Raw genomic sequence first — 144,179 nt, 5'->3', positions numbered from 1 at the left:
CAGCAGAGGAAAAAATTTGTCTTACTCTTTGAACTGGAAATCTTTCTAGTTCTAAGGTTGTCTGTGTGATCTATTACAGAATAGTGTGTTTTTTCACTGAGCATTTAAAATTCCTTTTCTCCATCATTATCCCCCAGTTCAATATGTGGGAGGGGAGACTCTTGCTTCAGGCAAAATAGTATGGCAATGAACTAGTGAGTGATACATTAGAAAGCACAAAATATATACAAAGTAACTTAATGAGTAGGCTGTAGGGATAGAATGTACAGAAAGAAAGGTGTTTTTGTTTTTTGTTTTTGTCAGTGAAAACTCATCACTCTATCTTTTGTGGAAAGAAAGGTACTGAATTAAAGCAGTTATCAGTATGGTATAACATTATGCAGTTTCCAAGAAAAAAAAAGTTTTTGTAAAACATTAAAAGGGATTACTTCTCGTCTCAGTACTACTTCTGAATAAGCACTGTAGCTGTCCAAAAGATCTTGTGTTCTGTTCTGTTTAAAAACAAAACAAAAAAACAGGCAAAGATATCAGTTTAATATTTTGCAAAGAATTTAGAATGGATTAAAAAGAGCAGGATGGACAAAGAATCAAGTGTTTGTTCATAAAAGCGTATGATATCTGAGACTAAAATTAAGGATTCACTTGAAAGAAGAACGATGAGGAAATGAGGACTGGATATGTGATGTACTTTTCTAAGATAAAGTTTATTAAAGATTAAGAGAAGAGCTAATCCTTGAAAAGTGTGCATCATTACTCACTAGAGTTTCTCGTACAATGGTTCTTTTAATGACTGTTTCTTATCTTTAAATGTTAATCTCTAGAAATGACAGTATGAATGCATTGTGCATTCTTGGGACTTCTTAAACAGTTGTAAAAATGACTTAGATTGTCTATTACATGAATTTATAAATTAATCCAAATGTAAATAAATATCTATGAATAAACGGGAAATATCTCTAGTTTTCTACCAAAGTACCCTGTGATGAAACTTAAAACTATTTATATCCTTTATTTGTCAAGAATTAATGATAAAAGCTCATAGGTTCTTGGAAGACTAACTTAGGTTGCATTGATGAAAATACAATGAGCTTCTCAGAAGGAATTCTTATAAATATTTCTAATGTATGCTTGTTATTATTAAATCACTATTGACTGGATTTTTCTGGGAATAGGATGTTCTAGTTAATTTAATTATTTTTCTGTTGAACTAAGCATTAATGGCTAATACCATTTTATTTCTGTCTACATTGTTAAAATTATCTATAAAACCTCTCAGGGCATTATTTTTTTCTTGCCTAAACACAGTCCAGTGAACATATACAACCTTCTATATGACAATTTACAATTTGATGATATTATTTATATAGTACCTATAATATATGGAAAATTGAGCTAAGCTTGTATTAACACCAGTTGAGATGGGTTGATTAATGACAATCCCTAAAAGAAAATTGTGTTGGTCAGTGTCCCCTCTCTTTATATTCTAAAATTATAGTCATTTAGATTCTAGTTTGTTGTCTATTACACATCAGTGCAAGTTCATTGATAAATTTCAGAGAGAAAGCTCTATAAGTTTGAAGGAATTCCATTAAATATTGAGAAAAATAGTAAGTAAAATCAGTCTCATAATGAAAAAAGATAAGAAAGTGTGGGAAGGGGGTGGAGAGGGGAAGTGCTTTATTTGTCTCCTATGATCAAATCTCTATTTTAGCAAAGCTTTCAACTGATAAAAAAATGTATTCAGGATTGCATCTCTTCTCTGCCATTTCTTTTGTAGTGGTTGATATTAAACTACTATTTTCCTATACTTTGAGGGGGCAGCAAATTATCTGGTTTTACTAAATGTACATATTAGGAATTGGATTCTCCCTGATGTCTGACCTTTCCTATGTTATTTCACTACTTTAAATTAAGACATTATCAGCATAAAGCTAGTAAATGCTAGTTCATTCTCCTAGTTAATTCTAGTTACTTTAGATCATGTAGCTGGAGCCAGACCAAAGGAAATTTCTGCTCCTGGTTAGAATGTAGAAATCTGGAAGGAACACTGATCCTATTCTCAAATAAAAAGTCAAATAAACTCCAAAATCATAACTTTTCTTGAATCCATCAGAAAGTTGAAGTTGCAATCCAACTAATTTTTCAAATTCCAAAGAGAAACATGTCCCTACAACATGAGATAGGGCATAAGAACTAGCTCCCGTGGGTCAAAGCATTGGGAGAAGAGATTGTTTAGCAGCTGCTATAAAAGCAAATAAGAAAATAAAATTAGCTACAATTTTCACAAATTATTAAAAGCCAAGTGTGAACTATTATCCATTAAGGCTGGAAGAACTGGTGCTCATACACTCTCATAAGATTTCGTTTCTTTTCCTTTTTTCCCCCCTCATGAATCTCCCTCAGAAACTCAAGAGAACATCTGGAAGTAGGCTAGTGATCATAAAGAGCTCTTCTCATTGGTGCAACCTCCCATAAAATAATATTTAGCTGCTGGGGGGTGGGATGGGTTAGTGGAGATATACAAAGCCCCAGACTCTTTTCTCCTTTGAAACAAAAACCTAAAACTCCTAGAGGAGGGGCAACAGCTTATCCATCACCTTAAGAGCACAACAAATACCCTTTGTCACTAGGGAAAGAGAAAAAAAATGGAGTACGGGGACAAAAACCATCCTGGGCTCAGAGTTCCAAATCTATACCCACTTAGAGGTTTGCTTCCAGTGAGGTAGGATTAGGGAAGACCCAGTAAAGAACAACACAAATCAAAGGCATAGTTTGGCTGACATGGAGGAAAAGAATGATAAGAAAGTCCTCCAACCTTCTTCTCCATGAGGGTTGGCACACAACATATGCCTAAAATGAAGGCAAACTTGGACAACAGAGAACCCTTGCCACCTACCACCACTAGCCCAGAATCCAGCAACTGGCAAAGCAGTCTACCACTAGAGGACAATAGCATAGAATAAGCCCCTTTCTGTAATGAAGATATATATAGAGAGAATGAAAGTTGAGGATGGATGATCAACACTTAGAAAAAGACAAAACACACACAAAAAAACTGTCTGGCAGAGTGCTCTGCCACTCTGAGCACAAGGCAGCGGTTCTGCTAAAAGTTTGTGAAGACTGTAATAAACTGTAGAATAGCAGTAACAAAACCCAAACTCTGTTAAAATGAAATTGTTCAATGAACTGAAAAGAAGACAGGAAAAAAAAAGGAAACAGAAGAATAAAAAAGCAAAGGGAAGAGAAACTAAACAAAAATAAAGTGGTAGGCATAATTTCAAATATCAGTAATTATATTAAGTGTAAATTGTCTAAAAAAATCAATGAAAGTGCATAGATTTTCAGAAAGGGGTAAAAAAATGATCCAAATATACTCTGCTTATAGAAAAGTCACTTCAGGTAATGATATAAATAAGTTAAAGATATGAGGATGGAAAAAGACACATAATGGAAATACTAATCAAAAGAAAGCTGAAGTGACTAAATGATATTGAAGTAAACTTCAAAGCAGAGAAATTTACTGGGAACAAAGAGAGATATTACATAACAATGGAAGGGTCAATTCACTAAGAAGACATAAAAATTTTAATTCTGTGCGTACCTAGCAATAGAACTTCGAAATAAAGCCCAAACTGATACATTTGAAAGGACAAATATACAGATGCACTATTACAGTGGGAGACGTTAACATTCCTCTCACTAATCACTAGCACATATGAAAAGAAGACCAGTAAGAGATAGGTTTGCTGGAGAATGATTTAAAAACACTGAATCTAACAAACTGAGTGTTCTGGAGGGGAGGAGGGTGAGGGGATGGGTTAGCCTGGTGATGGGTATTAAAGAGGGCATGTACTGAATGGAGCACTGGGTGTTACACCCAAACAATGAATCATGGAACACTACATCAAAAACTTATGATGTAATGTATGATGATTAACATAACATAATAATAAAAAAAAGTAAAAAAAATAAAAAATATAAACACTGAATCTATTCACCATGCTGCAGAGCAAATATGGGAACTGAAATATTGATTAGCTTATGTTTCCATACTCTTGTTGTGTGGAATTAGCAAAATAGCTATTAGTTATTCTTTTGCTGAATTAGACGACAAAATCCATGATATTCACACACGTGTCCCTCCCCCACCAATGCACACACTCACAATCCCATTACCTTCATTCCTTTTTGAAAGCTGATTAATCAGGGGCACCTGGGTGGCTTTGTCAGTTAAGCATCCGACTCTTGATTTCAGCTCAGGTCATGATCTCCTGGTTGTGGGATTGAGCCCCATGTCTGCGCTCATCGTGTATTCTGCCTCAGATTCTCTCTCACTACCCCTCTTAAATAATTAAATAAATAAAATCTTTTAAAAAAAGCTAATCATATTTGGTGATATTTCCATATATCAAACACTAGGGTACAAAAAGTGAGGTAGCTCCCTGCAGTGGTTTTAATACTTACTCTCTATTTGAAGCACCAGTCACTCTTCATTTATATATAGTGAGCAGTGTGAGATGCAAATAAGTTTGGGAAAAGTCCAAAGTTTGATTACCCGACTTTGCCAAGGGTTGTCATTAAATTTGAAGCATGATAGCTGAAGTTCTAAGGGCAACATAGTGTGAAGGTCTACTGTGACCAGAGTTGATGGGTAGTTTGGTGCTTATCTAACCAATTTTTTCAAACCATTGGCTCCATATTTATCTGGAGGAGAGTCTGAGTGCTGTATTGATGAAGTATGAAGAAAATGAAGTGCTCTGTGGGCTACTCTTATACTCCTCTACTGAGTTCCTTCTATGAACTTGTATACCCCACTAAACAAAACAAAGAAATCCAGATCTATTTATCTAAGAAGGTCCTTTATTTAGCTTCTGTTTTGGCCTACTTAGTTTCCTTTGCCTACCCTAAGGACTTCCTTCCTTGGGAAAAAAAAAAAAAAATTGTGACACAGTTTTCTCTACTTCATTAGAGTCCAAATATGTCCAGGATAACAGGTGGAGATCAAGTTGTTCCCCTTACAATCTGTTCTTCTCCTTTTGCAACAGAGGGTAACTTCCTATTCTATATGATCTAGAGAGTGCATGTGCCTCACTTTTAGACAGATTTCCCCACTAATCTCCTCCTCATCTTGCCAGCAGAGGGGTCTTATGGAAGACAGATAAGTGACAAAAAAGAGCCTCATCAAAACAAACTGAGGGTTCTAGAGGGGAGGAGGGTGGGGGGATGGGTTAGCCTGGTGATGGGTATTAAAGAGGGCACAGTCTGCGTGGAGCACTGGGTGTTATGCACAAACAATGAATCATGGGACACTACATCAAGAACTAATGATGTAATGTATGGTGATTACCATAACAATAAAAAAATTAAAAAAGAGCCTCATCTTTCTACGAAATGTTGCAAGGATAGGATTGGGGAAATCTAAATAGCACATGGATTCAAACCAATGAGGAGGTGTGGTTGTAACACTCACCCAGTAGGGGCAGCAAAAGCTCAAGTGCACCGTTACCTTCTTTGGGCATCTATGGATGAGCTGTAAAGATACCTTTATGGTGGTCTTTAAGAAATAACAACAACAATATTTTAACTGTGGTACTGAGACATAATCTTATAAACTTTATTTTACAAAAGAAAAATAAAAAATGTCCCTGTTTTGGGGTGCCTGGGTGGCTCAGTTGGTTATGTGACTGACTCTTGATTTTGGCTCAGGTTATGATCTCAGGGGGGTGAGACTGAGCCCCGTGGTGGGCTCGGGGGTCTGTGCTCAGTGGGGAGTCTGCTTGAGATTTTCTCTTCCTCTCCTTTGCTCATCCCCCTGCTTGTGTGCTCTCTCTCCCTAAAATAAATAAATAAATAAATCTTTAAAAAGATTATAAAAGATTTTTGTCATCTCAATCACTACCCCTGGTATCAACATGTTTCAGCTATTCAGAGACCATACACATGCCGTGAAATTCAGTAAGATATTATATTAATGAGTCAAAGTTACAACTTAGTAGAGGACAAGGAGCCCAATTTTTTCAAAAGCATACTTAGTAATTCATAAATAATTAAGAGGTATTTTTGCACTAGTGTATAGTTATAGGGGTTGGATTTATTTTTTCTCTGGCCACAGAGGTCTTTTTCTCTAGCGCAGTTTAGCTGTCTAAGCTTTTGTTCTTTTACTAGTCTCAGCATTTTCTCTCTTCTCTCATTTTTTAGCTGAACTAGTTTTAGATTGAAATATTTTCTATAAAGTTGCTATAAAATTGCCACCAGCAACTCAGCCAGCCGGCACACTACCAAAAGTGGTATAATTAGTACAAAATACTCCTGCGTACTTCTGTATAACCTTTCAGTAACAAAAAAGTGGAATGCTTTCTCCCTTTCTCTTTCAAGAAGAGGAATTAGTTCAGGTAAGCAAGTGGGCAAAGATAAAATTCTTGAGAGCAGAGAGAAAAACAGGGAATTAAAATAATTAATTTATTTTTAGGGAGAGAGAGAAGGGGGGGCAAAGGGAGAGAGACTCTCAGGCAGACTCCCAATGTGGGGCTCAATCTCCGGACCCTGAGATCAGGACCTGAGCCAAAACCAAGAATTGGCCAGTTTACCAACTGAGCCACCCAGGCGCCTGTATTATAAATTAAAAAAAAAAAAAAATCTTGCAGCAAAAGGGGAGAGATTTCACTGTCTGTTGGTTACATTGAGAATCTGAATGTATACCTCTTTTAAATTTTGGAAAACATCTCCACATTTTTACAATATAGATGAGAAAAAAATTAAGTTCCAGAGTTATTTCTACAGGAGGCTAGAGACAGAGTGGTGACTAGAGCCCAGGTGGTCAGTTTCCTTGCCTGGCAGTCCCACACTGACTCTAAGATGTGATAAGATGTGATAAGTGTTATTCCCTAGAACAAAAGATACTAGTTGAGACTATTTCTTTAAGCACAGTAGAGAGAATCACCAAAACTAAGTGCAGACATCATGAAGCATCTGTCCCTGTTTCATTTTGCACAGCGTATAATAAATGGGTGTGTTAACTTTCCATCCTCTCTCTCCTCTACCACTGGCTAATTTTGGAATCTGAATTTTAATACTTTTCCACCAGGGTTTCTGTTCAGGAAAACAGGATCATTGTACGTGAAAAAGAGGCTTAGATTCTCTTTTATGTATATAATTCATAAGAAAGTGAGGAAGAGACACTAAACAAAATTAGGAAATGACATGAACAAAAATGCACCTCTACATGTTTATGATAAAACGACCTGTATTTGTTGCATAAGCATACTGACTTCAGAAATAGTTCATTCACCATTTCTAAACCAACAACCTAGCTTATAAAAAAAACTTATATTTTGAGTAAGTTGTCTCAGGAACACAACATATTAATAAAAACAATAGTTGCTCCCTCTAATTCAGAGTAGTCCCAGCGCATAGGAATGACAAGGGAAATTAAAAGTGCTGACTTCATCGAAGATGGCTCACAAGTTGTACAGATCTTGACTCCAATTAAAGAATAACAGTTATCAATCCTTCCTATACAAATTTTATAGAGTTTTTGACAAAGTCACTTGCTTAGCTCAGCAAGTGGAGGGCAGGATTATAATCAAGATTCTCCTGGGGAAAATGCCAGGGACTTACAGTACCACTGGGAACAGAGGCAGAGTGGGAAAAATTACTGGAGGATGGAGGAGCAGTTACAAAAAAATAAAGAGGAAAGGGTGTGCTGTAACTTAAACTGGAGTGAAGCAAACCTTACTCCTTTTTCCTAAGAAAATAGGGCCAAACGCTATTTCATATTGCCTTGCTTTCCATCCTGGGCTCCAAGTCCCTCTGCCACGGCAGGACTGCACGTCCTTTGCCTGGAGTTGACACAGAACTGTTCCTTTGCTTCTAATTAAAACAGCCAGGGACATTACTGATTAAAGGTAGGGAAGCAGAGAACTGGTTTCATTTTATTCCAAATTAGTTTCAGTTCACCCCAGATCAAAGGAAAGCCAGACCTGAGAAAACAGACCACAAACAAGCAATTTGCTGACCTGCTCTTATTTCCTGGAAATAAAAGTGCTGTGGCCCTTTGGAAGCCTGGCTCAGCAGCCATGACACTAGCAAGGGATGTTCCATCCAGGGAGGGTATTAGGGTTCCCCATTTGTGAAAGTCCATTTTGAAAATGAGGTTTTAATAACACAAAGTCTGGTCAAGATATTCTCAAAAGTCCAAACACAAGTGGACTCCTTGAAACATACATGCAAGCACGTGCATGCATGCACACATGCACACTTTGCTCACGTGCAACACGTTGCTTGCTCTGGGATTTTGATTGTGTGCATTTCATCAGTACCTCCGTTTGCCAGTAACAGCTCAGTCACTTAGTAAGATGTGCTAGGAAAACAGCCTCCTTTCAGGTTTATAATATGTCTGCTTCCTTAGTGTATTTGAAACATCAGGTTTTTTTTTTTTTCTAGAATCATTTATTTTTGTGATGTTTCTTTTTTGTTGTTACTCTTTTTTTTTGAGTGGTAATAAAAATCTACTCATTCAAAATCCTTAAACTGTCAGTTGTTCTTCCTTTAATCACAGATACCTGTTCCGAAGTAGGAGATAGAGGACTGGACAGAGCATAAAGTAAGCATTTTGGGTTGGGATTATTGCGAAATTTGGGACTAAAAGGCAATGGCTAAAAGCAAATACATACTCTGTAATATAAGTACATATCTCCTTGATTCTATAAGCTCCATATATCACGTCATAAATCATACTTCTCATTATGTGCACCATGATTTACAAACTGAATGTTCAGTAAATAAAACATACGGTTTTTTAAAATGCTGTTGATATTTATACAGTAATGTTAAATTTAAAGGTGAGGATGAAGTCCACACAGTCTCAAGAAAAGACATGGGTGAGCGGAATTTTGTCTTCTATTTCCCACTATAATGGGGAAGGGAAAATCTGCACCTTTGTAAATACTAACATGATTTCAAACATCAGGCTCTTCTTTTTTTTCAAGCCATTATTTAAGTTCCAGGTACTTAACATACAGTGTAATATTAGTTTAGGGGGTAGAATTTAGCAATACATCACTTACATACAACACCTTGTGCTCATCAAGACAAATGCCCTCCTTAATACCCATCGCCCATTTAACCCATCCCCACCCACCTCCCATTCAACCCTCAGTTTATCAGACTTTTGAAAAGTAATGGGACCAACAGGTACAAATAGACATTTTTAGAATTAGGTGATTTTATAAGATGCTCAAATTGTTTGTTGGTCTCTTGAGTCTTTTTTGTTTTTTAGTGTTTGGAACAGGTTCTGTCCCAATTTTTGGTTCCTCAGTAAGTGTTTCAAGCTGTCTATCTTGTAGCTTCTGTATTCAGGATAAAAGAGGAGGGAAAATAAAAGAGGAAGAGAAGATGAAGATAAAATTTTATTTAAATCAAATATTTATTTATTTATTCATTTTATTTTTTCTGACCCAGTACTTTCATTCTTAGAAATTTATTCAGGGTTGAAAAGTATGCCAAATATATGTAAAATTACATTTGTTACGGCTTTGCTTAGACAGTGAAATATGGATAAGTTCCAATATTTAAAACAGTGTTGTTGTTTTTTTAAGATTTTATTTTATTTATTTGACACAAAAGAGAGAGAGAGAGAGAGAAGGAGCACAAGTAGGCAGAATGGCAGTAAAACAGTGGTTTTAAAGAAAATTGTCTTTGCTTAAATTGACTTATTTTTTATTTTTCATATATTATTCAAGAAATGAATATAACATTAAATTTGTATTACCTTTGATTTATTTAAGGTTGATACTTCTTTTGTTTTTCTTTTCCTGTTTTTTAAGGAAAACATAAAAAGTATCTCAAATGTATACAAGGTTCTATTGTCTTACCTCCTTTTTCCCAAATACTTGAGTTAAAGAATGGATATATAATTGTTTGGTGTGGCCTTTTATCACTATGCAATGTAGTACTTGGACAGAGTGACCCAAATTAAGTGGAACACCAAAGATTTGTGATTTTTTTTTAACTTTCACACATTCTTCTTACAATATAACATAAAGTTTCTCATTGATAAAAATATTAGGAAGCTTAGGAAGCAAGTTTGAAATGAGCTCAGAGAAAGAGAAGCTATTATGGTGTTGTATTGGTTTTCTGTTGCTGTCATAAATTATAATTAACTTAATGACTTGAATGTTACAAATTATCATAATACAATATAGTTTTCTTGGTACTAAAGTTCAAGGTGTTGGTAGGCTGTATTCTTTCTGAAGGCTCTAGAGATATACATGTTAATAAACTTTTGTTTGTTTTTCTCTTAATCTGTCTTCTCCTTCTCAGGCTTTCAGCTAAGAACTTTTAAGAGTAGTGGAGAATTATTTTTCCTTCCCTACAATGTAATTATATTGAGTCCACTGATAATCCAGGATAATCTTCCCATCTCAAGGATTTAATTATATTAACAAAGTCCTGTTTTCCATGTCAGGTAATATATTCAGAGGTTCTAGTGTCTAGGTGTGGATATCTTTTGGGACCATTATACTCCTTAATACAGGCTGTTAAAGGATGCTGAGTTTCTAAGAGAGGATGTAGACAGGTTTTGTGAAGACATAGGATTACTGGGGAAAATACTTGTGGTTTGAGGCTATCATTATAATGGAACATCACTGATGTATTAATGTGCCACAAGTACAAACAATGATTTTTCTAGCAATGAGTTACATAATCTGTGTAGAAGCTATGTATCAAGAATGATGCGTACCAAACAAGATTTAGGAAAGAAGTAATTTGTACAGTATGTGGTTTAAGATGTGATGAAGGGATTTTTTTTTTCATTGTGTTTCTTTTATTGCATTACTTTTTAACTTTTGGGTGTATTCACTAATTAGCTACTCTAAACTCTGTGTCAATGGAGAAAAACAATCTTCAACAATAAACAGAGTTTATGAGAGTTAATAAGTGTATTTATAAGTGAATAACAGACTCTCAGTTTCCATGGAATTGTTTATTCCTTTAAATCCGGCTTGCATGTACTTATGATGAACTATGTAATTTGATGATTAAATCCATAAGAATTTTTTACACATTTTTTTACTTATATCTCCATAGCACAGAGTAGATATAAAAGAAATATTTGTTACCAAAGAGGCATGGAAATGACTCCCAATTTACAAAACACATCTTTGAAGATTTAGGACCACCAAAATATAAGGAAAATAACCCTTTCAAATGTCATCAGTTTATTTGTAAGCATGTACAGCAAGACATGTGCTTTGCTGAATTCTAAGGACAGAATTATAAGCAAGGTACAAGCAAATATGTATTATATACTGATTTTTTTTTCATGCCTTATTACAAAGAAAATTTTTTGAGATAACCTGAGACTTAGAACTTGTCAGATTTTAGTGAAGGACACTAATATAAATATTATGTAAATGTCACTAGGATTTCCAGCTTGGGAAACTGTAGACAATAATGTTAAATAATGGAAAAATTACTATAGAACATAAACATGAAAAAGAGATGTAATCACATATCTTTGGAAACACAGCGGACAAAGTAACTAATCTGTCTGAGGGAGTTGAGCAAGGTTTCTTAAGGGATATCACACTTCAGCCATCTTTAATAACTTCAGTGAGATAGGGGGACATAATGCATCCATAAAACAAGAAGAGGATGCTAAAAACATGAGAGAACAAAAGAGTTCTCAGAAATTGCATGGTAGAAATGAAACATTCAATAGAAAGATTGGAAGATATCATTGATGAAATCTCACATAATGTGAAGTATAACTCTGAAGGGTTTGAATATCAAAGGGGAAGAATTAGAATGTTAGAAGATCAATCAAAACAGAAGATCTACTATTTAGATAATTTGATTTTCAGAGGGATGAAAAAAAACAATGAGAAAAAACCATCAAACAATTGCTGAAAAACTCCAAGGATTGAAAAATAAGTAAAAGCATCTGGATTAAAAAGGTCTGTGAAGATCCTAATACAATGGTTCAAAATAGATGCAGACAAAGCCAGATTCTGAAGCTTCAGAACATTGAGGAAAATAGAATAGACTAATAACTTTTCCAGAGAAAGAAAAAAACACACTTAAGGTTGATTGATGTCATTGGCATTTTAACAGAAACGTTAGAACAGAACACAATAAAGCAATGTTTTCTCACCACTGACAAGAACTTACTTTCAATCTACAGTTCTACATCCTGCCAAATTCTCATTGAAAGTGGAAATAGAATGAACCTTAAAAGACAGTAGAGCAATAACTCCAACTTTCTGAGGGAAAATTATTTCTAACCTAGAATTCTCTACCTGACTAAATAATTGTTCCAGTTTAAATTTAGAATAAAAGCATATCTATATGTAATTCCTAACACACACACACACACACACACACACACAACACATCTTCCATATACGCTTTGTTCCAAAGTTCCATAGGATTTTGCTCTGCCAAAAAAGGGAATAGAAAAAGAAAGGGGGAAGACATAGGCTCAGTGTAAATGATGACCCAGTACAAGAACAATGTGAAAGAATAAAATTTTACAGGATTTACTCAACAATTCAAAATTATTTACTAAACAGCTTCTCTGTACCAGTTACTATGTAGATGCTTTAGATACATCAGTAAAAAGAACAGAAAAAAATTCCCATCCTAGTGAAAATTACATTAAAGTAATTACTAGAATAATGGTGATGGGAAATCCAATATGAGAGCTGAGCAGAGAGCTGAGAAAGAAAGAAATTCTTTGGAAAGTGGAAGTAAACAGATAATGTCAAGTTTATGTTGTTCGATTCATGGAGATAAATATCAAAATAATTAATTGAATATAAGTATTTGAAAATGGTTGAAAGTAGAAAAAAAGATGAAGTTGGCTTGGGATATTGCTATTTTTTGTTTGTTTGGTATTGGTTTTGTTTTTGTTTTAGAAAAAACAAACAAACCTTGTACAACTATTTGACTCTTAACTATCTTCCTATTTTGAGAAAAATATAAGGGAAATGCAAAACTGAGAGAGATATCTTTGACCTTTGACATCCAGTCTAAAAGCCTGGAATTTTGAACAACAAAAGATGGCTGGAGGTTCAAAATTCAGGGGAAGAATAAAGAAGGATCTAGGAAGCCCCAAACTCCAAGGACACTAGCTAGAGGACCACCATATATTCAGTATCACTCTACTTTGCCAACTGTCATCAATAGGACACAGGGGTACCCAGCCATCTCATTTGTTGGGTAAGGCACTTTTTTCAACCAGATTTCATTTGTTATTAAGTTCAGGGCTTTTAACCTTTAAAATTTAATTCCTTTGCAGTTCAACCATGAGTTTTCATGAAAAATAACTGTAAATGTTTTGTAAGAAAAATTTAAAATTTCTACCTATCTAATAAAGTTGACTTAAATGATATTATTATTTTTTTTTAGAAAAAAATACAGATGAAGGGAGTTTGTATTATACCCTATTCTCCTTTCTATAAAGACTCAACAAAATAAGGCTGTATTTTAAACCAATGGTACCCAAAACTGGCAACATGATTTATCTTCTAGAATTTACACAAACTGTAGCCATATTGCATAAATAGCTTTGCCAATTCCACAGAGGTAGAACACATCTGTTTATTATTCTCATTTATGAAAATATCAAAATCCTCTAAGGAGTTTGGCTCCAGGCTAAAATCCTATGTGTGATCTTTCAGACCCAAGCATAGGCAGTTACAGAGACTTGCCCAGTACCTCTCAGGTGTGAAAACTGCCTTTACCACACCAGATTCATGAACACCCTGTGCACTACCATCTCTGAAAGGAGTTCCAGTAAAGGACTTGGTCTCCTTCACTAGCAAGCCAGCCCTGTTTATAAGTATGTCTGTATCCTACCGTGGGTACCTTCTTTGGGATGCTTCAATTTTAAGGGACCTTGATTAAGCCATTTTTCTCCACTCTGACTTGTTAATTTTTTATTCCTAGCCCTTCCCCTCTTGCTACCCTAGTCCCTTAGAGGCCATAAAATGGCAGGATTTTGTTCAGAGATCCTCAACAATGAGACAATTCCCCAGCCTGTGCTGCATGTAATCTTTTTTTTTTTATTATTATGTTATGTTAATCATCATACATTACATCATAAGTTTTTGATGTAGTGTTCCATGATTCATTGTTTGCGTATAACACCCAGTGCTCCATTCAATACATGCCCTCTTTAATACCCATCACCAGGCTAACCCATCCCCCCATGTCCCTCCCCTCTAGAACACTAACTTTGATTCTCAGAGTATATAGTCTCTCATGGTTCATATCCCCCTCCGATTTCCTCCCCTTCATTTTTCCCTTCCTGCTATCTTCTTCTTTTTTTTTTAGCATATAATGTATTATTTGTTTCAAAAGTACAGGTCTGTGATTCAACAGTCTTACACAATTCACAGCGCTCAACATAGCACATACTCTCCCCAATGTCTATAACCCAGACACCCCATCCCTCCCAACCCCCACCCCTCCAGCAACACTCAGTTTATTTCCTGAGATGAAGAATTCCTCATATCAGTGAGGTCATATGATACATGTCTTTCTCTGATTGACTTATTTCACTCAGCTTAATACCCTCCAGTTCCATCCACATTGTTGCAAATGGTAAGATTTCGTTCCTTTTGATGGCTGCATAATATTCCATTGTGTATATATATACCACTTCTTCTATATCCATTCATCTGTCGATGGACATCTTGGCTCTTTCCACAGTTTGGCTATTGTGGACATTGCTGCTATAAACATCAGGGTGCATGTACCCCTTTGGATCCCTACATTTGTATCTTTGGGTAAATATCCAGGAGTGCAAATTCTGGGTCATATGGTAGCTCTATTTTCAACTTTTTGAAGAACCTCCATACTGTTTTCCAGAGTGGCTGCACCAGCTTGCATTCCCACCAACAGTGTAGGAGGCTTCCCCTTTCTCTACATCCCCACCAACATCTGTCATTTCCTGACTTGTTAATTTTAGCCATTCTGAGGGGTGTGAAGTGGTATCTCATTGAGGTTTTGATTTGGATTTCCCTGATGCTGAGCGATGTTGGGCACTTTTTCATGTGTCTGTTGGTCATTTGGATGTCTTCTTTGGAAAAATGTCTGTTCATGTCTTCCGCCCATTTCTTGATTGGATTATTTGTTCTTTGGGAGTTGAGTTTAATAAGTTCTTTATAGATTTTAGATACTAACCCTTTATCTGATATGTCATTTGCAAATATCTTCTCCCATTCTGTCCATTGTCTTTTGGTTTTGTTGACTGTTTCTTTTGCTCTGCAAAAGCTTCTTACCTTGATGAAGTCCCAAGGGTTCATTTTTGCCCTTGCTTCCTTTGCCTTTGGCGATGTTTCTAGGAAGAAGTTGCTGAGGCTGAGGTCGAAGAGGTTGCTGCCTGTGTTCTCCTTTAGGATTTGGATGGACTCCTGTCTCACGTTTAGGTCTTTCAACCATTTGAGACTATTTTTGTGTGTGGTGTAAGGAAATGGTCCAGTTTCATTCTTCTGCATGTAGCTGTCCAATTTTCCCAACACCATTTGTTGAAGGGACTGTCTTTATTCCATTGGACATTCTTTCCTGCTTTGTCAAAGATTAGTTGACCATAGAGTTCAGGGTCCATTTCTGGGCTCTCTATTCTGTTCCATTGATCTATGTGTCTGTTTTTGTGCCAGTACCATACTGTCTTGATGATGACAGCTTTGTAATAGAGCTTGAAGTCTGGAATTGTGATGCCACAGGCTTTGCTTTTCTTTTTCAACATTCCTCTGGCTATTTGGGGTCTTTTCTGGTTCCATACAAATTTTAGGATTATTTGTTCCATTTCTTTGAAAAAAGTGGATGGCATTTTGGTAAGGATTGCATGGAATGTGTAGATTGCTCTAGGTAGCATTGACATCTTCACAATATTTATTCTTCCAATCCATGAACATGGAACATTTTTCCATTTCTTTGTGTTTTTCTCAATTTCTTTCATGAGTATTTTATAGTTTTCTGAGTACAGATTATTTGCCTCTTTGGTTAGATTTATTCCTAGGTATCTTATGGTTTGGGGTGCAATTGCAAATGGGATCAACTCCTTAATTTCCCTTTCTTCTGTCTTGTTTTTGGTGTGTAGAAATACCACTGATTTCTGTGCATTGATTTTATATCCTGCCCTTTCCTGTATTTCTGTATGAGTTCTAGCAGTTTTGGGGTGGAATCTTTTGGGTTTTCCACATAAAGTATCATATCATCTGCAAAGAGTGAGAGTTTGACTTCTTTGCCGATTTGGATGCCTTTGATTTCTTTTTGTTGTCTGATTGCTGTGGCTAGGACTTCTAATACTATGTTGAATAGCAGTGGTGATAGTGGACATCCCTGCTGTGTTCCTGACCTTAGGGGAAAGCTCTCAGCTTTTCCCCATTGAGAATGATATTCACTGTGGGTTTTTCATAGATGACTTTTATGATATTGAGGTATGTACCCTCTATCCCTATACTCTGAAGGGTTTTTATCAAGAAAGAATGCTGTACTTTATCAAATGCTTTTTCTGCATCTATTGAGAGGATCATATGGTTCTTGTTCTTTCTTTTATTAATGTATTGTATCACATGAATGATTTGTGGCTGTTGAACCAACCTTGCAGCCCAGGGATAAATCCCACTTGGTCGTGGTGAATAATCCTTTTAATGTACTGTTGCATCCTATTGGATAGTATTTTGGTGAGAATTTTCGCATCCATGTTCATCAGGGATATCGGTCTGTAATTTTCCTTTTTGATGGGGTCTTTGTCTGATTTTGGGATCAAGGTAATGCTGGCCTCATAAAATGGGTTTGGAAGTTTTCCTTCCATTTCTATTTTTTGGAACAGTTTCAGAAGAATAGGTATTAATTCTTCTTGAAATGTTTGGTAGAATTCCCCTGGGAAGCCATCTGGCCCTAGGCTCTTGTTTGTTGGGAGATTTTTGATGACTGCTTCAATTTCCTTAGTGGTTATAGGTCTGTTCAGGTTTTCTATTTCTTCCTGGTTCAGTTCTGGTAGTTTATACATCTCTAAGAATGCATCCATTTCTTCCAGATTATCCAATTTGCTGGCATATAGTTGCTCATAATATGTTCTTATAATTATTTGTATTTCTTTGGTGTTGGTTGTGATCTCTCCTCTTTCATTCATGATTTTATTTATTTGGGTCATTTCTCTTTTCTTTTTGATATGTCTGGACAGGCATTTATCCATCTTGTTAATTCTTTCAAAGAACCAGCTCCTCGTTTCGTTGATCTGTTCTACTGTTGTTTTGGTTTCTATTTCATTGATTTCTGCTCTGATCTTGATTATTTTTCTTCTCCTGCTGCATTTAGGCTTTATTTGCTGTTCTTTCTCCAGCTCCTTTAGGTGTAGGGTTGGGTTGTGTATTTGAGACCTTTCTTGTTTCTTGAGAAAGGCTTGTATTGCTATATACTTTCCTCTTAGGACTGCCTTTACCATATCCCAAAGATTTTGAACAGTTGTGTTTACATTTTCATTTGTTTCCATGAATTTTTAAAATTCTTCTTTAATTTCCTGGTTGACCCATTCATTCTTTAGTAGGATGCTCTTTAGCCTCCATGTATTTGAGTTCTTTATGATTTTCCTCTTGTGATTGAGTTCTAGTTTCAAAGCATTGTGGTCTGAAAATATGCAGGGAATGATCCTAATCTTTTGGTACTGGTTGAGACTTCATTTGTGATCTAGGATGTGATCTACTCTGGAGAATGTTCCATGGGCACTAGAGAAGAATGTGTATTTTTTTGCTTTGGGATGGAGTGTTCTGAATATATCTGTGAAGTACATTTGATCCAGTGTGTCATTTAAAGTCTTTATTTCCTTTTTGATCTTTTGCTTAGATAATCTGTCCATTTCAGTGAGGGGGCTGTTAAAGTCCCCCACTATTACTGTATTGTTGTCGATGTATTTCTTTGCTTTTGTTATTAATTGCCTTATATAATTGGCTGTTCCCATGTTAGGGGCATAGATATTTACAATTGTTAGATCTTCTTGTTGGATAGACCCTTTAAGTAGGATATAGTGTCCTTCCTCATCTCTTATTATAGTCTTTGGTTTAAAATCTAATTGTCTGATATAAGGATTGCCACCTGGTGCTGTTCTGTGGGGAAACATGAAATATTGGGGAGCTGCCACTTTCCTTTCTTTTCCTCTTGCCCACACTATTCAGTAAGTGAATAAGGCTGAATTGTTACTTCCAGTTTGACTCATTGCCCTAACTGACCATCTGAACACCAAGAAACTTCATATCTTTTTTTATTTTGGTAATTTGCATATAACCAAAGGGTTAAAAATAGGAGATTAAGCACATTTTAATAAAAAAGTCCTTCAAACGAATTTTTGAATTTGCAAATTCACATGAATTTGTCATTATTAGATATCCTTTTTCCTTCCTAATGTGTTGATTCCAAAGTAAAATATTTACATAATGTAATATTATGAAGGTAGATGTCATATAATTAGTAAAACTAGAATAAGCATTCTAACAATGTGGCAACATTGGCAATTAAACTTTTGAATACTTCAAGATTATGTAATTCCTGTAAACGTTTTTCAGGTATGTGTTTGTTTCCAGGATATTAAAAATAAATAAGATCAAATTTTTTTCTCTAGTGTACTGTTTATACAGACACCACTTATATAAAATGAATATGTGCTGGCACAAATGATAGGAACTTGAATACAAACAAAATTATTTAAGTGATTATCAAGTAGAAAGTGATAATTAAGAGGCTAAGTAAAATCTTTAAGGAAATCCATATATAGAGGAGTAGTTTGAAACATGCTAATTTGAAACAAACTTCTCCTATTGGCTAATTTCTACATTTTTTTGTAATATATGGATAAGATATGACATGATGAAAAGAAAGCATGATGTCTTTATTCATCCAGATATGCAGATGAAATAGATCAAGGAGATTCCATAAAGACTCAAGAGTGAACTTAGATTATTTCACTGTTTTGCTAAACCTCAATATTTTCACCTTTCAGAATGGTAACTATAATGGTCAAGCCAATACTTTTTCACAACTGTAGAAACGATCAAGTAAAGCAAATAATGTAACTGTCTTACCATATTATAGTGCCTGACATTATGTCAGCCCTCAGTAAAAAACAAGGGTTTATTATGATTATCATGAATAATAAAATGTAAGTTCAATCACTAGTTTTGTGATCAAAGCTCACAAAATGACATTGAAAATCTCATCTACAAGATGACATTGAAAATTTCTCTCTCAAGAATGTAGACTTGAGAATTTTAGAGATAATGATGACTATATAGTAATTCTAATTAAGTATAGCTCTTACTATTAAAAGTGAAAAATTATACTACTTATGTTTTGAAAATACTTGTTTCTTTGACACGGTTACAGAAACATTGAAACAATGTATTAATACATCTTACTTATATAAAAATAAATATATTTATTTATTAATGATTATCAATAGATCTCTTTATATTTCTGATGAACAAACCATTAGCTAAGATTGCTGTTTTTTTAATGTATTTTAGCCCTTGAAATATCTCCTTGAAATTGTCTTATATAGAAGCCCAATATTAATTAATGTATGTATTCATTTATCACAAAAATTTCTTGCAACTTACCATGGGCCAATGTCTCCTAGATACTATATAAAAAGTAGTGCTGCTGTAGTCAAAGCCAGGTAATCTGATTTGCCCATCTTTGTCCTTTTGCACTTTCATTGTTAATGTTGGTTTCGGTGGGGATATAGTTGGAACAGCAGTGATAAAAATTGAATTTTTCAACGTTTTCCTTAAAATATGAATAATTACCTTGTGGAGTGCGCATGTTTACTCTATGCTATTCATTGTATCTTCCACATATTAATTCATGTGATTTTCTCAATAACTTTTTATTGCCATTTTAGAGATGAATAAACTAAAGCACCAACAGCTTAAATAATTTGCTCAGGATCACACAACCAATAAGTAGTGGGAATAGAATTCAAACTTAAACAGTCTGGGTTGTTTTTCCACATTCTTAAAAAAAAGAAAAGAGAGGAAAATCTTAGAGTTAAAAAGGGCTTCAAAATAATTGATTCTATTATTTATCCAACTTTTGGATAACTGTATTAAAATCATCTTCCAAGGGTTATGAACCTCTTGAACACTGCCGGTGATGAAAAATTTACTACCATCTTAGGCAGTCCATATCATGTTTCTTATCTTTAGTGCATCTAATTTCTAAATTTCTGTTAATAACTTCAGTCTATTTGTCTTATAGACCAGCAGGATCCCTTGAGGCTATAGAGGACACATATAATGTCTTTTTTACATGATACCTTTTTACGTTTGGAGGTATTTGGTTTTACCCAAAGAAGTTTTACTTAATACAAAATCCTCAGTTCTTGGACCTATAGCTTGTGAATTGGCATCAAATTTCTTTTAACCACCCTGATTTCCTTCTTCCGAACATGATTCAGAAGGCCTGTACCTCCTTTGAGATGCTGCACTTAGAATTAATGTTTCTAACATCATAGGAGGAGAGATGAGTAAACCATCACTTTCCATTAGTTTCTATTAGTTTTTGTCCTAAAATTCAGACCACATTGTTCATATTATATTAAAATTACAGTAAAGTATATCTTCTGAGGTTTTTTCATCTTACTATTCATTTATATTATACCTCTCTGGTCAGTTTGAAATTGGTTTTGGAGATCCAGATGCCTCCATATAATTTTCTTTTGTCTGGATCACTGTATTATATCTGTCTGCGAAAACATTGCTGTATCCCAACTCCGTCCTCCAACTGATATGTGTTCCCTTATGGGATGATTTGGGATCATCCATACACTTGATAAATATGGACATGAGGTCTACATAAAAGTCAGTGACATGAAATCCTGAGCTGTATAAGGCTGAATCCTTTGGAATATCCTTATATACAATTTGTGTACTCACCCATTGAACAAATACTTTTCATATGATAATTATGAGTTGAGCACAGCACCAATCACAGGGGATATGCCTGAACAAGATAGATCTGGTCCCTTCCAACAGGATGTTATAGTTTAACTTCCATGTCCTGCAAGAATTCCTCTTTCAGATCATTAATACTTAATATTTTGATATGGTCATTAAACTGGGTACTAACTTGTCCAAGTTTATTATAATTCAATCTGAACTCTGCATCCTGAAACTCAAAATATGAGACACTGTAATTTACCAAAGTTCCAAAACATTTTTCCTGAACTAAAAACCCTAAAAAAAGAAAGCAAGTTTAATCTTTGATGGCTTATACTTATTCTGAATCTGCCCTTTGCTGAGTCACTTCTGCTTCTTAAGCCTCATTTGCTTTTGTTCCTGTGCCAGGTAATATTTCATTATCCAACCCAAGCAACCGCAGTGACTCATCATCACCTTTTGGCCTGGAACATGCCTCAAATGTGTTTTTATTTGTTTGTAATATTGTTTGTTTGTTTCTTACAAGTCCTTTGTTGATTTTTGATGTCATCTATGATGTCATGAGGGTGGTGGCCATCAACATTGCAGCCCACAGACTGGGCAGTCCCCAGGATTTCTTTAATGGTTCCAGAGAGTTCTCTGGCTAAAGATCAGTGTCGCATCTGTCGGGCAATATTGACAATTTCATCAAAAGTGATATTTCCACTGTGCTTCATGTTTTTCTGCTTCTTTCTGTCTCTTGGTGGTTCCTTGAGGGCTTTGATAATCAGGGCAGAGGCAGAAGGTACCGCTTCAATCTGGGCCTGTCTGTTCTGAATGGTCAGTGTCACCGTAATCCTTAGACCCTTCCAATCACTGGTTGCCTTGGCGATGTCATCACCAACCATTTTTGGAGACAGAACCAGCGGGCCGATCATCAGGGCCAGGGCAGACGTGGTACCAACTTCGCCACCGGTGCACCTCAGATACATGACTCTGATCTCACTGGGGTCGAACTTAGGTGGCATGGTGGAGGTGGCTGGTGTCGATGAACCCGGATTCAGGACGACCAAAGAAAGTTGCACCTTTGCCTCCCCGAGCCGAAAGCCAAAAAAGCTCATGTACTTCCTTGAACATTCAGGTGATGTTTGAGGAACACGAGGCCTCCTTCTGCAGGTAGAGTGATTTCTTTGGGACAAGTTTTAACTTTACGTGAAACAAAAAAGATGTGGAAAAAAGTCTGTGAGTAGTGTACCAGAAAATTTTAATTCAGCATATTTGACATTAAAATATAACCTACTCAGGGTATTAAACTTCAAGGTAAAAAGTCACTCATCAGGCAGCTAGTGCAGAGAAAGAAAACACAAACAAGGAAGAAAAATCAGATAAGTCCTATACATTCTCAGCAGTATATGTTGTGCCTATGGAAAGACAATAGAATAATGTCTAAAAGTTCAAAAGGAAAAGGAGTGTGACCCAATCATTTTATAGCCAGCTAAGATATCTCTCAAGTGTGACTAGAACATGGAGACATTTGAGAATATTAAAGAATCAAAGAATTTACGGAGTATTCTTATACTTGACTGGAATACAGAATTCAAGTACAGAAAGCCTTGTAAATTACCACTGATAAAAATCTCAATTCCCCTTAAAAATGGATCTAAATATCCTTGAAGAACATAATAATATAAAAAATAAGCATGAATACTGTAAATATAATAAAATAGCTTATAAATGTTGGGATGTGGGGCGCCTGGGTGGTTCAGTCGTTAAGCATCTGCCTTCAGTTCAGGTCATGATCTCAGGGTCCTGGGATTGAACCCTGCATCGGGCTCCCTGCTCAGCGGGAAGCCTGCTTCTCCCTCTCCCACTCCCCCTGCTTGTGTTCCTGCTCTCGCTCGCTGTCTCTCTCTGTCAAATAAATAAATAAAATCTTTAAAGAAAAATGTTGGGATGTACATAGAGTAGGGATTGAAATATGTGAATGTTAACAGTTTCCTCATTTATAGCAGGGCATTAATAGATTTCTTAAATGGAAAGCTGTGGTTAAAACTATATATATCTGAATCTTATGAGTAAAATATTTTCTGAACTTCAGGTCATTTTTGAATACAAAAATATATAAAAGAGCACTGTGGTAAGAAAACATTTATTTAAGCTCCATAATATATTTATGTTTAATTTTCAGTGTTTTTATTCTTAAAAATTAGAATAAAATTTAATAATTTTACCATAATATTTTCCTGGTATGGTCCCATTTTTTTAAGAATAAGGGCTTCTGTCAATATATCTTTCCATTTCTCTATATATCTGTATGTACAGAGAAAAATATCTGAAATGAGGTTCACTCACATATTTAGAGTGATGTCTTTTTTGTGATTACACATTTTTTGAATTTTTAAAAGTCGATGTGCATTCTACATTCAAAATAATAGAGTGATACTTTAAAAAAAAAACTGGAAGCAAATATCACTAGATGTTAATTCTTTTTTTTTTGTTTTAAGATTTCATCTATTTATCCGACACAGAGAGAGAGAGAGCCCAAGCAGGAGAAACAGGAGAAGAAGTAGGTTCCCCGCTGAGCAGGAAGCCTGATATGGGGCTTGACCCCAGGACCCCAGGATCATGACCGGAGCAGAAGGCAAACCTAACTGACTGAGTCACCCAGGCGCTCTACTAGATGCTATTTCTTTGTGCTTAATTCTTTGTTGCAGGAATATGGGTATGTTGAGTTTCTTCTTTTGCCCTCTGACCCAATCTACTCTTTGTCTTTTCATGCTCTTTCTGCACTGAGAGGCTGAGCCCTTAGGCTGTGTTACTTTGGCTTCCTTACTGTCTGGCTTCAGATTGCTGAGTTCAGCCAATGGGAAGCACTGGTAGGGGAATGACAGGGTAAGGGGGCAGGTTGGGATATTTGTTTCCCGTCCTTATCATGTTTGGCAGGTTTCCTGTTAATGGTGGCTACCCTGCATGATTACAGCTCCCATTAGGGAATCCCCTGTGGTAAGGCTCCATCTCTCCTCAGCTCCAGGAGTGCTATTACCTTCTTCTGCCCTGCCAGCTAAGGAGTGGTAACAGTTTCCCACTGCTGCTAATCTCTGGGTGCCTTAACATACATTGTCCATGTCCTTACTCTGGTAAACTTTCTAGAACTTTCTCAGTTGGATTCTGTTTATTATAGGACTGACAGAATAAATAATAAGTGCCATTTTGTTTTGTATTTTCTGATATTTTATTTTTTTAAGATTTTATTTAATTATTTGACAGAGAGAAAGAGAGAACAAGCAGGAAGAGTGGCAAAGGGAGTGAGGGAAGCAGACTCTTCACTGAACAGGGAGCTTGAAATGGGACTTGATCCCAGGACCCTGGGATCATGTCCTGAGCTGAAGGCAGATGCTTAACTGACTGAGCCGTCCGGATGTCCCTGATATTTTATTTTTTTTTATTTTTTTTAAAGATTTTATTTATTTATTTGAGAGAAAGAGAATGAGAGATAGAGAGCACGAGAGGGAAGAGGGTCAGAGGGAGAAGCAGACTCCCCGCCGAGCAGGGAGCCCGATGCGGGACTCGATCCCGAGACTGCAGGATCACGACCTGGGCCGAAAGCAGTTGCTTAACCAACTGAGCCACCCAGGCTCCCTGTCCCTGATATTTTAAATAAGAAGAAATTACATACATTTTTTCCATAAATTTATTGTGACAGACTGTAGGCTTTTTTTTTAAATTTTATTTATTTATTTGACAGGGAGAGACATAGTGAGAGAGGGAACACAAGCAGGGGGAGTGGGAGATGGAGAAGCGGGCTTTCCGTGGAGCAGGGAGCCCAATGCGGGGCTCGATCCCAGGACCCTGGGATCATGACGTGAGCCGAAGGCAGACGCTTAACGACTGAGCCACCCAAGCGCCTCAGGCTGTAGGCTTTTATTTTAACTTTGGAGCTGCATAAATATGACTCAGTTCCAGGACACAAAAATGAACACTATTATAGTAAGTAGCAAAAAAGAATTATGCACATAAATATAGCATTTGAGAAAACCCACTTAAGTATTTTATTGTGCAAAAATGTGGAAAATATTTATTTATTGCTTTAAATTAAAAGTGTTATTACTACATACTATCTTTTATCATGTTATAAGAGAGATAAAGCAGGATAGAATTTTACTTGTTCTGTTAGGCATGCCCTGGTGTACTCTATTCTCTGGTTGCCTAATCTACATGAATGTTTCTCTAAGGGATTTTTGCCTCTACTATTGGGGCATTTCATGAATGCTAGCATGGGTTTACGTATATTGAAATATTTCAGACAAATTGACAGTAGAGAACACTGAAGCCGAACATATTAGGTCCCTCCTCCAGCCCATCCCCCACCGTCATCAAGCTCTGTCTCCCAGTACCTCTTAAAGTCTTTGAATTCAGCTGGGATTTTAGGTAACTGCTGGGAAATATTAAAACTCATTATTTGGTTGACCAGAATATTTGCCCTCTCTTATTTTCCAATAATGCTTTCTGAATGGTTTCTTTAATACTTTTAAAAGATGTGCTGCACTGCAGCAGAGTACAACGTAGGACAGGAATTATAGTTATCGTTTCAGATGAGGTGTGTTGAAAGAGTTCAGGATGACGCAGTTGGCAGCTTTCAGGACTTGCCTCCTTATTATTACCATCTGTGTCAACTTGGAGCCTCCATTACAGAGAAGACAAGAAAAATGAAGCTGTGGTTGTGTTTGGGGGAGGTTTTTTTTTTTTTCATTATGATTGACCCTGGTATACACACTAAGTGGTGAATGAAACTGAAAAATTTTTCCAAGTTTTGCTGAATATCACTTATAACTATCTGCATATACAATTAGTATTTAAAAAACATTCCCTCTCTACACAATTTTCTTACATATATTTCTTTAGAGAAATAGTAATAGTGATGATAAAAATATATCACTTTCTTGGTGGAAGCTGGTGAAATTTGCAATATAACCTTTATAGCAAATATATTATTACTGGCCAAAAAAAATGTGGTTCATTTTTATAACAAAGCACATTGGCAATAGAAATGAGCGAAGAACAAGTATTGTGCAGCCTATATGAAGTGCTTGGAATGCTGAAGTATTTGGAAGGAACCTGACTCATTTCAGGGAATTTATGTAGGTCAGAATCAACCACAAAATGAAGAAAGCAAAGAAAATGCTGAGAGTCAGCTTCTAAGTTTCTCATGTTGGATTTATAAGCAAATGACATCACTTAAAGACTTTATTAAAAGGATACACTGGAAAACATCAAATGCATATATAAGTCATGGGGATAAAAAAGCTAACCTGAGCAGTTTATTCTTCTTAGCAATACACACTGAGTAATTTTCTTACAGTAAGACCACAACAAAACTTCGTTTTAGCACCAGACAATAGGAAGTACCATTTCACTGTGAGAAGGTTATGGGATTTAATACCAAAACCAGACTGCACTATTGAAGCTTGTTTATATATTCTAATCCTTAGTTTAATTAGACAATAAAAGGGTACATTTCTTATCTCAGAAGATGGGCTCAGTCATCAATCAACATTTTCATTGCTAATAAAAAGACCTAAATAAAGAATATTAAAACATTAGCTTTGTAAGGAAGGTTCACCTAAATAAGAAATGGTGTCACAATTCAAAGATGTAAACATGGACATTTTAATTGGTCTTATTCCTGGCATCATGTATCACTTGATAAATTAAACCAATTTGCAAAGAGCCCCATTTCATATATGAGATAATTCAACATCAAGACCAAAAGGATAGTTGGAAGACCTTTGAGAAGCAAGCAAGGTCTCTCCCAGCAGTAAATCCTACTATCACTACTGTCTGACAATTTTATGTTTTTCGGCTTTCAAACTAATAAAAAGGTCAAATAGAAATGCCTGAAAATTCACTCACAAAAATCATATTTAAAAAAATGATTGTCCATTTTCACAGTAGAATATGAATTCTACAAGCACAGAAATAAATACTTGAGTTAAAGCTGAGGTTCAGATGAATTATTTTATAAAGAGCATAATAAAAAAAAAAACTCTCTTCCCTAAAACATCAATTGATTCATCCATTGATCTTTTTTTTTTCAAAAATGGAAACTTTTAGCCTTTGACAAGTATGAACCCAGTTCAAAATTGAGTTTCCTTTTGATGTACATTGATCTCTCAGATGGAAGTAAGAGAGAGTCCAATGGAAGACAACATGGAGGGGGAAAAGAATAAGCAATTCCCTAAGAAAAATGAGGAAGAGTCTGGAAATAGACATATGAGATGTTGTACATGTAGGAAGGCAATAGTAGTTTCAAGCTACATATGGTGAAAGTCTGTACCTGAGTTCTCTTTCAATGACATGCCCCTAGAAACCCATATGATCCCTGTGAATTACAACCTATAGCCAGAGAGTGCATCAGGCATTATGGGCTATATGAGTAGATAGGAGATTCCCCAAAGAATGTCTGAGATTCAAGAGTCCTCACAGCGATAAGGGTTAAGCTGGATAAGAGTCGCCAGCATGGTGGATGGGTACAATCAGCTTTAAGTGATAGGAAGTGGGTGAGAAGGTGCAAAACTCTTGGCACAAATAACTCTATTCAAGCTCTCTTACTGAGACTTGATCAAATGTTAGCCTGGCTTTTTCAGTCCAAGACCGTGTTCCAAGGATGACCCAGTCCTCTTAAAATGAACTGCTTGAGAATGCTCAACACTGCCCTCAAATTTACTGTTTGTTTCACTAAATATTTGACTACATACCCCCATTGCCCTTTTCTTAGAGCATTTACTTTTGAAAACTTGCTATTATAGGTTCTTTCTCTGTTCCTTTGAGATGCAAATCATTTACTACCAAACAATGTGTCTTAGAAGACCTGGGGACCATCTCTCTGAAATGCAAACATCGAGCTATCTCTTAGCTCTTGTGGGAAGCTGAGCCTAACTCGGATAGGCAGAGAGGCACCGTGCTCCAATATGCAAAACTACCTCCTGTCATAAGTATATGAGAAGTTTGTTTTTCTCCTTTAGATAAGTCTCTCTCCCTTTTACTGTAGTAGTATGAATAAAATATGTCTTGCTGTGTTCAGGGCAAATTTTTTTCTTTTGTATGGAAGAGAGGTTATGACTGATATCCTGACAGCATCAATGTAAGGGAACCCCGGTGACAGTGGAGAATTGCCAAGAAGTCTGTATATGCAGCAGCTAGGACCAAGAGGACCAATTCCTCAATAGGTGGTAGGGTGATGTACATTTTGCAGATGCACAATAAAGTTTGATGAATAAAGAACTGTTTTATGTTGGTCTTGGCCTATTGATAGTGATGCTATCAGCTAGAAATGTCTGTGGGCACTCACTTGTGCCTGTATTGTGGCGAGCCCTAACAGACATTTCTTTGAACAGAGCCAATGTTGTAGCTGGACCCACTCTGGGGTTCTTATTATGACTGTAAGATGTGCCGCAGCAACAAAGGTCAGGGGACTTTGAAAAGATAAGGTTTATTACTCACAACTCCTGGAGGGTACACTGCACACCTGGGGCTACACAGCAGGATCATGGGGGGAGAGAAAGAGAAGAGGGGGTGGTCCTGAGGTTCTGCCTTTCTTGGTATCTGGGGAGGGGTGCCTCAGATTCTGTGGGTTCATAATTGGTGAATTTAAAACATAAGAGTGAGAATTAAAGCACAAGAAGGGAAAAGCAAGAGGTCAGTCAGTCAGTTATCTAAGTCAATCAGACCTCTCTCTAAAAAAAAGGGAACTTCATGGGTGGGGTGGCCTGGCTCATCATCTAGCTGTGGCTATCTTGGAAGTTGATGAATTAGCCATAAAAAGCATAATGTCAGGCATTTACATTATAATTTTAAAAAAGCTAATTATCAGGCATTTATTGCCTTTAATACAATAACAAGTCTCACAAATATGACAACTTCAACTGTATACTTCTTTTATAAAAGACAAATATAATGATTTATGCTACTTGGTTGGATTTAAGTAAACTGGCTTCTATTGCTTTAATTTCTTTTAAGACTTTAATTTTTTTAGAGCAGTTTTAAGTTTACAACAAAACTGATAGGGAAGTAAAGAGATTTCCTACATATTTCCAGTCACGGCATATGCATAGCCTCCCCCAGCATGAACATCAGTCACCAGAATGGGATATATTTTACCAAGGGTAAATCTACATCTTAATCACCCACAGTCCATAATTTATCTGAAGATTTTAGTCTTGAGTTGTACATTCTATGCATTTGAACAAATGTATAAGGCCATATATCCATCATTATAATATCATACAGAATATTTTCACTGCCCTTAAAATCCTCTGTGCTCTGCCTATTCATCTCTCCACCCCCACACCTCCTGAGCCCTGGCAATCACCAATCTTTTTATTATGTCCATCAGTTTCTCTTTTCCAGAATGTCATACAGTTGGAATCATACAGTATGCAGCCTTTTCAGATTGGTTTCTTTTACTTAGTAATATGCTTTTAAGGCTCCTCATTGTCTTTTCATGGCTTGATACCTTATTTCTTTTTAGTGCTCAATAAATAGCATTGTCTGGAGGTACTGCAGTTTCAACTCCTTTGGGTAAATACCAAGCAGTGTGATTTCTGGATTGCATACTCCAAATGGTCTTTCGAAGCAGCTGTGCCATTTTGCCTTCTCACAAGCAACATATGAGAGTTCCTGCTACTCCACATCTGCTCTAGCATTTAGTGTTGTGAATGTTCCAGATTTTGGCCCTTCTAGTGGTATGTAACTGTTGTTTTAATTTGAATTTCTATGATGAAATGTTGGGAACATCTTTCCATGTGCTTATTTGCCATCTAGATATCTTCTTTGGTGAGGTTTCTATTAAGGTCTTTGGTAATTTTGAAGAGTAGATCACTTGTTTTCTTATGTTTGAATTTTAAGAGTTCTTTGTATATTTTGGAAAATAGTCCTTTATCAGATGTGTGTTTAGCAAATATTTTCTCTCAGTCTTGGGATGAGTAACTTGTCTTCTCATTCTTTCTTTTTCCCCCATCATCTTTTGCAAAACAGAAGTTTTTAATTTTAATAAATTCTAGCTTATCAATTATTTCTTTCCTGAGTCATGTCTTTGGTGTTGTATCTAAAAAGACGTATTGTACCCAAGGTTATCTAGGTTTCCCCCATTTAACCTTCTATGAATTTTATGGTTTTGGTTTTTGCACATAGGTCTATGATCTGAGCTAACTTTTGTGAAGGGTGTACGATCTGTTTTTAGATTTTTTTTTTTTTTTTTTGCATGTGGATGTCCAGTTCTTCCAGCTCCATTGGCTGAAGAGATTATCTTTGCTTCATTGTGTTGTCTTTGCTCCTTTGTCAAAGATCAGTGGACTATATTTATGGGGATCGACTTCTGGGCTCTTTAGTCTGTTCCACTGACCTCTTTGTCTATTCTTTTGCCAATACCACACTGTCTTGATTACCGTAACTTTATAGTAAGTCTACATCAGTCCTCCCATTTTTTTCTAGCATGTTAATTTATTACTAACTGTAGCCTAATTGAAACCATTTTTAAATACAAAATTATTTACAAAAAGCCAATGAATGTAGAGAAAGATGAAGGACAATATATATACGTAAAATTCAGGTCATGCCATGTCATAAGTTATGGTGAATTGAAGGAATTCATTTGAGGTTTTCCTGATTACTACCAGCTGGAAAAAAATAACCAATCTAGCCTTCCCCAGTGTCCCCTAGCTCAAAAATGGAACTGTCACTGGTTGATTCTGCACTGAAGGAAACACTCTTGATACTCCTCTCTTATGTCATCCTTATATCAAATGCATCATGGAGTCTGCCAATTTTACCTTTGTATGTCTTTCAAACCTATTCACTTTTCCACCACCACTAAGAGGCCAAGCCATTATGTCTGGCTTGGACTATTGCAAAAGCCTCCCATCTAGTTCATTTTCCATCTTGCAACAAGAAATAGACCCTTACAAGGCAAAGTAGAGCGTGTCATTGCTCACGGCTGCCCCCACTGCACGTTCTCCTGACTGTCCTCATTTCATAGTATTTTCCATCTTCAAACACAGAGAATCATTTATTTTTTATTGTCTCTGCTGGTGCTGGTATATATCTGCAAATGCCCAAAACAAGACCTATAGTAGGCAGACAATAAATATTTTTAGAACGGCTGTTGAATGTTCTTAGAATGAAACCCAAAATTCTTCACATGGTAAACAAGCTCTTCCATCGTTTCACCTGCTCTCTTTTACAGTCCCAGATCCCTCTTACTTTTTCTGCTCTAAACGCACTGGATTTCTAGGTTTATTACTACAAATTTGGTAAAGAGCAGAAGCAGAGGGATTTCGATATTTTGGGGCAACAATCTGTGAAGGTGCAAAAAACCCACACATGTTTGTACATTTTAGTGTAGTGGGTAGCAGGCAGTTAGAGAGGACAAGATTATATCACAATATTGCCAGGAACACTTAACCCCAGCAGTGCCACTGCACCTTTCTTCTTTGGCAAACCCCAAGTTTTTACCTTAATAATTTCCAAATATCCAATAGCTCCCATAGGAATCATCAGGGTTTTTTCTTTTTTTTTTATGAAATCTTCCCCAAGAGCAGCAAATTTCTTTTTCTTAGTTATTTGCTTTCTTAAGACACAGTCCCTTTCCTTTACTTACTTTGTAGGGATCATGTTTCAGCTTATAGCTAGACATGACTTCATTGTATAAGAGTTTCCATCTCAGTTGGAATAGAAGCTTCATAAAGACAATGAATGACATATCGGGGGGTCTGGGTGGTTCGGGTGGTTAAGCATCTGACTTCAGCTCAGGTTGTGATCTTGGGGTCCTGGGATCCAGCCCTAGGTCGAGCCCTGTGATTAACCTCACAATGAGCCCCGGGTCAAGGCAGGGACGGAACCCCTCATTGGGTTCTGCACTCAGCAAGGAGTCTGCTTCTCCCTCTCCCTCTGTCCCTCCCCATGCTCATACTTTCTCTCTCTTTCTTATATAAGTAAATATTTTTTTATGAAAAACAATGACATCTTTTCAACTTTACATTTCTTTTGTAATGAATGATTTATTAATATTTATATCAATTAGAAACATTTGATGGCAAGGGGAAGAAGGAAAGAGAAATAAGGAGGAAAGAAAAAAAGAGTAACCGCCTAATATTTTCGGTTCCTCGAGGAAAGAAAGAATGTCTTCTCATTCCCTGAAATCAAGGAAATAGTAATAGGGAAATTATCACAAATATTAATCTATTTTCTATTATGTTTCAGTTATTTCTTTGGAGATGTTAACAGCATAATGGAAATGGTGAAAATAATGAAGACTTGTATCTCAGTGAAGGCTCATTATGATCTTTGTATATGTAAAAAGTAAAAGAAGATGAATTAGGAGTGACAGGTTGGAGAACTTTTCAGTTTCTTTGCCATCCACAATTTTAATCCCATTGGTCAGAGCAATACAGGGAATCTACTTTACATACATGGGGAGTAGTATGATAGTAATTTGCTATTAACAAGTGCAAACTCCATTTATGCATGTATGTATGGTACAAGTCAATTATGAATATCAAAATGTGACGCACTGAACTTTGAGGTAGATGAGACATGACCTCCTTGTATGTTGATAATTCTTCCAGTATAATCTCAAAGTTATTCTCTCTTGCTCCATGAGGTTCTGAGTCAAGTCCCCAGGAATGCAGGAAATTATCCAGGTTAGCTGTGGGCATGAGGTACCCTTCTGATGACCTACACACCTGAACTCACACTGAAGGAAAGCATAGAAAATCCTCAGGTCTGAATATCCGCCAGAAGGAACAATCCACCTCTGTTAAGATAAAACATAATATTTTACAATTTTTTTTTGTCCACAATGGGCAGACAGATGGTTAAATTTGCCTCTTTGACTTACTTCTATGGGGTTCTACTTAACGAATTTTTATTTTTACACTTAATTATTTCTCTCTCTCTTGGCTGATACCACCTCTGTGAATTTTATTTCTAATTCATTTCATCTGAATCTTTCTGCATTTGTACTTTTTGGTTTCCTTTCTTTACTTTGTTTTTGGTTTAAATCTCCCTTTATTACTTTTTTCTTAGGGCTCTGGATATAATCCTTCCATTTCTATCATTCTGTTAGATTCAATTTGACTTGCTTTTCTTGTATCGACCTGGTTTAACTCTCTTGTCTTTTGGTGAACAGATAAAAATATTGCTCAGGTTCCCTTAATATGGACTAAAAACTGCTTATTTCGTAAGTGTCCTTGCTTTCAAGAAGCCTAAGCAATACCCTTTCATTACTGAAGACTGTGGAGAAAAAGATGTATTCACATAAAACAACAAGATAATACCCTTTTCTACACTGCAAACCCCAATGGTCAGCACTAAGGAGTGAGAATTCCTAGCGAGACTTTGTTTTGCTGAATTTGATGAAAGGGAGATCTAAAATTGGGAAAAGGTTAGGTGCTTAGTCATAGAATGTTGAAAGGGGTCGACTCACCCCCCACAGAATGGAGTGAGGGAGAGGTTTGAGAAGATGGTTGAAAAGGACTGAGAGGAAGCAAGGGTGTGGCATCTGTCAGAAGAAATGAACATTTGGGAAAGACAAATATTTTAAGGGAATTTATAGGAAGTGCTTTAGCGTAAAGTCATCTCTTTCACCTCTTTGTAAAACCTTTAGAATCATTGATATATCCACGAATGCCTTCGCTGTTGGATGTGTGTATGCCTACATGTATGTAAGGGTGTGTCATAGGGCAGGTTTTATGGGACCATCTTCCATGGGTGAGCTGGGTAAGAGTGGAGCCACATTCAGCATCTCTTAGTTCTCTTCTCTATTAGCACATCATCTCCTTTATATAATAAGCATAATATTCAACAGATATTAACTGAGTATTTACTACATACCAGACACCTCTCAGTGCTGGGGATGTATCCCTGAGCAAAGCAAACATCAAACATTGTTCTTGGGGAGTTTACATTCCAGCTGGGAAGAAAGAGTATAGAAAATAGGAATAACAAAGTAATCAATAAGTAAATTATAAAATAGCGTAGGTGGTTGGAGTCAATATGGAAAAAGTAGGAGCAAAAGAGAAGCAGAGTAAGGAGTTGTGAGGGGGAGAAGATGGGATGCTATTTCAGATAGTTTTCAGGATTGGTCTCACTGCGGTGACAGCTGAGAAAATTCTTGAAAGCCGTACAGGAGCTGGTCCTGCAGATATCTCGAGCAGTTTTCTGCACGAGGAAACATTCAATGCAAAGGGCCTGAAGTAGGAGCATCACTGGTGTTATTGAATGAAGCAAGGACAATGTGGTCAGATTAGAAGAAGAAAGGGGAGACTAGTAAGGGTTGAAATTAGAGAAATAAAAGGGAGAGGGGAGGGCATATTACACAGGACTCTCTCAAGCACTTTGGCTTTCACCTGAGAGAAGTAGTGAGCTGTTGCAGGTTTTTCAATATAGCATGACCTGGGACGCCTGGATGGCTCAGCTGATTAAGCACCGGTCTTTGGCTCAGGTTATGATCCCAGGGTCCTGGGATGGAGTCCTGCAGTGGGCTCCTTGCTCAGTGGGGAGCCTGCTTCTCCCTCTGCCTACTGCTCCCCCTGTTTGTGCTCTCTCTCTGACCCATAAATAAATAAAATCTTAAAAAAATATATGACCTGGCTTATGTTTTTATTGTTATTTATATTTTTTTCTGGCTTATGTTTTTAAAGGATCCCCATTAACTAACTCACTGCAAGGTATTAAACTGACCATTGTTCCCAAAGCATTTTGCTAAATTTTAAAACACCTGCATGGGGCACCTGGGTGGCTCAGTTGGTTAAGTGACTGCTTTCAGCTCAGGTCATGATCCTGGAGTCCCGGGATCGAGTCCTGCATTGGGCTCCCTGCTCGGCGGGGAGTCTGCTTCTCCCTCGGACCCTCCCCCCTTTCATGCTCTCTCTCTCTATCTCATTCTCTCTCTCAAATAAATAAATAAAATCTTTAAAAAAAACAAACAAAAAAAAAACACCCCACCTGCATGAGCATAACATACACAGTCTAATCAAAGCAAACATAATGATGGTTATATATGCTTGCCTTACTAGATCGACACACAGAACCCGAGTTCTAGTCCTAACATAGCTCCTAAATAGTTCTTGAATTGGTCAAATTCTTTCTCCTTTTAAAGGGCTTGGGACTTTAAATTTAAAACAAGGTTGCAGGGCCTCATTGTTTCCCAGAAATTTCTCATTTTTATACCACACTTAGTATAGAATGTAAGCTCCATGAAGCATTTGATTATGTCATGACTTGGTTGCCTTCCAGACAGACCTCATTGCTTACCACTTTGCAAATACTCAATAATCTAATATTTGTGAATAAATGATTATGTGTTGATGAACATATTTTTCCTAATTATGTTTTTATAGTTGTTATAATAATTGCCCATTACAAAGTAAAATTTATTTAGTAACTGAAGTTAATGTAAAACAATTATTAGTAACTTTAAGTGAATTTTGTGAATAATTATGCAAATAATGCAAAGAGTTTCAAAGCACACACATTTTATGAACCATATTAGCGGGCATATTTGAAAGGAGCAGCTGTAGAAAAATTTTACTTTTTAAAATTTTGTCCTGGTTATTGTCCACAGCATGTGTACCCATAAGAAAAAGTTGCCCTCAGGCACAAAAAGAAATATTGTGTAAAGAAAAATTCTCAGTGTCCTTTTGAAACTACAAGTACATTCTTGTATACAAGTATAACTGATTGTTCACTAAATATAATTTTAAAGAACAAAGATCAATCAGTATACAACTCAGAGAGCTTGAATTTTTATTATTTCAAATAATTAAGCTTAAAGGCATGCTTTGAGTTTGTAACAGAAAAGTATGAAGCTCTCAATAAAGTTTGCATCTGATTTATGTATTCTTTTCAGCTGTATATGATTTATACATGAAATGTTTATAGGAAAACAAAACAAAACACCTAACATTTTAATTCCTAGAAAAGCATGAAACTGTCGTGGTTTTGTGGCTCCTCTAAACAGTAAATAAATACAAGATTGTGCTAGTTGAGAGATGTCATCTACGTGAACTTCATTATTATTTAAATGTCTTTAAGGCATTATTTAATGTTAGATGGAGGTGTAGTTTCTATCATATAGTTAAGACTCTTTCATAGGGTGTCTGCGTGCCTCAGTGGGTTAAGCATCTGCCTTTGGTTCAGGTCGTGATGCCCAGGTCCTGGGATGGAACCCCAGGGCAGGCTCCCTGCTCAGGCCTGAGTAGGCTTCTCCCTCTCCCTCTGCCCCTCCCTGCCCTTCATTCTTGTGCTCCCTCTCTCTTTTATTTAAAAATAAAATTAAAAGAAAGACTCTTTCACACCTATTACTGTTTTTGATCTATAATAGTAGCAATTGAGAGCCTACCAAATAAAATCTGGTTTACCTGCCTTGATAGACTGTGCTAGGACGCCCTGGTAAGCCTGCAGGAAGATCCGAGTCTCAGGAAAAAGCAAGTATTCAGGGGCGCCTGGGTGGCTCAGTTAGTTGAGCGTCGAGCCCTGCATTGAGCCCCGCATCGGGCTCCATGCTCAGCCAGAAACCTGCTTCTCCTTCTCCCCTGCCTGCCACTCCCCCTGCTTATGCTCTCTCTCTGTCAAATAAATAAATAAATAAATAAATAAATAAATAAATAAATAAAATCTTAAAAGAAAAAAAAAGCAACTATTCAGATACACGGCTCTTAAGTCAAAGCTTAAGGTCTCTTCCCATTATGCCACAATTCCTAATTTACTGATGAAAAAATGGAGAACAAGTGATTTGAGGTAATTTACCCCAAACCTGTTATGTTAAGTTAGGATTCACTTCATGAACTAATATTTCCTCATTTAAATTCCAGGACTTTGCCTGTACCTAAAAGACACAATCTGAGTGTGGGGAATAATATAAGGATGTTTAATGCATAGCTTTAAAATTTAGTAAGACATAAAATACAATAAGAAAATGTCTGTGAATGACCTACAAACATAGCATATTTTGACAGTTTAAATAATAATAATTGTAATAATAATAGTACCTAATAATAACAATAATAATAAAAATTTGAGTGGTTTGGACTTGGGGAAAGTATTGTTAGTTTCATAAAATGAACAAGTGTAAAAATGGCAATAGGCATATAGAGTGAAAACATGAACACATCATTAATTACAGTTCAATGGAATAAATCAGGGGCCTCAGCAAACTTTTTCTAAAGAGTCAGATAGTACATATTTTAGACTTTGCAGGCTAAGAGGCACACTGAGGATATTACATACGTTTTTATAATATCACTTAAAAGGTGATCACTGAAATATGTAAAGACTATTTACATTACTCTCAGCCTGTGGACCATACAAAAACAAGAATGGAGCCAGATTTTGGCACACGGGCTTTAGTTTCTGACCCTGGAAATTGTGTGTAAGTGAGAGACCATGGGAAATCCAACAGCACTTCCATTTCTCTAGCTGACGTTTTGATCCTTGTTTTTGAAACTAGAAAGTCAGATGTACCATATGATTTTGTTCTTGAACTGGTGTCTCTGATCTGTCCTTTAATGTACTTGCCTTGACTTACTTTGATCTTCACTGAGAAATGGGGGTATGCTCTCGAGAACTGTCTCTTTCTGGCATATGGCAAATCCTTGGGAAATATTGGCTGCCCTTATTATTATTAGTCACTGTATTAGTTAATGTCTTTGTATGGAAACTGCTGTGAGAGATTCTTTTTTATTCATAAACATTAGGAAGAGCTTTGTTTCCGTGGGGGAAATGATAAGCTCCAGGGCTATCTGGCTTCGTGGACGTGTGACCTGTGCACTAGGGCATGACTCCACCTTAGCTGGGCTTTGCTCCTGGTTTTAATGTTTTACTGTTGCTGTCTTCCAATTCTAAATGATTTTTGACCAAAAGGATCTGCATTTTCATTTTGCACTGGGCTCTGTGAATCATGTAATAGATCTGGATGGACCTTTATAGACAACGTACCATCTGTAGATGATCATTTTCCATTTTTGTGTTGGTTACCATGGAACTCAGAGTGAAATTTGCATCCCAACATTAATAACAATTTAAGAATTTATGAGCCATATACCTAAAAGCAAACTTTCCACCTTGAAACCATTTTGTTTTCTATGTATATTTTCCTAAACCCTGTTTTTTTTTTTTTTATTTGTTTCACTTTCATTGCATGTATTTTGGAATGCCACCGCCAATTAGATATGGGGGTAAGGTAGACTATAAATATCATGATTTATAAATTAAAAATAAATTTGACATTGATGAATAAATAATGAAATCCATACGGCAGCCATTCAGGTGAGCCTACAGCCTACTTAAATAGTTCATCTAAGTAGGTGGTCCTTGAGAATCTATTTTTGTGTTGTTTGGCTATAAGGAAGGGGCAACATCCTTTCTGTCTGGTGCCTAAAACTGGATGAAAGAATACTTGTGGTGAATATTCATAATGGTGCTTACTTTCATTCCTACCTCCTTCTATATTCCTTAGAATATATACAGCTTAAAACTACATTTCCCAGATCATCTGATAGTTACATTGCTTGATGCAAATTAAGTCTGCTAAAAGATCCACTGACATCACATTCGAATACTGAAGTGAAGGGGAGGCCATTTCCCACTGTGACCGCTGTTTGAAGAGATAGACAAATTTCCATGACTGACTCTACATTACAGTGTCCGGTAAAAGTTAATTATGACAGTGATAGAAGCTCTAGCTTCATTCTCTCTGGATCAGTTATGATGGCTTGCTCTTGAGATCTATCTGTCATGGGCTGTCTCCATTGAGTTACGGGCTCCTTTAGCTCTTTCAATGAACTGGTAAGCACCTAATTACTTTTACTGAATTCTTTCTTGCTTAAAATGCACAAATGATTTCTGTTTTCTTTATTGAACTCTCAATGAATGAGGGATATAAGAAGAAATTTAAAAGGCTGTTTCATTTGCAAAGTCCATAAGACTTTGTGGCGTGAATAGACTCCTCGAACAACTATGTATCCTAGGACAGTGAAATATACCAACAGAAATACCTTGTTTCCTCATTGCAACACAAATGATCTAACAGCTTAGGCAATATGGCAAATGCTGGTCAGGTGTTCACTGTTGCCATTCGTTATCCTGGACATGTAGAAACACTACATTTCTCACTCTCTTTTGCAATTACAATGAGGCCATGTGATTCTGTTCTGGTCAGCAGAATGGAAATGATGTGTGTGGTAGCATGTTGGCAAACCAGCTCCATGGGAAAATTTAAAAAGGGAAAAAAGAAATATTATTTGTAGTATTTGTCAACTTTTCTGGTGTAAGTACATCATGATCGATGGCGAGCTATCAATGTGATAATAGTAAACTTGGAGATGGGAAATGATATGCAAAATTTACTCTTGAAAGTCAGTTTGCACCAGCTCCAACACACCACTGGATTCATGTGACTCCATAAGTAGTCATTAAACCCCATACATGACCACCCATACCCTCTTTCCCTTTTATGGATATCATGGAGGCCACATTTTAGAGACAGGCTACATCGTGGGAGGGAGGTTAGCTGGAATCCCAAGTCCTGCATCAGTCTGTGATGTGAATGAGAAATAGATGACATAGTATTAAACACCTAGAATTTTGAAGATGTTTGTTATGCAGCAGAGACTTGCTTGGCCTTACTCTGTCTTGGCTACCGCTGTTGCTATGGAGCACTGATGCAAACTGATGTGATAACCAACAGATGGTGGTCCTTAGCAAAATCCGTAGCATCTGGAAGAAAATGGAGCAAAGCCCAATCCTCAATGGAGACACTGCTGTCTTAATAGGACAGCAGCAGAGGCCTGCAGACCATAGACATTTGGGTGTATGTGGGGGGGAAGCTGCCGTGACTGGTGGATAGCAGAAGCCCACAGTCAGAATGGATTTGTTTATGAGCACATGTTAACTCACATCTGGAGGACTCCAGAATGCTTAGGAGTTGGACTCCGCAGAAATTTCTGTCCTGTGTTACATAGGTTGGGTCATGAAATCGGCACTTTCTTTCTATAAATGTGATGCTATTTATACCTACAGGATGGTGAGAATGGAAATCACATTTTCACATGTTATTTTTTGTTGTTCTCGTTATAATACAATTTATGATTTTTAAATTTCCTATTAACGAAGTCAGTATATCAATATATAGGTGTTTAAATTATTTCCACTGATGTGTCATGGGGAAAGTCTTGTTTTGTTTTTTCCTTTTAACTGGAAAGAACTCCTCTCCCACTGTGTGCTAGCAGAGGTGGAATAACTTACCTCCTGGGTGAGTTTAGGAGAAATTAAGTTCCCAGCCTGTTCCTCCTCTTTTCTCTGAGTTAGGCTCCTGAGGATACTGCAGTCTTTCCTTTTCTTCTTCATGCCACACAGCTTAAAAGGCCTGCTAGGTACTACTGTTTGCTCAATGCCAAGGTTCACTTCAGAAAGCACTTGCCTAGAGATATAAGCAACATTCTTCAATATAAGCTTGATCAGTAATGGAGGCAACACCCAGTCCCTGATGTGCCTTAACCCTTTGTTTAATTTCTCAAATGGTTCTAGTTTTAAGCAGGGAAAAGAGGTGCAATGAAATGGGTCCTGCATCAAATATAAAATGGCAAGCTGAGAATCTGGTTTATAGTTTTTAATGTAATATATTTGCAAGAGGAAAAAAGTATCCTCTCTTTAGGTTGCATTTTAATGACATATGAACTGCCAAATAACAATAATATTGAGGAGACTGAAAAAACTGCGATCAATATCAAGAGACATAACTGAGTGTCAAAGAAAGAATTTTCTACTGAAGACAACAGAAGCCTCTGAAACATGGATTTTGTTGGGAATGTATATTTATCAGGGGCTGATGTAACCCCAGGGAAGTGTCATCTTGCTAAAATGCTTAGCAGAAGGAAACAAGAGAACTTAGAGAGGGATAATAAAGAGTTGTGCTGTGTTGGGTTTGACATTATGGGCAAGAAATGTACTAGAAGATAATTTCTTTGTTGTAGGTCAGTATAACCAATTAAGGGATAAGAGCTGAAGTGGATCTTTTCATTCAGATTTATGCTGGGCAAAAGAAGAAAAGCACTGAGATTTAAGGTGGGGTCGGGGAAAGTGATACATCATACTGGCGTTTCATACAGGAGTGAGGTTGGATGTTGGTGAGTCAGCACACAGCAATTGTCCAACTAATGAAAACTGCAACAGGAATAGAAATTGATTTCTCTTCCTCATTATTCTGAGTTAAAGGGAAAACAATTAAGATTAATGAATCAGGAACACTTGAGAGTAATTATTTTCATATTTATTGCATAGCTAATAATTCTTTAGTTATAGCAGCTTGATGACAAATTAAATGGAATTTTCAGAATGGATACATGGTCAATGCAGAAAAAAATGTTAGATGATCAAAAATAAATTTGCAGAAAACTTCTGCTTTCTGCTCTGATGTGTAAAGAGCTGTAAGACATCAGTCTTATCTCACAACAACAAGAAAAGCTGGAAGAACTGAAATTTAACAGTTTATTTTGGGCCCATCAGAAAACTGAATTCACAAGAGAAACCACCACCCCAAAATCCAGAGAGATACAACCAATATATACTTATGTGAAAAATCAGCTGATGGAACTGGAAACTGAGAGGAATATTTAAGTGGTAATACTGGCAAAATGCTGGAGACTGAGTACAGTAGTATCATAGTGAGAAACTCTCAGGGGACCTCACTCTTTGGGGAGCCTCTTCTCTGGCTTTGATGGATTTACCTCGAAGGGCTCTATCTAAGTCTTACCATGAAGATTTGAGAAAAGTTCATGGCTCTGACAAAGATAGAGGAAGAGTAATTATTGTGACAAAGACTCAGGTTCTTTAGAAACAACAACAAAAAAGTATGCTCCAGAGGTAAGTGCTCTGCTAGAACTTTCTCAAGACTGGGGAGGGAGAATTCCTTACACTCCCAAATCCTCAAGCCTTCCTGCTTCAACCAGTGGGGGGAGGGGGGCGGGGGGAAGGTTAAAAGGATTCATAACTTTAAAAAATGTATTGGGAACACCAAACCAGGGAAGAAAATAGGGGTACAGGAGGAAAAAAACTGGCAGAAATATGTGAAAGTCACTCTCCCAAGACACAGGCCCACTAAAAGACTGAGGTTTAACTGGAAGATTATTCTCCCTTCCCCACACCTTACCACCGCACCAACAGGGCTTCAGTGTAATAGAAGTGGAGTCCAGGAGAAAGATCTAGAAGACACAGACTTCTGAGGAGGAGTACTCAGGGAAGTTCCAAGTCAGTTTGGAATTAAAAACGAGAACACCAGAGGAATTTGATGCATCTGGCACCTACAGCTACTGCAAACATTTAATGAAGTCCAATTCTAAACCAGATCAACATAAACCTTAATGCTAAAACCCTGTTTATCTCAGTTTTCATTACCCAATGCAACATGTCTTGCTTTCAACAAAAAACTATAAAGTGTGTAAAAGACAAGAGATATAAAACCAAGAGTCTGAAGAAACAAAAGAATCTTAAGAGCCAGGCAGGGATAAGACACAGATCTTGGAATTATCAGCCAATCAACTTTTAAAAACTATGATCATATCGATATGTTAAGGAATCTAATGGAAAAAGTTGGCAGCATGCAAGAAAATATGAAGAATGGAAGCAGAGAGATGGAAAGTATAAAAAAGAATTTAGAAAAAGGAAATGTAAATTAAAAGCACTGTACCCAAATGAAGAATGGTTTTAGTGGGCTCATCAGGAGAGTCAACATGGTTGAAGAAAAAAAAACTCAAGGAATTTGAAGATAGTTCAATAGGAACATGCCAAATGGAAATGCAAAGAGAGAAAAAAAGAAAAAAAGAATAAAAAATAGAACAGAATGCAAAAGAACTGTGGAATAATATAAAAAAAATATATCATCTTCAAAATCAGAATGCCAGAAGAAAAAGAAAAAAACAGGTGAAGAGATATTTGAAGTAATAGTGACTAAGAACTTTACAAAATTAATGACAGACACCAACAACAGATCAAATTAACTCAGACTACCAAGCAGGATAAACACTAAACAAAACAAAACAACAAAACCCTAAATGCTTACATAACTCTAGGCACATGGGATTAAAACTGCAGAAAACCAGAATACAAGAGAAAATCCTCAAAGATAACCTTACGTAGAGAGAAACAAGGATAAGCTCATAGTGTACTTCTCATCAGAAAATATCGAAGGAAGAAGACTTGTTTTCCAGTTGTTTTAATGAATGTTCAGGCCCCTTGCTGTGTTCCCTCAATTGTCATGTGAAGGAGTGTAATTCTTTAAAAAGCTTACTCTGGGGTACTTGGGTGGCTCAGTTGGTTGAGCATCTTATTCTTGGTTTTGGCTCAGGTCATGATATCAGGGTCATGAGATGGAGCCCCGAGTTGGGCTTTGCACTCAGTAGAGAGTCTGCTGGAGATTCTCTCTTTTTCCCTCTGCCCCTCTCCATTAACCCTCAACCCCTACCCCCCTTATGTGCCTCTCTTTCTCTACAAAAAACAACAACAAAAAAAGCTTACTCTGTGCATTTAGAAATTTAAAGTTTTCAAAGTATACCTTTGTCTTCATGGCATAACTACCCCTTAAGAGACTTCCCAGTCCCTGGATGCATGCTTATATCAAGGGAATCATGGAGAAACTCGGGCTGGCATTTCTGTTTACACACAGATCAGAATCAAATGCTTTTCTAGAAAGCTTTGCCACTGCCTTCTCTTTAGTCAGTTGCTACACTGTAGCTTTATTTCTTAGAAACAATGGTGGGTGCAAATGGGGGAAGGACAGTGTAATCAGTCTTCTCATATTTCCCTTATAACAGTATTAGGTGGGTGACTAGTGAAATGGTGAAATATGTGACAAAAAGTTTAGTTTCAGAGCAAGCCTCAGGCTTTATATATTTCTTGTCCAAGTTTACCACCAAGAAATAAAACTCTCTGGCATTGTTCTTTTATCCTTCAGCCTGGTCAATATTTCTAGATAGTGTGTTCTATGCAAAAGACGTACCTCTTAAAATGAAATTTTACAGAGAAGTGATAAACATTAATTCAGGACAAATTTGTAAAAAAATGAAAATAAAAACTAAAATCACTCAATATTTTGGCATTGGAAATTAACCACTATAAATAGTTTATTTATTTATTTTTAAAATATTTGTATTTATTTATTTGACAGAGAGAGAGACAGCGAGAGAGGGAACACAAGCAGGGGGAGAGGGAGAGGGAGAAGCAGGCTCCACGCTGAGCAGGGAGCCCAATGCGGGGCTCGATCCCAGGACCCTGGGATCATGACCTGAGCCGAAGGCAGACACTTAACAACTGAGCCACCCAGGTGCCCCCACTGTAAATAGTTTAATTTTTTTCAATTGGTTTTCTAGACTCTTTCAGCAGTCATGTATGGTGTAGGGATTTTTTGCTTTTGTTTTTTTGACTTATTGATACACCATAATTTTAAATGCTTTCTGGGACAGTGAATATTTTTCAGTATATATGTTTAATGGCTACAACATATTGCAATATTTAAATGTAACTTAATTTAGACACTACTTTTCAAATCACTGACTATTTAACTATTTTCCAACCATTTGCAGTTTTGAATAATAGCAATATTTGTTCATAAAATATGTCTATCTTGTGGTTAAGGCAGAAGAGCTGTATCTGAATGGGATTGATGACTTCTACTTCCCTGATTTATTTGGAAGTGATTGCTGAAGAGTCATGGTGGGATCTTCAAATAGGTTTAGAGGCAGCTCAATATCTCTGACAGACTTGAGCAATTTAGGTCCTAATAAAGCTATTTTCTTTGGCAGAATCATGTTTTTATCTCATTAAAAACCCTTTCTTTTGTGAAATAAACTTAATAGATATAGAAAGATGCTTTTTAACATCCATTGATCAATCCCAATAGGCACATTTGTGGTATATTTTTTATGACTTATACTACCAAAGATGTTAAAATATTGGCTGAAAATTTTATAGTTTTACAGTTTTTTGTTCTTTTTAATTCAAGGTGTAACTTTAAAGTTAGCTTTTTATTTATTTATTTATTTATTTATTTATTTATTTATTTATTTATTGCAAGAGAGAGTGAAAGGAGAGCAAGTGGAGAACACGCACGCATAAGTAGGGGAGAGGCAGAGGGAGAAGGAGAGAGAGGATCTTAAACAGGCTCCCACTTAAGATCCAGGGCTCTATCTCACAACCCTGAGATCATGACCTGAGGCGAAATCAAGAGTCTGCGGCTTAACCCACAGAGCCACTCAGGCACCCCTAAAGTTAGCATTTGAGCATACAAACAAAATAATTCTCCTTCACACATAGTCTTAGCCAAAAGGCCATAACTTAAAAACAATGATTTAACAGGTAATTCTACATTTTAAATTAGACTGAGCTTTCTTCTTTGATAACAGAAAAAAAGAGTGCTGTGATTGAAGAGTACCTAATTTTGAATCATATAGTAAAAGCTTAATAAATATTCAGATGTCTTTTCAAAAGATAAATCAGCCAACACTATGAATATACATATATTCATCAAATATAACTGATTGGGTATACAGAGTTAAATGCCACATTTTTATTTATTTATTTATTTATTTATTTATTTATTTATTTATTTGACAGAGAGAGAGCACAAGCAGGGGAGTGGCAGGCAGAGGGAGAAGCAGGCTCCTGCTGACCAGAGAACCTGATGTGGGACTTGATCCCAGGACCCTGAGATCATAACCTGAGATGAAGAGAGACGCTTAACCAACTGAGCCACCCAGGGGCCCTAAATGTTACATTTTAATAAAGCAAAGTTAACCTAGCTAACTAGTCTTTCATACACTGTAAATACTTTATATTGTTTATCCGAAGACATTTCATTTAAATTACTGTTAACACATTAAGATGAACTCAGACAATCCATTGTAAAACCAGTTAAGTGCTATTATAAAATGTTAACCTGAGTTTAAGGCTATCAGAAGACAAAGAGCACTAAAGAATATATACAAGTGAATGAAATGTAACAAGCATGTGTTTGTTCCTGGACACATCTGTACTTTGTTTGCATCTTCTACTCAGCATTGTGTGGGACTAAAACATACTTTCCACTTATAAATGGCACAAGAAACTTGACACAATCATTATACAAATTTCAGGCTGGAAGTGTGTTGGTTTCATGTTTTCCATTTCCTCTGACCTTTTCCCTCCCATCCCAACTGTAAAGGGTGAACAGTATGCTTATTTTTATTTGTTTTACTGTTTGAGGCTTTTGATTTTCAATGAGATCGACTTTAGGAATAACCTTTTTGATCAAAATTAAAGAATAAGACATTTTAACAAGGAAGTATAATTATGAGGAATAATAAGGTTTAATTAAGAATCAGGGATTGCAAAATGAAGAAGGGAAGAAAACAGGAGAACATAAACATAAGAAATAGTTTAGCAGATCAAAATTCCCTGACAGTTCTTTGAGAGTTTAAATACTTCATTGAAAATAGGTAAAATGGAAATGATAGTATTTGGAAAATATAACTTATTTATGCAAAGAACAGAGATCAAATTATTACAAAAATCTCAAAATAAAGAAACCACAAATACAGAAACTCAGTTATTTCAATGACATTTTAGTGCAGTAGGTAGCAGGATGTTTTATTGCTCGCTCTTTGGGAAGTACATTTAGAGAAGGCTATTAAGATATTCTTAGCATACTTTTTCTGTTAATAATAATGGCAATGCGATTTTTAAAAAATTAAAAGCATTACTACCTTGTTTGGAAACATAAACATGCATCAAAATCAGTTGTGTTAAAAAAATTTGTCACATCCACTCAGTGAGAACTGTACTTTTTGTGTAATATAAAACAATAATGAAATAGCATAGTACTATAATATTATGCAAATATATAAGTTTTGCTAATATACACTGTACACTTGATAGAAAGTGGAGGGTAAGATACAAGTTTCAGAAAACTGTATGCTATAAGCAAACACTTGTGTAAAAAATTCTTTTACATGGGGCGCCTGGGTGGCTCAGTTGGTTAAGCAACTGCCTTCAGCTCAGGTCATGATCCGATCGAGTCCCACATCGGGCTCCCTGCTCGGCGGGGAGTCTGCTTCTCCCTCTGACCCTCCTCCCTCTCATGCTCTCTGTCTCTCATTCTCTCTCTCACAAATAAATAAAAAATCTTAAAAAAAAAATTCTTTTACATGTATGGGATTTCTACGGAAGAATCCGTAAATGCACACATACACAAACCTACATACACAAAGCTAGTGACAATGGTTAACTTTTAAGTTAGCTGGGGGAGAAAAATAAAAGAGAATTTTATTTTTACTTTGTATCCTTTTATGGTCTTTTAATTTGTTAAGGGAAAACATAACCTTTATGTAAAATAGATTAATTTTTAGAAATCTTGCTACCAGCACACTTATTGGGTTGAATTTGTTATCAAAATCGTGGATAAAGGTGTAAAAACTTATTTTCTATTGATTAATACCTAACTATATCCTATCAACATTTTTTAAAATCAAAAATAAAAAAATAAAACAATTTTTATAAATCAAATTCTATAATATGAATTAGAAGAATTATGTGATCAAAACACATCAAAGAAATATTTATAAAGGGTAGAATCCCTTTTAAAGTGATGACTTAGTTACAGTTCCCAATGGATTATGGATACTTTAAATGATAACTCGTATCTCTTTGGCCATTTTTTGATGACTGATCAATTAATTCATGTTTTCTATAGGAATATGAGTTAGTTTATGATTTTTCTAGATCCACTGATGAGTCAATAAGCAAATACTTTTTGTAGCTATAACATTCTAAGCATTGTACTAAGTGCCGGGGATAAAATGATGAACAGGATGTTCATGGTCCCTATCCTCAGGAGATGATATTCCTAGAGCAGATTGGTAAATTAGGAAACACACCCATAAAATATTTAGTTAGGAATCTAGAGTGTGGTATATGCTCTGATAGCTTATGGAAACACAGGGAAAGTATCTGTAACCTGCATATCAGTGATGAAGGAAGGAAGGCCCTCTAGGTATAGAATGATCTTTAAGCATTTTCCCAGGCCTGCTTTTTGGCTTATGACCAGCCTTCCCAAGCCCAGTGGAAGCCTGCTCACCACCACTGGCTGCATTTGAGGCATCTTCACTCTTCAGAGAAAGGACGCTATCCTCAGAGAGGAGCAAGTTTTAGTAACCGCCCCCCCCCCCCCGCATTGTTAATGCCACATTGACATCTTTTGTGAGTGATTGACCCTTGAGTCTTCATTGACTTTAGATAATTCTCCAGTCCCTAGTCTGGGCTTGTGATTCCCAAAAGACACAATCCGATAACATCAGCAAATTTTCCAAAGGTTGGGCTATTCAGTTTTAGTTTGTACCACTTGAATCACTTTAAGATCCAATTTAGGCTAAGCTATATCAAGCTTAAAACATTTCCTTAAGGTTTTCCTTGTTAAAGATTCAAAATTTTAGACATAGTCTTTCCCAGGGTTCCTTGAAATATGTTTATGTATATGTGTTTGAATTTTACTAAGGCTCAATTAGTTTTATAGGAAATGTGATTGGAGTAATAAGTGCTTTCTTAAAATAATTTCTAACTTCTATTGAGTGTATTCTATAAGCCAGACAATTTTTTAAGCAGTTTTCATGTAACAACTGACTTGTTCCTCAGAACCAGTTTATCATACAGTTAGTAATATTATTCTTTCTTCATAGATGACAGAAATAGAACACAGAGGAGATAAGTGTCTTACCTGGAGTCGCCTATCCAGACAATATTGTTACGGGTTTTCAGACTCAGGGTACATGACTGCAGAGGGCACATGCTGCCAACTGTTACACCACACTCAGATTTGGGAAACTGACTTTCTTCTGAATGAATCACCCTTCTAGTTTTTCTTGATGTTGGTATAAAGAAAGAAAACCTGGAGGAGAGTGCTATATGAAAATTGTATATTTATACAATATGAAAACACTTTTACAGGGAGGCAACAGAAAAAAAAAAGCACTTAGAAGTACACGAATAATTGCATAACGTAATAGAGAAAAAATCTGCTGCTTGTTCTGAAAGTGGAGGGAACAAAAGAGAGGAAAAGCACCAACAAATTACATTAACAACAAGTCATGATTTGAATTGTGTGCCCCACCTAGAAATCAAGGTGAAGTCCAAACACTTAGTAAGTCAAAAGACCTTCTTTGGAAATAGTTCATTTAAAATAAGTTAATTAACTTTAATTAGTTAATTTAAAATAAGGTCATTTAGGGTGGGCCCTAATCTAGTAGGACTGATGTGTTATAGAAAGGGGAAAACTTGGACACAGCCACAGTACAGGGAGAATGCCGTGTGAACATGAAGACCAGACTCTATAAGACAAGGGGAGAGACCTGGGACAGATCCTTTCCTCACATCCCCCAAGAGGAATCAATCTTGCCAATGCATCAACCTCAGATTTCTAGTTTCAGAAATTGTGAGACAATAAATTTCTTTTGTTTGAGCTCTCAGTTTGTGATACTTTGTTATGTCATCCTTAGCAAACTAAAACATAAGGCATAGAATTTCTAACCCGTGGCATTTAAAAAAAATAGCAATATACAACTACAAAATGAGGTACACTACTTTAAGCTTCATTGAAATATTCTGAAATCCTATTAGTGTCTTAGAGTTTTCCAGAATTTTAAGTTGAATTATTTTAACGTGATGATGGTATTCTTTACCATGTGTAAATTCATCAAATTTCAGTAGTGTGATGGTTTATTTTATGTGTGAATGTTACTGAGTTTTGGGACGCCCGGATTAAATATTATTTTGGTGTATGGCTGTGAGGGAGTTTCTGAATGAGATGAGCACTTGAAATGGGAGGCTCAGTAAGGTAAGTTGCTCTCTCCAATGGGGCGGGGGCATCATCCAATCTGTTGAGGACTTGAATAGAACAAAAGGCTGAGGTAGAAGAAATCCCCTTGATCTTCCTGCTGTCTGCCTGACCTTGTACTGGGATTTAAGCCATTGGCTTCCCTTGGCCTTGAACATGGACTGGAATTCCACCACCGGCTTTCCTAGGTCTCTAGCTTGAAGATGGCAGATACTGGGACTCCTCAGCCTTCAAAATCACATGAGCCAATTTTGATAAGTCTCTCTCTTTCCTCTCCATCCCCCCTCATTGCCCACCCAGATGTATAGTGCTTCCATTTCTTTGGAGAACCCTGATTAATACAAGTAGTCATTATTGGAATTCATTTAACTTTTGTGTTTATACTGATCAATTCAAAAATTTTTCTTTCATAGAGCATAATGTTTAAAACTGACCAGCTTTCAACTAGATTATTTACCTTTCATTGTTGAATGGTTGTTTATATATTAAATAAAAGACAGTTATCATATATATGATATGCAAATATTTTCTCCCATTTTGTGGATTGTCTTTTCACTTCCTCGATGTTATCCTCTGAAACACAAAACTTGAATAGTCATGAAGTCTAATTCATCTATTGTTTTTCTTTTCTCATTGTGCTTTTGTATTACATCAAAGAAGTCATTGGTTTACATAGGCTACTGAGATTTAGAACCTATATTTTCATCTGAAAGTTTTATAGTTTTCATTTTTACATATAGGTCCACGGTTTATTTTGAGTTAACTTTTGGGTATAATGTGAAGCTTCTGTCCAGGTTCATTACTGTGTGTGTGGCTCTTCACTTGTCCCAACATCATTTGTTTTTTGTGCTTTTTTTTTTAAAGATTTTATTTATTTATTTGACAGAGAGAGACAAAGCAAGAGAAGGAACACAAGCAGGGGGAGTGGAAGAGTTGGAGAAGCAGGCTTCCCATTGAGCAGGGAGCCTGATAGGGGGCTTGATATGGGGCTTGATTCCAGGACCCCGGGATCATGACCTGAGCCGAAGGCAGACCCTTAATGACTGAGCTACCCAGGCACCCCACCAACATCATTTGTTGAAAAGACTGCTTTCCTTTTCTTTGGTAACCTTATCAAAAGACAACTGAATATAAATACATGAATTTATTTCTGGATTTTAGATTACATTACATTTGTTTATATATCTATCCAGGCGCCAATTCTATAATGTCTTATTTATCATGCCTTTGTAGTAAGTTTAAAATCAGGAAGTGAGGGCCTATCAACTTTCTTCTTTGTCAGGAGTATTTTGGCTATTCAGGGTCCCTCACATTCCCCATGAATCTAAGTATACCCTTGTCAGTTTCTGAAAAGAGAAGCTTGGATTTTGATAGGGAATGTATTGTATCTGTAGATTAATTTGGAAGTTTTGCTATTTTAATAATAATCTTCTAATACATAAATGTGGGATGTCTTATTGACCATCTTTAATTTCTTTCAACGATTTCTTTTTTTTTAGTTTCTAGTGTATAAGCCTTTTCTTCTTTTATTAAACTTATTCCTAAAGCATATTTTCCTTTTTAATGTTATCATAAATAAAATTGTTTTCAAGGCCTGTCCATGTTGTAGCATACAGGAGAACTTCATTCCTTTTTGCTGCCAAATAATATTTCACTGTATGTATATACCACATTTTGTTTACCCATTCATCTCTTGGTGGACATTTGGGTTGCTTCCATCTTTTGACTGGTTGTGAATAATGAACAATATCATACCAGTATCTGTTTGAGCCTCTCTTGCAATCATTTTAGGTATACACCAGGAGAGGAACAGCTGGGTCACATGGTAAGTCTATGTTTAATTTTTTGAGGAACTGCTAAACTATTTTCTCCATCAGCTGACCCATTTTACATTCCCATCAGCAGTATCTGGAGGTTCAAATTTCTATACATTCTCACTAACACTTGTAATTTTTCTCTTTATTCTAGTTAGGGCTATTCTGGTAGGTATAAATTGGTATCTCATTTGGGTTTTGATTTGCATTTCCCTAATGACTTTGTGTGTTTCTTAGTTATTTATATATCTTCTTTGGAGAACTATCTATTCAAGTCCTTTGCCAATTTTTATTTATTTTTATTTTTTTAAAGATTTTATTTATTTGACAGAGAGAGAGACCACAAATAGGCAATTTTTAAATTGGTTTGTCTTTTTGTTGCTGTGTGGTAGGTATTCTTTATATATTCTGAACATTAAGCCCTTATTAGATATATGATTTGCATATATTTCCTCCTAGTCTCTAAGTCATTTTTTCAATTTCTTGATAATGTCCTTTGATACACACAAATTTTTAATTTTGGTAAAGTTCAATTTGTATGTCTTTTCTTTTGTTGCTCATGCATGTGGAATTATACCACACAGTCCAATGCCAAATGCAAGATCAAGGAAAATTACTTCTATGTTTTCTTCTAAGAGTTTTGTGATTTTTATTTTATATTTAGGGTCATTGATTCATTTTGAATCAATCATCGATGTTGTATGAGTCAAGAGTCCAACTTCATTCTTTTCCTGGGAAAATCCAGTTGTCCAGCACCATTTGTTGAAGACTACTCTTTCCTCATTGACTATACTTGGAACCCTTGTTGAAAATTAATTGTCCAGATATGTATGAATTTATTTTTGGACTATCAGTTTTATTCCATTGTTATTACTGGACTCTAAGTTTTATTTCCTTTGGTTAGTACTAGAATACTAACAATATTAAATATTCCAATCTTTCTATTTATTTAGGTCTTTAACTTATTTGAGCAATGCCTTTTAGTTTTTATTGTACAATTCTTTCACTTCTTTGGTAAATTTATTCTTAGACATTTTGTTCTTTTAGATAATGTTGTAAATGGGATCGCCTTATTAATTTTCTTTTTGTTATCTACATTCCCAAGAAATACTGGTCTTTAATTTACTTTTCTTATGATATCCCTATCTAGCTTTGAGATCAGGATAATACTGACCTCATATATAGAAAGTGTCCCCTCCCCTATTTTTTTGGAAGATTTTGAGAAGAATCAGTGTTAATTAATTTTTGGATGTTTGCTATAATTCACTGGTGATACTGTCTGATCTTGGACTTTTCTGTATTGGGAAATTTTTGATTATTGATGATAGGTCTGTTGAGACTTTCTATTTCTTCTTGAGGAATATTAGGTAATTTATGTGTTGCTAGGAATCTGTTCATTTCATCTAGGTTGTCTAATTTTTTGTGCATAATTACTCATAGTATTCTCTTAAAATTTTAAAACAGAGATATGTTTTAATTAATATGAGGAAAAATGTGGGATTTTTCTATTTCCAACCTGTCGAGAAAAAAAATCTTTTAGCTTTTTATATTTATTATGCCTTATCTTTTAATCTTAACATCATCCCTTCTTGGGGCTTTGAAGGGCAAGTGTTATATAGAGTGTCAGATTTCAGAATCTGATTTTGGAAATTATTGAGAAAATTCTGACTGGTGTAAGAAAAGTTTATCCTAAGTGAAAACATTCAATGACTCTTCATCTTTTATGATGGTATAATTAGTATTCATAATCAATATGATAATTGATGCCCAATTATGACACCAGTATGCTGATTGCTGAAGATGAAATAGGAAATTAAAGACATTTTTTACTTTCACCTGCCATTCAGGGAGCCATGAAAAAACAGATGGTGTGGGAGAAATCTCCCTTATGATCTCATCATTTGAACAGGCATTACAAGTCCCTCTATCCATCTTTCACACACACTCCCAATCAGAGATTATTGTCTTAATACAATTAAAATTGCCCTTCCTTAAAGGTCTTTAACACTTTCTAATGTAGAAGGTTTCAAGATAAAGGAATATTTGCCCTGGAACATTTGGATGAACAATTCTGTGATGAGGAGTGTTAAACATCAAGATGTATTGATCTTTGCCCAGCTAGAGAAGTTGTTTGAATGCTTACCTCTTCCACCTGTTGAGTATCCTGCCATGTTACCAAACTGCTCAAATAAAGGTGAGCAATAAATTTCTCTTTAGGCAGAAAACACTGCCTAGATAATGACTCAGATTTTCTTCCAATCTTAAGTTTCTATCATTTAAAATAAGTCTGTGGTGTCCTAGGTTATGAGATCAAATTGTGTTTCTTTGTCACTGGAAATCCCCACTTTAAACCCTAAGAACAGTCCATTCAAAAGTTTTCACTGAGGCAACACACTTAATAAAAAAGCATGACTTCATTTTGGCATGATTTGTCTTCAAATCAGGTCAGTGATTTAGAAGTGAATGAGTGGATTGTTCACGGGCACCGGATCAAATTAGACTTTCATTTATTTTTAGAAATTCATTAGACCAATTATGACAACCACAAAGGGATGTCTTATGACTGAGAAGTGCAAATTATAAGAACAGTAATATTCATTGTTACGTGTGAGATGAAAATTTCTGTGTAGCTTACTCATTAAAACCTGCTTTCTTTTACAAAAATGTCCTTTATAAAATGTAGATTGCAGGTAAAAGGCACTGTACCAAAACATAATTACTGGGTATACAACATGCTGGTAAATTCCGATTGTTTGTAAAATGAATTTAGGTCAGAAATACAAAGGAAACTGAAAATACCAAGTTTCTCTTTTACCATATGTTCTCAGTTGTGGAAATGCACTAATTGGGTTTCAAATATGTTAGAAAAAAACTAAAAGTATTATATACCTTGGACTTTATGCCCACATTTAAGCAATACTTAATACATACCCTAGTCTGGGAGAAGGGCATAGGCTTTGTAATCTGACTCACTTATGTCTGATTCTACTACTTTTTTGACCTGGGTAGTTCCCTTAAGAACTTCAACCATGATTTATTTATTGGTCAAATAGGGAGATTAGTCTTTAGTGTCTTGTATTGTAAGAATAAGACATCAACTAAGTGGAAAAAAAAAGATGCATGTAAAGTGCCTGGCATATAACTGATTCCACATAAACATTAGCTAATTTAATGTAACATCATATAACTGCACATATCTGCAGATGGAAAAATAGTAACATTAATTTTACACTTTGTTTTACAAACTTTTACAAGTGTCACAAAGTAAAGGTACACTATTAACAAAACTACTCTTCATTTGCAAGTTAACCATTCCCTAATCACTTAAATCTCTCCCTCCATAAATAGCAAAGAATGTATAAGGATTTCCAAAAACAAACAATATTGGCATTGAAAAGAGGCTTCCCTGGAGTTCATATGTAGTTGTAATGGAACTCCTCCACTTGAGGAGAAGACATTAATCATTTCACCAGACTGAAAAACAGCCTACTAACAAATGCATAGTCTGCATGAAAGGGTTTGGTGTTTCGAGAATTTTTTTTTTTTTAAAGTCTGAATTAGCAATTTAAGTTTCTTTCTGCTCATCACATCTACGTTACTGAGGCAACTATAGAAACTTCTAGGTAGAATTATTCTCCCTTAGCTATTATATTGGGTTATAGAAACGTCTTGATGCTTGGCTGTAATGAAACTATTTAATAAAAACCATTAATATAATAAATATATTTTTCTATTTGGTGGTTTCAGTGAAAATGTGTGCACGCACAGCTTATGCAGTACAATTATATTGTATGTGTTTAATTTGAGGACTTTGGGGTACTCCGATGACTGTTTGTAAAGCAAAGGTTTTGTTTTATCTTTAAGAAATAAAAAGGGTGGCATTTACAGAAATTGTTCAGATTTGAAGCCAATAACTGTATAAGATAAAGTTACCAAGAAAGAATATCTTGGTTTCTCACAAATACAGTCCTCGGGTCCTAGTTTCCTTACTTGTGAAACCTGTTTCAGACTAATATTAGTATGTATATAAAATTGGTAATATTATGATATAGGTTTTAGAGCCAGATCAATATGATCAGAAACTAGGGATTCAAAGGATTCAGTTGCTATCATCTGTCTTTTTCTGAAACTGAATAAACTTGGGGCTTTGTCAAGGATGATGCTGCTACTGATGACCAGGACAGAATTGTCAGGTCACAGATTAAAAACAATAGCTGAGACTATCTGTGTTCCTTTTACAGCTGTGGCCGACTTCTCAGCTTCCTTTTCCTTAGCATGTTGTGTATGAATGAGCCAATTATAACTGTCACTAAATTTTCCAAGGCCTTTGCAATTAACAAAGAAGCTGTGGTTTCCACTGATCATACCCCGAGGTAGGCCTGTACAATTGGAAAGTTGTTAAAAAACAAAACAAAACTGCATGAGTAGCCAAGATAGTAAAGCAGAAAGCACATTTGCATGCAGATCTCCTAACTAGATTAACTTGTCAAGAATATATGAAAACCAAGTTACACTCTAATGAGGTCTTTTTTATAGGAACAGAATAATGTCTTTAAACAAAGCAGACTTATTGTCTGTGTTGTACCTTGGGTTGTTTCCTGATTACCTGTAGTAAAACAAGCCAGAGTGGGAAAGACCCAGAGATCAAAATCACCCTACACCCTGTAGAGCAGAAAGCACTGTAGGGGCAGACACAGGTCTTTTGAAAACCAGAGTGGAACACGCCAAAATTTAACAGAAGTTTGCATTCCACATAAGCATTCAGAAAACTCTGAGGCAGAGAGTAGAGTACTCTGGAAGGGAGAAAGTATTTGCCGGGAACAAAAGGCCACAGATAGAAAGCAAGTCCCTTTACAAGTGTCAACTGGCAATTAAGAACAAAAAGTAGGGGCCGGCATGCTCCGCACTTTACTAAAACAGGACCTCAGACATAAGGCATAAGTTTGAGGTCAAGGGCAAATTTACAAAATCATACACTGCCTTTTATGTCTTTACTAAGGAGAGGATCGCATACTTTCTGTAATGTAGGCAATGTGGTCAGGGAACTTATTCTGTAAAGGGTCAGATAGCAAACATTTTAGGCTTTGTGGGCCACACTGTCTTTGTCACAATAGACAATTTGTCAATGAATGGTCTTGGCTGTGTTCCAATAACACTTTATTTACAAAAGCCGAAGGGTGAGCCAGATTTTGCCATTGACGTCTAGTTTAGACATCATTAGACGTCTAGATTAAACCAGATCACTGATTTAAATGTAAGACTAGACATTGTATGTCATGTGACAACTTAGGTCAGTGCTAGTTAGCCTTATATGGTCACCATAATTCTGTGATGGATTTTGGAGCCAGAGGAAGTGAGTGCCAGGAGTAGTGAGTTACTACACCCCATTTCCTCTCTGGCTTCTGCTTCTACTGCTCAACCCCTTAGTTACTCCATTCAGCCACACTAGCCTTCCTGTTACTCAAACATCCAGGAAAGCTATATATAACCTCAAAGTCTAATCTTGCTGTTATCTCTGTCCAAAATACTCTTCTCCTAGATCAAGGGAAGAATCACATTACTCTGAGCTGAAAGAGCAACGCTAGAGTCACAGTACTCGAGTGAGAATCAAGAGTAGAACAGATACTGGTCTTCACTAAATTGATTTCCCTGATTGTGGGGAAAAAATCAGGTAGATCAACACATGGGATTGGGTCAAAACTGTGTGAATTGTTATTTCACATCAATGCCCATCAGAAGTTGGGAGTAGACTGAGAGTAGACCCTAAGTAACTGGGTGCGCAGGATGATTTGTTCAGCACGTCAGCCAGCATCTCTCCTTGGCCAGCACCACATGTGCACAATGGGCTTATGATGGAGGTCGCCATGGCAACTGCTGGCAAGCCCATTGATATGGGCTCCCTATCACAAAGCTGATACAGCTACTGCTGCGGCAGATTATCATTTCTGCCATCACCAGAGGCAATGCTGGAACCTTCTCTCTTGAGGACAACCAACCACTTAGTTGCAAGTTGATTACTTTAGACTCTTTCCAAAAAGGTCAGCAGGGGTCCTCAGCAGGACCTATGTAAAAGTTTTCTTTTCTTATCACCTCAGTGCTTAAGATAGTACCACAAACAGGCCTTAAAGTTATACTGACAGGGAATTCTGTATTATAAAACCTCAGGCAAAGAAATCAGTTTTATGGTGAATGGTATAACAATGGACTCAAGCCATTGCCTATTAAATATCACAACACTCAAAAAAGGGTGGCCTGAGAAAATGTTGCGATAGCCTTTCAAAAATGAAGCTCAAACTTGAAGATAATACTCATGGGGTTGGGTGCTGCCCTTGGAGATGCAGAATGTAACTTGACTCCATGGTCATTTTTTTTTTTTTTTTTACAATTTATTTATTTATTTATTTATTTATTTATTTACCTTATTCTTTTTTATTGTTATGTTAATCACCATATATTACATCATTAGTTTTTGGTGCAGTGTTCCATGATTCATTGTTTGTGCATAACACCCAGTGCTCCATGCAGAAGGTGCCCTCCTCAATACCCATCACCAGGCTAACCCATCCCCCCACCCCCCTCCCCTCTAGAACCCTCAGTTTGTTTTTCAGAGTCCATCATCTCTCATGGTTCGTCTCCCCCTCTGACATACTCCCCTTTTCTTCCTCTCCTGTTATCTTCTTCTTTTTCTTTTTTCTTAAAATATGTTGCGTTATTTGTTTCAGAAGTACAGATCTGTGATTCAACACCAATAAGACAAAGCATATGAGTCTAGGAGCCAAAGGATAACAAATAAGAGTGTTCCTATTTCCCCTACTCACATTGGCCCAGGGCTTAGTTTTCAAGAGCTGCTCAACGGGCAGTCCTCAATATGGGCATTTCTTGGAAATGTGAAAAGTTTGAGTAACCCATACCTATTGAGTTAAATCTTTCTTAAAGGTTATTTGGAAATATGAAGGCAAATAGTAGTGAATTAAAAAAAGAAGCCTAGAAAATGTGGAAGTGTTTGTGTCTATGTGGTAGAACTGGGGATATGCAAACTCCCTAAATATCAATATTATGAAAGGTAAGATATGAAAACCTTCCAGACAATATGCGAGCCGTTGGAGAGAGTGTCAATAGAAAAAAAAAATATATGCCAGTCTAAGTCTTTTCTTTCAGCCAAATGCAACCTATAATCTGAGACTGTGGGCTGCTAGCCATTCCTCAGTTTCAAGCTCTTGAACCTGGGTAGAGACTGGTTACATATAAAGATACAAGTAATGGAAATGTAGCTATGCCAATCCCACTGGGGAAAGAAGAGTCTTTTCTGTTGTGGTTTTTACCAGCATTTCAATGATCTTCCCCAGCAAATCTTCCTTAGCATTAGGTAATTAAATTTACATTTGCCACAATGGAGAGAAATGCTTTTGACCTCTTCACAGTAAAAGGATTCTGGTCTACAATGGAGTAGAACTCTTAATTAGACTCCAACAAAGGATATTATAAATTTGTCTCTATAGATGTTAAAGGAAAAAAAGAAATAGAGAACCGCTATTGTGGCTTACTGACTTGTTAGATTGTATAATTACCAGTGATTCTTTCACAGAATTTTATGTACTTTATTTAAACTTCTCTAAGACAAAAGAGACCATGGCGTATAGGAGCCCTCATCATTTTAATACTGGTGTCTATATGTGAAGAAATAAGGCTGAAACTTTTTAATAATAGTGTAAAGCATTTTATTCTTGAGTTTTGTATTACAGTGTATGCCAAAACAGATGTATAGAGCCAAATATTTCTTGGAGAAAAGAATTTTGTCCTAATTCAGAGGACAAAAGTTCTAATAAAAAAGACACTCTTATTTAATTGTTGGAAAGGCTAAAACTCATACATGCAGATAGGAACAAACTTGGCTTTTTCATGCAACGGGATTCCCAATATGCTGCATACTTTTGTGTTTTTATTAGTTATTTTATTTTTATTGCTTTTTGAATTAATTTTCTCTTTCTCCCAGGTATTCACCTGGTATCCCAGCTAGGGAATGCAGTAAGAATAAATACAAGCCTGAGGCCAAAATGAACTCGGGGAAACTACATAAATGCTGGCTGATCTTCATTTCTTATGAAAGCTAATCGCATGAAATGATTAAGTAAACCACCTCCAAGCAGAAAAAAAATATTGATTGGAATGTCAAATGTAAAATGCTATTACAGAAACAGCAAACGTAATCCTAGTTTAGTGCCAGTGTACCATATCTCAGTTCCAAAAGGTTTTCTTCTCTGGAAAAAAAAAAGTAAGCATTTTAGATATATTACAGAACCAAATATCCAATAACTGGTAACTTAGCAATGTCAAGGTTCAAGTTTAATAATGAGTAGTTAGGGGCGCCTGGGTGGCTCAGATGGTTAAGCGCCTGCCTTCGGCTCAGGTCATGATCCTGGGGTCCTGGAATCAAGCCCCTCATCGGGCTCCCTGCCCAGCGGGGGGCCTGCTTCTGCCCCTCCCTCTGCTTCTCCCCCTGCTCATATTCTCTCTCTCTCTCTGTATCTCTGTGTCTCGAATGAATAAATAAATAAACCTTTAAAAAATGAGTAGTTATTTCCTTTTCTCTATGTATCTATCAGTAGCTAAATGATTTTTCTATTTTCATTTGGTGAGGTAGGTGAAAGAATCATTAAATGTAAGATTAGCAAACTAGAGCTAAATCACACTTGTCTAAAATGACAAAAAAAACAAAACAAAACACACACATACCTAAAAGCATTGTTGATGGATACTTACAAAATGGTTTAATATAAAGTCACTTTTTGTTCTGCTTGTTTCATGACTCTCTTCTCTCAGAAAATGAGTATTTTTCTTTTTTCTAAAAAAATGTTTATTTTTATATCAGAACATTGGATCATTTTTTGCACGTGGGTCTTAGAATTTCACTTCATCAGTTTTGATCTGACAGAGAGACGAAAATATGACCCTCTACAGCAAAGTAAGACGAATTTAGTCTAATGTTGAATCTAAAAGATGTTTTTGTTTTGTTTTTGCTGTTGAGTGTTAAGAAGGTATATGAATTTGAAAAAAAAAGTATGCTAAGGAGTTCAAAATTGTCTTAATCAGTCACTCTAAAGTATCCCTTCTATTCAGTCCCCACTTTGTTGTCTGCCAATGTATTTCTTCATTGCATTCATTCTCCTGCATAATACAGCATAAGCACTGCTGAAACAGGAAGCCAAGGATGGTTGGTATGTAAAGATGAAATTTGCTTCCAAAGAATAATAAAATTTCACTTGCAGATTTTTGTTTACTTGTTTAATTTATTTTTAAATATTGAGTTTATATATATAAGAAAGCAGGATTTCCCAAGAATTGTCTGCCACCTTGTCTAGTTCTAGATCAGTGTTAGTCGGTAGTTTTGGACTAAATTTGAGAGATACTGTATTTTTTAAATTCCCAGTTATAAAAAAAATTAAAAAGTTAAATTCCCAGTTATAGCTGGCAAAATCACATAAAATATCAGATTTTTATTGGCTAGTGATTAAGTGATCTATTTTTTTTCTTTCTTTCTCACTTTCTTTCTCTTGGCAAACTATAATCAAACAATAAATCAGCAAAATTCTGACGGCTGTGTCTGAAAAACAAAGTGTAGACCAGCAAACAAATATTTTGTGATATTGAGTTGGCTTTGGAGTATGAAAAAGACTGATATGGATTGATATTATAAATCAGTATTAATAGCAAAACAATCATGTCATTATACATAGTTGTGTTATAGTAACACAAAATAAATTCAGCATTTATGATTTTTTTACGGATTTTTCATATCTTTAGATGTAAAACCACAGGAAGAAGCAAAAACACATTCTTTAATATTTTTTTAAAGATTTTATTTATTTATTTGAGAGAGAGAGGCAATGAGATATAGAAAGCACGAGAGGGAAGAGGGTCAGAGGGAGAAGCAGACTCCCTGCTGAGCAGGAAGCCCGATGTGGGACTCGATCCCGGGACTCCAGGATCATGACCTGAGCCGAAGGCAGTCGCTTAACCAACTGAGCCACCCAGGCGCTCCACAAAAACACATTCTTAAATAACATTTACCCATCACTTTTTACAACATCCCAAAATTAAACTTCCTCAAGTAAAGATTGATAGTAAATGTTATCTGTGTATCAGTTCCTGTCATCATTTGTAGTAAAATAAGTTATTTGGGTGTATTATACATGCTTAAATTGTTACCTGAATAATTCTACTCTTTATAACATTAAATGACACCTTCATATAATAATTAAAATAATAAATTTTTGGAAGCTAGTCTAATAAGAATTTTTCTTATTTTTCCTTTTAAATGAAGACTACTTAGTCTATATTCTTAACAGACATATTTTGCTTTTACTTTTTATTACTCTTTATAACATCACAAATAGCCTCCATATTGTGCATTTATGTGAAAAAACACACTTTTTGTGTAATTTTGAGTGAACCATACACTTCCCTTGGAATGTGAAAATGAACTTCTCTCCCCCTTAGAGAACATTGTAATAGTCAGCTTTAATAGCCTCTCCTCAGAGTAAAGGAGATCTTTTTTATTTCTCACTATAAAAGAAAGAATGTGTCTATGTCAAGATTTCTTTAATAACCAGGACTTGTTCTTACTGTCTTTATATGAACCAGGGTCAAGGGTTCACAAGGTTTAATAATGCCATGTTCTCTCCCAGGGACGGAAACTATGAAAAGGTATCCTGAGAGTAAAATTCACTGTATGTTTATTTTTAAGGTAGGTTTGAAAATATATTTTCCCCATCAATCAGAGCTAATATGGAAATTTGTATCAATTTTATTTATACTACATGACTTATATGAATTCTACTCCAAGAAAAAATATCACCTTTCATTTTACTTTCCTTTTGAAAACTCACATGTACATTCCAAAACATACCTATTATCCAAAACAACCACTGAAAATTTTGTAGAATCAGGGATTAAAATTGAGACAAAATTCATGTGAGTTCAAGTAATGAAAACTTAAGTAATAGTTAAATTATTTGCCCGGGGTGTCTGAGAGGCTCAGTCGGTTGAGCATCTGACTCTTGATTTCAGTTCAGGTCATGATCTCAGGGTCATGATATTGAGCCCCACAAAGGGCTCTGGGCTTGGTGCAGAGTCTATTTGTCCTCCCCCTCCCTCCCCCTACTCGCACATGCAGGCTCTCTCTCTCCCTCTCAAATGAATGAATAAAATCTTTTAAAAAGGTAAATTATTTGCTAATTGAACACTACACTTCTTTCAACCTTACTCATGCAGTATATAAATTGACTTCAATTAAGTCTTCCAAACTTGTAAGAGTTACTTATGTTCTAAAAACTAATCAGATGGTCTTGTTCAGCATAAGTTCAAGAGACAACGAAGTAGCCAGCCATACTTGGAGCAAGGGAGGGTCAACCAACAGTTGACATATTGCTGAAGATGCTACTACATGAAGGTAGTTAACAAACATAGTGTCTAAGCTGCTCCTTACGGAAGGATGTTAAGATGCTAAGGAAAAGTTTTAAAGTTTTTGCTTGGAAATTCCAAATATGTGGTTCTGGGTGTACATACTCCAAAAGCCCTAACCCCTGGAGAGATGGGCTGTTCTTATTTGAAATCATGTCAGATTAATTTGAGAGGGACTTCAAATTTTACTACCAATATGCTTAGTTGAAAGCCCTGGTTATCCCCACACATTTTTAGGAGTAGAGTTAACAAATACCACAGTGAGAATGCAGACATGGTCAGCCAAGTTGTTTAATGGGGTTCTCAGATAGACCTTCTTCCTGTCTACCCCAGTTTTGGGCTTTGTTCTTAAACAAGACAACAATAAGGTAAGGGAAAAACATTTTCCCCTCTTTGTCTTTTTTTTTTAAGATTTTATTTATTTATTTGACAGAGAAAGAGACAGCAAGTGAGGAAACACAAGCAGGGGGAGTGGGAGAGGGAGAAGCAGGCTCCCCACTGAGCAGGGAGCCCGATGCGGGGCTCCATCCCAAGACTCTGGGATCATGACCTGAGCCAAAGGCAGCTGCTTAACCGACTGAGCCACCCAGGCGCCCCTTCCCTTCTTTGTCTTTAAAGAGGTTGATGGTTTCAAAAGTTTTGGAGTATGATAATAATAGATTTCAATAGTGCATTTGACAGCCATATATCTTGCCCATTCACATAAACTCCCTTCACTGCTAGTCTTCATATGGGGCTCCTTTAACTTTTCCATATCTAGATTCTTTGTGCTCAAATGGCCCTTATAAATTCTCTGCTCTTTGTGACAAATTATATGACAGGACACTGTTCTGGGCTATTCTTGGCAATCCTTCAAGTTAAATAAATTCCTAAAATTTTTTGTAAATCCTATTTCTCTGTTATTTCAGACTTCTGGTTTTAAAGTGATAAATTTATAATAATACCCTTCCTATTATTATAATATATGCCACATATAGTACATTATAAAATGTACTGTATAATTTTTAATAAAATAATCATTGCTGCCATTTATTGAATAAATATAAATATGTACATATTTATACATATACATATATATGTACATAAGTATGTGTATATACATATATATATATATAAATATATACCATGTGCTCTTAGAGATAGTGTAGGTATATTTTCATTAATCCTCAGAAAAGCTTTATAGAGAAACCGTTGCCTGGAGACAGTATTTTATGTGTAAGGAAAGTTGATAGCTGTGACGGATGCTGTGATATGAAGTCTGGTCTTTCTTCTGAAGGATTTATTCCCCCAACTATTGGGAATGCTGCCAGCAGAAAAGCTCTTAGCTGTCAGCTCTCTCAAGAAATTGTCTTCAGGTAAAGGGTACTCTCTTGTCCAAAATCACTCCCCTTCTGGTGCCTGGACCCCATGCGTTGAGTGGGATGATGCAGTGCTATAACGGTTTAGACGCCCTTGTTCCAAATATAAAAACTCCAAAGGGCCTTTCCAGCTTCAGAGCTCCCTGTGGGATTGGCTGAGGCTCTTGTTCTTATCTCTGCCGGATCTTGCCTCCTTTCATTTTCCCTCTAGTACAGATCCAGAAAGCATTCCCCAATAAACTTCCTAAGCTTGTCTCTGACCTCAGAGCCTACTTCTTGAGAAACCCAACCTGCAACAGGGACTATATAATTTATTGTCCAAGCTAAGACATTTTTTTGCAAGTGAAAGGGTGTGCTGATCAGATGGAATGCAGGTACCACAGGCATAGACTAGAATAGTCCCAAGTGAACTCAAATTTATGGTCACTCTAGGGTTGAGGTAGCATAACCATGGGTTCAACACAACCTTACTCGTTGGGGATGTTAGGGTGATTATTGACTTTGTTAGTCTCACTTTCCTCAGGTGTAAACCAAGATAATAATACCCACTTCACTGGAGAATTGGAAGACTTGATTAAGGTAATGTGAATAAAGCGTTGGTATAATGCTTGGAACTTAATACTTGGTAGTTCTTACCATCATTATGGCCAATTAACAGATGAAGATGTGAAGTTCAGAGAGATTAAGCAAATCCACAGTTTACACATCTCATTAAGAGGGACAAGAGCCAGGATTCAAATTCAGTTTTCTGACTATAAAATCTACCCAGATAACCAAGCTGCTAGATCACCTTTTTATACAGCCTTTTTTTGTCATTGTAAGAATTTATTTTTAAGACCCAGTTCTCGTCAATTATCGGATGTATTAAGTACTCTTTTAACTGCAAGTGACCAAAAACAAAAACAAAAAACACAACTCACCCTCAAAGCACATAAAACTCAAACAAGCTTAATCAAAAAAAAAAAAAAAAAAGAATCTGTGTACTCATGTACTAGAAAAGCTCAGGGGGAGTTCTGTGTTCAAGCCTGGATGCTTCCATGTCCTTGAAAGGTGTCGTGAGAATTTTATATCCCCTATTCTATATATGGGCTGCTTTTCTTAGTGCTGGTTTTATTTTCAGTCACACTTTTCCACATGTTTGGGAAGATGGCTATTAGCAGCTCCAGGCCAGTGTAGCATGTAATTCCAGAGTTGAGAAAAGCAAAACCCTTTTTTTCCCCCACCATCCACACTAATTCCCTTTCTTTGTTCCTATTTGACATAACTAGCCATCAGTTTTACACTTTCCTCTCCTTCCTTAAACCTCCAACACTTCTTCCCTTTCCTCTCTCAGCTAATGGCCTGAATTTTCATTTCACTAAGAAAATTAAATCAAAGGAGAATTTCCTGATGCTACCACCACCAAATCTATCAACATACCTGCATCTGAAGTCACATCCTTTGCTCTCCTTCCTTTGAGAGTGGTTAGTCTGTCAGTGCTCCTATCAAAGACCAACCACATCCCATCCTATTTTTAGAGAACATTTTCCTAAAACTTATTCTCTCTGGGTTCTTCCCCACGATTTCTCCCTGTACTGTCATTCCCATCTGCATTTGTTGCAAAGATGAACTATGATTCAAATATCTCTTTTAGTTCAATGAGTGAAAGAGAAGCAATGGTTAAGTATGGCCTTAAAGATTGGTTCAAGGTATAAAAGTTCTTTCTATACTGAGTTTTATTCTATTGAATTACTATCTTCAAAATATAAGCTTCCACATATGCATTTCATTGTTCTTCCGTTTTTCTGCCTTTCTCCCTCTAAATAAATGTACCTAATATTGTCTTATTTCTATCCTAATTTTTCCCTAATTGAGAATGACTAATAATGATAATTAAATAATTGAGTGAAAACCAGCTCCTGTGATTGTGCTAGCTATTTAATAGGTATCACTTCCTACTCAGGTTACTGGAACCAACCTACTTCAAAGCTGTTGACCCCCAAAAGCTGATGGAATAATTCTTGAGATGATTTTAAGAAATGTAGTGAATCTACGACCTTGTCCAGGCAAGGTCTTAAGCCCCTATTTTTTTTTTTTTTTTAGCCAGATTTGAGGCACATCTGGTATAGAGAAGGGGAGGGAGAGATAGTCAGAGATGGTTGCCTTGGAAAGTAAATTGACTTTTCAAACTGTCTCTTGAGCACACATGATCCTGGAGTCCAGTGATGGTGGAGGTGGACTATGGGTTCACATGATGCAGTTTGGCCTAAAATTTATAATCTCTGAGGATAGAAAAATTATCAGTAAAGAAAGGATTGGTTTTCAAAGAGGAGATGCCAAGTTCCCATGCCAGTATTAATAAAAAATGAGATCACATTTTACAGTTTGCAGTTTATTCTTGTTGATTATCTCATCCAAATATGACACAACCTTATAAGGAAGTAATTGTTATATTTTCAAAAAGTATAGAAACTAAGCCAAGAAAAATTAAGTAAATTTCTCAAGGTCATCCAATAAGTTAAACTTACTCTACAGGTAAGGAAAGTGGTCACGCAGCTCTAGATACATATGTTCATCATTATATCATGTTGCCAATCATTGCTAGTTTCCAAAGAGGGCCCTAAATACACCTTACCTTTCAGTATTCACACATTTGTGTAGTCCTTACCCACAATGAATCAGACCTGGTACCGCATAGACAATAGAATGTGACATGCTTCTTTTTTGCTCTCTTGGAACACGTACTCAATGAGAAGCCAGCTGCCGTTTAAAAAGTTCAACTACTCTGACACTCCAAGCTGTTAGGAAACTCAAACAAGCTATGAAAAAGAAAGTTCTTCCATCAGCTCTTTCAGAAATTTTATCAAAGGTGTCAGACAGGTAATTGAGGAAATTCTTTTGGATGGTCCAGTTCAGTTGAACATTCAAATGACTCTATCGTCTGTCACTCTCTAACTGCCAACTTAGGGGATACCTCAAGCAAAAAATACCTAGCTAAACCCAGTTCATGCACATTGTAATAAATATAATTTTTTAAGTTAAAAATTTTAAGTTACAGATTTGCAACATTAGATCAGCAAAAACTTGTCTATCCAAAGCTGGGAAAGGAGCAGAAATCGAGGGACCATATAAGGTAAATATTAGGAAGGTACATTGCAAATTTTGAAAAATGCTACTGAAAACATGGATAGAGTGAAAACACAAATCCTCAGAAGTCATAAACCCTGAGATTGATTCCTCTTCTTCACATTTTCTCACCCTGTGACTCTTGGACAAATCCCACTCAAGTTCTCCAAGTCTAAATATGATTATCAATAAAACTATGATAAGAAAGTATGGTTACTATCAGAGTCTCAGGTGGGAAAATTTTGTATTTAACTATTTTTGAAAATTGCAAAATCTTGCAGATATTTACCATATTATGGGAAAAAATACAGAGGCAGGAGCGTGTGGTCCTATGCACAAGAGGTAAATTATGTTGGAGTTAATGAAATAGAGTTTGAGCATTGGAATCATTCACCCTATGCTACCGTGCACCATTATGCATAAGGAATTGTGTTTAGGTCTGGCAACCTGGTGCTGAATGAAACAGATAAAATACTATATGGGGCTGAGTCTAATGTTTATCAAACAAGTGAATTTCATTTAGGCAGCTATTATTGACATAAAGGAATCAATTTTTCTCTTAGTAGTCATCATAGTAATGCTGTGGCAGGGATGACATATATTGTGGTGATAGTGGCAGAGAATTTCTATATAGCAAAGTAGTCTTTCACTAATTCTTATGTGGAAGACTGAAAATTCTATCACACTCTGTGATTAAGGAGAAAGGAAAGGGGGAAGTCAGTATCATATTGCTCTTGGAAGATAATTCCCTAGGAAGACCCTAATTTAAAAATAGCAAAATAGGGGGCACCTGGGTGGTACAGTCCGTTTAGCATCCAACTCTTGATTTCAACTCAGGTCATGATCTCAGGGTCTTGAGATTGAACCCCTCTACAGGCTCCATGTTCAATGCTGAATCTGCTTCAGGTTCTTCCTCTTCCTTTCCCTCAGCCCCTCTCCCCCGTAGTCTCTCTTTCTTTCAAATAAATAAATCTTTAAAACATGGTGAAATAAGACATTTGAGGGTGCTCATGGAAAAATAATGAAATAGATGTTCATCTGCAGAAACTACTATGGATTTAAATCATATATGTGAAAGAAATCTTATTTTTATCTTATAATTAGTACTTACTAGCAAAGACTAATAAAATATTTTCATTTCTAGTGATCTTAAATTCTACTGTGATATGAAAGAGAAAGTGGTGGAGAAAAAGAATCTGAAAATTATTTCCTTCATACATACAGGCAATGAAAAGATGGGCAGAAATAATCAGAACCATTTTTTTAAAACTCTAGAAATTAACCAAATGTTTTCAAGACTTCAGACACTCTGTGTGTGTGTGTGTGTGTGTGTGTGTGTGTGTGTGTGTGTGTATGTGTGTATGTGTATTGGCTTAATATCAGAAAGAATTGTGAGCTTTGGAGTGTTTAGTTTGCTCTATTCTCATGCCCCTTTCTATAGTACCCTCGTAGACTTAAAGCAAAGAGCCTTCAATCATGAACACTAAGCAATCCGGCAACCACCAGTGTCATTCCCAGAGAACTGTCATTTGACCAGGTAGGAGGTACAGTGGGAAACCCCACTTATAATTCTGTCTTCATGTGACCTAATTTGGAGCTACCCAGTGTGAAAAGCCTTTTCTCTGGGATTTTGTTGAAAATATTTAGAGGCAATTTTTTAACTTTATGGAAGCCTGAAGTAACAGATAATGGTTAGAACAAATCATAAGTAGCCATAACACTTAAAAGAGAAAGTTATAGAATGAGAGGGCTTTTTTTAAAATTTTATTTATTTATTTGAGAGAGAGAGAGCACAAACAGTGGGAGGGGCAGAGGGGGAGAGAGGAACAGGCTTGGTGCTGAGCAAGGAGCCTGACGCAGGACTTGAGCCCAGGACCCTGGGATCATGACCAGAGCAGAAGGTAGACACTAAACGGACTGAGCAGCCCAGACACCCTCAACAAGGGTTTTCAAAAGTTCTGTGATGTTACTGGGGATCTAAATGTCCACATACATACAGGGAGATGGTGGCATACATTCCAAGCAGAGCAAATATTTTCTTTCTTTCTTTCTTTCTTTGACAGAGAGAGACACAGCGAGAGAGGGAACACAAGCAGGGGGAGTGGTAGAGGGAGAAGCAGGCTTCCCGCTGAGCAGGGAGCCCGACACGGGGCTCAATCCCAGGACCCTGGGATCATGACCTGAGCCAAAGGCAGACACTTAACGGCTGAACCACACAGGTGCCCCAGAGCACCTATTTTCAAGAAGATATGAGAAGGCCTACACTCTCACCACTGGTTGACCAGTTATGGCAGAGTTTTGTGAAACCAAATAGGGACAGCCCAGTCAACTTTGGCAAGGAAAAGATTACTCCTCGGCCTGGAAAAGTTACAGGAAGGAACATTTAACAGAACTGTTGGAGAAAGAAACTATGCCCAGTGGGCTTCATAACAGGAGCCTGGAAACACTGCGGCTTTTGGTAAAGCAACACAGTCAGCCTACTGATATCCAAAAGGGAGAGAAACTGAGGAATAAATACCCCTTCACTCTTCCCATCCTCCAGTCTCCTGCTAGTATTTCTTATGGGCAGCTTGAAGCCAGTTGGAAGCCAGGTTGAAGGCAGCCTTTTGAGGCAGCCCACAAAGTCAGCTTCCCAAGGCAAAAAAAATGGAGTTACAAAGAGCGAATTGAAAACAGAGATTTTTTTTTTTTTTATTTATTTATTTGACATAGAGAGAGAGAGAGACAGAGTGAGCACAAGCAGGGGGAGTGGCAGGCAGAGGCAGAGGGAGAAGCAGGCTCCCCACAGAGAAGGGGAAGCCCGATGTGGGACTCGATCCCAGGACGCCGGGATCATGACCTGAGCCGAAGGCAGTCGCTTAACCAACTGAGCCACCCAGGCGCCCGCGAATTGAAAACATGGAGCACTCTAACCTGAAGGAGATGGGTAAAGAGGACCAAGACTCTTCTTTTGATGTTAGGAGTGGAATCATGCTCTATTAGAAGTCTGAGTCCCATTCATGGAGGAAGGCTGCTGTAGAGCATGTCCTGCTTGCTCAGATTAGGCATGGAGATCATATTTGCTCTTTGAATTTTCATGAAAGTAGTTGAATTTGGGATTCTACAATATCCAACCCCTGTTCTGATGGGCCTTGCTCTCAGTATTCTCATTATCAACAGTATCCATTCTGTGGGTAGATGCTTGCTTTAAGGGGGTGTGTTTCTTATCAAGAGAAAAGAATTAAGATGGGAGAAAGTGTGCTGACCTTTTGTGTCTTTGGTTGGACAATTCATCTCAAAAAAAAATTTGGGTTTCTTTTTTATCTGTTTGGTTTTTAATCTGGAAATAGACCTAACATGGTCTTCCAACACCCTAATTTCAGACTTCTGGCCTCTGACATTGTAAGAGAGTCCAATATCTATTGTTTTAAGGCACACAGTTTGTAGTGACTTGTTAAGGCTGCCCTAGGGAACTAATACACTAGATATGTGACCTTAACAGTATGGAGGTTCCTCAAAAAGTTGAAAATAGAGTTACCATATGACCCAGCAATTGCACTACTGGGTATTTACCCCAAAGATACAAATGTAGGGATCCAAAGGGGTACGTGCACCCCAATGTTTATAGCAGCAATGTCCACAATAGCCAAACTGTGGAAAGAGCCAAGATATCCATCGACAGATGAATGGATAAAGAAGAAGTGGTATATATACACAATGGAATATTATGCAGCCATCAAAAGGAATGAGATCTTGCCATTTGCAACGATGTGGATGGAACTGGAGGGTATTATGCTGAGCAAAATAAGTCAATCAGAGAAAGACATGTATCATATGACCTCACTGATATGAGGAAATCTTAATCTCAGGAAACAAACTGAGGGTTGCTGGAGTGGTGGGGGGTGGGAGGGATGGGGTGGCTGGGTGATAGACATTGGGGAGGGTATGTGCTATGGTGAGCGCTGTGAATTGTGCAAGACTATTGAATCACAGACCTGTACTTCTGAAACAAATAATACATTATATGTTAAAAAAAAAAGAAGAAGATAGCAGGAAGGGAAAAAGGAAGGGGGAGACTTTGGAGGGGGACACAAACCATGAGAGACTATGGACTCTGAGAAAAAACTGAGGGTTCTAGAGGGGAGGGGCATGGGGGGGATGGGTTAGCCTGGTGATGGGTATTAAAGAGGGCACATACTGCATGGAGCACTGAGTGGTAATATGTAAACAATGAATCATGGAACACTACATCAAAAACTAATGATGTAATGTATGGTGATTAACATACCATAATAAAATAAAAAAAATATTTGTTGAAAATAAAAACAACAAATAATCTAACCAACACACATTGTCCCTGATGCTTTCTTTGTAGACCTGATGATGAAGAAAAGATACATAGAAACATAGAAATGACTGTCCTGAGGGGATCCAGTCACTCATACTCTTGCTCAGACATAAGGAGAATCATCCCAGTCACAGTGAGTGGGCCAAAGAAAGAGGTTTTGCAAGGGATCCTAATCTCACTATCCATGGGGGTCTATTACGATGTCTTGTACCACTGGATCCTACTTCAGGCTGGCATTGGCTTGTGAGAATCTCTCTTATGTCTGTTGGCAAGTAGCATACATGGTTCATTCACAATCTGAGAACCCATGGCTTTGAATACACATATGAAGGATATTACCAAAGCCACCCTATTCCAGGTTGAGACATAATTTGGGAGCTGGGCACTGGGCCTCTGAATCCTAGCACAAAGCCATGCAAGAATAGGCCATCCTCTATAAAACCATCCAGCAAGATGTTACGCAAGACTATGGCTGGTATGCAGGACTTAAAAAGAGAAAGTTGAGGGATGCCTTGGTGGCTCAGTTGGTTGAGCATCTAGCCCTTGGTTTCGGCTCAGGTCATGATCTCAGGGTCATGAGATCAAGTCACGTCGGGCTCCACGCTCAGCATGGAGTCTGCTTGGGATTTTCTCTCTCCCTCTGTCCCTCCCCTTCCCCTTGATCTCGCATGTGGTGTCTCTCTAAAATAAATAAATCATTTTAAAAAAAGAGAGAGAAAGTTAAGGCTTAAATAGAAAGGAAGAGGTTCATCAAATTCTTATTAAAATCTTAAAACACAAGCTTAATGAAACCATAAATAAATAAATGAGTACCCCATTGCCTCGAAAAATTAACCAAAGGTCTTCGTATTACGCTCTTAATAAGAGAAGATAATAGCTGATAGGTATTTAGTCTCCTGGTAAAGGTTCTCTTTGTGACTGAATAAAACATTATCCTTTACCCAAGAAAGAGGGCGAGAGCTGTTCTAAGATGCAAGTGAAATCCACAGAGGCTGAAAAAGGACCACTGGGCCTTGCCTCAGCATCTGCTCTCTTAGTTCTATGACAGGACACACAGCTCTCTTGATGCCCTGCCCTCACTACAGACAAAACACTACCCACGGAGTTAACTGATGGTGGTGTCCTTTCTCTCACACATGAAACTGTGTGAAAAGACATTTTGTGTCTTTTAAGGATTAAAGCCATTAAAGCACTTTGACCTTGCAATTAATTTCCCAGCTGACAGTAGTTACTTTGCTAGGTGATAACAAAACAACTACCACAAAAGGCAGGAAGTGGTTTAACATGGGAAGAACCAAGCCACCAGGAGTGGAGGTGCATGATGATGGAATACAGTCAGTATCTGCACATTGCCATGGAAATTAAACAAAAATGGGACCCTGGGTATCTGGCACAATGAAGGGCTATTACCAGCCATAAGTAACTGAAGAACATGTTTTGGAAAACTAAATAAAAGAAGAAAAATTTTTTTTAAAAGAAAGAAAATGAACTTAGTATCTGAACTAGAAGTACAGTCATGACATGACATTTCTGATGATAATATTGAGAGAACTTCTCTTGTTTCCTGAGACAGGCAGCTAGAATGTTTAAGGCCTGGAAATGATGGGGTTGAGTTAGATGACTACGTTAGCACTAAAACCCTCTCATTAAAATAAAGATCAGCATCTATCCTCAGTCTCCTGCTGATATTTTTTGGCGCTGTATCTACATCTCAAGGTCAGAAAACTTACTTGGAATTCTCATGACTAAGCTAATCTCACTGACTTGGTCAAAGGGGTGCTTTCCAATATTCGTTTACAACACAGTCTTTGCTACAGAATGGCTCCAAAGGTTTAATATCTTATCCTAATTCAAATCATACAGTCCATAATTTCCTGGTATCCAAACAAACCCAGTGGACAGGCATGCACAAAATTTGGCCACAAACACTAGTAATCACCATTTTCTCTCAAGCTTTAATAAGAGGCCTGTGGCTACAACGCCATTTGCCAATGGACAGAAGCCCTCCTATCAACCTCAACCATGAATCTGATTTATTTAATAAAGGAGGAAACCAAGAACTATCTGGATAAAATCCACTGCCTGTGGTATGAACCTTGACCAGTCTAGCAGAACCACTACCCCACACTAAAACCCCTGAGTAAAGGAAAAAATAATAAACTAAATAATAAAGAAAATATGAGCAAAGAGATAAAGCAAAATCTTTTGAGTACTCAAGTGTCAGAGTTAAATGCTTTTTAACTCATATATATATATATATTTATATATTTATATATATATATATATATTTTTCTTGAGAACTAGAATATCAGTCCTACCACTTGGCTTTGTCTGGTAAGGACATTTGGAGTAATTTAATAGTAGGGGTGATGGTGTTGATAATAGTAATAAAATAATGGCAAACACTGTAATTATTGAGATGAGAAGCTATAAGTGATACTTTATATATTAACCCTTCTGATCCTTACAAGTGAAAGCTCAGAAAGATAAATAAATAGCCTAACTTCTCAGAGCCAATAAATGATACAGTCTGATGAACCCAAATGGTTTGGCTCCTGAATGCTCTCTTTTAACCTTTATGTTCTACCACATCCCATGTAACCCATCCACACAGCAGATGAGCATTAACTTCAGTATGTAAAAATTCCACAATGAGTAAAATAAAACTATCACCTAATTAGCCTAGTGGTGCCAAAATGTCACTGGTCTTACCAATACTACATCCCGCCAGTTGAGAGCAAAGCACAGAGACGAGCATTCTGGAATATCTGCCAGATACCAGATACTGTTCTATGCATTTTAACACAATTTATCTCATTTAATTAAAAAAAATGGTAAGTTTGAAGAATAGTTAAAAGAGTAAGTGAGCAGCCTTGGCGTTTTCTTGATGCTATGTAATTTTTTTTTTGTTTTCTATATTTGTCTTTTTTCTTTTTGGTAATTAAACTATAATCTGTGTTCATTTTTAAGATTTATTCAATCACTAGTTTTTACTAATATGCTAGGTATTGTTGAAAGAGGTAGCATTTTCTCCTCAACTATGTAATAATGTATTTTATTTATTTTTATTTTTTAATTTTTAAAAAATATTATTTATTTATTTACTGACAGAGAAAGAAAGAGAGAGCACGAGCGGGGGAAAGGGCAGATGGAGAGGGAGAAGCAGGCTTCCCGCTGAGCATGGTGCCCGATGCAGGGCTGGATCCCAGGACCCTGGGATCATGCCCTGAGCCGAAGCAGGCTCAGTTGCTTAACTGACTGACCCACCCAGGTGCCCCTGTAATAATGCATTTTAAAATATGTATGCATTCATGTGCTTCAAATTCACTTAACAAACAATTAGATTGAAACTTTATATTCCTAATAGGCTACTCCAATAAGTATATTTTCTTAATTTCTGTTTCTATTACTGTTACTTATTTAAGATTAAGCATTTAATAACTATTTGCTGCACCATCATGCAAAATAAAATAATGTAATATTAATGATGCTTATTGTGTACTTGTTTTGCACCAGCTTCTGCTATAAGTAAATTGATTAGTTAAATTACCCTTCACTTGATAAATTATAGTTACCATTAGTATCATACTTATTTTGCAGATAACAAAAGAAAGGCAAGGAGAGTATAAGTAAACAAAACTAATCATCAGAAGAAAATGGGATCAAAAGTTGAACCCTGACAGCCTGACTTCAGAGCTGGAAAATCAACCTCCATACACACTGTCTTTGGATCCTCACTAAATGTGAGACTGTCTGATTTACAAGCAATTTGAGAGACACAAAATTTCTTTCAAGATTCTCAAAGAAAAACCTCAAAAAGATAAGCAACGTTCCAGTAGCTCAAATAGAACTAAGACAAAGCACTACACACCTCTTGGCCATGTGACTGAGAAACTAGTTTTACAGGAACGTCTATCAGACGCATGAAAGCAAACCCTGGAACACTTTGAGCTCACCTTGGTAAACTCCATGGTATATTATGGCAACAAGATAATTTTATTCAAAGATAAAGAAAGATCAGGTAGTTTAAAAATCTAACACGCACCTAAGATAATTTTAAATTTGTAAAACTCCAAAGTGTACTTAAAATACACTACTGTGTATTTTCTACTATTACCACAGTTTAATTCAATTTTGTTTTCTATCCTAACTTAAAATTATAAAGGTATAAAATTATGCAGTACCTTTATAGGCTGGTCTGTGTAAATTCTAACAATTTCCTTCTTAGACAGTTTAGGGAAAGCTGTGTCATGCCAAAGTTCTACACAACAGCATAACTCATTCACTGGACAATCAGTGAATAATCAGCATTCATGTTTCTCTTAATCATTACAGCTAAGACTCCATAATTCCCATTGTTATTTGTAAAGATTGTTTAATAATAAAAGATCAATCTCATTCTACTTCAATGTTAAACTTTTGAAGACAGGCTCTAGAAAATGTCGTTTAAAAATGTACATACTGAATTATTCCTCCACATGTAATTTCCTGACCATATCTTTTGCCAGTTTCCTGGGTGTAGACGTTCAGAATTGTCACACGAGTGTATACAAACTACAGATTAAGAAACGAGTAAGACTTGTCCTTGTGCTAAAACACTCCATGCCAAAATTAACATTTTTTTCCCACCTCAGAAGTTCAGTGTCTTTACTGATGTTACTGTTTTATAAATTGTTGGTGAGAGTTCATGGTCATGGGATTGCTTTAGAGTCCTGAGAACCATGTGGGGATTCTCCAGTGTCAAGAAGATAAGTTTCCTAGTAATTGCTCATTGTATGGGAACAAACACTACGGCTCCTCAAAAATTTGCTAAATATTTCCATGGCGGAGATGCAAACGTAGAATTCCCCAGTATTTTTTCTATCTACTTACAGTCTAAAATAAGAAACTGGAACTTCTCCGTAATAGTGTATGCTATGAAACACATAATTTTGAATTAATAAGTAAGCTATTATTATTTGACTTAGATAGAGGGACTTACAGCATGGCTATGTTGAACACATGCCCAAACACTTAGGTCTGGCATATACACAGTAATAAGAATGTTTTCTTTTAGCATTTACTAGAAAAAAAAATTAGAGAAACACCACTCTCTACTGCCTTCCTTGGATTCATGCATGAGTTACTTACCCGAATACACCTTAGAGTAACTACATACATATATGATGGACTTAATGCCATGGGTTTGCCTTGTAGTAAGTAGTTATTAGAAATAATTTCAATTGTAATGCATTTGCTCTTCAATTCTATGCAATTGCTAAATGGAGACATAATTGAAAGGAAAATTATAAACAATCAATCAACTACAATAAATAATTTTTAGGTGAAGAAACTGTCCCAAGAGCATGAGTTTGGAAGTTGGCCCCATTTGTCAACAATATGTCTCTTTATCTTAATATTTATCATTAGTTTTATCTACTTTTCTATTCTTAATACATCAAACTGACCAATAGGAAGAGGTAAATCTGAATCAAGGAGACGCCTAAGCCTTAATTTAAAACTATATAAGCCTGTAGTCTAAAATAAAGGAGAAATAAGCACATGTATCAACTTTTTCTGACTTTAACTGCATTTTAGATTATGCTAAAATTTCAGTGTAAATCCATATTCGGGCTCTCAGATTTAAATTGATGTTACAAATTAGCAATATTGTGAGATTTTAATAGAAAAGAATGTAAGTAAATTCAAATTAAAGATACTCCATATGTTGTCATAATATGACAGCAAAACTTATACTCTGAAGGAAGGTCAAATTTTAAAAATAAATGCGAACAAGACCAAGCGAAATCTAGAAGCCAGTTTCTTGTTTTCTTGGCATTGTGGGCAACTTTTATAAGAATGAGGAAATTGGATTTACTGAAAAGGAAATTTTGATGAGTGCTACTGAAGTATAATATTCTATGAAATCCCATGTTACACTAGAAGAAGCTAAATGACAAGTACTAGATTATTATGAGACAAATGCTATTTTATATTTGATTTTTTCCCTAAAATTGACTATTTTGGAGTTTTCTGTAATGGGTAAATCAAATTATTCAGCTTTTGAATCCAAATCTTAGCCCAGTAACTTACTGAAACCTGGCTTTACTGCAAAACAATTTTGTTCCTCCTTAGCCTCTGAAGAGCAGCAACATTTAAAATTAATATCATTCAAATATCACTACTCTTTCAAATTTTCTCGTGTTTTCTCAACTTGTTTGTAAACTCCTGGATCGTTTTGTGACTTATACAACTCCTCTCCTTCTGCATCACCTCTATGTTGCTAAATTGTAGTCGTTTCTTAACAAGGATTTATAGATTCACTGGTAGATTTATTAACTGTAAAATTAACAAGCCCAGAACCGATGCACTATTAAAAAGAGTATAGATTAAGAAAATTGCCTTTCTTAGAAATTTAAGGAAAGTTTGGGGCCTCATTCTCCTGGTATGTAGATTCAATTACACTTCTTATTTCTAAGAAAACCAGCTTCACTTCAGAAACATCTTAGATCTTAACATTACCACTTTGATTGCACAGGACATTGAATAAAGATTACTAAAGGGATTGTGCCCTACTCTTTGGATAAGTGCTTTGAATTTTCTTCTTTCTGTTTTATTGATATATAATAACATACAGCACTGTACAAGTTTGACGTGTATAGTACGATGACTGTACTTACACATGTTGTGAAATGGTTTCCACAATCAGTTTAGTGGATATTCCTCATCTCATATAGACACAAAGACGTGAGTAGTTTTAAAACTCTAGTGGACAGAAGTCACTTGGATTTTTTGTGCAAATTGCGGACATTCAACTCAATTCCAGGCCCAGAGACTCTGATTCAATAGATAGAGAACATGAACCGGGAATCTGCATTTTAAATATACTCAAAGTGCATCTTAAATACACTTAGAGATAGATAATTCCCCTACTTGAGAAATCTTGTTTGAGGTGTTTACAGTCTGTGAAAAAACTAATCATGTGCTTAGATAATTAAAAAAAAAAAGTATATGAATGAGATACTTGTTCAGTATCTATTCTGTCAACCTCTGCTCATTTTTTTGTTTCTTCCATTGTTCAACTTAATTGTTTTGTACATTTGCTTATAACTTTCATGAGAGCCCCAGATATCTTCATCAATCCACGTAAAATGTACTCTGCAAGGACCTTTTCAAATTCCTTCTTTGAATATTTGAATATTCCTGAGCTGGATGAGTCAGTTCTCTCTCTCTTCTTTGTAGTTCTGGATTTGAATCACTCATGACACTAATTTATATTATGATTTATGAAGATTTCCTTATTTCATTTTTTATTTCCTCCTCATTAATTTTCTAGAAAAAAATAATCATATTCCCCCAACACACAAATGTAAAGGGTTTCTACATGATAGCCCTAAAATAAGTTTTACTTTAATGCTATACACATAAATAAGAAATCTATGGAGGAGACATAAATTAATCTCGAAATTAGGGGGGACTATTGCTGAGCAAAATATATGCTTTCTTAAACCCTTTTCTTTCTAAACAAATTGAAAAGTCAATTTTTAAAATCTTTAGCTATTTATCCTAACAAACATTTTTAAGCCACTTATTTTTATTTTTTATTTATTTTTATTTTTTAAAACATTATAGTCAATTTTAAATTTATAGTACAATTTGCCTATCAATCATTTTTAAAAATTCTAGTCAATCATTTATTTCACATTCATGTAGTTAGTGTAGGAAGTAGGGGTGGGCTGGAAGATAGAATTATAGGAATCAAAACAACATCAAATGATTTATTAATTTACTATTGTTCAGAGGACTTATACTTGGTCATCATATATTCAAATTAATAGAAAAATAAAATTATTATTTAATCTTAAAATAAGTGTTCAGAAACATGGATACTATAAGGCATTGAATAAAAACATTTTACCTCTTGTTTCTCTATTAAAACTTGCTGATGGCAAAAACAAAATTCAAAAAATAGAGAAGATAAACATCTTCAGAGAAAGAATTATAACCCCAAACCACAAACTGTGGAGCAAACCTGCCAAATACTGTGATATTTTAACTAAAACAAAGAGAATCTGAATGCTTTCACATTCATTTTTTTAAAAGATCTTATTTATTTGACAGAGGGAGACAGCATGAGTAGGGGAGGCAGAAGGAGAGCTAGAAGCAGACTCCCCACTGATTAATGTAGGGATCAATCCCAGGACCCTGGGATCATGGCCTGAGCCTAAAGCAGATGTTTAATCAACTGAGACACCCTGGTATCCCATGCTTTCACATTCATAATCCATGTATCTTTAGAATGAACATTTTGCCAAATATCATTGTCACTATTCTGGGAAGTACAACTCAAAGATATTTTTCTTAAAATGATAACATCTTATGGAATGGTTTGATAATGGTGAACGAAGGAAAGCCACTGTGGAGTAACTCAGTGTTGTGTAACCATAAAATGGAAGGAAATTGAAGTTGAAGGAGAATCCAGGCTGATGTACCATTTTTATTTCATATGCAATGGGCTTTAAGAAGAAGGAAACTCACTGAGGTAAAGAGAAGTAAAAGGAAGAGGAAAAGCATTAACCCACAGTTGATAGTGCAAATATCCTATAGCCCTGGGAAACTAAATCTGAGTCACAGTATCTCTGGAAAAGTGAATGCTAATGGTAGGCATTTGCCCTGTATAGGAAAATTAGGAAGATAGTATTCCATAACAGAAACCTAGATAAAAGATGATATAAACTGCAATACCCATACCACTCTTCCCTGAAGTATCCCTTAGGTAATATCTAAATCTATTCTAACAAAAGAAGTCCTTGACTTACAAGGGAAAAACCATAAGGCTAGATGGAGATTTCTCAACAGAAACTTGGCAAGCCAGAAGAGAGTGGCATGATACATTCAAAGTACTGACTGGGAAAAATCTTCAGCCAACAATACTCTATCCAGCATGGGTATCATTCAGAATAGAAGGAGAGATAAAGAGTTTCCCAGACAAACAAAAACTAAAGGAGTTCATGACCACTAAACCAGCACTGCAAGAAATATTAAAGGGGACTCTTTGAGTTGAAAAGAGACACCAAAAGTGACAAAGAAAAGAAAGGATCAGAGAAAATCTCCAGAAACAATGACAAAACAAGTAATAAAATGAAAATGAATACATATCTATCAATAATTCCTTTGACTGTAAATGGACTAAATGCTCCAATCAAAAGACATAGCATGCCAGAATGGATAAAAAAAATAAAACAAGACCCATTTATATGCTCCCTCATTTTAGACTGATGGATACCTGCAGATTGAAAGTGAAGGGATGGAGAAACATCTATGATGCAAACAGATATTGAAAGAAAGCTGGAATAGCAATATTTATATTGGACAAACTAGACTTTAAAACAAAGACTGCAAAAAGAGACAAAGAAGGGCATTATATAATCATAAAGGGGACAATCCAACAAGAAGATATCACAATTATAAATATTTATGCACCCAACATGGGAGCATATAGATATATAAACAATTATTAAGAAACATAAGGGAACTAATTGATAATAACCTAATAATAGTAGGGGACTTTCACACCCCACTTACATCAATGGACAGATCATCTAAACAGAAAACAAACAAACAAACAAGGAAACAGTGGTTTTGAATGACACACTGGACCAGATACAGATACATTCAGAACACTCCACCCTAAAATAGCAGAATACATGTTCTTTTCAAATGCACATGGAACATTCTCCAGAACAGATCACATTTTAGGTCACAAAACAGGCCCTGACAAATACAAAAAGATTGAAATCATACCATGCACCTTTTCTGAACCACAATGCTATGAAACTAGAAGTCAAAGACAAGAAAAAATTTGGAAAGACCACAAATACATGAAGGCTAAAAACATGCTACTAAACAATGGGTCAACCAGGAAATCAAAGAAGAAATTAAAAAATACATGGAAACAAATGAAAATGAAAACACAATGGTCCAAAACCTTTTGGATGTAGCAAAAGTAGTCCTAAGAGGGAAGTATACAGCAATACAAGTTTCTCTTAAGAAGCAAGAAAAATATCAAGTAAACAATCTAATCTTACACTTAAAGGAGCTATAAAAAGAAAAACAAATGAAACTTAAAGCCAGGAGAAGGAAGGAAATAATAAAGATTAGAACAGAAATAAATGATATAGAAACTGAAAAAGCAATAGAACAGTTCAATGAAACCAGGAGCTGGTTCTTTAAAAAGATCTAGCAATTTCTTTCTACATATGACTCTGGAGGAAAGGAAATAAAAGCAAAAATAAACTACTGGGGTTTCATCAAAATAAAAAGCTTCTGCACAGTGAAGGAAATGATCAACAAAACTAAAAAGCAACTTATGGAGCAGATATTTGCAAATGACATATCTGATAAAGGGTTAGTATTCGAAACTTATAAAGAATTTATGAGGGCATCTGGGTGGCTCAGTCGTTAAGCGTCTACCTTTGGCTTAGGTCATGATCCCAGGATCCTGGGATCGAGCCCCCCATCAGGCTCCCTGCTCTGCGGGAAGCTTGCTTCTCCCTTTCCCACTCCCCCTGCTTGTGTTCCCTCTCTCGTTGTGTCTCTCTCTGTCAAATAAATAAATAAACTCTTTAAAAAAATTATGAAATTCAACACTCCAAAAATGAATAATCCAGTAAAAATCCAGAAGACATGAACAGACATTTTTCCAAAGAAGACCTACAGATGGCCGACAGACACATGAAAAGATGCTCAAACATCATTCTTCATCAGGGAAATACAAACCCAAACTACAATGACATGTCACCACATACCTGTCAGAATGGCTAAAATCAATGACACAAGAAACAACAGGTGTTGGTGAGGATTTAGAGGAAGGGGAACCCTCTTGCACTGTTGGTGGGAATGAAACTGGCGTAGCCACTCCGCAAAACAGTAAGGAGTTTCCTCAAAAACTTAAAAATAGAACCACCCTACGATCCAGCAATTGCACTACCAGGTATTTACCCAAAGAATACAAAAATACTAATTCAGAGGGATAAATCACCCCAATGTTTATAGCAATGTTATCTACAATAAACAAATTATGAAACAGCCCAATTGTCCATTGACTGATGAAGGGACTATGTGTGTGTATGTGTGTGTGTGTGTGTGTGTGTGTGTATAATGAAATAGTACTCAGCCATTAAAAATTAAATCTTGCCATTTGCAAGGACATGGGTGGAGCTAAAGGGTATTATACTAAGTGAAATAAGTCAGTCAGAGAAAGACAAATACCATATGAATGATTTCACTGATATGTGAAATTTAAGAAACAGAACAAATGAGCAAAGAGGAAAAAAGGAGAGAGGGAAGTAAACCAAGAAACAGACTCTTAACTATAGAGAACAAACTGATGGTTACCAGAGGGGAGGCTGATAGGGAGATGAGTATAATAGGTGAGGAGGATTAAGGAATGCACCTGTTGTGATGAGTATCGGGTGTTGTGTAGAAGTGTGGAATCACTATATTCTACACCTGAAACTATTATTATGTAGTATGTTAACTAACTGGAATTTAAATGAAAACTTAAAAAAAAGAAATTTAAGCAAAAATATTAAGGAATTATAGGAAAGTCATAGAAACCATAACACTGGAAACTATATCCAAAAACATGGTGAATAGCTAGAAGAAACCACACAAAATGAAATTAAAATTACAAAGAAATTTCAACTATGCAGTATAGTAATATTAATTATAGTCACCATACTGCACATTAGATATACAGAATTTATTTATCTTGTGTAACTGAAGTTTTGTTTCCTTTGAATGACATCTCCCATTCACCCCCCTCTCTCCAGCCCCTGGCAACTACCACTCTACTCTCTGTTTTTATGAGTTTCACTTTTTTAGACTTCACATATAGGTGGGATCATATAGTCATTATCTTTTTGTGTTTGGCTTATTTCACTTAGCATAATGTCCTCCAGGTTCAATCATGTTGTGGAAATGGGAAAATTTCCTGTGTTTTAAAGCTGAATAATATTTCACTGAATGTAAATACCACATTACATTTCATGATTTGTAAATACCACATCCTTTCTTGAACACTTAGATTATTTCCATATCTTGGTTATTGTGAATATGCTGAAATGAACATGGGGAGTGCAGGTATCTCTGCAATATGCTAATTTCAGTTCCTTTAGATATCTACTCAGAAGTGGGATTATCGGATCATGTGGTAGCTCCATTTTTAATTTTTGGAAGAAACTTCATACTGTTTTCCATAATGGTCCATATCGATTTACATTTCCACTGCCAGTACACAAGGGTTCCCTTATCACCACATACTCACCAACACTTGTTATCTTTTATACTTTTTGTTATATTTGAAATTTGATAAGAGAATAGTTGTGTATTTTCACCACACGTACAAAAAAGTAACTATGTGAGATGCTGGGTATGTTAAGTAGCTTGATTGTGATAATCATTTCACAATATATATGTATATTCAGTCATCATTTTGTACACTTTAAATATCTATAAATTTTGTCTGTCAAACCTCAGTAAAGCTAGAGATAAAAAGAAAATGTTTAGTGATAATAGGCTCTCCTGCTGTTACATGGTTTACACAGACTTTACATTTTTTGTGGCATCCCATCTATCTACAAGATTGTAGCACAACAAACAACAGAATAAAAAAGGCCAAGAGGAGGGAGAGGAGAACAAATCTCTATGTACACATCATTCATTAGACAAGATGAATTCTCAGCTTGGAAGCACATTTTCTCAAAATCAACTGATTTGAGCAGGGAAGGAATGTGCGCAATCCTCAATGTACAACATAATTGTCCATAAACATTAATCTTCATCAAAAAAGTAAAGAAAGAAAATGACAAAAGCATAGCAATCCTTAGAAAGATGTTGGTAGATATTAAAACATGAAAATGGAGACCCAACATCTGGTGTTTTGAAGAATAGGAACTGGTGTTTTGAAGAATAGGAATAAGCACTTACAATGAAAACATTACCTATCGAAAACTTTTAAGAAAAGAACGGACACCTGAGTCTATAAATAAAAACAGCACGCTGCTTTTAAGATAGCACACTCGGTGTTCCTCACATATCTATATCTATATCTATATATAGATTATGATCGACACCAAGACTGACCTTGATTCAATTACTAGATTTGAGGAATAAAAAATGACTCAGATGGCATATAGGTAGCCAAAGCAAGTCGCTGAGACTTCCGCTATCGCCGATGTCTTTTAAAGGTATAGAAATTCAGGAAAAAGTATACGTGCCAACTGTTTTCACGCATTAAACAGCAGGCAGCACAAGGCTGTGATATATGAGAGGTGGGAAACAAGAAGATATGCCCTTGATGGTGCCAGCTTACTTTCTGAAAGTGGTTTGCAGCCTGCTGTACAGCCATGTGAAATCCAAAAGGAAGTAGCGTGATTGGCTGAATGGTAAGAGTCAGAGATCAAAGTCTAGGGAAGCCAAGGAACTCGGATATAGCCAAACAGACTAACACAAGGAAGAACATTTAGAGAGAGAACTGTGGAGATCTACAGAGAGATTTCCCTGGAGTCTTTGGTGAGTACTAATCTGTGCCTGCATGAGAGAGGAAAAGAATCGTCAAAAGCAATAAGCCAAAGGAATTCCTGGAGCTCATATAGGCCTGGGAAGATTTCCCCTTTGCTCCAGCCAGAAGGAAAGACATGTGACAGATATACTGATGATCAAGTCGAGTTCTCAGAAGAATTATACCTAACAAGTGTAACAAATTAGCTTCAGAGTCAAAGCTGCTCTGAACTCACCATTAACCAAGCTTACAAGCAAGACACAAAAATCATTCAACTGATCCCAAGTACCTTAACTGCATATAAGAATAAAATCCATCTCTCTTTAGGGAAGTAGAATGGAATCCTTCATTCAACAGCACAAAATTCAAAATGACCAATATACATTAAAAAATTACCAGAAATACAGAGAAGCAGGAAAAAATGATCCATGATAAGAAGAAAAATCAACTGACAGAAACAGACCAAGAAATGACAGAGATGACTGGAATAGCAAAAAAGAAATAGATCTGTCAGCTATTATATATACTATAAAATGCTCAAATGTAAAAAGAAAGCATAAATATGAGGAAGGGACTGAAAGATATAAAAAAGATTCAACTGGAACACTTAGAGAGGAAATGCATAGTAACTGGAAAGAGAAACACTGGATAATACTGTAGCTGATTAAACACTATAGAAGAGAATAGTAGTGAATTTGAACAACTAGCAGTAATCACCACCAATATGTAATACAAAGAAAAAAAAGCATTAAAAAAATGAACCAAAAAATCAATGCCCTTAGAACACTATCAAGTAGTCTAACAATACCTGTAATCCCAGAAATTGGGGGAGGTCAAACAGTATTTGTAGTAGTAGAGGTTGAGATTTGGTCACACTTGGTAACTGTAAGCCAACAGAAAGCAAAAAAACAAAAAACAAAAACACTGTGGCCTCCAAGAAGAAACAATATAATGACCAAATTGGAGAAACCTAGTTATAAAGGGAAAACATTTAAAAATGAGAAAAAAAGAGACATGTTATTGAAAAAAAAACTAATATAATAAATACTTCTCACCATAAACATTCATGTCATTAAACAATGGAACAATATTTTGGTATTCAAAGCAAAATTAGCAAACAAACAAGTTAACCTAGATATCTATTCAAATAAAAATATAAAAAAATCAAATGAAAAAATTTTAAATAAAGATAAATAAAGCCATTTTTTCAACAAAGATGACAGATTTCATCACAAGTACACTTACACTAGAAGAAATGATAATATAAGAGGAAAATAACAGGAGATGAAAGGATAGATCTTTACAAAGGAATGGGGACTATTGGAAATAATAAATATAAAAGATTTTTCTTATTTTCAAATAATGTTAAAAGGCAACTGACATTTATAGCAAAACTAATAATGTATTGTGAGGTTTATAATATAGAGAAGAAAAAACATATGACAAAAAGAGGACCAAGAATTATCAACTGTAGAAAGTAGAACAGAAATATAAGGTTGTAATATTCTTAAACTATATATGAAGTAATATAAAAATTATTCGATGGTTGTTTTAAACTTAAAAAATTACAGATACAACACCGAAGACACAATCCATGAAAGAATTGATGAGCTGCACTTCATTAAAATTGAAAACTTCTATTCTGTGAAAGACAATGTCAAGAGAATGAAAAAACATGTCACAGTCTGAGGAAAGAAATATGTGCAAAAGACTCATTTAATAAAAGCCTCTTATCTGAAATACAAGAGAACTTTTAAAACTCACAATAAGAAAAAAAACCCTGATTTAAAAATGGGCCAAAAACCTTAACGGTTTCCTCACCAAAGAAAATATACAGATGGCAAATAAGCATATGAGAAGATGCTCCACATAATATACCACCAAGGAAATGCAAATTAAAACAAGATACCAGTACACACCTATTAGGCCCAAATCCAGAACACTGATGACACCAAATGCTGGCAAGGACGTAGAGCAATAGGAACTCTCATTCATTGCTGGTGGGAATGCAAATTGGCACAGCCCAAGTAAAAGATGGTTTGGCAGTTTATTACAAAACTAAACATATGCTTCCTATACACATTCCAGCAATCTCACTCTTTGCTATTTACCTAAAAGTGTTGAAAACTTATGTCCATGCAAAATTCTGCACATGGGTGTTTATAGCAACATTATGCATAATTGTCAGAACTTGGAAGCAACTGAGATGTCCATCAGTAGGTGAATTGATAAATGAAGTGAAAGAGGTGAAAGAAGCCAATCTGAAAAGGCTCCATACTGTATATTTTGAACAACATGACATCCTGGAAAGGTTAAAACTATGGAGACAATAAAAGAGTCAGTGGCTGCCTGGATGGGGGGAGTGAGAAGGTAGATGAATAGATGAATAGGCAGGGCACAGAGAATTTTTAGGGAAATGAAAATATTCTGTATGGTATTACAATGATGGATACATGTCATCATACATTTGTCCAAACCCATAGAATGTACAACACCAAAGTGACTCTAAGGTAAGTTAAACTTTGGACTTTGGGTGATCATATGTCAATGTAAATACAACCCTGGTTAAAAAAAAAATTCCATTCTGGCACGTGATGATAATGGGGGAGACTATGCATGTGTGGGGCAGGGAGTATATGAGAAATCTCTGTATCTTCCTCTCAATTTTGTTATAAACCTACATATTGTACATGTAGGCAATAGTGATAGAAACAGAACAATCAAAAGAGGTAAGGGCACATGATTCTTTAATGTCAGTAAAGGGCATAAAGTTTTGCAACCACATAGAGGTATTAAACAGAAGATTAAGCAATCTTCTCCCATTGGCCTCATTCCTTTCTTATGGGAATGAGATTCTCCTCACCCCAGTTACAAAGCTCCCATTACTATTGAATTAGTTTTGGGTTTCTTCTTCTTTTGAGGCATGCGTGCAAGTCCGGGGGGAGCAGGTCAGAGAGAAAGGATCTCAAGCAGGCTCCACACCCACTGCAGAACCCAACATGGGGCTTGATCTCACAACCCTGAAATCATGACCTGAGCCGAAATCAAGTGTCAGATGCTTCCCTGACTGAGACACCCAGGTGCCCCTGTTTTGGGTTCCTTCTAAAGCCAACTCTGAGACAAAGACTTGACAGCAGGTAGTTCATTCATAAATTAATTTCAGAAAGCATTAGTGAAAGTGGAGAAAGTGAGAAGAATGAAGTGAAAGAATGGAGAAAAGCCAATGTGAATGAGTGATCATTGCTATGTGTTTACTCTTGCTGGGGCCATCTAGAACATACTTCTTTTTTTTTTTAAGATTTTATTTGTTTATTTGAGAGACAGAGAGTGCAAGCGAGGGAGTACAAGCAGTGGGGAGCAGCAGGGGGAGAGGGAGAAGCAGATTTCCCACTGAGTAGGGAGCCCGATGTGGGGCTCGATCCCAGGACCCTGGAATCATGACCTGAGCCAAAGGCAGCCACTTAACCAACTGAGTCACCCAGGTGCCCCTAGAACATACCTCTAAATTGTTAAATGGAGAAGGAGACTGGAGCATTTCCCTGCTTACTCTCATCTTCCCCTGGTTAAGTCCCTTTCCCTAACACCCTCTTTGCTCCTGTCTGAGACTCAGCAGCACTAATAAGCTGGTAGAAGGTCACAAGCCCAGGATCAGAAAGACAGAGGCATGAAACGGGAAGCTGTCAATGAGCTAGATATAGGTGAATTTCAGGTATACCCAGTGGACCCCAGAGATAGAGGGCAAGTTATCAACAGTGTCTGTTTCAGCCATTTTTTTTTTCTTTTTCAAATATGTGCACTCTGTGTTGGGGGTCCCTAAATCTGCCCTCAGTTTTGATGATTCACTAGAAAAACCCACATGGCTCAGAAATGCTGTTTTTTTCAGTTATAGTTTATTACAATGAAAGAATACAGATTAAAATCAGCAGAAGCAAAAAAGGCACATTGAACAGAGTCTAGAAGAAACCAGACATGAACTTCTAGGTGTCCTCTTAGTGGAATCTTATGATGGCACTTAATTCTCTTTGCAATGATATGTGACATGTGTGAACCGTTGACAACCAGGAGGCTCACCTGCACCTTGGGGTCTAAGGCTTTATTGGGGCTTCATCATGTATGCATAGAGTGCCCATAGCTACTCAGTTTCCAGCTCCCCAACAAAAGTCCCGGACAAAAGTCGAATTGACAGAACATGGAGTCAAGCCCCTGCACACAGAAACAGATGTTCCCAGTAAATCACACTGTTAGCATAAACATTGTTAGCATAAACTATCTGGTGTGGTCTACAGTCTCAGGTGTACAGAAACTCTTATCAGGCAGGATATTCCTAGGGCTCACAGATTACCCCCCAGGAGCTGGTCAAGGGCCAGTCCTAAAGACCTTCAGAATGGTGCAGGGTTTGGGTTTCCCTAGGTATGCTGAATTTACCCTTTATTGCACACCTTCCAAGACACTCTTGATCTTTTCAAATCTTTGACAATGTGCCAACCAAGATCAAGTGACTATTTTTTTAAAGATTTTATTTATTTATTTGACAGAGAGAGAGAGAGACAGCAAGAGAGGGAATGCAAGCAGGGGCAGTGGGAGAGGGAGAAGCAGGTGACCCGCTGAGCAGGGAGCCCGATGTGGCGCTCAATCCCAGGAACCTGGGATCATCACCTGAGCCAAAGGCAGATGCTCAACGACTGAGCTACCCAGGTGCCCCAGGATCAAGTAACTATTAACAACAGTGTGCTCCCGAGTACTTCAAGTTTGAATCACGGGGCAATTCTTCTCATCTATCTTTACCCTGCACCTTGCTACTTTAAAGTGTGGGCTGTGGACCAGCAGTAGTTGCTTCAAGGAGGAGCTTGCTGGGAATGCAGAATCTCAGGCAACCTCCTAAATTTAGTAAAGCAGGATCTGCATTTTAACAAGATCGGAAAGTTATTAGTATGGATGTTAAAATTTGAGAAGCACGGCCCTAGCAGGCCCTTTTGTGAAGCCACTGTGAGTCCCAGTGCTCAGCCACTTCGTAGTATGCTCTGGAGCATGTAGTTTAATCTCTCCAAGCATGTTATCTCATCTAAGAAGATGGGTTTTGCACACACGCAGACTCACATGTATATGTATAACATATGTGTGTATCTTGCAGTGACATGTCAAACATCTATTTAGTATATTTGAAGGGTCTAGAGCAATGATTGACTCTTTAGGGGTAGCTATGATGATGACCATGATGGTCATGATGGTCCCCACCAATACAGAGAACAGAAGGGGAACATGGAGACACAAAATAGAGCTTACTGCTATGCAAAGAGGTAGGTGGAGAACAAAGATAGAAAAATGTAAGAGAGGTCTAGGAGTAGAGTTTTTAAAAGGAAGAGTACTTGCATCTCATAAAACACTTCAAGAAAAGTTTTAAAAGGGCCAATGGATTTAACCAGTAGGACACTGGGCATATTTTTAAACTTATTTCGTATACTGCTTTCAATATAGTAGAGTTGACCCTCAAAAAATGCTTCCCCTCCACTCCCGAAGGAGGCACATGATGAGCCACCTGCTTCTGGCTCCAGCTTGATCTGGGCCATTGTTCTAGTTCTCCTGAAGCAGAACCATGGATGTGTTAATTGAATGATTGTTTATTGTTTGATCCTGGCAATGTTTCTCTTAGCTATGCATAAGAGAAATCAGTTATCAAGTAGGACTTCAAGATTCTTCCCTCATCCTTATGACAGCAAAGTCTACTGTATTATATAAAAATGATAAATTCATGCTGAAAATGAACTTGAAATGCATGAAAAATAAGATACCCATGCACCTAATATGCTTTTAGTATACACTAATAAAGAACTGAATTAAATAGATCATATTCTTTCAAATGTCTATTGTATATTATATGTTGATTTCTAAGAATTATCCTTTTCATTTTAACATGTTAATAAATAATGTCTATATGCTGGGCATGTGTTAAAAATATACTTAACTGATTAATAAGGGAACGAGTATGTTGATAAAGATAGATTAAATAGTATTTTTAGGAAATGAATATTTACAGGCATTTTGAAAAAATAATCTTAGAATATGACTACTATGAGACTTGAAAATTGGCTAATGTCCTAATAAGCATTAATACATAGTCTTTAGGAATATATACTCTTCTGGGCAGAAGTCTCCAGGTTCATATGCAGTTTCACAGTGTCTGGTCTCTGATCAAATAGTTAATTGCAAAGTCAAATGCAGATATAGTTCTCTAGAAAATTTAATAATACTGTTAAACGGTACTCCAGTATGACATGGAAAGGCCATGTTAAACAATCTTTGACCAAGTTTCAAGTGTTAAATGATTTTTAAAATTATATGTACTTAAATTTTCAGTACATTTCAGCACATCTTTATAATAGTATAATAGATACTCCAAGTGGACTCAGGGACTTGTATTTCATCTTTATTAATTTATCCTTTCTCATCCTACAGAAGTTAATTAAAAATGCTTAGTAGTTACAAACTCACAGTAGTGTAGGCACTTTCTAGTTTCAAGAAAGATAAGCCAGCTAACTCATTGTAGAAATAAAATTAACCATGGATACCAAGTTTATAAATGTTCTCAGATTGTTCCCATCATCAAATCTCCTTTTAAAAAATCAAATTACTTAATATAGCACTAAATAGGAGTTGTCTTTTTTTAATTTCAATGCATAATAATAAAGGATTTATTATTTCCTTAGCATTCTTCTCCCAAGTGAATACATCTACTATACATCAAAGTATATTCCAAGTAGTACGTTTCTTAATAAATTTAGGAGCAATTTTTAGAATCCTGGAGATAAGACTCAGCATTAGTACATGTTAAAAGTTTCCTAGGTAATTTTAGTTCACAAGCTAGGACTGCAGACCACTCTTGTGTTTGTCATGTTTCTTTAGATTCTCTGCTAAGAAGGGTTCAGTAATTGGTTTGGGTCAACTTCAGCTTTCTCCAACTGCACAGACCTTTGAACCCTCAGGTCTCAGCACATTTGTGATGCCGGGACACCCTCACTGCAAAGCCCAGTATCATTTGATCCATACTCAGTAAGACAGAAAAATAGTCTCATAATTCATACATGATTTAAATGACAATTAAGTGTGGTATATATTTCTGATTTTACATTTTACTGGCTTGTGTGTAAAATAAGTTGACGTAAAGATAAATTTAATACTTGGGAGTTCTATTAAATAAGGTGATTGTCATGTTGATAAAAAAGGTAAAATTAAGATTAAGCGGGTATAGAGAAATAAAACAGTGAAAATGAAATATTAAACAAGTAGTCATTTAGCATTTAATTTTTTTCACTGCTAACATGACTAAGGAAAAATCTCAAGGAATACACTACATAAAACTATCATTTAATGATACATGTTACTGGAAGGGGGAACATTCCTCCCCCCAAAATTTACAGGCAGAAAATTATCCAAAAGCTAGGCTACTTAATTTCAGTGTCGTAATTTTAGTCATTTGTACCTAGTTCTTCTTTTTTCTTCTTTTTTTTCTTATGCTTTTAAAGATAAGCCAACTTCCTAGGTATAAAAAATGTTTAAACAAATTGGAGTTTACTCTACAAAACAAGTTGAATTAAAAATCTGAGGTTTTGTTAACATGAAAAAATATGTTAAATTATTAATAAAGAAAAAAAAGTACGTCTGCTTATTATAACACATATCCTGAAGTGGGCAGAGGCAGGTTCTGTAGAAGCCAACATTCTGCCTGCATTGGCTTAGAAGTTTATTGTAAAACATTACAGAGCCAAGGACATTTAGAGGAACAAAGCCAGGTTAGCGTGAAGGTGCCAACGTAGAATAATCTTTAAAAGATGGAGACTCCATCACTGAAGTAACTGAAAGTACAATTCATGTCACGTCAACTGTTAACTGTAGACATCTGTTACCAAGATACAGAAGTATATCTGTCTATTAATTTCTAAGTAGAACTATTTGGGTTGTGCTCACCCACTTAGTTTTAATAAAGACTCTATAAAAGCTTCTTTTCAAATGTTATTTTGTGTAAAGTCGTTTCAATTTCTGCCAGTTTTGGTCACTATTTCAATTTTAAAGTATAGGCAGAAAAGGAGAAGGGGGGTTACAAAAAGAAGACCCTAACCCCTACTGGAAGCCTATTGTTTCTCAAGAGATGTAGTTTTCCCTTACCACGGTAGAACCTGGGAGCCTCCCTATTACCTTAAGGCCCCATGTCTTCCTCATTAGTCTATTTGTTCCATTGTGAAGCTCCTTTGAAATGGGTTTGAAATATGGTTAAGGTTTTAATGAGTGTTTATTCAATGACTATCAGTGAAAACCCCAGTTTTTGAAATGAGGATAAAAAATCAATAAATAAAATGAAGATAGAAATAATGATGAAAAGGTTAATGACAGACTTTCTGAAAATCAAAGATTTGCTAATATTAAGATAACAATTGATGAGAAAAGAAAAGGAGACACATTAGCAGCAACAGACACAGTGTTTGGGCAGACAAATCTAGATATATATCAGAGGGTGGAATCCCAAGATTCAAGGTATAAACCATTCATACACTTTTTTTTCCTTCAATAGTTGATTCATCAATGTTTAATTTAGCTCACCAAATGTCAAATATGTCACTTAAAATAATAGTTCTTTTCCCATAAAATTTATATTCTGATGTGTTCTATAACCTGCAGATCAAGCAGTAAGTCTCATTATCCATCATGAGACACAACAGCCCATCCCCCCCCAAAAAACACAAAAGCAGCAATCACCCAGAAGTTTCCTAGCATCTCAAATGATTCAGTGATAATCCTGGTTTTAGTCATTGCTCCAAATTCTTCCGTGAAGGCGTTCACACTGGACAGGTAGTTCATAATGTACTATTTGTTCTAGTATCTAATATCAGCACAGAGTTCACAAATTGAGCATCTGGGTAGCTCAGACGGTTAGGTGTCTGCCTTTGGCTCAGGTCGTCATCGTGGGGTCCTGGGATTGAACACTGCACTGGGCTCCCAGCTCGCAGGGAGCCGGCTTCTCCCTCTGCTCTCTCTCACTATCTCAATCTCTCTCTCTCTCTCAAATAAATAGATAAAATCTTTTTTAAAAAAAAAAGTTCACAAATCATGTGTGTACATATCGTATCTATGTAGGATTAGTTTATTTGAAATAAGTCAATCTCACCTAGAGGAGCCCTCTTGGCCCTCCATAGGTCCAGTGTTGAATAGAAGATTATTCAACTTATTGCAGGAGTAGAATAAATCAGAAACCAAAACAACTTATGTTTTTCTTTGTTTCTAGAATAGACTTTTCTAAACCTAGTATTCTGGTTAAGTAAAATTATTTTAAATTTTCAATTAAAGCATTAAATTATAATTTTCTCATTAAGTCCATTTGGACTTTACATATTTCTGTCAATTAATATGAAGTTTTTCAGTTAAATATGGAACATAATATTAAGGAACTGTCAGAATCTGGGTGTCCTCAAAGAGGCTGCCACTGGATATTGATTAAAAGATCTTAAATAAAAAAACGCTTTATTCTTTCTGGTTTCAAAACATGATGTTAAGGCCAATTGTTTGGGCAGTTAATATTTGCTGTTAGATGGCTGAAAACTCAGCTGTATATTTAGGTGTTAACAGTTAAATACAGGTTTGTACATTAAATTTAGTTAGTTGGGTGAGTAGTGACCTCAGATTTAGGGGAAAAGAAAAGTGTACACTTCCAACTACTTATGCAAACCACTGCTATGAAGCCAAGGCTAACTCAACAGAACAAGACATGATTTTTATATTTCATCAGCATTTACCAATTTCTAGGCCAAGAGTAAGATTATATAGTAAAGTAAAAACCATAGTTTTGTATTAACTTTTAAATATTATTTTAAAGTTAACCAGAAAATAGAAAACACATTTGAAGGAATTTTATTTAACTATTTTTTAAATATAAGCTTTAATCATTTTTCCATATAGTTTTTGAAATTATATTTTCAACACTGAAACTTTATATTCACCAATACAAAGTTGTTACCAATCTCCAGTTTTGAGCAGGAGCCCTTCAATGTCATTGGGGAAATACAGAAGTTAATTAACAAGGAAGTTTTACTATGTTTGAAAAGAGAATCCTTTGGTGAACGATGTGGAAAACATTCCTTTAAAAATACCAATATCAAGATCAAGCTATAAGAACAATTTTAACTTTAGGCCCACTTTATTATTATTAATAGGTGAATTCCTTTATTGTGACTGTATTTAAAAGGGTAAACTTGCTTGGTTTTCGACTTGTGACCATTTCTCTCTCTTATGCTATAATTGCCAAAACCACTGATGTCAGGAACAACAGCTCGACTGTTCTCCAACCTCCCTTTGGGAGTTGGGACACAAAAATAAATCATTAGCTACTACCCAGTATGCAGAGTTGGAATCAAAAGTTGCCTTATTCAGTCTTTGAGAAAGGCACCCCACCACTAAGATGACAGGAAGTGTTCCAAATTAACCCTAAGTTCTGATTTAGCTTCTAGCATAAATAAGCAGGTGTTGACATTATAAATAACCTTTTATTAGGGAAGACATGAAAAAATAGTTCTTTTAAATAATGTGTTTAGGGATCAATGGGACAGGGGAAAGTAAAAGATACCATAAAACCTTTTATTATTGGGCAATTAAAAAAATATGAAAAAGACCTGCCTGAGTAGTTACACAGTGGTGGTTCTAGAGACTATCTGCTGTTCATTCATTGTACACCATTCGGAAAATGAGAGCAGGAATCCTTACTTTATAATAATTTGCAGAGATATCAATCCTATATGAAATCACATAAGAAATGAAAGTAAATGTGCCTCAGTGTTTACAGCAGCTTTATCTACAATACCTAATTTTGGAAAGAGCCCAAGCATCCACTGACTGATGAATAGATAAAGAAGATAGATACACACACACACACACACACACACACACACACACACACACACACACAATGGAATATTACTCAGCCATAAAAAGAATGAAATCTTTTTCATTTTCAAGGACATGAATAGAGCTAGAGACTATAATGCTGAGCGAAATAAGTCAGAGAAAGACAAACACCATATGATTTCACTCATATGTAAAATATAAGAAACAAAACAAATGAGCAAAGGGGGAAAAAGAGAGAGAAACAGGCAAACCAAGAAACAGACTTAACTGTAGAGAACAAACTAGTGGTTCCCAGAGGGGAGGTGGGTGGGGGATGGTGGAAATAGGTGACAGGGATTAAGTAGTGCACCCGTTGTGATGAGCACAGGGTGATGCAGGGAAGTGTGGAATCACAATATAGTACACCTGAAACTAACAGTACACTGTATGTTAACTACCTGGAATTTAAATAAAAACTTAAAAAAACAGAAATGAAGGCAATATATAAATCAAAGTATTAATGTTAGAAAGAAACCTACTATTTTAAACATTTTATGTCAACTATACTTAAATAATAAAAATGTGAAAATAATCTTATCATTTTGTTTAACTGATAGAGAAAAGCAGTTAGCAATAACTGCTAGAGTGAGCAATGGAGGGGTGGATAAATTAGGCACCCAGAAAGATGGCTATTACTCCTAGTTAAACTGAAGGCAGAATACTGATGAGAAAAATGGGTTTTGGGATCTGCTGTTGGTCTGAGCTACACTCACATGTAAGATCTTGATAATCTTTTCTCCCAGTGTTTCCCCTTTTTATCATCTTTCAAGTGAAGTTCTTTGTTCAGATCATCCATGACTCTAGAGTCAACTTTAGTCTAACATAAAAAAAAAGATTTAATGTTAATCTTTTGTTTGCAACCCCTTCTTTCTGATTCTTCCCTTTTGATGTAATCTTAGGATTCTTTAGGCTCATTTCACCTTTACACGTCTGGAGAAGGTGGATCTAGGTAACCAATTATACTTTACTTGTAGTTCATTCGCATTTGTGTGTGGCATTTATCCTGTAAGGAAATAAATTTAATGATAGAATGACAGATATTTTACATTTGTAAAGAAGTTTCAAACCAAAAAAGAGATATTTTGAAGACAGAAAGTCAACTGAAATTAAGAATTACTAATATAGCTAACTTCAAAGCAAACTTAATTTTATTTTATTTTAAGGGTTACATACATGATGTTATGGTTCTTTCGTTCCAGGGGTCTTTCCTCCCCACTCCCTAGGCAGGTCAGTCCTTTCCTGGGAAGATTTGTGCAAACTGATAGTAGCTGAATTCAAATTTCTGTTTTGAGTTGGTTTAATACTTGAAATCCTCCTCACCCTGACCTCAAGAGAGGGAGAACCAATCTTTCTCTGGCCCCTCTCTCCATCTTCCAAAATGATAAAGTAAGACCCCCCCTTTATATTTTAAAACTACTCTGTCAACTTTTGGGGGCACATTTTAGTGTGTTTAAAATTTTAATGTGCTTTTAATGATATAGTTTTTACCATTATGTTTCCTCTTTTCCCTTTATTTCATCCTCTAACATGCACTATGGGACACTAGACTAGATATGTTTTGACTTGTTGTGTTTGAAAAATGTATTTGTCATTGGAGTGATACTTCTTTATTAATTGAGTTTTTACTTTACTATATAATATGGGTCACATAGGGTGAAAATAAAACTTGAGATATATAATGTTAAAAACTTGGTTTAACTTTCAAATATAGTAACTTTTATTATTTATTTCATAAAATAATACCCGAAATGACTTTTAATGACCACATCAATGCAATCATTAAACTTGATTATAGTAACAGATCTTGCCTGGTACCCAGGGCCACACTCCGTTGGTCCACCAGTTTCAGTGAAACCATGCTGTTTATTTGCATTCAATTTTCTAATGATCTTCCAGCGAGTGTAATGCAACTTTTTTAGAAGCTCAAAAAGGCTGCTTAGTTTGCAAATAGGCACAGCCAGGAAATGCTAGGAAGTTAGAGCCTCTGGGAACAAAACTCAACTAATGTGAAACCAAAAATCAGGAAATAAAAGCCCATCTTCCCCATTGCTTAAGAGAACCGTTCTGAGGTATGTTCTACAGAGCTCCTCAAAGGGTTAGTAGCACATTTGATCCCATTTGCCAACAATGGTAATGAACTCAATAACGCACCCTTCATTAGCTTTCCTTCCTTCCTTGTTTACTCTTCCCACTCCTTTACTTCTGTTTCTAAGAATACGAAGTGAAATACTTGTGTTGTGTTCTTTCTGCAGCTTCTAAAGAGGCCAAGTTAGGACAATTATATAGCTTTATATCATCCCATAACTTTTTTCTTACAGAAGTAGAACCATTAATAACACTCTGCTTGATAAATGGAAGTTCTCTATTACCAAACCACTAATTTTCCTGTGGCTTTCATAGATATTTGCGATGACAATTGCCATCACAATATAATATTACTACCATGACTTCACCTCCATTAAGTTCTTCTCCCATGTCTTGTAAATTTGTAAGTGACTTCAGAGCAGAAATAATATTTTATTCAAGCTTATTTATTTATTTTTTCAAGCCTAATATCACCTATATTGCTATATTGGTTAGCAAAAGTCTTAGCATATAATAGTCACTCATGGAGTGTTTTATAAATAAGAGAATTAATTTTGTTATATTTTATTTTTTATTTATAAGATTAACTCTCACTAGACAGATTAAATTCTGTGAACACAGCTATGGATAAACATTGAGAATAGTACATATTGTCTGAAAAATTGCATGTGATCACTTATGTTTTTTCTGTAAAATTTATTTGAAATTACTGACTTCAGTATTAAATAAAGTACATAAGCACAGTTTGAATACAAACACTAGAACATAATGTTATTCTCATTAATTCATATTTCACTATTATTAAAATATGCCTCTTTAACTTTGAACTAGCAAATATACTTTAAAATATTTTCATAGGCAAAAGATAGTCCATGTTCTTATGTGAAAACTATCCCTTCATTCACACCAAAATGATAAAATTTTAACCCCAAATTTTAAAAACTGTTAAAAAAATGTAATATTCAGTCTTAAAGGAGTATTTTTAGAATTTCATCAAAATTACCTCATTAGAGGAAGTTTGCTTTTGATTCACCTCCAAAACTATAGATCAAATACTATGTTGAAATAGAATTGACCTGGAATATAATCTTGCACTCTTCCCATGCTTTTAAAAATTATACTTTGAGATAGGCTTTATATTCAATATTTAAAAAATTGCCAATAAATAACCAAATTAATCACTTGTGGATGAGTATTGTGCAACCATACTTTTCTCCATAAAGTGATATACATTAGTCCTAATAGAATAGTTGCAAATAATAAGAATACGTTTATTTCATGTGTAATCCATAAAATTACAGATTGAATTTGAATATATTAGGCCATTTATTAATATAGCATAAATGTTTTCAAATGAAAGTAATATTTTGGAACAGTCTTTCAAGTGAAAAAAATGTAGTCTTTGAATGAGATTGGATTTTTAAGACAAATTCATGTGGAGTGCAAATATCTACAAAAACCTGCATATATTCCATGTTAGATAATGTCAAAATGTGAAGCGGTGAAGCCACTCATCTAAATACTGATCTCACAGAGTCCTGTTTAATTTCTGTGGCCCAAGTGCATGACATACTAGACAATATACAGTAAGTGCTTAATAAATATTTTCTACTTTTATTATTTTTGATTCATGAGTAAGATATCTTACATAATTATTCTTTTACCGACTTCTAATCATTCTTCAGAGCATTTTTTTGGTTATTACTTTCATTTTTTTCACTCAGTAGATTTTGAAAAATATATTGCATGTCTTAGTAATATAATTTTATAAAAGTGTTTTCTCAATTTAGAAAAAGAAGAAAATGATGTTTCTTAATATTCTAATACTGTCTACATGAGTAGATGATGTAGGTCAACCAAGTTGAGGAGAAATTTTTGGTCTTAGCAGCCAGAGGTCAAACTTCACAGACAATGCAGCTGTTTATTTTTTATCAGAGTTCCATTCAATTTCAGTTTAAGTATTTAAATGTGTTCCAAAAGTTACCCTCCAAGTTTTTGTTTTTATTTTTTTATTATCATCAGGTTTTCTCATTGTGTTAAATGCCACAACATATCCATTAAACTCTATGAAGACTTAATTGTTAGAGATTATACATTTAGTGTGGATACAGCAGCAATGGAGTAGTCAGTACTCAAAGCATCATAGAATTTACAGAAAATTACAAAATAATGAGGGGCATATAAAATTGGGAATGTATTCTTGGGGAAGAGTGGTTAGTTCTTCATCTATTTAGTCACTTAGATCTTTGAATGAGCTTTAGGATTACTATTGTCAATTAGAAAATATCTTCACATCCTTTGAGACTCTTAAAAATTTCATCTCAACACTCATGGGACAATGGCACTTGTTAGATTAGTCAGATCAGCATTCTTCACCATTTATTATTCTGACCCTCCAGAATTCCCACAATCTAACTTTATTTGGAGAAGTTACAGGCATTCCTAGTCAAAAATGTCTTCTTCTTCTCATGGTATAGTGAGTTGCTCAAACTTTCCCTTTGAATCATTTGGACTATTCCTCTTGATCCTTTTCCTTGGTCCAATCTTTGAGGACTAAACCACACATCCAATTAGTTCCTGCTTTCTCTGCCTTAGTTTGATTCTCCTCTCTCACCTAAACACTTAGCAGTTTTCTAGTTAGGGTTTTGTGCATCTAAGTTCTCCACGTTCAATGACTTCTTTACTCTCACAGGGATAATCTTCCTAAAATATAGAACTGTCTGCAGAGTTAAAAATTATGCTTTCCCAACATGAAATATAAGGCCCTTCACAATTCCACTTCATACAAGTGCTGAAGCCTCATTGCTCACTGCTCTTTGTTTCTTTTCAATCCCTATAGAACAACCAAACTACAGAGCTATGAGGTTAGTAATGAGTATGGTGGGAGTTGCCATGCCCACACCTCTATACCTTTGTGTATGTTCTTCTCTATGTCTAAACTAAACATTCTCTTTTGAACCTTTCCCACATAATTCTTTAGAGCTCAATGCAGAGACACCTGGGTGACTCAGTTGGTTAAGCATCTGCCTTCAGCCCAGGTCATGATCCCAGAGTTCTGAAATCGAGTCCCACATCAGGCTCCTTGCTCACTGGGGAGCCTGCTTCTCCCTCTGTCTGCTGTTTCTCTTGTTTGTGCATGTGCTCTCTCTCTCTCTCTCTCTGACAAATAAATAAAATCTTTAAAAAAATAAAGCTCAATGCAAAACCCTTTGTTCCATGAAGCCTTCTTTTAGTACTTAAGCATAATTAACTGTTATTTTCTCTGCATTTCAAACTTTTAAGTACACCATTGTATTAAAGTGCTTATCATATTAGCTCATAGATTTACAACTAAAATTTTGCTTCCTTGTTAAATTTTAAGTACTAATTGAGCAGAAACCATGATTACTGCCCAGTATAGCTTCTCACATTTCCTCAATGCAATGTAATTTCTACATGATATGCCCTTCTGAAAGGTTGGACGCTTTAGTCATAAGATTCTGGAAAAGAAACATCAGGGTTTATCTTTCTTTTTACAAACTTCATTGAATGCTTATAAATAAAAAGTGTTATACAACAGTATTTGATTTAAGGATTAAAAAATTAAAATAGCATTGTCATTGCCATAGAGTAGCTCATGGTATAGCAGAGAGACCTCTAAATACTCAGATAATGAAATATAAGTAAACTGCAACATGTGCTATAAAGAGGTGTGGAATCACAAAACAAATTTTAGTTGGTTGTTGATTTCTTACAAGATCAAAACATTCTAAAAATAAATATAAAAGTATTCAGAATACTTGCACTATATTATTATTGTCTTTTGTTCTATTGAATGGTAGTACTTATGTGGTATAATTTTGATTTTTAATATTCCAGGTATTAACCTTCACATGATCTGAGAAAATATACTCCTCTTGAATTCCTTAATTCTATTAAGCAAGTGGCTGAGACTTTCAGTTTGAAAGGCAAATTTATTATTTTCATATACATCCATATACTTTTCATATACAATCAGAATACTTTATCAATAAAATCAGAAACATTGGAGAAAAAAGCATACATAAAATTTTCTGATGCGTTTGAATAAAATTAGCAAAATATTTGACATAAATAACATTTTCAATATCATTCTGTAAGAATTTCAGTCATGAGGTGGATTCTAGTTTTACAATTTCGAGAAGACCTAATTTCAAATGAATCAAGAGAAGGAACTTTGACATTGAAGACACGAGAAAGTTTATTTATTTCAAAAATGGTTCAGATAATATGACTTATTGAAACATCTTTCTTGGTCTATTCAACAGTTTCATTTTATTTTTTATCACTCTACAATTGACTTAGAATGCTATGACTTCTATATAATTTGGTCTATCTTGTTTCTGTGGAAACTGATTCTGTTATTCACAAATATAGGAGTTGGTTTTATTTTTTTAAAGATTTTATTTATTTACTTCACAGAGAGAGAGAGAGAGAGAGAGTGACAGGCAGAGGGAGAATGAGAAGCAGGCTCTCCACTGAGCAGGGAGCCTGACGTGGGGCTCAATCTCAGGACCCTGGGATCAAGACCTGAGCCGAAGGCAGATGCTTAATCGACTGAGCCACTCAGGCGCCCTGGAGTTGGTTTTATTTTTGTAAATTTGCGTGTTTCCTTTACCTGGATGCCATTAGACTACAATAAAGCCACTTCTGGTCTCTTTCAGCCACTTAAAGCTTTAATTCTGGTTAAGAATGGGATGCTAAGACAGAACTCATAGCAATAGAAGGTCTGAAGGGGGTCTAAATTCCATAGTCATAACTTACACAGACTAGTAGGACTTGGTCAATTGGAATGACAACCAAAAGGATTGGGTGGACTGGTTTGGGTCCCTTAAAGAATGTAAGCAGAAGTAGAATTCATTCCAAACATTTTACGATGTTTTAATTTCAATATTTCACCTGTGTGGGCACCTAATTCTTCTGTTGGTTGCTCCTTTGGCTCAGTGTGCTTGTGACTAATAGCCTTACCATTAGAAAACATGTCAACTTTTCAGAAATCAAGTGCTTTTCCTTATGAAATAAAATTAGAAGTCTTTATGGAATGATGTTCACATAGAGAAAAAATTATAACACTAAATGACTAACAATAGTATTCCTTAGAGATGGTAACTTCCCTAACACAGAAAAAAGGGCAGGGTGGGGTTAGTTTTACTGCTCCCACCTGTGCAATGCAGGCTGGAAGATGAACTAGAGTGATTCCACATCATATTTAGAATAGAGTCTTTATTAAGCATTAACTTTGCTTTAAAATCTTTTTGATTTTGCTATAATTCTCCATTCATTTAAAAAAGTGACACTTAAGTGATAGAATCCATTTAAGCTCACAAAGATTTTTGTTTACTTTTTTAAATATGTTTAGCTACTAAAATCTTCTATTTGCCACAATAAAATGTTTTAACGTATTACAAAAAATACCAATTTAATTTGCACATTTCACAATTATTATTCAATAATTCAAAATCATTTATTAGTGAAGCTTTAGGCTAAGTAGGCTTTTGTGGTAGATATAATCCTAAAATAAAACCTGATGGCCCACACCTTTGTATAATCCCTTCTTATTGAGTGTGGGTCATGGCAAAGGTGAGGAGATTTTGTAGATGCAGTTAAGGTCCCTAATCAGTTGACTGCATGTTGATCAAAAGGGTGACTACTATGAGTGGGTCAAATATAATCAATTGAGCTTGTTAAAAGAAGACATCGATATTAGGAACAAAGGAAGTCAGACTTTTTCTCTCCTGTTATCCTTGAAGAAGCAGTCATTGAGGATAGGGGCATATGGTTGGAAATGGCAGGAGAGCTCTAGGAGCTGAGGGTTTTTAGTCCTATAACCACAAGAAATAAATTCTTCCACTGACTATGTGAATGTTAAAGACTACCCATCATCTCAGATAGGATGCCAACCCCAGCCGATACCTTGAGTACATCCTGTGGGTCCCCAAGAAGAGGAACAACTGAGCTATGCTTTGATTCCTGACCCATTGAAAATGTATGATAATAAGTGGGAATTGTTGTAAGCTGCTATATTTGTGGTAATTTGTTATACGGCAAAGAAAAATAATGCACCTTACATAAAGATCTATTCTCCCATCTCACAACCTTGACATTGTATTGAGAGATACCCTATATACAAACTTACAATAAAAGTTGAACTATGGAAGTCTTCATGCGAGATGTCAAAATAGATCAATGAGAGTTTAGAAGAAGGATTGAGAAGTTCTTTCTGAAGGAATCAGGGGCACTTCATGAAGAAGGCAGATCTGCATTTATTTAAATATGAAGAAATTCCTCTAGGTGAACGTAGGAATGGCATTATAGCTGCTGACTTACATGAACAGAGATGTATTGGCAGCTGCATGCTGACTAGTGAGCTATTTACATCGTATGGAAAGTATGTGAAGGGGAGCAATGAGGGTTAAGTTGAAAAGTAGTTTGGAGACTTATAGACAGTGTACCTAGTGTGGTTTATTACTGAAGCTATTTTGATGGGGAGAGAGTTGAGATGGTCTTCCACTTACTATTTCTGTGACCTGGCACAAATTGCTTCCTAAACCTCGCTCTTCTCATGAAATGGATAAGGAGGAGACCTACCCAGTAGTGTGGCTCATTCAATGACAAAGGGACTAGGTGCTCAATACAGAGAGGGACTGGAGGTTACTATCTACAGCATCTCTGGCCATAGCATGGAGAATGAAGTGAAGGGAGGAGGTTGCTAAAGACAGGTGAGAAGGTACTGTGATGGTTTTGGACCAACCTGTGTTAACAGTAGGAATAAAATGTGTGAGAGAGTTATGAGAAGCTGGAAGAATACAAAGAACCAAGCATACTTTCTTGCCACTATAAAACATTTCCAAAAGCAAAAAGAAAGCATTGCAAGATATGAAAATTAAAAAAAATTTTTTTGATCTTTAAAAAGAAAAGATTGTATTTTTTTTTGATGTAGTGTCCCATGATTCACTGTTTGCATATAACATCCAGTGCTCCATTCAGTACGTGCCCTCTTTAATATCCATCACCAGGCTAAATTGGACAGCCACATGAAGAAGAATGAAACTGGACCATTTCCTTACACCACACACAAAAATAGACTCAAAATGGTTGAAAGACCTAAATGTGAGACAGGAGTCCATTAAAATCCTAAGGGAGAACACAGGCAGCAACCTCTTCAACCTCAGCTGCAGCAACTTCTTCCTAGAAACATCATCAAAGGCAAGGGAAGCAAGGGCAAAAAGTTAAAAAAAAAAAAAACCCACTAAAACATCCTTTTTTCATTCCCGGATCTAATCTATTGTTTGATATCATTACTATATCCAGTATTTTCATTCTTAGAGCTGCCCTAGGCAGAATTGCTTTTGTTGAGTAATGCAAGTGATTAAACATTTTGAAACATAGAATGATGTGATCACATCTGTTCTTGGAGAACACAAGCATCATGACATGTGGAGGGCAGATAGGAGCAGAATCAGACAGCCGTGGGTAGAGAGCTTAGAGCAGTACCATGTAATCTGGTAAAGATGCCTGAGGCTTAGGTGAGAGCCACGATGGGAGGAATGGAGAGTAGTAGTTTTAGACATAATCCAAAAGGAGAATTTTTGGAATTTGGTGGATGAGTGAACATGTGATATAAATAAGGAAGATAAAGAGGTGATTCCAGTGATGTCCTGGGCATCACTTGCATTGGCTCTCAAGAGCAGATTTTGCACATCTGTCCCCAATTTCCTGTTCAGTCACATCAAATTGTTACTGGATTTAACCATGGTATGAAGAATTACAACACTGAAACGGCAAACATTGCAAATTAGGGCATTTTTAATGAAAACTGCTGTTACACATATACTCCACTGAATTCCTAGTTTTCAAGTGGAAACTAGCTAGGAAGATGGTTGTTCTATGAATTGAGAAAGTTTAAGTTGAGAGAAGAAAAATTTGAATCAAAAAAGGTAAATGAGATAAAAGAAGCATGACTTTCTGGTGGGAAAAGGGGCAATAGATATGTTTGCCTGATTGCTTCTTGTATTGATTTTCCAGAGGTAAGCAATGGGCTTGATACTTGGTTTTATATTCCTCTAATATTGGCTGAATGACTAACTTGTGTGCTTTTCAATAAGGAAATCTAACAGGAGATTAGAAATGCAAAATTTGAATGTAAAACTACATATACAACTGGACACACACACACAGAATACAGCATCATCTATATGGTATTATAGTGGAAGTAGCAGCACCAAAGAATTTCATTAAGAGAATGTGTGGAGGTACAAATAGATAAAGGCAGAATTTTAAGCAATTCATAACCAAAGGCATTTGAGAAGAAAGATATAAAATTGTATTGTCAAAAATCTAGTGGGGGAAGTGGGATCCGGGGTAAAATGCTGTAAATCAGACAAGGTTGAAATCTAAGAATCTGCCAGAGAATTTGATGAGTGGGGTGCAGTTGTCATTCAGATGGTTGGATCAGAATCCACATTTAAAGTTTCTCGAAGTGTGGTCATCGTCACAAGAATCACCTGGAGGCTTTGTTTCTTTTTTTCCTTTATTTATTTATTTATTTTAATTTTATTATGTCATGTTAATCACCATCGGAAGAATAAACGTTGTTAAAATGTCTATGCTACCCAGAGCAATCTACACTTGGAGGCTTTTTTTTTTTTAAGATTTTATTTATTTATTTGAGAGGGAGAATGAGAGATAGAAAGCACGAGAGGGAAGAGGGTCAGAGGGAGAAGCAGACTCCCTGCTGAGCAGGGAGCCCGATGCGGGACTCGATCCCGGGACTCCAGGATCATGACCTGAGCCGAAGGCAGTCGCTTAACCAACTGAGCCACCCAGGTGCCCGAGGCTTTGTTAACACAGATTGTGAGACTCTTCTCAGAGATTTTGACACGGTAATGGGTTTATGCAGGAAGTCTGTAGCCTATTGTTTCAGAAATATTGTGGAAGGGATTGAGACTTACAAGGGAATAGGATATGGTACTACAAGAGGGTTCTACATGGTACTACAAGATACGGTACTACAAGAGGGTTCTACATGGTACTACAAGATACAGTACTACAAGAGGGTTCTACATGGTACTACAAGATACAGTACTACAAGAGGGTTCTACATGGTACTACAAAAGGGTTCTACATGGTACTACAAGATACGGTACTACAAGAGGGTTCTACATGGTACTACAAGGTACGGTACTACAAGAGGGTTCTACATGGTACTACAAGAGGGTTCTACATGGTACTACAAGATACGGTACTACAAGAGGGTTCTACATGGTACTACAAGGTACGGTACTACAAGAGGGTTCTACATGGTACTACAAGAGGGTTCTACATGGTACTACAAGATACGGTACTACAAGAGGGTTCTACATGGTACTACAAGGTACGGTACTACAAGAGGGTTCTACATGGTACTACAAGAGGGTTCTACATGGTACTACAAGGTACGGTACTACAAGAGGGTTCTACATGGTACTACAAGAGGGTTCTACATGGTACTACAAGGTACGGTACTACAAGAGGGTTCTACATGGTACTACAAGGTACGGTACTACAAGAGGGTTCTACATGGTACTACAAGAGGGTTCTACATGGTACTACAAGATACGGTACTACAAGAAGGTTCTACATGGTACTACAAGATACGGTACTACAAATGGTTTCTACATGGTACTACAAGATACGGTACTACAAGTGGTTTCTACATGGTACTACAAGATACGGTACTACAAGAGGGTTCTACATGGCACTACAAGATATGGTACTACAAGAAAGGGTTCCCTTTCTTGCATTTTGGCAGAAACTGGAGAAGATAAAAGCATTGAAATGTTTACTGGAAGTCAGTTTGTGAAGTATATTTTCAGGTTAGGAGTGAATTGAATATGTTGATTAGAAGAGTGTGTAAATCAGAGAACAGAAAAAGACAATGATGTGTAAGAAAAAGAGGAAAAGTAAGTCGGTGTGGGCCTATGGAGGAGGGATAAGTGGGTACTTACTTTTAGAGATGGCCAGGGAGAGAGAAGACTTTAACATTTAAACTAAGTTAAAAAAATAATAATAATGTTTGTTAAAAGAAACACTTAAATGTCAAGCGTATTGTACCATATTCAGTTGATAAAAGTAACAAATACCATTTAATCTTTTCATCTTAACATCAAATAAAGTATATCTAAAAAGAAAATGATTTCCTTTTAAAACTTAAATTGATTAGTTTTCCACTATGGTTAAAAATTCCATTCATATGCAAAGGCTTTTTAATCCTTTTTCTTTTTTTTTTTGCTTTCAAATACATACAGCTAAGAGCAAAGTTCTACTCTTTTCCTAAAAATGGTTGTATAATTAGGAAATCACTGTCTAATTAGATTAATTGATATAATTCTGGAGATTTCAAACAGATAGACATTTTGTGTAGTAAATTGGTTAGAAAGGTGTTAGAAAATCCGGAGGAGCAGAGGGTGGAAGTAGTTTTACTCAGATTAGGAAGGTGTTCCCATGCATGGATGGAGGCCACCAACCCGCCCTGGGCACTGAGCCTGTGGCCCGCTGCTGAAACTCTTGTGGTACCCTCCTTGCTGCCCCTGCTCAGACTGTGGATGGTGTTGGCACCTGCATTCCCAACTGTTGCACCTGCCAGAGCTGGAAGCATAATAATATCTCCCTTCCTCCTACTTCCCGTTTATTACAAGCGTCTCCACCAGCCAAATCCAGCTAACTCCCATTTTGCGAGGGCATTTGGGAAATATAGTATGCAAGCTTCTAACTCCTGTGATACTGAGAAAAGCACAAAAAGATGAGAATGTGACTCAATGCTCAAGGACAGACAATGGCTGGGATACTCACCTATACCATCCCCAAACAGAAAAACAGGGTGCTCAAAAAAAGAAAAGGATAATTTGAGTAATATCAGAAACGCTAGGAAAATACAGTGTTAGAAGAGACTGCATGCATGTTAGCTGAGTTGTGAGATTCAGATGTCTTTTTCTGCCTTTGTTCATTATAATTTATCCATGGCCTAATCCAAAACTTTTCCCATGACCACTGAAAACATACACACACACACACACACACACACACACACACACGTGCACGCGCGCGCGTATGTATGTATGTATATTTGCAAGTAAGTAGCTTATTTATACAACAGTCATGGCATAGATTTGATGACTTGCTGAGTTATTCAGGAACTATTTATGGAAAGCTTGTTATGTGCATTTTACTAGGTCAGATGGGCGGTAAAATGCATAATATCAGCCAACATTTATTGAGAACTGATTTTGTGTTTAGAAATTTTCTAAGCATCTAATATGTAGTATCTCGACATCCTTATAGCTACTCTATGAGGTATGTACTCTAACTGTATTCATGCCCCAAATTATGACAAAGTAACAAAAAAACAACAAAAGAGGAAGCACAGTTTATGCAACTTGCCCAACATCGCATTTCATAGATGTATGGTAGTCAGAGCAAAAAGAATTTTACAGTATTATAAGAGCAATTAATTATGTATCAAAACAGTTAAATATAAAGTAAAAGCTTCTATGTACCATAAGAATTAAACAGAATAAATTGAGAAAGTACTTAGACATAAAATTTTTCCATGTCAGTATGAATTCCAATTGTGTAGTCAATATGCAAATATATTTTATGAAAATTTTTTTATTCAAATCACCTACAAGGTGTGTGTCTTTGTGTGTGTGTGTGTGTGTGTGTGTGTGTGTGTGTGTGTGTGTGTGTGTAAAATATAAATAATTTTTCAAGACCACTTTTCTGAAGTGTTTACTTTGGAAGTTATTGGAAATTTGCAATATACTTTTAGGACAGTGACATCATATTTAATTCAGGGACCATTATGGAATTTCTAAATTTAGAAAGAGAAATATTTTTATATACATTAAGGTATGTTGAAGTCTTGACATCACTTCTATTCTAGCAAGAAAAACTAAAGAAGACTCTGAAATGGTATGTATATGTGCAATGTGATGTGTGTGTGTGTGTATGTGTGTGTATAATATATATCATATTATTATATATTAAATATTTATATTTAATATATAAATATGTGTATAATATATATCATACTATTATATATATAATATATATATAATATATATATGCCATGTGGTATAAAGACCAGCCACAGAAGAGCACATGACACCATTCCTCCCTTTCTGGGATCATACTATTTCCCGTAAGAGTCTCCAGGATGACCTTTAGATGCTAACAAGGCTCCTGATCACTGTCTTAGACAGCAGCTAGTTGTTTGATTTATTATTTCTTTTGACATCAGCTCACGATGTCTCAGACAAATTAAATAATATTCACTAGGAATATTTTTAATTAAATGACAATGTTTAGATAATCAGACCCATTCCAACCACTAGAGTGTATTTTTTTCCAATATTAAAATTGTGACAATCTACATAACTTATAAGTTATATACAGCAATTAATAGAGGAAAATTTCATGGGCCCTTTCTTTTTTGTGATGCGAAGGAGAAAACAGAAGCAGCTATTTAAATATATTAGCCCTATAGCGTCAAAGAATTTTTGGTTAAGAATTACGATGGATAGTAGAGCTTAGAGAAACTGTGGAAAAAAAATTAAAGTGGAGGAAAGAATGGCAAATCTAAGTTATTTGAGAGAAGAGTAAGTGTATATAATTGTACAAAGATTCAAAACAATGAGTAGACTTGAAAATGAGAGAGGAAGAGAAAGTATATTTCCTTTGAAATTTCAAGAAAGTATAACTGGTGTTTTGTTTTGTTCTTTTTTTTTTCTATTATCTCAGACCTTGGGTTACAGCTTATGTACAATACCTAAGAATGAATCATTAACTTCAGGGTTTCTAACCTTTGGAGAAAGAACCTGTTCCTTTTAAGGATAATAAGATGCGGTCTGAAGAATTTTTGACGTAAGGGCCAAGGAGAATCAGTATTAATATCTGTACTATTTTATATATTTCTCCGGAGAAACTTCACATCTGTTTTTCTATTTTATCCTCACAATAACTTTGTAAAATGGGAAAGACAAATATTACACTCCTCATTTTATAGATGGGAATCTGGGGTCCCTTAAGGTCAAATGACCAGGCAAACGCTGAACAAGCAAGATTAGAACCCAGAGCTCCTGATGCCTTATCCAGAAGTATTTCTCGCACCCTGAGGCCTCCCATGGAGGCCTCTTGAAAGCAGCTCTGCGACAGAAGTGTAAGTCAACTTTTCTTTCTTTGAACAAGTTCTTTTCATTTGCTTTATTTTCCTGAATTAGGAATGTTGAGAGGGCTAACACCTTAGTGTATGTAAGAAGGATTTTTCCTATTAGGTAACAGTGCCCTTTACTTCACCCACCACACAGCTGGGCTAAGTAATTCTAAAGGAATGTTGTCATGCCAAAGACTCAAGAAAAAGTAGGTTGAGTAAAAATCAATTTATTAAAACAAATCCAGGTTTTTTCATTGGTTGTACTTTTAAGAGCCCCTTGGTTAAACATTAAGGTGTTCTTACTACAGAAATAAATAATAATTTTATGTGTTTGGATATATAGCAAAAAAGTAAAAAAGATTACACTTTCTGAAAATGTGACTGTTTACAAAGCCCTAGAATGTGTACTTTCAAAGAGCTTAGAAACCAAATTCATAAAAACACAAACAACAGTGCTTTGACACATAGCATTAGACTGTAGAGTTATTTTGACGGTTAAATAATAGTGCCATATTTTTTTTTCTCTTAATGATTCACTTAGTTGATTTGTTTGGTAAGTTCTATCAGACAACTCTCAGAGATGGATTTGTTCCAGGTGCTCATTAAAAAAAAGATATTCATCAAGCCGAGATTTTTTTTTTTCCTGTGGCCTAGAACTTGGCTGAGTTTGCTCCACGTGAGATAAAACTCCTGCGATTTTCTTCCCTCTTCAATCTAATGTGTCAGCATACAGAGGATTCATAGTGGTTGGTCCTAAGAGATCTGTTACTCCCAATAGTCTGTTCCCTTTAAATAGAATCGGGAATCTGGGGTCTGGGGAATCCGGCTTGAAATTATGATGGGATGTATATTTCACTCCGGGCAGATACACACTGATAGTTGAGTTAGAGTACTAGATTTTCTTAGATGTTTCAGTGAATTCACAATGCTGAGTGAACTGAAACCTAGAAAAGGAGAGAATCACACTGCTGCTCTAATAAGAGCTGGGCAAAGGAGGTGGGTCCCTTTCATTGTTCAAGGACAGGCGGTAATAAGTTACAATCTCTAAACATATAATGTAACTCTTGGCCCAAATCCTGTACTAGACAGGACTCTAGTACAGGATTTGGAGAGCTGGGTCCAAGAAAGCACTGATCCACTGGCAGAACAGAATGGAGGCAAAGCAAGAAGTCAAGGATATGGGAAATGTGTTGGGGTGTGTGTGTGTGTGTTTTGTTTTTCGTCACAAATATATTTTTTTGCTCGTTGGGTGAAAGAAGGAGACAATGAGTTGAAGCACTGCAATTTGGCCTTCTCTAGTTTAAATGGGTAATAGCTAAATGATGAATTTTGGGGATCAATATTACAAAGGAGTTTTGGCAGCATAGCAGCTGTCCTTTGGGGGTGGGGGTGTCCATTGTCAGTTATTCCACTCAGAGGTCATAACTGGAGCTGGATCCCTAAGAAATCTTTATGTTCATCTGATGGAGAATTTTGGCTAAGAATTTTCAAATTGCCCAGTTCTTCCAAGAATTCTAGCTTTGAGTAACATACTTGAGATATTAGTATCTGTACTTTGAGTAAGATACTTTGAGACGTCAGTAACATACTTCTTTGGTGGAATAAGGGCAGTTTCTCCACTGATGGTTCATCTTCAGTTTTCTGGCATTTATTTCTACTCTTGAAAGGATCTAAATAGCACACAGTGAATCAGTGAATCAGGGATTTTACATTGCCTGAGGAATAGGCACCTCAGTTGAATCGTTGCATGGAGATCAGGGAAATGGGTGGCTCATTGGGTTAAGCGTCCAACTCTTGATTGTCGGCTCAGGTCATGATCTCAAGGTTGTGGGACATTGAGTGTGGAGCCTGCTTAAGATTCTCTCCCCCTCGCCCTCTGCCCCTCCCCCACCTGCACACACACTCTCTCTCTCTCTCTCTGTCTCTCTAAAAACAAAACAAAACAAAACACACATATGGGTGTATTAGGTTAAACTATATTTAATGGTTAGGGCAAAAATGCTTGAACGTCAGCAATCTCATTTGGTTCAACCTGACAATGTAGGATCAAGGAGGAGCTTCTTGCTGCCCCATAAAATCAAGCACAGCAAACACATCCATCTAACGATAAGACTAGTGGTTAAAACCAGTCCAAACACAGGCAGGAGCCTATGGTGCTATCTCCTAAGCCCTCAGGGTGCGTTTTTTGAGAGTTGCCATTTTGTTGTACACACCTGCTTCATTGGCCAAAGAAAAGTGGAGTCATACGTGCTTTGGAATGGTTATGCCACCAACAGGAGGCCAACTGCAGAAGTGGCTTTGTGAGTACTGTGTCAAATGCTGAGACTTTGTTCTGATCAGAGATATGCTTTCTCAAGAGGCTGCTAGCAATAAAAATTGCTATTTGCTCAGCTATCTCACATGACCTGGTGAAAATGTTTCCAGTCATAGTTGGATAAACCTGTACTGAAGAGTATAAAAGGATGTTTGTAAACTTGCTAAAAGCAAAAATATTTTATAATGTTTGAAAAATTCCCATGTTTTAACTTTGTCATATTTGGTCTTTTTATTTTTTTAATATAAGTATAGTTACCACACTCATACAATGCTACGTTAGTTTCAAGTGTACAACATAGCAGTTCAACATCTCTACACCTTATGCTGTGCTCACCACAAGAGTAGCTACCGTCTCTCACTATACAGTGTTATTACAGTGTCATTGACTGTATGTCCTATGTTGAATCATGTCTCCTTGTGACTTATTCATTCCATAACTAGAAGCCTGTGTCTCCCACTCCCTTTCACCCATTTTGTCCATCCCCCAATCCCCTTCCCCTCTGGCAACCATCAGTTTGTTGTCTGTATATACAGGTCTCCTTCTGCTTTTTGTTGGTTTATTCACTTGTTTTGTTTTTTAGATTTCACATATGAGTGAAATCATATGGTATTTGTCTTTCTCTGTCTGACTTATTTCCTTTAGCATAATACCCTCTAGGTCCATCCGTGTTGTCACAAATGGCAAGATCTCATCTTTTTCTATGGCTGTGTATTATTCCATTCTCTATATATAATTTTGCTTATGCATTCATATATTGATGGACACAGATTGCTTCCATATCTTGGCTAGTGTGAATAATGCTGCAATAAATATAAGGGTGCATATATCTTTTTGAATTAGTGTTTTCATTTTCTTTGGGCAAATACCCAGTAGGGAATCTTTGGATCATATAGTATTTCTATTTTTAATTTTTCAAGGAACGTCCAGACTGTTTTTTGTAGTGGCTGCACCAATATACATTCCCACCAATAGTGCATGAGGGTTTCTTTTTCTTCATGTTTTCATCAACACTTGTTATTTCTGGTCTTTTTGATTTTAGTCATTCTGACAGGTATAAGGTGATATCTCATTGTGCTTTTGATCTGCATTGCCTTAATGATGAGTGATGCTGAGCATCTTTTTATGTGCCTGTTGGCTGTCTATATGTCTTCTTTGGCAAAATACCTCTTCAGGTTCTCTGCCCCCCCTTTTTTTTTGAGAGAGAGAGTGAGCGGGAGTAGGGGAGAGGCAGAGAGAATCTTAAGCAGACTCCATGCCCCGTGTGGGGCCCAACGTGGGGCTCAATCTCACAACCCGGAGATCATGCCCTGAGCCAAAATCTAGTCAGACGCTTAACTGACTGAGCCACCCAGGTGCCCCTCTAACCCATTTTCTAATCAGATTTTTGTTGTTGTTGAGTTGTGTAAGTTCTTTATATATTTTGGATACTAACCCCTTACCAAATATATACTATTTGGATTGTCAAATATAAATGACCATATATTTGCCTGTGTGCATGTGCATATGTGTCTTTGTGTATACAGTATGCATGTACCTATACAAAAAAAAAGTCTTTAAACTGGTAAACACCCATGTATCTACATGTTTAACACCCAGACTAGACTCTTCGGTAGTGTGCACAATGACAATCCAGATTCATAAAGATAAAAAGATGGCTTTGAAACTCTGTTGAATCACTGAAGAAAAACTAAATTGTGTTCCATAAGATTTAAATCATAATTAGGTTTTGAACAACAGTACTCAGGGTTTTGAGTAGATTAAATTTCTATCTACTCATCACAGCCCCCAAAATTTCTGTTCCTGAATCATTCTTGATTAAAGCCTTTTGCTCTGCCCTTTTCCAAAGGTAGTTAGACTGGGGCGGAGTATGGTATGCATGGTCCCCTGAAGTCTGTTCTGGCCTCAAGAAGACCATCCTCCTCTATCTTATGAAATACATCTGACTTTGGCTGCAGGCCACAATAAGGAACACATCAAATACCAGGAAAAAACACGTAATCCTAGGATAAACTGATATCCACCCAGCTGAACTCGTAAGAGAAATGCACAGGCACAGAGTCAAGTAAATAATCATAAGCGTTGTATTTTTTAATACATATATTTGTTCTAGCCAGTCAGTCACTCCCTCTATTCATCACGGTTTCTTTTAACATCTGCTCGATGATTTCTCATGAGAAACACTTCCAACGCTGTTCAACTATCATTATTATTATCGACTGAGAGAGCTCCGGGGTTCATACAATTTGTTTTTGATTGCTTTTTTTTTTTTAAATATATCATTTCAAACATGGAATTTCTTAAGGCTTTTTCCCAAAGTGAGGGGAAGTATTCTCCTTAGAAGAAAGGAAAAATCTATGGCTCTGGCTTTTTTTTTTCCCCTGCCCTCCTTTTTTCTACCAGAAGGAGCATGTGGTAAAGTGCTTGCACCACAGACACTGGCCTTTTCTTCTTGTGGAAAAAAGGCGCGGTTGTTTTACGGTGGCCTGGAGGCCCAAGACAGCTTGCTGCCAGGGCCTCCTGCGCTAATGGCTTCACCAAGCACGCAGCACCAGCTGGGGAGCAGAGGGGGCTGAGCTGCTCACCGTTTGTTTGCTCGGTAACCCGGAGCTAAGGCTTTCTGCTCTCCAGAATCTTCCTCTCTCCTTCCTCTTCGCTTCTCTCTTTTCCTCCATGCCTCCCGATCAGAGACTCCGCACAAAATACATCAGAGGTTTCCCGTTACAGTCGGAAAGGGCAGTTTTCTTGCATTTTTTTTTTATTAGAGCTGACATAAATAAGATGTATGTAGAGAGAAGCCGGGGTGTATTTAAACTCACAGATTTGTAGGCCACATATTTTATTTATCTGTTATTGCCGCCTTTTTATTGTCAATATTAGCCATAAGAGTCAGTGAGAGACGTGTTTACAGCAGTGTCGAGCTCTGAAATCAGTCTTGGCTCCAAGACTTAAAGACCTTGTAAACTTTTCTGTGCCAGTCTTGGTACATCTGCAAATGCAGGGCTGAGATAAATATAAAAGATTATGTGGGAGAGTGTCCAGCCTACACTTCACACTCAACACATCTTTACTTAGGTTATTTTGAAAATAATTGTACAGTATGCTCAATAAAAGTAGAAATATCTCATGGTTCTTTGAAAATATTAACTTAATACATAAAAATATTTATCCCATCTAAATTCACTTGATTTCTATGTTAAAATATTTAATGAGGACATATTTTGGCAACACTTGGAGAAGTAATTTTAAATCAGATTAAATTTAGAAGTAAACTATCAAATAATTTCCCAAAATTAAAAGAAAAAAAGTGTGTTTGAGTTTTATTTATTTAGTTAGTTTTTGGCCCTAACTCCAAGCAGTTTATATCTATAATTTGCCAATAGATTCTTGAATTTGGAAATTTATTTAAAAATCTCAGAAACTAAGAGTATGTTTCATATTACTAGATCCTTGGTGTTCAAGATGTGATTCCCGAATCAGCAATGATGGTGTCACCTGGGAGCTTGTTAGAAATGCAGCATCTCAGGCCCAAAGCAAGACCCAGGTATCAGAATCTGCATTTCAACTGGTCTCCTAAGTGATTCATACACATATTATTCAGCCACATGCATAATTTTGCATCTGTAGATGGATAGTCCTTCAGTATTACTTGAACATACCAAGTGACAAGAAAATCTCTGTGTGTTGAGACAATTCATACCATCAATGGGTAATTTAATTATTGAAAATATTTTCCATGTTTGCAAAAAGAAAATACATCAAAAGGGTAAAAATGTCGACCCTTCTGTAACTTTTACTAATTTAGTTATGTTCCCTTCTTATTTCTGAGCAAAATAGTCACAGTCCCATTCAGAAAGGTGAGAGGAAAGCATTTCAAGGAAAAAAAAAAGTCACACTTCCTGTAAGTTCTATTAGGTTTCCACCAGGGATGGGCAAGCTACTGCCATGGGCAAGATCTGACTAGCTGCGGATTTTTGTAAATAAAATTTTATAGAAACACAGCTATGCCCATTTGTTTATACATGGTCTCTGGCTGCATTTGTGTTACAACAGCAATGTCCAGTAGTTGCAACAGAAACAGTATGGCCCATAGTGTCTAAAATACTTTCTATCTGCCCCTTTATAGAAAAAAGTTTTCTGAACCCTGGTCTACGCTAAGCACTCCCATTTTCTCCTTCAACAAGTATTTACCACTCTTCATGTGTGTGTCGGGCACTGTGCTAGAGGTTGGGTTTTTAGAAATGGAATGAACCCCTGCCCTCAAGATCATCCTCAGCATATTCTTCCTTGTATACTATTACTTATAATATCATCTTAAATATAATGCCTAGATTTGAATTCAAATGAGATTAATGAATATAGAACAGCAGGGTATTTATTAGTGAAGAATATGATACAGAGACAAATATCCATTCTGATATGGATTTACTATTTCTCTTAGTGACACCTTTGGATGGATCATTTTTGCATCGTTTGCTTGTACCCAAATTTTTGATGAGTAAAATTTTCCAATTAATAAATGTGTATGCACGTTTGTTCCTGAACCTCTTTGTATTTCCAACTCTCTTTTATCCTGGGTTTGCTGAATTAGTTAATTTTTTTAAAAATGAAAAATAACTAAATAGAAACTGTTGTATCACATAGACCTACACTTGACATAAGGGTTAACTATGCCTCCTGGTATTTTGACTTTGGGGGAAAACACTTGCTTTCTAAGAACTCCATTTCCTAATCTATATAAAATGAATAAAATTAGTAACCACATTGCAGGATTTGGGGAAAGAACAATGGAGATGGTGTCTATGTGTGGAGCACTACTCCTGGCCGAGTTTGTTTTCTAAACATTCAGTCAATGTAGTTATAAATGTTCATTAAAAAAAAGACCCAAGGGTAGAACTTTGTAGCATATCAACTATTACTTTCTTCCAGGCAATGACTTCTTTAATCTTTTTTTTTTTTTATAGAATTGGGGATTCACATGGAGCTGTAAGAAATAATACAGAGAAAAAATGTTCATCATCATTAGCTATCAGGGAAATTCAAATCAAAACCACACTGAGATACAACCTTACACCAGTTAGAATGGCAAAAATGGACAGGGAAAGAAACAACAAATGTTGGAGAGGTTGTGGAGAAAGGGAAACCTTCTTACACTGTTGGTGGGAATGCCAGTTGGTACAGCCACTTTGGAAAACAGTGTGGAGGTGCCTCAGAAAATTAAAAATAGAGCTATCTTATGACCCAGCAATTGCACTCCTGGGTATTTACCCCAAAGACACAGATGTAGTGAAAAGAAGGGCCATATGCACCCCAATGTTCATAGCGGCAATGTCCGCAATAGCCAAACTGTGGAAAGAGCCGAGATGCCCTTCAACAGATGAATGGATAAAGAAGAAGTGGTCCGTATATACAATGGAATATTACTCAGCCATCAGAGAGGATGAATACCCAACTTTTACATCAACATGGATGGGACTGGAGGAGATTATGCTAAGTGAAATAAGTCAAGCAGAGAAAGTCAATTATATGGTTTCACTTACTTGTGGAACATAAGGAATAACATGGAGGATATTAGGAGAAGGAAGGGAAAAATGAAGGGGCGGGGAGTCGGAGGGAGAGATGAACCATGAGAGACTATGGACTCTGAGAAACAAACAGGGTTTTAGAGAGGAGGGGGGGGGATGAGTTAGCCCGGTGATGGGTATTAAGGAGGGCACGTACTGCATGGAGCACTGGGTGTTATATGAAAACAATGGATCGTGGATCACCACATCAAAAACTAATGATGTAATGTGTGGTGATTCACATAACATAATAAAATTTAAAAAAAATCATACAGAGGTCTCTAACTGTCACCTGGTTTCACACAATGGCAACCAAGTCTAGTACAATGTCACAAGCAGGAATTTGGCATCCACCGACTCACGCCTATCCCATCAGTTTTATATGCATTCGTGTGTGTGTGTGTCTGTGTGTGTGTGTGGTCACAGGCGCATTGACCACAGGTGTAGATTAGTGTGATTATCCTCAGTCAAGATCAGGACATTTCCAACCTGTCCCATTTTTCTGTCGTCACATCTACTTCCTTACCATCCTCACTTACTTTTTTAATTCCTGAAAACCACGAATCTATTTTTCATTTCTATAATTTTGTCATTTCAAGAATGTTACATAAATGAAATCAAATAGCACGTAAAGTTCCGAGGTTGTCTTTTTCCTTAGCCTCTATGTACATCAACAGTTCATTCTTTTTATCGCAGAGTTAGGCCAGTGTTCCTCTTACTTAGAGACGCCATGTATTAGTGGTGCTCCTCTGGGTGGTGCTGGGGGAGGATCTGGAGCCCCGCTTAGTCATCCTCTCCTGGCACCTGGTCGCCAGTGCAGCACTCCTAGATAGTACAGGATAAAATCAACTGCTCCAAGCTAAGTAAGATAAATTTTAGCTTGAAATTAAGAAACACAGTGGCTATTGTGTTCATGTTCTTTGTTTTATAAGTTTAACAATTCTCTTAAAAAGGTGAAAAAGGTTAGTTTGTCCTGACTTTTTCTTAGTCAATCCATCCTGGATCCTACTGAGCATCTCTTGTTTCTTCCTGGAGAAAGAGGGTGCAAGTGATCAGAAGAGGGCCCTGGAGTTACTCAGCTTGGCTCAGCAACTTCCTCAGCCTGATGCTAATGGATTCTGACTGCAATGACAACATGTGGGGTTTTTTCCTGCACACCACTAAGCAAGTCTCCAACACCAGCTGGGTGTCCTACAGTTCAACTCAATTCTGACATTGTCTCCATGGAGTCAGCATCAGATCCCACAGGTTAAGGGCTCAGGCTTACAATTCTGCACTCCAGTTCAGATGCCATTTGCAAATTCACGTTGTTGCTGGTCCTTCTGACCCACTGTAAATCAGAACTTCCATGACCCCTTCTTTGGGTTTCATTAATTTGTTACAGAGGCTCCCAGAAGTCAGGAAACCAGGTTACTTACTATATTACAGGTTTATTACAAAGGATGCCAAAGGATACAAACCAACAGCCAGCTAAAAAAAGATACATAGGGTGTGGTCCCAAACAAAGGGGCTTCTGTCCTCATGGAATTTGGGGTCCAGTGAGGTGACACATGGAAGCACTCTGGTTCACCCATCTAGAAGCATTCTGAACCCAGTTCTTTTGGAATTTTATGAAAGCTTCATTACTTAGGCATGACTGATTAAATCATTGACCTTTGGAGATTGATTCAGCTTCAGGCCCCTCTCCCTCCCTGGACCAGGGGATAAAACTGGAAGTTTCAACTCTGATGATAGGGTTCACTCTCTTGGCAACCAGCCCCATCTTTAGGTGCTTTCCAAAAGTCACCTCATAAACATAACAAAAGACACCTTTATCACTCTCAATACAGGAAATTCCAAGGGTTTTAGGCGCTTTGTGCCAAGACCAGGGACAGGAAAGAAGATCAAATGTATATTTCTTGTTATAAATCACAATATCACAGACGAATGAGCAAAACCACTGAATCTAATTAAGTTTAGTAATTCAATCTATACAATGGTGGAAATACTTTCTGCTCTATAAGGTTAGGAAGATCATAAAAAATAATATATGTGGAGTTGATTCATTGTCTAAAAGTTGTAATGAAAGTATGAATATCGATGTACAGGCAATAGGAGCATCTCTTGAGGAATTATATGGGCTCACATCCGCAACTTACCTTTGAGCCACAAGCCAGGTCCCCTTACCCCATCACCACCACCGCTGGAGGAGGATTTCCTTTCCACAGGCCCTGGGGCTCAGCCTATTTTCTCTTTCTACCTACCTGCAACTATTTCTGTCTCTCTGTTTCCTTCCCTTAAAAACTAGCTGTGGAATGAAACCTATGTCTTCAGTTTCCTCTGTCCTCGCCACCTCCAGAGAAAGACACAAGAATTCATGTTGTTTCAATGATCATAATTTAAAGTCAACCCCAACTAAGACACAGGGATTAAACCACTAGCAACATCTATAAACTTGGAGGAATTTCAAGTTTATAGAATTACAGAAAATTGCCTTATGGATCCTAGTTTATGGTTCCTGACTTTTTCTGAGGCACCAAAAGCCCCATTATATATCATTCTCAGTGTTTTTCCCTGGTAATAACACTTGCTACATTAAGTGCCTTCCTGTTAGAGAAAACCATAGCCTGACAGTAGGAAAGCAGTGAAAACATATGTGCAGATTGGCAAATCCAAAATATATATTGCAGGCCCACAGACCAAAATTCCTCCCTCTCTGGGAAACGTCAGTTGTTACCCTTAATGCCTTCAACTGATTGAATGAGGCCCACTTACATTATTGAGAGTAATCTACTTTACTTAAAACAACTGATTATAAATGTCACTCAAATCTAAAATATACCTTCATAGCAATATCTAAACTAGTGTTTCCCCAAACAACTAGGCACCAGAGCCTAGTGAAGTTGGCACATACAATTAACCCGCAACAGTGTATATTCTCAACTAAAGGTATGAATTTAAGCAAAGAAACTTGAAGAAAATGCCAAATGAGCAAGTAAATGGGAAGACAGACCTGTACAAAGCTTTGGAGATAATGATATTCTGGAATTTAAAGAAAAAATTGTTTCCACCAAAGATATGATTATGCAAGCAGGGATAAAATTAAAGAGGATTCAATAGTATTGAATGTGACAAAATGGTTGAGGTTGAGAATGTGAGAACAAACACAGATTTGTTAATTTGTAAAATGTTAAGGAATAAAGTGAGAGAGGAGATATAAAGATAGGAAGTAGACAGAAAATAGCTACACAAGTAAGAACTGGAGTGATGTCCATGGGAAACATAAATGGGTAATAACTTCAGAACGTATTGTGGCTGAAAGGGTTTTTCTTTGTTTTGTTATTGAGATATAGAATGGGGAATGGCTGTAACTAACGTAGGTTTGAATTAAAAATTCAGAGAAGAGCTAAAAATGTGTGAAAGTAAGACAGGGACTGCATGGTTACATACACCGATTCATCATCCCAGTCATAATCCTTTTCCCACAAAACTGGAAACCCGGACTCTCTCCACCATCCCTGAGATGATGTTCTCCCAAGAAATGAGGATGAGCTTGGTATTTTCAAGGGCTTCAAGGAAGGTCCTAGACCAGTGTGTCCTGTTATCTGTATGGTATCTAGTCATTTGTCTCCCAACTCTTTACACTCCTCATATAAATTGTCCTCTGACAGTCCTACTGCCCAGTTATAACTCAAAAATGTCTCCATCTTTCAAGGATACATATTTTGTCACTTTGTGTTCTAATTCCTGATGTAATAGTAATTTCCTCATGATAACAGCTGATATTATTTATATACTACTTACTTGATTAATGCAACTGATACTCGGTCTCCACCCTATGCCATACATTGGGTTTGATGTCGGAGTTGTTGCTTAGCACCAAACAAAAGAACATTTTCCCTGCCCTCATAAAACTTACAGACCAAGTAGGTCAACACAGACTTTCAAGTCCTGAAATAAGGGAATTCTTCACCTCCGTTATATATCTTAGCTTTCTCATCCAAATTGTGATCACACCGAATGCACACTTGTAGAATGCATTCCCAATCCCTTAGACCCCCAGTGACAACAATACTCCCTAAAATTCCCTCATTTTTACTCTCTATTCTCCTAACTGGGGGTTTTGTTAGTTTTCTTGACAAAGTACATTGTTACATCCTGTGGCAGGTAATTTTATGTGTCAGCTAGGCTAGGCTATGGTGCCCAGTTGTTCATTCAAACCCGGTCTGGATGTTGTTATGAAGTTTTTGTTTTTTTTTTTTTTTTTGGTGTGATTAATATTTAAATCAATAGACTTTGAGTAAAGTAAATTATTTTTCATAATATGCCGGAGGGCTTCATCCAATCAATTAAAAGTTTTGAAAGACTGAAGTCTTTGGGAGAGGAAGGAATCCTACCTCTCGATTTTCTTAGAATCCAAGACCACAACAAACTCCTGCCAGGATTTACAGCCTGTGGGCTGCCCTGTAGATTTTGGACTTCCCAGCTCCTGCAATCTTGTGAGCCAATTCATTCAAATCTTTCTCTCACTTTCTATACGTGTAAAGGTTGTTTCCCTGGAGAATAATATACACGCTCTTAAACAAAATACTTTTTCTTCAATCAAAGTCCTTTTCTAGATGCGATTCCTGTTTCAAATCTCTGTCAGATAGTATTTAATCCCCATTTCCTTATTGAATCTTCCCTTCCTGAAGCCACCACCAGAGTATAATGAGAGAAGATATTGTCTACCAGAATTTGGGGGTGAATGGGGATTAGAAATGTGTTTTTTTGTTTTGTTTGTTTTTTACTGGAAGAAAGTAGAGCAAGCTTATGGATTTCACATTCCAGAGGTTGTCTGTTTTTGGGGAGTGGTCAGGTATATTGAAGTTTAGAAAAGGCGTGACAGGAGTTGTTAACCAAATAGAACCGAGATGGCCTATGTAGACACCGGCAGAAAGCCCAAGAAGGACTTGGATCCACCTAGAACTATGAAACTGGGTGAAACTGGGACAAATGGCGGAGGGGAGGGGGGAGCCAGGTCTACCTACATTTATGGGCAAATCAACTCTCAGTGATATTCAGATTTCAGCCCCAGTGATTCCTATTCCTGGGACGGAATTGGCAACGAGGACAAAGCAATAGTTTATCAAACTTCTGTTCCTTCTCTTGGTATGAAAAAACAATTTCCCTTACACCCAATCAGCAAGGTGCAGATGGAGATCTTTTCTGCATCTGTATTAGCAGAGCCCTTCCCAAACCCACTGGTGAGGCTGCTGAGGGTGAAGTACAGAGTGGCAATATAAGCACTTCACATTGTTGGGCTCCCAAAATATTATTGCCATACGATCGAGATTCCAGTCTCTTTCTCATGGAGCCAACCTACAATGGAAGAAAGAAGGAGAAATTTAGCTCCAAAAGTACAATCTCAGAATTAACACCTGAAGGTAATGATAAATGAAATTCAAGGACAGGCAAATTTGCTCAGAAGAAAGAAGAAAGTTAAAAGGAAGTGAAAGACCAAAATCAGATTCCATTGCTATGAAAACAAAAACATCACTTTTATGCAATGGTTCTATATAATCCGCACAGAAGAGAAATATGTATTCAAGAGCAGATCGGTGCTCAAAACTACACAGGTTGTTCTAATGAAAGAAAAGATCTGCAGATTGAACTCTCAGTAAGTGTTGCCTAGTTCACCAGTGGTTAAACTCATTTCTCAATTGTTTGTTTAAGAAACAAGGGGGTTGATTAGGCAGTATAAATCCTTCATGATGATAAATGACAACAGTCTGAAGAATCTAGACTTCAGACAGGTGAGATGGGCTTTATTTCTATTCTCCAACCTTTCCCCATTTTATGCATTTGGGCTGATACCTAATTGCCTTATCGGTCTTAGCTCATGCTACCTTCCTGAGGAAGACTTCACAACTTCATTCCATCATCAATGGGGGAAATTGCATAATTGGGAGATACCTATAATAGTAGAATTAGATGGTCCCCCCCAAAGCTCTTTTATAATACTTGGGTGTACATGTGTCAAGATTTTTTGAATTAAGTGTTTTAAATATGTGCAAAAAGAAAGAAAGAAAGAGAGAAAGAAAGAAAGAAAGAAAGAAAGAAAGAAAGAAAGAAAGAAAGAAAGAAAGAAAGAAAGAAAGAAAGAAAGAAAGAAAGAAAGAAAGAAAAGAAAAAAAAGAAAAGAAAAGAAAAGAAAAGAAAAAGGCCTTAGCAGAATGTTTGTATTCTTTTCTAATTTCTAATTATCAAGGGGTTTCTAATAAATACTAGCACAATAAAAGTATAATCTCTTCTTCTCTAGAATCCATAAAAAACACCTAAAGAATGGACAGGACAAAAAAGGGGGACACTTTTTTTGGTCCCAATATACCAATGCAATAAATCTAGGAAAATTCTAAATTCCCTGCCATTCAATTGTAATTATCTTCAAGTAGAGAAAATTTTGGATCAAATTTGGCGAGGTTGTCTAGAGGTGATCCAAGCTTAACTGTAAATGACTACAAGAAGCATCATAATTGGACATTTTAAATGTGGTTTTTTAGCATTTATTTATTTATTTTTAAATTTTTTTTATTTTTAAAGATTTTATTTATTTATCTGAGAGAGAGAGAATGAGAGACAGAGAGCACGAGAGGGAAGAGGGTCAGAGGGAGAAGCAGACTCCCTGCTGAGCAGGGAGCCGGATGTGGGACTCGATCCCGGGACTCCAGGATCATGACCTGAGCCGAAGGCAGTCGCTTAACCAACTGAGCCACCCAGGTGCCCTGTCATCTTAGCATTTAAACGCCCCTTCCTACATGAGGAGATTCTGCACCTTATGTGTCTCAGTGGAAGTCAAAGATTGATTTTCACCATAGAAGCCAAATACAGAACAAAATCAAAAGAAAACAAAAGAGGCACTCATTTCTGCACATACACCCATCCTTACTCCTTGCAATTAAGCATGATCAATTAGACAAATCTGGCTCAGATTTAGCATAGGGACCTGGGGATTCACAGAAACCCCACCCTGATAATGGTAACAGGGAAGCAACCATTCCCAGGTCCCAGGGATCACTGTGGACATGTTGCCAATGGTGGAATTCAGTGACCAGTGACCAGGGCAACGGCCATGGTTGGGAACAACATAACCTATAATACCTCGGATTTCAGCAGAGGTGGTCATGATGTCCTCACTGAATTTGCTCTGTGGCACCATTTTGCCTCCTCTCTCTGGTCCTTGCCTATTTTCTCGTCTGTTCACCATGGTTTTTTCCAACAATTCTGTAAGCTAATAGATACCTTTTAAAAAAATTCATTTTCTGCCCAAATTAGCTAGTAACTTGACATAATCCCATTAATGGTGGCAAAAGCAAAAGATTCCCAGTGTAACCTCAATTTCTTTTTAAAGATTTTATTTATTTATTTTGACAGAGAGAAACACAGCGAGAGAGGGAACACAAGCAGGGGGAGTGGGAGAGGGAGAAGCAGGCTCCCCGCCGAGCAGGGAGCCCGAAGCAGGGCTCAATCCCAGGACACTGGGATCATGACCTGAACCGAAGGCAGATGCTTAACGACTGAGCCACCCAGGAGCCCCTCAATTGTTTGATGTCATTATTGAACTACTACTGGTCAGTACATCAAAGAAAAAATAAAAACAAAAAACAAGTATCATTAAAAGCTTGAAGGCAGGTGGTTGCCAGGGACTAGAGGGCAGGGATAACGGGGTATTGTTTAATGGGTGTAGAGTTTCAATTTTGCAAGATGGGAAATATTTTGCAGATTGTGTGAATGTACTTAACACTACTGACCTGTATATTATAAATGGTTAAGATGGTAAATTTTATGTTCTGTGTATTTTACCACAATCTAAAAAAATTAATTCAAGAGAAAAAAGTTTGATAGGTCAAATTATCATTATTTGCAGAATATATATATATATATATATACAACTTAAAATATAAATAACATTACATATGACAAGAGGAAAAGATCCAATATTAAAGGATAGCCATTCATTGTGAAAATAATGATTGACTAGATAATATAATGGAAAAAAACTCATTTACAATAATCCCCAAAAGTTTAAATACTTATTAAACATGGTGAACTTATAAAGTAAAACTTAAGTAAAGCAAAAGAGTGACTTCATTCTCTATGGTAAAGATAACAATCTTTAAATTAGTCTATGAATTCAGAACAATTATAGAAAAACTACCAGTAAATATATTTCCTTTTGGAATTTAAGAAAATAATATCAACATTTATTAAAAAATATATGCAAGATAAATAAGAAAAAAATTAAAAGAAGAAAAATCGAGCATGAGTAGAAAATTGACTCTATTTCAAAGCTATGATAAAAAGGGTTAGCACTACTGTAAATATAATCCTGCTGACAATGACAAAAAATAGACTGACCAGAAAAAAAAAATGTGGGAATTTAGTATGTGGTAAAGATAGAACTTCAAATAAATGGGGAGAGAACATATAATTAAATAAAAGCTGTTGGGACACATGACTAACCATTTCAGTCATTTCAAAATGGATCAAATATTTACCTGTAAAATATGAGGCCATAAAAGTTACTAGATGAACATAAATACTAGAGTCAAAAAAACATAAAGGAGAACATTTTTAAATTTGATTACTATAAATGACAACAACAAACTAACAGAATAACATCAATAAGATAAACAAATTCTCAAGGTGAACTGACAACCTATAATCCATTATCTGCCACACACTTCAGGCAAAGAGACAGAGAGAGAGAGAGAGAGAGAGAGAGAGACAGAGAAGGCACAGAGGGAGGGACGGAGAAGAGAGAGACCTAGAGAAAGCTGGTAGAAACTCTGTGCTATTTGTTTACTGTTCCAGTTTTTGCTTCCTCTTTTGATTAGCATCATCCCAGGGACACTTCCTCACCCTGCAGTGACTGTTTTTCCCATAGCAACTTTTGCAGTCTTCCCAGCGCTCAGAAACACACCTCATTGTTCCCCCTGAGACACATGCACCAGTCAAGCCATGTTCCTTGCTCAGCGGGTTGAGTTTCAGGTCTCCGGGGGGGGGGGGTGAGGGGCTCCCCAAGCTTCTAAATTCAATAATTTCAAATGATTCTCTTTGTCGTCCCAGCCCCAAGGATGATAGTTTCTTCCTATAGCTGCTGTCTCTGAAACACTTTATAACTTTTTATGTTTCCAGTTCTTCAATGCATACCTAATGAACAATTCTTTTTTTTTTAAGATTTTATTTATTTGAGAGAGAGAGAGCAAGAGAGAACATGAACAGGGTGAAGGGCAGAGGGAGAAGTGGATTTCCCACTGAGCAGAGAGCCCAAAGCAGTCTCCACCCCAGGATCATAACAGAGCCTAAGGCAGACACTTAAGGCAGACACTTAACTGACTGAGCCACCCAGGCACCTCCCCTAATGAACAGTTCTTTATGTTCATTAAAAAAAATGCACACACAGACTTTGTTGAAATATGATTGACATATAAGAGTTGTACATATTTAGTGCATGCAACTTGATAAGCTGAGAGGTTAAGTGTACATCAATACCATACACATATCTATTACCACCCAGTTTCCTCCTACCCTTTTTTTAATTAAATTATTTTATTTTTTTAATAAGAACTACCCTCTTAGCAAAAATTTAAGTATACCAATAGTATTGTTAACTCTAGGTACTACGTCATACATCGGATCTCTAGGATTTATTCATGTTGCATAACTGAAAATTTGACTAACACCTCTCCATTTCCCCCTCCCTCCAGCTCCTGTTAACCACCCTTCTACTGTATGCTTCTATGAGTTTGATTATTTTATATTCCTCATATAGTGGGATCATACAGAGTTTGTTCTGTGTCTGGTTTATTTCACTTACCATGATGTCCTAAAGTTTCATCCATTTGTCACAAATGGTAGGATTTCCTTTTTTTCTAAGATGGAATAATATTCCATTGTATGTAAATATCACAGTTTATCCATTTATCCACTGAAGATCATTTAGATTGCTTTTATGTCCTTGGCTATTGTGAATAATGTTGCAATGAACATGGGGGTGCAGATAACTCTTTAAAGTCCTGAGTTTAGTTCTTTGAGATATCTATCCAGAAGTGGGGTTGCTCAATCATATGTTGGTTCTATTTTAATTATTTGAGGAGCCTCCATACTGTTTTCTATATTGGCCGTGCCAATTTATATTCCCACCACCAGTGCGCAAGGGTTTCCTTCTCTCCACATCCTTATCAACTATGTTTTTATTTTCTTCATGATAGCTATTCTAATACACGTGAGGTGAAATCTCATTGTGGTTTTTTGATTTGCATTTCCCTTATTATTAGTAGTAAACACATTTTCATGGGCCTGTTGGCAAGTTGTATATGTTCTTTGGAAAAATGACTATTCAGGTTCTTTGCCCATTTTTAATTGGGTTATTGGTTTCTTTGCTATTGAGTTGTTTGAGTTGCTTGCATATTTTAGATATGTGGCTTGCAGCTCTTTTCTTCCATTTCATGATGTTTCCCTTTGCTGGACAGTGCTTTTTAGTTTGAAGAAATCCTGTTTAGTTGGTCATCTGTGCTTTTGGTGTCATATCCAAAAAAATTATTGCCAAGCCCAATATCAAGGAGCTTTTCTCTAGGAATTTTCTAGGAATTTTACATTTTCAGGTATTAGATTTAAATCTTTAATCTGTTTTGAGCTTATTTTTGTGTATAGTGTAAGGGTTTAATTTCATTTTTTTATGTAGATATTTAATTTTTTCCAACACCATTTATTGAAGAGACTATCCTTTCCCCATTGTGTATTCTTGGGACCCTTGCTGAAGATGGGTCGACAGTATATGTGTGGGATTATTTCTGGGCTATCTATTCTGTTCCATTGGTCTAGATGTCTATTTTTATGGTAGTATGTAGTGTTTTGGTTACTGGATCTTTGTAATGTATTTTAAAATCAGAAAGTGATTAATTATGCTTGAGATAATCAACTATACTCCAGCTTTGTGTTGTCTGAGATTGCTTTGGTTATTCAGGGTATTTTATGGTTTTATATGAATTTTAGAATGTTATTTTATTTCCATTTTTGTAAAAAATGCCATTGGCATTTGATTGTGATTGAATTGAATTTATAGATCACTTTAGATAGTATTAACCTATTCTTCATGTTCTTTTTTAGCCTTGCACTGATGATTGTGCATTCAGAGAAGTAGTCACCTCTACTAGTCCTTAAAGACTGGCTTTGAGAGGGAAATACTTTCATCAGTCAGTCTACTTGGAAATTCCTGGGGTCTCTCAAACCTTTTCTGCTAATGCACCTACTCCACCCTTCTTGCACCCTCTTGTCAGGGAAGTCTTGGAATTGTGTGCCTTCTTTCAATCCCACAGAGCTGTGTCAAGTGCTGAAAGCTGCCCATTCCTTTTCCCAAGGAAAGTGCCCTGAAATGCCAGGGCACTGAGTGCAAGTTGCACTGCTTTCCATTTTCCCCCAAAGAGATGTCTTAGTATCATGCACCTTCTCCTCACCCTGCAAAGCCATGCCAAACCTGAGAGTCACCCGCCCCTTATCCCTGGGGCAGTGCACTTAGGCTAGGATGATGGACACCTGCCCTACTTTTTTCCCTCCCTCCTGAAAGAGTAGTCTCAGGGTGACGTGCCTTCTCCCAATCCTGCAGGACTGAACCAGTTGCTGATATGGTGTGCCATCTGCAGAGGTGTGCAAGATGCTGCAGAGGTGTGCAAGATGCTGCAGAGGTTCTGGGGGTATCAGGGGCCACCGGGGAAGTGCTAGGGCCCACTGCCAGGGTCCACAGCTGGGCTAGCTGGCTGAAGAAATGCACAGTTCAGTTGATATTTGTGCTCCGGTTGATGCGAGCCCACACCCTTTTCCTTGATCTTAACTGTCCCCAGATGATCCAACCCCGCCGGTTCCCTCAGCGTTCTGAGTCAGGAGAGACAGAAGTGGGTCTCTTGAGCAGCAACTGGAAAAGCTGGGGAAACCAGATGCTCACTTTATTTTCTTTCTCCTTTGGGAGAAATTGTGGGTTCCTGAGCGTCTCTCTTGGCCCTGAGCTGTAACAGCTTGAGGACAGTTGTTACAAGTAAAATGAAGCTGTTCTTACCCTATTCTTTGTGGCAGATTTCAGACTTTATGCTCCACAAGGGTGCTGGAATCTCTCACATGGTCTCTGGAGTGCTCATAAAAAATATTTTTGACTGTGAATGGTTGTTAAATCGGTATTTCCGTGAGGGAGGAGCACTCAGACCTCTTTCACCATCCTGCTGATGTCACTCTCAGGGTTAACTTTTCCTTGTTAAAATAATGGATGCAGCTTCTTTGTCCTAAGTAGTTTAAATTCATTCTTTCTTCAATGTACACTAAAGACAGAGACTCGCTTTTCATTCCTAAAACGTACATTGTTTTCACTTAGTGTAATATGGGGTTCACCCACATAGTATGCTGTCTGGCGCTACTCTGAGAATGAGAAAATAGGGATGTGGGGTTTGTTCCTAGGAACACCAGAATCTCCGTTACACTGCCTATTTGACTCAGCCTAGTGCACCCATAACTTCATACTAATTCCTCTAAGTTATCATACTTAAAGCTGCATTTTTAAATAATCATATAAAAACATTACTTTTGAAATATTTATACCCGTCAATGTGAAGGACAAGGAAACCTATTTAATAGCAAAATGGCTGCTAGCTCTAGCATAAAGAAATGTAAGAGTGTAATTAATATGTACATGTACAAATCTACATGTACAAATCTCAGACATGTCTTGTTAAGACAAAGGGATCTTCCCTGGTCTTTCTTGAATTATTTTCATTTTTATAGTTTAGTTCTGCACATATGAACTGAGGAGGATGCACTAGTGTAAGACTGGTTGGTGATATAGTTCACTTTTTTTTAAAAAAAAATTATTCATTTGGCAGAGAGAGAAAGAGAGAGCACAAGCAGGGGGAGCAGCAAGCAGAGGGAGAAGCAGGCTCCTCGCTGAGCAGGGAGCCCTACACGGAACTCCATCTCAGGACCCTGGGATCATGACCTGAGCGGAAGGCAGATGCCTAACCGACTGAGCCACCCAGGTGCCCCTATAGTTCACTTTGAATTGGCTGAACTACCTACTTGTACAGTTTACTAGTACCTCTTCTGGCTCTGCTTCTGCTGATCCTGTAAGTATCACTTTCATCTTATGATGAATTGCCAGTGAATCTGTCCATAGTTGCTCTGATAGAACCCACCTCATGTGGAGCAACTCTGATACCATGGTCACTTGCTGTCCATGGCCATTTGGTCTCTGCAGGTCCCAGGAGCACAACAAAAGCTATTTTTCAAATGGTAATAGTTTTCTACTGCATATGAATTTCTATAGAATGCTAGGAGGGTCTATATTTTTATTTTCTTATTGAAACTAGACTCTACAACATATCTTTTTCCACCACAGTTACCTCTAGAATAATAAAACTGTCAGGCCATATAAATGGTTGGCAGGGCTGTTTGTCCACCACCTACTGAAGAATCTTTTCTGTTCTGGTCTGCTCAAAGCTATCAGCCTTCCATAAAATGTTTAGAACGATATTCTCAAGCGTAGCATATAGCATCTCCAAAACTCAAAGGTGCGTAGAAACCTTTATGCTACTTTTTTAGTGCTGAGAGATGCCAAGACACAATGATTTCCTCTTTTCTTTGAAAGACGTATCTTGGCATGCCCACGATCACTGGATCCTAAAAAGTTCACTGATACGCAGGCTCCTGGAGGGAATGCCCATGTCCTAAAGGCAGGATCTGGACGACACACTAAAGCATCCCCTTGTCTTACTGCTTTTACTGTTGGATTATAGATTCTGTGTGTGTCTTACGACCTCTCTTACATTAAAGAGAGATTCATTTCTGATTTACCAGGGTATTTACCAAAGTTTAGAATATATTTTCCCCAGAATATATTTTCTTGCACTATGTAGGTACAAAATGAAATAATTGATGCGCTGAATTAATGTTAAACATCAGTCCAGCCAAACATTTAAATATATAATCATGAGTTGCTCTGTCTTGAGTATATATAAAATGAGAGACTGAGCAATAAATATGTTACCATAACCAGATAATATATTAAGTAAATGCATAATAATGCTGTAGAAGTTGAGACAAAGTTAATTTAACTTTGCTTTCAGTGAATAACTATTTGTTTAACTTGTTTAGCTATGATTGTTTAACTTGTTTAACTATTATTTGGTTTAATTATCAGTTTTAAATTTTTTTTTATTTCATAATTTATTTGGATTTCCAGAAAAGTTGTGAAAGAGTGACCCCACACCCAGTTTTCCCTTTTATTAACATATTACATTAGTAGGATGTATTTGTCATTATAAAGGAGGCAATGATGATACATTATTATGAACTATAATTCATATTTGATTCTGATTAATTCCTCTTTACCTAAGTCATTTTTTCTGTGCCAGGACCCCATCCAGGATACCACATTATATTTAGTCATCTCTCCTTAAACTCCTCTTGGCTGTGATGGCTCCTCAGATTTTCCTTGATTTTGATGACCTTAACAGTTTTGGTGAGCATTAGTCAAGTATTCTGTAGAATGTCATGTGAATAAGCTTTTGATATACTGAAGTGTAAAAATGGATGACCCAAGTGTTGGTTTCCCATTCAACTCTCATCAATTTTCATGCTCTCAGAGTGGGGTTTTCCTGTTTGATTCTAACTGTATTAACATTTCTGGAAATAGTCACAGTGGATAATGAAATAAAAGCAAACCAGCTGTTACACCGATTTTTGCAAAGAGAGTGTTGTAGAGGAGTGAAAACTTTCAGTGCTGTGTTCTCAGCCACACTTGATCAATAAATGTCAGATGATTAAATAAATAGGCATCCCTTTCCTGGCTTCTTAATTTTAAAAGCCAAAAAGTTATTCAAATTCTTATTTAAAAGAACCCCCCTCTTTGGTGACAGTTACAAAGTGGAAACATTTTGCAATCCTTGCACAACTAGTCTTGCTTGTAAATTGTCTTCCACATAAAAACGATTACTTAATATAATAATGTTTTGCAGAAAAGATTTCAATCTCTGTCTCCCATTTACCAAACACCTTCTGACAATATGTTTATTAGCATATCACCCCTAGCCATTGTTAAAATGTGATTTTTAAAGTCATTAGCTTCTTTATACGCAATTTTTTAATATCCTAGTTTCAACCAAATAAAGAACCATGTGTTTTATAAAATGCTACCTATTTATTGTCATAAGAAATTTCAGGTGAAGTTTAGTCCTGGAAGACTACTACTCACATGCCTCTCTCTCTAGGATATAAAACAATGGTGTTTACAAACAAAGAACTAGTGCCAAATGGGTGTCATTTTGTAAGATTTATTCACAGTATCATAGCCTGTTATGTTGGTCTCTCTGGCAACAGCCGGGTGGGAGAAAGTGACAGATCTTTATACATTCCACCCAGCATTGAATTTAAACTGACCCAGAGCCCTGAGATTTGTCCATCTAATCATGGTAGAGAAGTTGGAGGTGATGGCCCTCCTGAATCATACCCTACTTATTCGACCTGCTGTGCAGGACCCAGCATCCATATTGACTGGATATACTTGTGAGTGTGCTATGTATGAGTAATGACCTTTATTACCTTAACTCTGTCCATCAGGCAGTGTGGCCCCATACCAGAGCTAGCACACACATTGTGGTTCATTATTATTACTGTCTCCTAGGGTTGTATAGTACTCAGCCTGCAAGGCCATATACAGAGGCTGAAACCATATACTGGTTACCTAGGAATAACCAGGAGGCCTACTCAAGAACACAAGTTTATGTAAAGAAATTTATTTTACAATAGTTGAATATTCAGTAGTGTTATTAAAGCCTGTACATTTGTGCCAATAAATTAGAAAGTTTAGATGAAATAGGCAGATTCTTAGAAAACACGATTTACCAAAGGTAAGGCAGGAATGAATAAAAATATGATTATTTCTAGATATGTTAAAGAAATAGAGTCCATAGTTTAAAACCTTTGTCCCAAGAGAATCCTATGGCAAGATGGCTATATCAGTGCATTCTTTTAAATACTTAAGGAAAGATATAGCACCAATCCACAGGAATTAAAATTTTCTAAAGAAGAGAAAAAAGAATATGATCCCAATTTGTTTTATGAGTTTTGGGCTTCCCCAAACCATACAAGGGCATTATGGGAAAGGAAAATTATAAGCCAACCTCTTTTATGAACATGTATAAAAACAGCCTAAACAAAACATAAACAAAACAAATGCAACAATATAAAATGAGCAACAGCTTTCAGTATTAAGTAGTGTTTGTTCAAAGAATGCAAGGTTGGTTTGACATTTGAAAATCAATGAAATTCAATGCATTAACAGAATGAGAGAAGAATCATTTGATAAAATCACAGTTGATAAAATTTTACTCCCATGTATTGTAAACTTCTGTAATAAAATTGGAATAGAAGAAAAAAATATAATCTGACCTATATTTAAAAACAAACTAGCACAAATATACTTACTACTGAAATACTGAAACCTTTATCTAATTAGAAATGAGACAAGGACACCTTCTGTCCATTTGTTTTCAGCATTCTTTTGGAACCTCTCTTTGGGGACATGAAGAAAGAAAATTAAATAAAAGTTATAAAGATGTTAAAGCAGAAACAAAGCTGTCAATTGTCAACTTTGCTGTTTCTTTTTTAAGATTATTTATTTATTTATTTATTTATTTATTTATTTATTTAATTTGACAGAAAGAGAGAGCACAAGCAGGGGGAGTGGCAGAGGGGGAAGAAGAAGCATGCTCCCCTCTGAGCAGACAGCCTGATGTGGGGACTCCATCCCAGAACCCTGGGATCATGACCTAAGGCAAAGGCAGACACTTAACTGACAGAGCCATCAGGCACCCTTCAACTTTGTTTTTTATAGACAACTTTGGTTTTACCTAGAAAATCCAAAAGAACCTAATGATTAATTAGAATTAGTGAGTTTAGAGATCTTCTGCATACAAGGTTAATAAACAAGCATCAGTTGCATGACTACATTGAACTACAGTTGCATCAAGTAATCAAACTATTACTTCATACAGTAAGAAGAACAAGTTTCACAAATGCAATTTGAGCAAAAAACTCCAGAGAGAAAACAGTTCAAAACTGTATGATTTCATTTGCAAAGTGTTAAAAATGAAAACAAAAACAAAAAACCGTGTAAAACCAATATATATTGTTCAAGTCAGGACAGTGGTTGAATCTGGGCAAGAGAGGGGGGGTATAGAGGAGGCTTTGGTGATGCTGGTCACACTTTGGTTCTGGGTCATTGAAACACTCTTGTGTTCACTTTGGAAAATCTTCCCAGTTGATCATTTATGATTTGGGTAGTTTTCTGTGTTTGTATTAAAATTCAGATGAAAAAAAAATTTTTTTTTTTTTTTGAAATTTACACACACACAGACACACACACGTCTCAGCTCTTTTATTTCTTTTTTTTATCTTTTAACTCTTCTCTCTACTTATGCCCAAGGCTACCACTTTCTTATCTCAATATATTAGCTAACGCAATCCTGATAAACCACATCAGATCACTTGGCTCCATTGTTCAATCTAGTGATTTCCTATGCCACTTAAAAACCAAATTTCTTATTATTGGTCAAAAGATCCTCCAGGATCTGCCCCCATGCTCTCTGTGCTCATCTCTTCTGACACTGGTCATGTACCCATTTCTCAAACTCATTTACTATACTTTACCCTGGAGCCTCTTTCCCCAGATAGCCAAGGCATCCATCCCTCCTCCCTTTCCTTTTTTTACTTAATTCAGTTCTTTCAATTCTTTACTTAAATTTTACTTTTTCAGGGTGGCCTCCCTAAAGTTCAACACTACAGTGTGAGTACCACATATACTCCCCAAATTTCCTGATATCCTTTTCTGCTTCTGTTTACCTTTTAGCACTTATGTTTGGTATCCAAAACTTACGTTTATATTTCATTCTATTCCATAGGAATATAAGCTCTAAAAAGACAGAGATTTTTTTTTTCCTGTTGTGTTTTTGGCTGTATCTGCAATGCCTCATATATAGAAATGTTCAAAAAAGCATTAGTTGAATAAAGGAAGGAGCAGGACCAAGATGAGACTAATGTTAAGAATGTTTAGATGGTCACTTCCAGATATTAGGATAAAACACCTGAAATGCTGCCTCAGGTGAGAAGCATTCTAGAAACTCAGGGAGGAGTAAAGCCTTAGCTGAATCATTTGTATACTTTTTACTATTAAAGGAATAAGCCAGTAAAATGGTTTGTCCATAACTTGTAGCTGCATTAGCTAGAAGGGTGCCTCCTGAAAAGAAATTTGATGACTTAATTTCACTTTTTAATAATAAAAAGGGGGATAATATACAAATTCCTGTTAATCTGGGATTCTAATCTGCTGAATTTGTTTTGAACTTTAAATTAAAATACTCACCAAAAAAAAAAAAAAAAAAAAAAAACCTAGCAAATTACCGTACCTTAGAAGTCTGTTCTTGGAGCTAAATACTCTTCTCACACATATGGGAGAAAAATCCCAAAGTAATTGAATTACTAGAAGGATTTTTAGTATTAAAATGATATTTTTCCAGACTCCAAAATGCCATTTTGACAAGAACTGATAATTTAGCTGGAAAAGTTATTTGCTAAGCAAAATCTTTCAAGAGTGACAATTTGGATAGGACTGAAGCAGAATTAAGTCGCAACAGGATTGAGGGGAAATAAGCCAAATAATATGAGATTTCCTGGAATTTGGTTAGGGAGTAGCTGAGAAGCTTGTCTGATTCATTTCCAGTTATAAAAAGGATTTTTGCATTGCCCTTTCATGGAGACTTAAGTTCAAAGAGTTTATTAGGAACTGTCACTAGGAAGGTGTGGGAGAGACCCTCGTTCACACCATCGTTTTCAAGAGCATGAACCCTTCACCATTTCATAACAATTAATTAGATTGTTAGAGCAGGAACTTGGCCTCTGTATGAATACTTTAAATGTAAAGCATTCTTTAGAACAGTAGTTTTTGATCCAAGATGCCAAGAGGCATACTTAGGGAATTTAAAAAAAATAGCTGATGCCCATTTTTTTACCTCTGTACCCTGATCTTTTATTTTCAAGAAGTAGCATCCAGTTATTAGAATTGTTCTAAGTTCTTTTAAAACTTTGAAACTAAAAAGTGATTTTTATTTATTTATGTCAGATTTTTAAGTTGTTCATAGTTTAAAGAAGCACTAGGAATTGAGAACTACTACTTTTATTGGGGTCATAATTTCATTTCTGAATAAAATACTTGGAACTCTGACGTTAAAGCCAATTGTGGCTAATGTACCTGTACGTATCAAGGGCAAAATGGGATAATAAATCTGTTACATTTTAGAATCTAATGTTTTCTCAAACACATTAATAATTTAATCTAATGTTTTCTCAAACACATTAATAATTTTAATACCTGAATACAGATCGTTTCTGTTTATTGACTCTTTTCATGTGATTGTTTTCTCAAACAGTAGATAAGAACATATTGAAGGCAAAGATGAAGATGATTTGCTTTTGTAACAATTTAAACATTTCCTTTGCTCTTCTATCATTACTCACTCTTACTTAACAATGGAATCATTTTATTTACCAGGAACATTACTTGAGTCTTGTCATAAAATTATCATAATTGATTAGGACTAGAATTTAATAAAAAACAACTTAAATAAGTGGCACAAAAGAGCACACTAAGAACTTGTTTTCATCAGAAATGGAGGGTGTAATTGAAGACGTATGTGAGGGAATAAGTCATTTGTAGTGGTATCAGTTACAACTACTTGCGTACCCAAATCTCTGCACTCTTGAATCATTCCTGGTAAAACGGTTTCATCCTTGTTATTAATTTTCTCATCATGAACACATTACTCAGGGCAAATCTTTCCCTTTAGCCAATGGAAAAACTCTTTAAATAAGAGTCTTAACACCTTTCCATGACAGAAGACTCTCTTTTGGAAACTTTATATTTTAGATCCCTTTCATGTCAAAACTTCCAAATGCCAGCTCTTAGGCCATATGGTTAATTAAGGTTCTGAACATGATTTATTCCTCTATTCTTTGGTGCATATGCTTATTCCTCACTTTATGAATGCTTTTTGGGTTGTGAATGTAGTTTCTATCTCTACCTTGTCTTTCTAAATCCCATTTGAGGATGGATTGAAGTCACTGTTTTTCTCTGTGAAGGAAAGGTTGGTATGTAGAGTAAAACATCATTATTTAATTTGGAATTTGGCCAGACCTCTGGAACTTGTGACCTCGTTTGGCTGAAGTGCTCAGGGATTTTTTTTTTCCCCCTAATCACAAATAGTCATAGAGTGCTCTCTCATGAGAGCTTAAAGGGCTTCCTAACATACTAGAGAACTAGTTTAGTGCAAATTTGAATGGGAAATTTCCAAATACAAGGCTATACATATACCATTTTCTAGAGGAATGAACTTTCTTGTCTGAGTTAAGTGTGATAATTCACTATAGCTTATGGTATAATTGCTCTAGATTATATATCCTAGGTGCTGGGAGGCAATTGAGGATTCTAGAAGAGTAGGTCTTTGTTTTTTCTTTTTTTTTTTCTAACATACATTTGCTGGGACATACAAAATTAAATAAAACAATTCAATTTATAACCAAGACTTATGATCATAAAAATACTGTTGAGAAGAAATTCTATATTTTAGTAGAATTCAAGCAACATATTTGTGCTACTGTATACATTTATACTATCTAAATCTTTTTCCAACTTATTTCCCTGAAGATTGGGTCAATACAACACATAATCATAATAATAATGAACAGCAGTTTTGCTAGGCACTACTGTAAGTGTTTTGCATATATGATCTCATTCATTCTGTGAAACAATGCTATAAATAGTTGTATTTATCCGCATTTAAACATGAAAAGCAATTCTTCAAAAAGATAAAGCAACTGGCCCAATGTTACACAATTAAAAGTGGGAGACCTAGATTGATGAGTATGACTTATTTGACTCCAAAGTCCATGCACATTTCACAATGGGGTTCTACCCACTATAAATTATGTTCTGTATCTCACATTGCCAAGGGGACTAAACATTGAGTGCAAAAACTTCTCTAATCCTAGGAGCATGGTACTACCTAGTTAAAGCCTGTTTATAGAACATATAATATATTCCATAGTGGAGAATCCAGTTACTGGCATATGATATATATTCAATATTTGATTGGTTAAACAATTAACAGCAAAATAAAGTCAATCAGTTTACTTGATTATGATCACCTTCATAGTAACAGAGACAGGACTCGAATTCTGAATCATGACTTTTATTCCAGGACTGTATTAGTTTGGATAAGTTTAGCTTGTTACATGAAACTGTAAAGTACTAGCTGAAAAAAAAGATATCCTTGTGGTTTTCTGTCATGTATACACCCAGATAGATATTTCAGGGCATTCTGGTGTCAGTGACTAGGCTCTTCTGTCACCTTGGCTGATCTCTTCTTTGGAAAATCAGGGGTGATGCACATACCATCTGCTGACTCAGTATTACAGATCACAGGATGGGAAAGAGATGAAGTGAGGGCACATGCTCTTGCCTTTTAAGAGCTTGACCCAGAAATTGAGCAGCAACATCATTCACATTCCAAAGGTCAGAAATCTGTCACATGGCAAATCTAAATGCAAGGAAGACTAGAAAATGTAGGACATTAAAAAAAGTATGAAGGATACAACGGATAGGAGGGCAAACAAGTGTCTCCACTAAAAAGATATCAGGCAATTGTTTTGATATATTATTTTCTGATATTTGTACATTTAATCATTATCACAGTTGTGGATCATGGCTAGAATACAAAAAAGTCATGACCTTTAGTATTTTCCCCCCTCACCCCCAGTTAATTATCATCATTGACTAACTGATTACCAGGAAGATAAAATGAGGGAAGCATTACTTTTGAGAAACTGATGAAATTTCATGTCCTAATGAAAGACACATTTACCATCTAGCTTATCTTAGCAGAGTATGAATTTCAAATAAAATTGTAATTATGATGCACACGGTGTATTAGAATTAACAATCATAAAATAAGCAGTATTTGGAAGTGTTGTATGTTTACTTTTAAGTGTATAATGCCTTGAGTACATTTCTCAATTTTATTAAGCAAGGGATTTTTTTTCTGTCTTGTCTGACACGTCATTTTTTCTGAATATTTATTTATGTGTTTATTCATTTATTGAACAAAGATTTATGGAGCACTCTTCTAGACCTTGGGAGTTGAGCTGCAAACAACACAGACAAAAATCCTTCCTCTTATGAAGCTTAACAATCCATAAAATAAGTAAGATATATTTTATGTAGAAGGCGGTAGTTGGGAGGAAGAAAAGCAAAGCAGCTAAAGGGAATAGAATAGGGACATCACTGGTAGAAAAGAGGTTAGAATTTTTAGAATAAATGTCAGGGGAACTCCTCTCTGAGAAGGTAACATTTGAGAGAAGATCCGAAGTAGATGTAGTATTTAGCTGTGTGAATATCCGGGGAAGAAAAAACAGTAGGTTCAGAGCCTGAGGCTGAAGAATACCTGGAGCTGTTGTGTCCCCAGAAGGAAGAGCAGGTGGAAGAGAGAGCAGGTAGAAAAGAGAGGAGATGAGATCCAGGAGTGAATTGAGAGCTGGGTCCTGTACACAAGCCGCTGTCAGGATTTGTGCTTCTAACATGGAGTGGGCTGGAAAACCACTTCGAGCAGAAGAGTCACTTGAGCACATATTTTTAAAGGTTTATTTTGCCTTTTCTGTTTGGAATGGACTTCAGGAAAGCAAGAATTGAAGAAGAGAGAATACTTAAGGGGCTATAATTCGGCTGAGAGATGATGGCGATTTGTACCAGGGCAGTAGCTGCGAACATGGTGTCAGGTCGTCTGATTCAGGATCGATTTTGAAAATAGACCTGAAGGATTTGATGGTGGCAGAGAAGTAGTCACCAAGTTTGGAGGAAAGCCTTCAAAGAATTGTATTAGAAGCTAAGGAAAGGTAGTGTCTCACAGGAAAGAACCACAGCACAAAAAAACAAGGCAAAACAAAAACCTGAGAGTAATCAAGAGTGTAGAGACACAAAGACCATATTGGTCAGTGTATTTAGTTTTCCTGTCTGGATAGAGTGCTGATTTGCAGATGATTCAGGTTTTTCTGTTTTGTTTTGTTTAAAGATTTTGTTTATTTATTTGTCAGAGAGAGCGTGAGAGAGAGAGAGCACAAGCAGAGGGAGTGGCAGGCTGAGGGAGAGGCAGGCTCCCCACTGAGCCAGGAGACCAATGCAGGGCTCAGTCCCAGGACCCTGGGATCATGACCTGAGCTGAAGGCAGACGCCCAACTGACCGAGCCTCCCTGGCATCCCGATGATTCAGGTTTTAATGAGTGTGTGTGTGTGTGTGTGTGTGTGTGTGTGTGTGTTACATCTGAGTGATTGGGAGAGAAAGACTAAACCTTGAATGTATAATATTGACAATGATAGACAACTCTGAAAGCAAAGCAGGGAGTGGAGAGGGATGGGATGCAATTTTAGGAAGGATGGTCAGCACAAATCAGTGAAGAGCTAACAGTTGAGCTGAGTTCAGAAGGGAGAGAAGGAGCTGTGATGATTCCTGGCTGAGGAAGTGAGCCCTGTCCTGGAGCTCATGTGCCAGGAACACCTGTTGGCTGGAGTTGAGTGAGACAGCACATGGAGTCTGAGAGGTAACCTGCGACTACAGCACCACAGAGTCTTGAAGCCAGAGTGAGGACCTTAGGTACTATTCTCCTCAGGACCTGGTGAAAAGCCATCAGAGGATTTATGGCTAGTCGGTATATGATTTGAGGTATGTTGTCAGATAAAAATAAATACAATTAAAAATGCTGAGAAGCATCTTAAAATATGTTGCTATCATTTTATTAAACTCAACTTTAAACTTTTTTTTCATGAAGTTTAAAATCCTCATTGAATACTCAAGGAACAAGCCCTCTGAAGGAATTAGTTTTAGTTATTAGTGAATGTAGATAGTACGCTAGTACCAAGAGAATATGAAAAAAGAGCTGTAACAAACACCCAGTTTAATGGTTTTAAAGAATTTAATAGCTATCATTTGATAGAGCTTGTCATCTGGTCCCAGATTCCTTCTAATCAATTATTTGTGTAAAGTGCAAAAACATTCATTTTAAATGCTAGCACATCAGACAAATACCTGCTGGTGATTGACCTGTACAGTAAAATAAATGACAAGTGAAACCCATTATGGAAAAGGTAATTGATCATTTTTCACTGAAACTTGGCCTCTTTCTTCTGTTCTGATAGCACACTTCCTATGGTGTCCATCCTTCAAAATATGCAAGATATGTACTGTAGTTAAATTATTTAGTTGCTTAATGTACAAACAATATTCCTGACATAATTTAAATCCTCTTTTTTCTCTTAAACATGACAGAACTATGGCACTGCTATTTGATGAAATGTTTAATCAAATTACCACAGCTTTATATTATCTTAGATATACATAAATTTTTAAAGCTGGTTAGTATGCCATCCATTAGTATATTTTACCATAATATTAAATGATAATATTTATGGTATTTACCATAATATATTTATGTTAAATAAACATATTTGTGTTAAATAAATATATTATGGTAAATTCCTTTAGAA

The 144,179-nt window shown here is 36.4% G+C and overlaps 1 pseudogene; it reads right to left on the bottom strand.

The window, feature by feature from the left end:
• Positions 1-21,490: 21,490 nt before the first annotated feature.
• LOC113918616 lies at positions 21,491-21,949 on the bottom strand (annotated as a pseudogene).
• Positions 21,950-144,179: the final 122,230 nt, after the last annotated feature.

Source organism: Zalophus californianus, chromosome 1, assembly GCF_009762305.2.
Source record: "Zalophus californianus isolate mZalCal1 chromosome 1, mZalCal1.pri.v2, whole genome shotgun sequence".
In the NCBI taxonomy this organism is placed as follows: domain Eukaryota; kingdom Metazoa; phylum Chordata; class Mammalia; order Carnivora; family Otariidae; genus Zalophus; species Zalophus californianus.
The sequence above is the reverse complement of the archived record's forward strand: the minus strand, read 5'-3'. Positions and strand labels throughout refer to the sequence as shown.